This window comes from Neovison vison, chromosome 2 (assembly GCF_020171115.1).
Source record: "Neovison vison isolate M4711 chromosome 2, ASM_NN_V1, whole genome shotgun sequence".
In the NCBI taxonomy this organism is placed as follows: domain Eukaryota; kingdom Metazoa; phylum Chordata; class Mammalia; order Carnivora; family Mustelidae; genus Neogale; species Neogale vison.
The window spans coordinates 2,760,288-2,901,758 of NC_058092.1; the positions used below are offsets into that span (position 1 = coordinate 2,760,288).

A 141,471-nucleotide genomic window follows, 5' to 3' on the forward strand; every position below is an offset into this window, starting at 1 on the left:
GGACTCAGACTCGGCCAACAGGAGGGACTCAGACTCGGCCAACAGGAGGGACTTAGACTCAGACAACAGGAGGGGCTTAGATTAAGTCAGCAGGAGGGAAAGACTCAGCCAGCAGGAGGGACTCAGCCTTGGCCAACAGGAGGGACTCAGACTCAGCCAGCAGGAGGGACTCAGACTCAGCCAGCAGGAGGGGCCCAGACTCAGCCAGCAGGAGGGACTCAGACTCAGCCAGCAGGGGGGACTCAGACTCAGCCAACAGGAGGGTCCCAGACTCAGCCAGCAGGAGGGACTCAGACTCAGCCAGCAGGTGGGATCCAGACTCAGCCAACAGGAGAGACTCAGACTCAGCCAACAGGAGGGGCCCAGAGTCAGCCAGCAGGAAGGATTCAGACTCAGCCAACAGGAGGAGCCCACACTCAGCCAGCAGGAGGGACTCAGACTCAGCCAGCAGGTAGGATCCAGACTCAGCCAACAGGAGGGGCCCAGAGTCAGCCAGCAGGAGGGATTCAGACTCAGCCAGCAGGTGTGATCCAGACTCAGCCAGCGGTTGGGATCCAGACTCAGCCAATTATTCTTTTTATTTTTTTTTTCATTGCGGTGTAATTCGCATAACATAAAATTAACTGTTTTGAAGTGTACCCGTCAGGGGCAGTTCGTACATACACGGCCTTGTGGTGTAGCCATCAGCACTTGCTCCTTCCAGAACACTTTCCTCTTCCTACAGAGAGGCTGGTATCCGTTTGCTGTTGTTCCCCACTGAGCAGTCTGCTTTCTGTGTTTGGACCCGCGCATTCCGGACAGCCCTGTGAGTGGAGACGTGCCGCACGGACCTTCCGTGCCTGGCTTCCATCCGCATGCGGGCGGCTTTGAGCTTCAGCACACCACGGGGTATGTCCCCTTCCTCTGAGCGGCCGAGCACTGTGCTCCCCCTGCACAGACCGCACTTTGTTCCCGATGCGTCCACAGTGGACATTTGGGTTGGTCCACCTTTTGGCTGCCGTGAACGTGGGTGCGTGTGGATGCTGTGCGGTGCCTGCCTCCGTGCTGGTGCCTCCAGCACCGGCTCTGTCCACAGCCGCTCTGCGTGCGTGTGGCCTTGGGAGGCTCCCCTGCTCCCTCCCTGGCTTCCTCATCCGAAGGACGGGGGGTGCAGGTGCCACCCCGCCCAGGCCTGGGGGGACGGGACTGCAGGAAAAGCACAGCCCGGGGCCTGGCGCGCACCGGTGAGGTGTCTGTTCGGTGACAGCCAGCCCAGCCCCCCGCCCCGTCACCGAGCAGACAGGCCTCTGCTTTGCCTGTGGGCCGGGCGCCGCAGCACTGGGTGAGGAGCAGCTGTTCTGTCTTTACTCCTAACACATCCCCAGGGAGGAGGCTCGGGTGAGAAGCGGCACTTTTTATAAGCTCTACACTAAAGAGGGATTATGAGCCATTTTGGGAATGGATTAAAGCAATTGCCCCTGGGATGAATCTTATTCTCGGTGACTTCTGCTTTCCCCTCTTCCCGGACCTCAAAGCGGAGCTGTATGGTCGACTGAAAACCACCTGAGCCGACGTTTATCCCTTTAGCCAGATACTGGCCCAGACCCCGCGGGAGCGTGGGACCTCTGTGACCCAGCCACGTGCCGTGAACTTGCAGCTTCTCCGGTGGCGGCCCGGCGTGTTGAGCCTGTCGCTGTTCACTGAGTGCAGCATCTTGCTGGCACAGAAGCGCCGTGCCGTGCCGCCTGCCGCCGGCTCGGGGAGGCTGCTGCCCCTCCCCTCCGGCACCCCGTCCCCGTGGAGTCTCCCCGCCAGCCTCACCCGTCCGCGGTTTCCTGTCCCAGGAACCCACTGGGCCCCCTGTTCAGGAAGACATGTGAGACCGGGAGCAAACCCGGATGAACTGGAACACGGTTTTCCAGAATGTTCTTTTGCTCTCTCCCTTTTTGGAGGGGGGGAAAGAAAATGACCACAAACTTAGTCCGTACTGGGGATCAGAGTTTCTGGAAAGCAGCTCCAGGGACGTCCCAGCACGCGCACTATCTGAGAGCACCCTGAGCTCCAGCCTTCCGTACTTCTCGGTGGAGACGGTGGTAGTAGTAACACTTGCTGGCATTTCGAAGTGTGCATCACACTTCCCATGCATTGTTTCCGCTTGTCTTCACAGCCGTGAGGAGACTTGGGTGGTTTTGCTCACTTTATATGGTGGAAGAAACTGAGGCCCAAAGTAGACTAATGATACTAATGTAGCGACATCACGATGACAGTTCTCAGAGAAGTAGCAAAGCACCGGGACGCCTGGGTGGCTCAGTCGGTTGGGCGTCTGCTTTTGGCGTGGGTCGTGAACTCAGGGTCCTGGGTTCGAGTCCCGTGTTGGGCTTCCTGCTCAGCAGGGAGTCTGCTTCTCCCTCTGCCTGCTGCCCCCCTGCTTGTATGCTTTCTCTCTCTTTCTCTCTGACACATAAGTAAATACGATTTTAAAAAAGAAAAGTGGTACAACACTTAACCATGAGGAGGAATTTACGATGTACTGCGTAGTGTTCATGCCTCTTCCCATTTTATCCGCAAACCCGCCCAGAGCACTGGAGCCTGGGTCCCCCGTCTAACAGGCGTAGGGGCCCTGGGTTCAGGATGGTCTTCCCTCCTGAGCACACCCCGGGAGTGGAGGGACTGGCCCTCCCGTAGGTCCTGCTGCCCTTTCTGAGCACCTCTCCTGGTCAGTGCCCCGTCACATCCCTGTTCTTCAAAGGACAATGGCATTGGACATGGAAACCCCGTTAACTGTGCTTCTAATCTAAAATATATTGGCCCATTATTTTTCCTGCTTTTGTAAATCCAGAAACTGAGCAAAATTGAATCCCTGGGTAGCCAGAAAATGTAATTAATAGAACACAGACTTTCACAGGGAAGCTGGTTAGAGCCTGCTTTCATTGTAATGATCTAACCGGGGACCTGTGGTGTGGACCTCCCACCTGCACTCGTGTGCCTGCTAAGAGCGGAGACTTTCAGAAGCGAGTGCTCTCGTGAGCCCTGTTCTCCCGTCTTTGGTAAAGTCCTCAAGGCCCCCTCACCCTCTGTCCTGGGGTACCCTGGGGTTGGGTGCAGGGGGTCTGAGAGTCTCTGGGCTGCTTATGAATCAAGTGATGATGGGGGGGTGGTGGAAGGAGCTGTCGGGGGTCACATGGGCCTTCCCTTATGGCTGCCGGTGTCCCTGAGGTTCTTAGACCCCCATCACTGGGACGTAAAGGACCTCCAAGCATATCAAACAGAAATGCCACAGTCTGGCCCCCAGGAGCCTCGGAGGGCCACACTCAGCCAGATATCTTTGTCTCGGGTACATGCCAGATGGGGTGCCGGCTGCGTCCACGTGCCGTGGGCATGCAGCGGGTTTGGGGACCCTGCCCTGTGCTTCCAAATGACGGTAAACCTCTCAGCCTAGGAGTCTGGGGACAGAATGTCCAGCACAGACTCCCCAGGAGGCCCCAGAGCAGCCGTTGCTGGGGCCCAGAACCCAGAGGGGAGGGTCCTCCACCGCAAACACCAGCGCTCTGCAGTCATTTCCGGGGTTGGGGTCACACCTGTCCAGTGCTCACTGGGTCCCTGTCTCATGGGTGAGGTGGTGGGTGGTGGGCACCGTGAACCCTGCGTGGTGTGTGCGGGCTGTGGGGTGACGCCGTGTCCTGAATCCGTCCCCTGACTCACAACAGGGGCAGAAGCCCAAGTAATTAAGGTCACTAATCAGTTAATCCAAAAACAGGGAGATTATCCCGGATTATCGAGGAGGTTCACTGTGACCACACGTGCCCTTGAACCCAGAGACGAAAGAGAGCCGGAGAGCTGCAGGGGTGAGGGCAGAGGCCGGAGAGCTGCAGGGGTGAGGGCAGAGATGGCAAACACGGCGAGGATGGGGTGCGTCTTGGAGGGCGGAGGGCCTCAGTCCCGGAGCTGGAAGGACTGCAGTCGGCTTCGCTGGGGTCCCCAGGAGAGGACGCAGGATGTGAGTGCTGTGACCCCAAGCAGAGAGCCGGCCATGCTGTGCTGTGCAGCCCCATGGACCGGGAGCTCGCGAGTGGGGGCCGCTCGGAGCTGCTGAGTCCGTAGTCTCTTGTGGTGCAGCAGCAGGTAACGGGCACAAACACGTCAGTCAATGAGGTGGCCCTGCTCGTCCCGTTTTCTCCCTGTCGCCTTTCCTCCCTCTGCACGCTGTGTTCCAGATTTGGGGTGCCGTGGGGGGTCCGTGAGACCTCTCGGCACTGTGGGCTGTGCACACACAGCTGTAGCTGGAAGCTGTCCCCGGCGACGGGCGCGCCGGTGGCTCGTGGCCTTGCAGTGGACCCACTGAGGTGTGAGTTCTTGCTCTGCCCCACGCGTCGTCAGGGACTGAGTGGATGCCCCACGCGCGCTCTGGCCTCTCCTGCCCCAGTCGAGGCTTTATCAGGATGGCCGAGGGGAGGGGAGGCTCCCGAGGGGGAGCCCAGAAGTTGAGGTCTCCGTGAGAAGCGTCAAATCACGTGGCTCCCGGATAGGCCTGCCAGACACAATACAGGATGCCCGGTCATTTTAATTTGTGCCCCGTTATCATTTAATTTCTGACCAACAGCAAATACTTTTTTCGTGGCAGATATGTCCCAATTTTTGCATGGGATGTTCTTATACTGGAAAAAAAAAAAGAAGAGGAAAAATTAAGGAAAAAAAGAAAAGAAAGCCCTTGTTTCTCTGAAATGCAAATGGGATTGGGCATCCTGTACTTTTATTTGCTGAATTTGACTGCCCTGTTCCCAGAGATGGCGAACTGGCGGAGAGGCTGGGTTAGAGCACAGACCGTAGACAGGGAGCGGGCCCTGGAGACAGGATTCAGGGGAGCTGTGGGGTTATCAACCCTTCTCAAGGTCAGGGTCATCAGACTGTGGTTTGAGGGGCAAATGCCATGAGGGCCTGATTTTATAAATAAAGCTTTATTGGCACGTGGCCGTGTACACTCGTTTGCCTATTGTCTGTGACTGCTTTTGTGCTCTGAAAGACAGAATTGAACGGTGTGACCGAGACCCCAGCCAAGCCTGCAGAGCCCAAGACACGTGCTCTCTGGGCCTTTCTGGGAATATTGACTGGTCCCTGCTGTGTGGTCAGAAGTTAGCAGGAAAGCGTTTAAGTGCTGGGAATGGAAGGAAGGTCTCGAGTCAGATGCAGGGGTGCACCGTCGGACCTGGAGGGCCCCTGGCTTGGCCTCCTAGGGCGCTGGGCAGAGGCTCCTGGCCGCTGGTCCCAGGGTCCCCGCTCCTGGGGCTCCGGTTCCGGGGGAGGCCCTCAGAGCTTCCTTTCTGGACGGCACGGGGACAGGGCAGAGGCAGCGGCCTCCACCCTTCTCTGCCTCCCCACCTCCGTATTTTGGGGTCTCTGGCAGAAAGTTCTATGCAAACAAAAGCCTCATTTTATCTGTGGCCTCCTATTTCTGTCGTGTTGCGCACTTGGGCTGTTCCTTCTCGACATTCAGCATTTTCAAACACAGATTCTGTGTGGGGCATGAATCACCGTGCCGTGTGGCTCTGGAGACGCCGTCCTGGGTGCCGGCCCGAGCATCTTCCTGCGGGCGGGAGGGTGCCATTCTTTCCCCAGAGGGCCAGGCGTCAGAGCAGCAGGACGGGAGGGAGGGGACAGGACCCACACACAGCCTGCACCCTCCCCCCGGGCCACTCTCTCCCCACTGAGCCCCGCAAGGGCAAGCCTTGGCGGCATGCCTCTGTGATGTCGGAGACAGCTCTCTCCCAGGGTACCCTCACTCTGATACCAACTTCAGTGTTCAGGGGTCCCGGGACATCTCCACCTCTGACACCAGCTTCAGCATTTGGGGATTCCCAGGACCAACCTCAGGTTCAGTAATTTGCTAGAAGGACTCACAGAGCTCAGAAGAGCCCGTGCTCCCAGCTAGGGTTGATGACAGGGACGGATACAGATTAAAATCAGCGAAGGGAAGAGATGCACCAAGTGGGGTCTGGAAGGAACTGGACACAGACTTCCAACCCTCGGCCCCCATGGAGTCGGACGCCTTGCTTTCCTGGTGATGCTGTGTGGCAGGGCCCAGCGAGGGCCGGGGAAGCTCAGTGGAGTCTTCAGGGGCGAGGTTCTCACCGCAGCGTGGGAGCAGAGACCGAACTGACTGCCCACGTGGCTGACCTCAGTCTCGGGCCTTGGGAGGCCAAGCAGATGCCATGTGACCCAAAGCCTCCCCCGTCCGTCACACTGCTCGTCTGTCTGTGGCTAAGACCCCCAGAAAAATATGGACCCTCTTATCGGGCAGGACATTCACGGGCGTGGTCACACGTCCTGGTGGCCGAGGCCAAAGGCCAGGCCTCTTTGGGCAAAGTTAAATTCTTTGTCGCCCCGCGTGCCTTCCACCGGGTCCAGGATCTCGCACAATCTTGTTGACGCTGATGATCAAAGCAGCAGAACACTGCCTCAGCGGTCTTCCGGGCAGAAAAATGGGTGAGAATAGAGAAGAGTGTCTTCATTCATCAGCAAGACATCCCGCGGCATTTGGCACAGTTGCTGCTGAAGAAGCATCTGGGCTGCTTTTCCCACCGGGACCCGGACACCTGCCCGGCGAGGAGACCCACCCCGTGGCTCCCGGCTCCGTGTCCTCATGTGGGGACGGCCTGTCCCGCAGAGCCCCCACGGCGCCTGCCCGTCTGTGGCCTCTGGACACTCGGCGTGTGTGAGGAGAGGGTGCTTCTCCAGGCGCTTCTGCTGCCACAAGATCGGCGGGCCCGAGCGCCGGCTCCTCCCCTCGGTCCCGGGGCCTGTGCATTAGTCACGCTCCTTCAGTTTCCTCATCTCCCATGCACTTGCTCGGGGTTTTTTTTTTTTTTTTTCTTTCCTTTTTTTTAAGCAGTTCCAAAAAAAGATGATTTGTGTGAAGGCAGTAAAAACTGAGTTTATTTACAACAAATGCAAGCTTCGGCTCAGGATTCCAGAAGAGGCCGCTGGCTTCTGGAATGTGCCTGGTTTCATCATCATTACACGAACCTGTGCTCCCACTGGCTGCGTGAGACCCTGTCTCTTGCTGCTGTCCCTCTGGGCCCCGCATGTGCCCTCTGTGACTCTGTGAAGTCAGCTTCCAAGTAACACACACGGACGAGGGGAAGAGAGAGAGAGAAAGAGAGAGAAGGAAGGTGGCTCCTTGGGGACTCTAGTCCTCAAAGCTCCTGGACTCTGATCGGGGCCGACGGCGAGGGAGGCTGAGGACGCTGGGCCCCCACCCATCGGGCACCCAAGCTGTGGGGCAACATGACCTGGAAATGGGTTTCCACCAATGTCGGCACCAGGGACCAGGCGACAAAAAACAGTAACACGAGAATTTCAGCCTCTCGGTGACTGTGTTATCGGATTTGCTGCGAGTAGGAAGCACCAGGGCAATGGTGTTGGCTCCAGGAGCTCAACAAAACCCTACGGAAGCGGCTCTCGGCAGACGTGAGCAGGGGGTTGGGCCTTCCCCAAGCCTGGGGGGGAAGGGAGTCGGGAGAAGAGCTCTCCGGCCCGCGGAGGAGTGGCTGATGCTGGGGTCCTTACCCGGTCCTGGCTCCTTGGGCCTGAAGACGCCGGTCCTCCCGCAGAGCACGCCGGCCGCAGCGGTGGGCTGGACTGTGTCCGGGAAGGGATGAGCTTGCGGAAGCCCATCGGGGCAGGTGGAAAGACGGCTGTGGGGATCCCGAGCCACACCCACACCCCGCTGTTCCCTTGCAGAGATGAGCAGGCCAAGCCAGAGCCACCAGGAGCCACGGAGAAAACATCCTGGAAGCCAGAATGACTCTTGGGAGCGCCCGCTGCCCAGCATGTCCCTCGGCTCCTTGGTGCTCACCTCTGCAGGTCCCTGTTCCGACGTCCGCGCCCCGCCGTCTTCTCTCAGAGGGCCTCCCTGAGACCCTGACCCACCCGTCTTTGTGTGGCCTCTGAGACCTTCTAAAATGACCATGTTGGCCCTCTGGTCGCTTCCCCTGGGCCAGGTGCTCCAGGCCAGTGCCTAGCACAGACCCTGCGCGTCCCAGTGTGTGTCTAGATAGTGTTTGCTGACCCCGTGGAGGGAGAAGGGGGTGACGGATGCACTGAAGGTGTGGACATGCGGAGCTGTCTGGTCATTCAGGAGCAGAGGTGGTTTGGGGGAGCCAGGAAGATGCCAGGAGAATGGAGCTCACAGGTCAGGAAGGCTGTCCAGTGGTGCGTGGGGACCTTGGTTGCAGATGTCCGGCTGTGAGACAAGCCACCTGTGGTGAGAGTGAGTTCCCCGCCAGGCGAGGTGTGTAAGCCCGGGTTGAGTGACAGGTCGAGTGTTGCCGAGGGGACACCCTAGCAGAGCGTCAGGGTGGGCTGTGAACCCGGCACATTCCCGCTTCGGAGGGCTCCTGGACCCTGAGTCCTCTGACCTCACGCACCCGGCCCTGCTAACAGAGAGGCCGTCCCGGGTGCGCAGCCGCCCACAGAGCTCGCAGCTAAGAGTAATTGCTTTCATTTGTAGTAAGTGAGCTGTTCAGACAGAGGAGGGCCAAGCTGGGAACCGGCCCGAGCCTTCTCCCTCCTCTTCCCACTGGGGATCTCACCCTCTCTTGGCCTGCCCTGCTGTGCCAAGCAGCCGCCGAGGGGTTGAAGGACGGGAGGGAAGACGGACATCCGAGACCGCGGCGCGGACCCAGGGTGTGAGGGCGCCGCTTGGAGGAGAAGCTCTTTCCGAGTCAGTCCGCTGACGTCCCCCCCGGCTGGAAAAGTCGCTTCATGGAAACACTCCAAAGGAAAGTGCCCGAGAGCTCACAAATAGATCAAGTAAAATAAAGCGTGTATGTGTGAGTCTGTGTCCCGGTCATTAAGAGCCCGTGGTTACCCATCGCCCACGAGTGAGGAAACGGAACGCTGCCCTCCTCCGACCACCGTGCTCCGCTGGCGGCTCACGCGGCAACGCCGGTTCACGAACGTTGAGAAGAAGCATGAATGTACACGTAGATTTATATAGAAAGTAAACTTCGAGTAAAATCACGTATAGACGTCTCCTGGAGCAGAGCATGCGTGATTCCCATGGGTCACACGTTCTGTACCTGTGGCTCAGCCCGGCGGGCCGGCCGGCCGGGGCCAGGCTCAGTGGCCCTTCCTGGGGCAGACGGAGACGTCCTCCACACCCAGGAGGGACACCCGGCCAGCAGATGTCCCCGTGTCCCTCTGTCCAGCGCTCGTGGCCGCGTGGAATGACTCCCTGATGGTCTTCCCGTTGCCTGAGATTCACAGGATCCCCTCGGGTCCCGCCGAGGGGCATGTTTATCAGTGACTCACTTAGGAAGGTGTCCGTCTGTCTGTCCGGATTGTGCCCTGCGGTGCCGGGCTGTCTCTGAAGATGAGCGGCGTTTGCGTCGGTCAGTGACTGTGTACACTGCTGTGTGAGGAACAGGCGCAGACGCCGTGGCCGGAGACAGCACACATTCCTTTCCTTACCACTCCCACGGCCGGGGCCCAGGTACACAGGATGTCAGGTAGGTCTGGGGTCTCCTCTGAGGCTGGACTGGGAAGGGGTCTCTGCAGTGCGCCCGAAGCCGCTGGCCGAGCTGTCTTGTTGGCCGTCGGCTGCCGGCTCTGTGGGCTTCCCCAGGTGGTGGCTCCTGACATGGCTGCTCCCGTCCCCAAATCGGCGAGGCGGAGAGCCCGCCAGCAAGACGGGATGCTGTGATCTTATGCACGGTTATCCTGGAAGGGGCATCACCCCCTTTGCTGCCTCCTGTTGGTCTGAAGAGCATCTCAGGAGTGGCTTAAAGGTGTGGACACCAGGAGGCAGTGACCTGGGGGACAAAACCACCACTAACAGTATGGACTCAAGAGGACCACAGGCCGGGTGCACCTACCTTGGGACATCTCGTTTCATCCTCAGAACAATCCAGAGACCTGCCATTATCCCCATCCCTCAGCCGAGGAGACCAGCCCAGGCGGGTTTAGGAGCTCAGCGGAGGCCGCACAGAGGATCTGAAACCCTCAACCAGCTGTGCACGCCCTTGTCTGCATCAGCCGTCCAGACCCAAGGCGGGCTGCCCGTGAGGCCCCGGGCTCTGGGAGACGGTGCGGGGCCAGGCACCCTCCGCTCCCCCAGTCTCAGAAGAACCTCCCTGTTTCAAGCCCTCTCGCTGCTCAGCGCGCCACGTCCCGCCTCCTGCCACAGCCTTCTCGAGAGAGCTCATCAGCCCCGGACCCGCTGTGCGTTTCGTCTGGTTTCGGTCTTGTCTGTCCCTGGAAGGTCAACTCCCTGAGAGCAGCAGCTGGTGTCCTGTGTGTCCAGACTCTAGAAGAGAGACCCTCTTGTACTCAGGGGATGAGGGAATGAGCGGATGTCCCTCGTGTCTTGGACTCTGTGGTAAGGGCCTCAGATCCTAAGTGACCCCAGATGACTGCTGTCCCGGGGCTCCCGTGACAAAGTACCCCAGGCTGGGGGCTTTAAGACAAGGGGAATTGGTTCCATCCCAGTCGCGGAGGCCAGAGGTTGAAGATCGGGGGTTCGTGGGGCTGCGTCGTCCCGGAAGTCTCCGGAGAAGAATCCGTCCTTGCCTTGTCTGGTCTCCGCTGGCTGCTGGTCGTGCTCAGCCTACCTTAGCTTGTGGCTACATCTCTGCAGCGTCTGGCTCTGTCTTAGCGAGGCCTCTTCTGTCTGCGCATCTCAGTGCGTTAGCCAGGGCTGTCCGGAGAAGCAGAACCAGGAGGATGTGTCTGTACACGAGTAAATGTAGATTTATTATAAGGCACTCGGTCAGGAGGCTGCAGTCCGCAAGCTGGAGATGCAGAGAAGAGCATCAGCTCTTAAATCCAAGTCTTAAGGCGAGAGGAAACTGTTGTCCCAGCTCAGCACAGTCAGGAACAGAGTTCTGGGTTTTTCTGCTTGTTGTGCTGTCCGGCTCTTCAACTGATTGGGTGAGGCCCACCGGCATCAGGGAGGGCACTCTGCTTTGCTTGGTCTACTGATTCCAATGTTACTCTCATCCAGAAACAGCCCACAGAAACACCCAGGATGACCTCTGACCGACTGTCCGGGGCCCTGTTGGTCCAGTCCTGCTGACACATGAGAATAGTCATCACACCGACCGTTAGGTGTAAGATCCAATATAATCCAATAGGACCGCGTCCTGACTACTTCTTAAAAGACCCTATTTCCAAATAAGATCACTTTCTGAGGTTGCAGGTGGACGCTGATGTGGGGGTACACCGTCGTCTCACTACACCTTCCTACTGCGGAGGTAAAGGTTGGGGAGGAGTTGGGTTGTGGGGTCTGAGGGCCTTGCCTCCCTCTATCCCCGGACACCCCGTGTCAGTAGATGCTTACGAATGGTCGACCAGCGTGGGCTTGCACGGAGCCCCGTCCTACCGGACCCCATCTCTGCCCACCGTTTGGGTCACTGCTGCCCAATCTGCTTCCTTGCAAAGCCACCCTGAGTCTGGTGCTCGCGGCTGGAAGAGATGACTGTCCCGGGACGGGGATCACGGCTGTGTTTTCAGGCGCACTGGAGTTTTCCTGTATTCGACATCCGAAATCTGTTTCCATCCCAGTAAGAATGGGGAGGCTCCATGGTGCATGGCTGCTTCGCGGCTCCGATCCCAACTGCGGCCTCTTTCTGGAGGTGTTTTTACACAGTTTTGGCTGACGGGGGTAGAAATGGAACATTTCTCTGCAGGGTTGCAATTTAGTGTCTTATAACCTATACAATCTATGAGCTAAATAATAGGTCTTTGACATTAGAATGCGAGAGGATTTGGAAATACTGCAAAGATAAACTTCTGAGCGAGTTCTGTTGGAAACAGAGTGTTTTCCAGCACCCATTATTGGCTTAAAATCCTGAGGGAAGAGTTAAATAAATCAAAGAGACAGGTGCAAGTTTCAGATTAAACAGCTAAACTCATACAAAATCCCTTTGTCTAGACCGGACAAACACGAAGTGTTATTTCAGACGGTTTGATGAAACGCCCCACTGTTAACCCGCAGCCCGCTAAATGCCAGCAGTGTTTGCTTAAACCCTTCGGAAGCCCATGTTTTCGGCTGCGCGGACAGTGAGCAAAATCGCCACAGACTGCGGCAGAGAGGGGCATCAACTGGGCCACACTTTCAGCGTCCCGGTCTGCTCCGCGCGGCCACGGGGAGGAGGACAGACGCCCGCTCACACCCTGCCCCGGGGCGGGCCTCGGGGAGGATGCGCGGGCAGGCGGGGAGGCGGGCAGGAGCTGGGACGGCCTGTGGCCAGGGTCCAGGTGTCGGGCGCAGGCTGGGCTGGGTTCTCTCCTGAGCGTTCTTGCTCACCTCACCAGACAAGCCCATGGGGCAGAGGCGACACGCCCAGGCTAGGTGGCTTCCAGGGCCCAGGCGTCCGCGTCTTCTCTGCCTCCTGACGACGCTGTCTCGGCACCAGACAAGCAGGGCCTTTTAGTAAAGGCAATGTGCACCTCCCGTCCGGCTCCCGCGGAGAGGAGGGCCGTCATGTGCAGGGAGGTGCGTGCCGGGGTCTTGGGGACTGCCTGGGGAGCGTGCATCCGCTCTACGAGCTGGGGCAGGTCCCTCAGTTTCTCCGCCTCGGTTTCCCCATCTGCGAGGGTCCGCGGGTTCCAGGCGCTGCTCTGCGTGCTGGACGCGCGCCGGGGGCAATCCTCAGCGCCCCGTGAGGAGCCCCGCTTCACGGATGACAGAACGGGGACAGAGGAGGGTCAGTAAGTTCCGGAGGCCCTACGACAGGAGGCGTCAGGGCCAGGCCGCATCTAGGGAGTCCGGCCCGGAGTCCCCGATAACGCCGCGGTCGACGGGCACTGCGATGCCTGGAGTGGGCGATGTGCCCCATCTACCAGCTTGGCGATGCCGACGGGGCGGGCAGCGCGTGTCTGAGAATCTGCGGCAGGCAGAGGGCTGTGCGGCTTACGGACGGGCTCTCCACAGCTGGGGAACCCGCCTCACCACTGTGGGCATCCTGGCTCCTTCTCCTTGCTCAGGGACACTCAGGGACGCCTTGCCCGCCCCCCCCAGACCCCTACCCCCCTGCCCCGGCTTCCAGCCTCACCCAGGCCCACGCCCACCTGAGCCTCCACCCGGACCGCCTTTTTTTCCCCTCCGCTCTCCAGCCGGACACACATTAGCCCTTCAAGGCCCACCTGCATCTAGACTGCCCGTGGGTTCCTGGGCCTCTTCCTGGCTCACCTTCTCTGTGGTCTGTGGCATCTATAGGTCTGGCTTTGCACATTCTGGAACCCCGGACGGCCCCACCTGCGCACTTCCTGTTCCCCCAGTCCTGCGGCATCCAGAGCCACACTGAGCCCAGAGCCACACTGAGCCCTCCGTAGGGTGTGGGGCACGGCCGTGCTGTGGGTGGTGATGAGCCCCCGGGTGAGTCCGGGTCCCCAGCACGCCCTCTGCTTCTCGCCTCGGCCAGTCAGGCTGCTATGGCTCCCGTCTGCACTCTAACCTGCTGTGTGGGCTTGGGTGCCTGACTCACCCTCTCTGTGCCCCATCCCCATTATCTGTAGAACAGCATCTAGTCCTTCAGGGCTGTGGGAGGATTGGGATGGCCGAGGCCAAGAGTGTCTGGCACAGAGCCCGCCTGAAACAGTCTGTGAGGGTCGCCGGAGACTCCCACCCGGCCTGCAGAGCTCCATGTAGGCACCGGGAAGGCTTGTGGAATGTGCATTCCTGGCCCCAGTGTCTGATACAGCAGGTCTGTGCCCAGGTAGGGATGCTGGCCTGGGGACCCCCAGTGAGAACCTCTGAGCCCCTCCCTCCTGTTCCAACAGATCTGCTGTGACCTTGGTGTGTAGCGAAAGCAGGTGTGTGTTCACCGACTTAGGACAACGGGGAGACGGAGGGCATGCCCTTTCCGTGCACTTCAGGGGCTGAGGCTTCCCGTGCGGGGTGCCCCCTGCCCTGGCTCTCCCTGGCCTCAGAGCTTGGCTGACCTCCACGAGGCACCTGGTGGACGTGAGGCCACACCCCTTCTCCCCACTGCTTCCAGGCATCTGAGGTCACAGCCTGCATGCCAGCCCCAGAATGGGTACCGGGGCTGCTGCGGGGAGAAGGCAGGGCTGTTACTGCCCTCAGAAAGCCCCAGGGCTGGGACCTGGGCAGTACAGCAGGGGAAAGGTCCAGAGAACTTTACTCATTGGGGCAAGAGGAAGTGGGGCAGGGGCGGAGAGCAAGGGACAGGGGGGCAGGAGGACAGGGGGAAGGGATGAGGGCAGAGGGACAGAGGGGCAGGGGGAAGAGGGGCGAGGAGCAGGTGGGGCAGGGAGGCAGGAGGAAGAGGGACGGGGCAGGAGGAAGGGGCAGGAGTGGGGGCAGGGTGGCAGAAGGAAGGGGCTGGGGCAGGAGGAAGGGGCAGGGGTGGAGGGCAGAGGGACAGGAGGAGAGGGGTGGGGGGAAGAGGGCTAGGGAAGGGGACGGGGGAGGGGCTGAGGCGGGGCAGGAGGAAGGAAGCAGGGATGGGGGCAGGATGGTAGGAGGAAAGGAGCAGGGGTGGGGGACAGGGGGCAGGGGCAGAAGGAAGGGGGCAGGGGCTCGAGGGAGGGGGCAGGAGGCCTCCAGGCACAGTCCGCAAAAGGCCAGGAGGGGCAGGGCCCGTGGGGAGGCCAGGGCTGGGTGTGGCGGGCTCAGTGCCGTGGTCTAATTTCCTGCGGTCTGCAGAGCTGGGAGATGCAGAGAACGTTGCTACTCGTGCCTGTGCAGGGCTAGGAACGCACGTCAGCTGCTCAGAGGGCAGCTGGGAAGGAGCTGATGATTTTCCTCCACGGAAACCGTCAGCCGTTCCACTTGCTTTTGGCTCAGCACGTCTTGTAGGTTTAAGAGTTCACGGGGAAGGCAGGAAGGAATCCGCTGTGAGACGGCAAGGGACTACATGGTCACCTTTATGAGGGCTTTCCCGGCCATCAGCTTCATGAGCCGCAGGAGAGAGAGTTGAGGGAGCAAGGCTGGGGCAGCTCCAGGCCTGCCTGGTTGCAGGTGGGAGAACTGGGTGAGGGGTGGAGGGGTGTGAGCAACCTGGGAGGGGCGGGAAGGGGAGGGGAGGGTAGGGGAGGGGAGGGGAGGGGTGTGAGCAGCCTGGGAGGGGCGGGAAGGGGAAGGGAGGGGAGGGGAGGGGAGGGGTGTGAGCAGCCTGGGAGGGGAGGGGAGGGGAGCAACTTGAGCAGATTCTCGGCTCACCCTCATTCCAGGGAGCTCTTTCTCTCCTGCTTCCTAGACAGTCCAAGTCCGTTGCCTTTTCTGGGTAGAATCCTTGGGTGAGAAGGTTTTTGCAAGCGCCTCCGGCTCACTGCTGGCTTCTCAGTACAGCTGTGTGTGAACCCTCCGAGGCCGGCACACAGGTTTCACAGGTGGGCATGCTAGGCCGGGGGCAGCAGCGGGCCAAGGACAGCGAATAAATGGACAGTAGTTGCCTCGATTGAACAGAACAGAGGCAGGATGGGGTCCAGTGAGCTCAGCTCCCCCAGCCTCCAGGCTGCTGGGACGGTGGAGTCAGACCTGGTCCCTGGCAGCTGTCTCCTGCCTTCGTCAGCACAAGTCACCATGGCAGGAGGAAAAAAGACAAAACGACAAAACCAGCCTCCTGCTGCTGGGGCCTTCCCCTCCGAGCCGGGCTTTTCTGGAGGACATGCTAATCGCCTCGAACCCTGTCCGGCCGGCGGCCGGCCTGTGTCTCCGTGACAGCCAGCGTGCTGGGCACCGAGGCGCATGCTGGTGAGATTGTGTCCAGAACCAGGAACTGTGAAATGCTCCAAGCCCATAAATCATGAAAAACAAGGACATAACCTTGGTTCTTTCTGCACCATCAATACATTACCTAATTCAATCATAAAATGGAAGAGCAGTTCCATTTGTATAATTCCGTATGAAAAATCAGCAGATCTTTGCATTTTAAATGCTGCCTGCACAGCCTCTCCACGGGACGAGCGCAGCCTCCCTTTGATGGAACAAGTGTCAAGCAGAAAGGATATAAACAAGCTCTTGTGTCACTACCTTCCGCAAGGATGCTTATTTAGGGGATCTTTTAATGCCTCGCTGCGATGGTTTATTTGCAAATGGTCTGCAAGCTGCTAACAATTTGTAGATCACAATTTGTGGGAGCCTGGCGGCAGCCACCATCCCAACATAACATTGACAGATCACCAAACGCAGCCTCTCTGTCTTCAAGCCGATGCTGGCAGGAGCTCCTTCCTGGGACCAGAGATCTAGACCCCACTCCAGGCCTGCCACCCACTGCCAGGCAGGGGACAGACAGGCTCATCAGTGTCATCGTAGCATACACCGTGGGCACCTCTCCTCTCCCCCGGTGCACACCCGACTGTGTGGGCAGGTGTTGCTGGTGGCCAGTGATCAGCCATCTGGTCAACCCGAGGCCACAGGCTGAAGGTCTGTTTGCTTGGTTCCTGCAGCCTCTGCCAGGTTGGAGATGACAGGAAGTGTCAGGTGACAGACAGAGGGACCCGGGCAGCACACCTAATTTGGCAGGACCCATGCCTTTAGGGATGGCCTTCTGTTTTCCCTTGGTAAACCCAATCTGTGTCCTGCATGGCAGGGCCTTTTTCTGCTTCTCTCGGGTCCTCGTCCACAAAGCAGATGCCGGGCACAAGGCAGCTGCTGCTTGCTCCTCGCTGAGCTGGCGGCATGATCTAACCTCACCTGCACTCCATCGTTATAGCCATAGGGCTGTCTCCAGCCCTCGACCCCGAATCCAGTGGTCGCAGTGGTGTGTTTCCTGCGGCCGTGGGAACGACGCGCCATGGTCTAGGGGGCTCAGAACAACAGGAGTGTATCCTGTCCCTGTCCTGCAGGCCAGAGGTCCGAAATCAAGGTGTCCACAGGGCCATGCTTCCTCCTGAAGTTTCCTGACAAACTTGCCTCATCTCCCTCGTCTCGTCTGGATGGCTCTGTTGCATCTTGGTTGGCGGTCACATCACTACGTTCTTTGCTTCTGCCTTTCATGGCCTCCCTGTGCCTTCGCCTCGAAGGACACCTGTCCCTGGATTTAGGGCACACTCGGGTAGTCTGGGAGAGTCTCAACTTAAGGTCTTTAACTAAATCACATCTGCAAAGATCCTTTTTCCAAATAAGGTCACATCCTCAGGTTTGGGGGTTGGGATGTCGGGGTCTCTGGGGGCTGCCATTTCACCCGCTATAGCAGTGTTGTCCCTCAGAGGCCCTACTGTGTACCAGGGACTTGTGTCCCTCACCTCCCTCTTCCTGAAAACCTCTCCTGCCGTTTGTGGTTGACAGGTGAAGACGTAGCCCACAGTGGTGCGTGTGCACCGGAGGCCGTTTGGTACAGCAGGGGCGCGGGCAGCTGAGTCCCTTGAACGTCAGGGTCCGGGTTCCTACCCTTGACTGCTCTGTCTCCCTCCCCGCGGCCAGAACCTCAGGGGGTGGGGGCGGCCTGAAGTTCTGTTTCTTCCCCAAGACTGTGCGTAAGTCCCTTGATCCGTTTGTGCTCAGAATAGCCCCCTCTCCAAGATCATGCCCCGCACGGTTACCCGGCTCCAGTAAGTAGGTGAGATGCTAGACCTCAGTTCTCCATGATCCCTCACCGGTTCTGAGGGAGAAGGCAAGGCATTGCAGGCCCCCGCAGAGCCTTTCTTGTCACAAGACGCAGTAAGGAATTTCTTCCCTCCCTGCCTCTCTGCCAATCTCAACGCCAGCAAATTAATAAGAAGATTGGCTGAGATGCTAATGTGGGCAGACCACATTAGCATGTTCCCGAAAGTTCTGCCTGCCCTTCCTGGCTATGGTCAGCGCACCATCCTGGCCCCAGCCTTTAGGTCTGGGGAAAGATGAGCCCCTTGGTCTGCCTGTCCCCTTTGTCCTTCTGACAGTCACCAGCCCCTCAGGTTCCTCAGTGTGACACATTGGCATGCGTCGACCGGCGTTTAGGATTTCAGCCTCCAAGCAAAGGGTGGTCTCTGCTCTGCCCAGGGCTGAGAACAGAAGGTCGGTGCCCCTGAGCTGGACCAGCGTCCTCGCTGCACACTCCTGGCCACGGAGCTGGCCGGGACAGCGGTCTCCCAGCCATCAGCCGCGTCCCCCACGAGGGCCCGCCTGTAAGGGTCAGGACTGGGACAGTGGGTGGGGACAGAAGCCAGGAGTCCAGGTCCTCCCTGGAGACCCTGGGCAGGGCGTCTTCCTCCTGAAACACAGCTCAGTGTTTGTCTCTCTTTTCTCTCTCTTTACAGAAACTACTCAACAAAGTAGTAAGTGTTTACTTTTTAAAACCGTCATCAGAGTGAGATTATAGGATTGAGGGCTGGAAAACCTCATGAAGTCCACCATGGGCACTCGCCATATAGCAGAATCCTGGGGGAAGCTCTTTGGGGAGACCATGGATCATTTTTGCAATATCCCATAATTATCTGTTGTCTCAGCTGAAACTTGGAGTTAGGTTTCCTTTAAGCCCAGAGCAGAAAACTGTAGAAATGCCAGTGCCACAACCCAGTGATTCAGCCCTAAGACCCCATGCGCAGCGGGAGGGCCGACCGGGGCGGCGGCAGCATGGTGGACCGGCTCTGGGTGGGGGGCGGAGCCCTGGGGTTTGTGTGCCAGACCTTTTCCCCGTGGTGCTAGTTTCCTCTTTGATTGGAAATAAAAGACCTAAATAACATCTTCACTGCATTTATCGTGGTGGGGGGCATGGGTTAAATGTTGCCAAGCGAGGCAAACACACGTGGGGTGGTGGCGGTTTCTGCCCTCTGCAACTATGGCTTAAGAGAAGAGAACATTCGCGCGTGGAGTAGGCTGCTCGGCCACACTGCTACGTGCCGAACTGAATTACGTGATGAGCACGGCTGTCACTGAGAAAGGAGAGCACCCAGGGCCAGGGTAGTCGGTGCAGATGGCGAATGCACCGAGACAGCCCATGAGAGGGGAGACGCACTGGTGCCGTCCATCCATCTGCCATCCAATCCATCGGTCCATCTGTCTTTCCATCTGTCTGTATATCCATCCATCTGTCTATCCCTTTCGTCAGCCATCCATCCGTTCATCCATCTATCCGTGCATCCATCCGTACATCCACCTACACATCCATCCATCCATCCACTCGTCTGTTCAATCCTTCTGTCCATCTGTCTTTCCATCTGTCTGTATATCCATCCGTCTATCCCGTTCGTCAGCCATCTGCCCATCCATTCATCCATCCATCCATCCATCCATCCATCCACTCGTCTGTTCAATCCATCTGTCCATCTGCCTTTCCATCTGTCTGTATATCCATCCGTCTATCCTGTTCGTCAGCCATCTGTCCATCCATTCATCCATCCATTCATCCATCCACTCATCTGTTCAATCCATCTGTCCATCTGTCTTTCCATCTGTCTGCATATCCATCCGTCCATCCCTCCATCCAATCAGCAAGTTTCCATCCATCCATCCTTCCCCCTGTCCATCCATCCATCCACCCATCCGCGTATCTGTCCATCCATCTGTCCATCATGTGTCCATCCGTCTACACGTCCATCTGTCCATCCATCCATCCGCATTTGTGTGGCATCTGTGTGTGGGCATTGTGTGAAGTCCTGGGGAGGCCAATAAAACAGAGACCTAGAACTCTGAGGCTATCAGCTGAGGGAAGGACTATGGCTCTAAAGTGGTGGCTAATGAGGGGCTGCCCCTGGGAGAACATTTCTCTGAGGCCCAACCTGTTTTGAGGTGACAGAACAACATTCAGAGGAAGGGACCTTTATGTCAAGCCCAGGGATGCAGTGGCCAGGACAGGGACAGGGATGTGGGGCCAGGCTCTGTTGGATGCGGCTGGAGAGGCGGCCAGAGCGAGACCTTGTGAGGCCCCCCCAGATGGCTGTGGGTCAGGAGAGGGTGGTGTGTGGCCCGGGGTACTGGCTGAGCCACGGCAAGTGTGGCCGTGGATTCTAAGTGGCCGTGTGTGTGTGCGGGCTGGGAGGAGGCCAGCCTGGCTGAAGCACGGCTCTTCTCTTTGTGCGGTCGCTCCGGTCCCTGAGGACATGTTGGGCAGGCGCCGCAAGGACGTCCGAGCGTCCGGGCCTTGGTCGGCATGCTCCCCACCGACGGTCCTCGTCTGCCCCCTCCTCACCCCACGGCCCCCGGGATGTCTTCCGCCAGGGCCAAAGGGATCCAGTGTGGAGCAGGCCTGATAGCGGATTGGCGGATGGACCCCGAAGAGAGGAGGGACGGGGGAGGGGAGAGGGATGGGGAGGGGGGAGAGAGAGAGGGACAGAGGGGGACAGAGAGGGACAGAGGGGAAGTCCTGGTCTGAAATGCCGACGCGGGGGATTGAAATACGCTGGTCGACATGCAAACACAGACTTATTTAGTGGAAACACTCAAGGTGTAGCTTCTCGCTTAAAAACAAACAAGTGATTAACTTGAAAATGGAATTCTGGGAACAAGGGCCTGGATTTTATATTGGTGGTCTCGGCTCCCGCCGGGGGGTTCTCCCGCACACGCTGGAGGCCCATCCCTTCGGAGGCTCAGGCCGCCCGGAGAACCTCGACATCCTCTGTACCAAACAGGTTCCTGAGTCCATTACGGAGAAGTCAGAACAGCCCGGGTAGGAATTCAGCCAATTAAGGTGGCTAAGTTGTCTTCCCTGGCCAAAGGCTTGCCCCGTCAGCGCCCGGACAAGGTGTGGGTTACACCAAAGTGCGTGTTTTCTGCCGTACTGACAAGCGAGTAGGGTCTGGCCGAGCCTGCCCGGTGCCATGGGGTGCAGAGCTAAGGCTGCCCTCCGGGGAGAAGGGGACGTGATCCTGGTGGTATTTTGCACACGGCAGAGGGAGTGCCCGACGCGCGGGTCCTGAGGACTCTGGGGTGGGCTCTGGCTGGCTCCGGGACCGGCTCCCTAGATTCCCGCAGGAAGTGGCCTCGGAGGAGGGGGAGATGCGGACCCGGGCGGCCCAGACACCTGAGGCTGGGTTTCAGCTCTTCTGTGTGGGGGCTCCCAGGCAATTCCTGGGCTTCTGACATTGGCTCCTCGGCCCACAGATTGGGACGGGGCTCCAGCATCCAGACCAACGAGAATGTGGTTGTCACACTCTAGAGTGCTTGGCTCATGTATGGACGGGGAGAGCGGTGGGGAGTCGGGCTGGTGGGAAGCACCCCTACCTAGGGGTGGAAGCCCCTGGTGGTGACAGGTCTTTCTTCCCTGGCAGCTAGAGGAAGGCGTCACCACCCCACCAGGCCCAGTGCAGTGTCCAAGTCCCCGGCCGCCCGTTCCAGACAAGGTTCCAGCTTCCTCTGGGAGGCTGCACCCAGCTGGCCGGATCCAGCGGGAGGGTCTGGAATCAGCCCCCCTGGGTCTTTCCTTGCCTCCTAGCCAGGGATGCCCACTACACTACTGTCAATAGCTACCGGTCTGGGGTTCTGAGTTGGGTCTGCAGCGTTGACCTGAGGCGTCCGGATCTTTCCTACATGATGACAGGCATGAGCTCCTGTTTCAAGGACAGGAACTGGGTGGAGTGGCAGCTGGCCGTCTCCATGGCTGCATCCTCTTGTCCTTGTGGATCCAGATCCAGGCGCTGCCCCGTGAGCCCCATGGAGGCCCACGAGGGAGAGGACATCCCTGTTTCCGTCTGCACCTCTGGGCCTGGTGGGCACGGGATGCTGTCTCAGTCAGAAAGAGACGTGGTTCCTTCCTGTTTATGGGTCCCCTACAGGAGGCTGAGTCCTAGACCAGCTGTTTCATTTAGTTCTCTCGGCAAAGTATTTTACCCCATTTTACAGATGGGCACACTGACAGCCTAAACAGCTGCGCAAGACCTCTTGGTCTATAAGGAGCAATGGAACTTTCCCAAGTTCTTGGGATACTTCCAGCCGTTTCTGGTGGAAAGGCCGTCTCCACTCTGTGTGACTCCACTCCTGTTAAGAAGGGACACCCAGGCTGCAGAGTGTCTAGTGTTCTCGAAGCCCATTCCTCCCCCAGCCTTCACAGACCAGGCCGGGGGCTTGCTGACCACCTCCCTTGGTCCAGCCCTGGCAGCAGACTTGGCCCCTGGAGGCCATGGACAGGGTGCTCTGTGCTGCTGGCCAGTCAGGAGGGGCCAGTGCTGCGGGTGGACAGAGGCCTTGCCCCCTTGGTCCTCTGCTGACCATTTGCTCAGAGAGTGCCGGACACACAGCAGATCTGGGGAGCTTCCTGGACACGTGTGCCGGAGAGAAAGGTGGGGTGTTGGTTTTAAGCCCCACTTCCACTGGGAGCCCAGGAAATGCTGGGGTTAGCTGGTTCCCCACAGGTGCCCTCAGCAGACAGGAGCACGGGCTGGCCAGTTAAAGAGTTAAGCAGCTCACTCGGGGCATCAGGCGTGGGTGTGGGAGGAAGAATCCAGGCACGAGGACACGATGACCAGGTGCTCCCAGCAGGGAGAGAGCCACGGGCAAGGACTTCAAGGCCGGGTATGAAAACAGTCCAGGGCATTGGAGACCCACCACCACCTCTGAGCTGTCCTCCAGGATTGCCCAGAGCTGACTCCACCCCAGCACGTTGACTGCCCTGCCCTGCCTCCGGGTCATTGTTACCCAAAGCGCGTATTCCCCAAGTGAACCGCACGCCCCTGACTCCCGCCTTCATTCCTGCCTGCGTTCATTCCCTCCATCATCAGTGACCGCCGAGGGCCCGTTTGCTAGCCTGAGCTGCACGTAGGGTTGGAGAAGGTGAGGACGTTACCTCCTCATTCCTCAATCCCCAGCGCCCATTGTTGGCGTTGCTTAATCAATGGTTGCAGAATAATTGGATAAAAATTAAAATTGTGAAGCACAGTTAACGTTCGTATTAAAGTGTAATTAATATTAAATAACAATCAAGCTTAATAAGCTCCCACCTCAGGCTGCAATTTAGTTTTCTGTGCCCTGTGTCTCCCCACCACAGCTCTGGGGCCAAGTTCCTCTCTTATTTTATGGGGGGGAAGCTTCCAAGGGAACCTCAGAGAAGCCCCCTTGAGGTTGTGGGATGCAGTACCCACAGGCAGATATTGGTGGGGGTGGCCTCTGGGCATCAGAGGAAACCCCAGGGGAGAGCAGGTAGTCATGGAGGGCTTCTAGAAAGTGGTGCAGTAGGGTGTAGGGGCTGGAGGGCACCCAAAGAGAAGCAGGGGGCTTCCTCGAGGTGATGAGGGGTATGGGGATTGGAGGGTGCCCAAGGAAGGGCAGGGGGCTTCCTGGAGGTGGTGGTGGGGCTTTGCGGCTGGAGAGTGCCCTCCTTGAAGCACCAGAGCCCCAACTCCCGCCATCTGCAAAATGGCCCTTCCTGCCCCAGTGAGGCTGACCTTTTCATCTCTGGACACCGAGAGAGACAAAGGGAATTGTCAAGTTGTGTCCAGAATTAGTACCAGAGGGAAACGAGCCTCGGCCACTGGTGCAGGGAGACAGGGACAGTGTCTGGAGGAGATCCACCATTTGGCCTGGGAGGGGACAAGGTGAGGCCCCTCCCAGCTGGCGGGCTTGGGCTCCGTGCACGAGGAGGCACACCCTCAGCACTGTTCCTGCACTAGTGGGGTCGGGTTGCCGGACCCTGTCAGAGAGCCTTGACGATTAGGAGCCCCTCAAGGGACAGTGGCCACATGATGGTCTGGAGCTCGTTCCTCTGCCGGCAGCTCGGGGACACTCAATCATTGGTTCCCCCCGTCATTAATTCCTTCAACCAACATTTATGGGGTTCCTGCTCGGTGCCAGGAACTGCCCTGCTCACTGGGGAGACCCTGGTGAGGAAGATGAGAGCAGTTCCTGTTCTCTTGGGGCATCGACCCCAGAGAAATAATCAAACCTACGCGGGGAGCTTGTGAGCCCAGGGGGCCCTGTTCTGGGTGGGTTGTGAAGTACTGGGGACGGAGGGGGAAGGAGGCCAAGCAGGAAGGAGCCGGACGTTGTGCCCTGGAGTTCTAGCAGCGCTTTGGATGGAGAATAGAGGATGGAGAGCCAGTGGGAAGCATCGGGTGAGACGGCGGCCTGAGGGAGGCGGAGGGGGGCCGTGGGAGGAATCAAGGTGTGTCTCAGAGCATTGGCTTTCAACGGGCCGGGCGTCTCCCTGGGGAAGCGTGCCAGGGTTGGGATACATTTTTGGTTGTCACACGCCGGGGGAAGGGTGCTATTAGCATCTTGTCGGTGGAGGCAGCGGGCAGGACAGCCCCCGACCCAGAGCGGTCCTGCCCCAGCGTGCGTGTTGGGAGGCTGAGAGTCCCTGTGTGGGAGGGAGGGAGGGAGGGAGGGGCAGGACTCACCGAACGGGTGTTTCTAGGACTTTTCAGAGGTGGGGGGAGCGGTTGGGTGAGCTGGCTGGAGATTTCCGGCCGTGCCGTCTCCCGAGCACCCTGAAGGGTTCACCACCGCCAAGTGGGCAAGCGTTTGGCGGAGGCCGTGTGGGGTTGTGCTGGGGTTCGCGGGGGCAACCAGTCGGGTCCGGACTGAGGGGGCGGGCTGGCGTCTGTGAGGAACCCCAGCCCGCGCAGGATCCAGACGCGGGGCTCCGGCTGTCCTGGAGACAAGCCCAAGGCAGCCCTGACCGCCTCCCGGTGGAGCGGAGGCAGGAGCAGCCGGGCAGGGAAGGTGCATCACCTCCGTGTCCCCGTCGGTGCCGCGGGAATGGTCACTCCCGCCTGACCTGGGATGGGAATTCTCCTTGGAGCGCGGAGCTCAGGTGCATGACGCAGACTGGGACCTGCTGGTGGCAGGTGCCATGAGAGAGGGCCGTGGTTCCGGGGAGCTTGTCTGCAGGCCGTGGCTGTCCTTGCTGGGGCACAAGGTGGAGAACGTTCCGGAGAAGCATCGGAAACCTTCTCTGAGAGGACAGTCAGAACTCCTCTTGGGAGGAACCAGCTTCTGGTCAGGGTCCTCCACACAGAAGCGACCAGAGTTCGAAGCCAGGTGCTTTGGGTGGGGGGTTGGGGCCGAGGCCTTCTTGGCCCTTGGTCTGTCAGAGCCCAGCCCTGGGGACTTGGCTTTCCCAGAAAACAGAGGGTTTCTTCCCCTTTCAAGCCACAGTGGCTGCCCAGAAGCTCTGGGCCTTTCTGGAAAAGGTCTTATGCCCCCCAGACATTCCAGCAAGAGCTCCCGTGACATCTGTTCCTCCGGACAGGGTCTGGAAGGGATGACCTCGTCAGGAGGAGCTGAAGCTCTGACCCAGCTGGCCCAGCTCCACTGGGTTCTTTTGGGAAGAATTTCTGCAAACGACAGTGTTTTGTCCCCACGCCAGCGGTAGCTGTCACATCAGCTTTGTGCCAAGCTGTGTTTGCTGCTAAGTTCTGGACACCCCACGGGGGGACTCAGGCACGGCGGCGTGTGTGCCTGGTGGAGGTGGCTGGGCTGGTGGGGCTTCTCGCAAGGGTGCACGCACGTGTGTGTGTGTCTCTGGTGTGTGCGTGCGTGTGCTGGGCCACCTGTAAGTGGGAGAGCCCCTCAGGGACACCATCAGTCCCAGGTCCCCCACGGGACGCCCCCCAGAGCAGGGTCTGGCTCACGTGGGCGGGCTGCCCCACACCTGCCGTGGTCGTTCTGCAGAGGCGGTGAGCCCCCCGTCACCGTTTGTACCGGAGGCTGGGGCACCTCGGCCGGTAGTCGGAGCGGCGATGTCTGGGTCGGGATGGAGCTCCGGCCAGCTCCCTGTGACTCTGAAGCCGGCTGGGGGCTGGGCCCCGCCTCACTCTGCACCCAGGCCCGGGGGCCCGGGGTGGGCAGGCAGCCACAAAGGGGTCCCCAGGGCACCATGCACTAGGTGGTGGCCTTAGGCGGGCCCAGCTCCAGCTCTGAAATGTCCTCTTCATTGGTAACGGGGCAGAGGGGCTGCCTCTCAGGGGTGCGGGCGGGCAGACAGACGGGAGCTGGCCCGGGGGCTGTCCTAGGGCCGCTGGATCCCCCCGCCACACACACCCCGCGGGGCAGTTCCCCGGGGCAGCGTTTCTGTGGTCTCACCTGCAGCCCCTTCTGGTGTGGTCAGGTGCCCTCCCATCTGTGGGCTGGGCCCAGGCGGGGCATCCGGGTGGAGGGAGACGGTGTCTGTCCTCGTCACATCCTCTCCTGAAGGGGACGTGGGCACTTTCTGGAGCTGGAGGCGAGATGGAGCCGTGACCTACATTGTGGGATTTGCATGGTGATTCACGCTCTCGGGCACGGCCGGCTTGTTTCCAAGTTACCGCCGCCTGTTTTCCCTGTCCGCGGGCCGACGCTGGGACGTCAGGAGGCCTGCTGCCCCCTCCCCGCGACGGCCACTGCGTGAGCCCCTGGTCGCCCTGCGAGGGCCGCTGCCCTCGGCCTCACTTGTGCTCAGGTGTGAAGGCCAAGCCTGTGGCGCGCCGAGGCAGAGCGTGCGGAAGACGGAGGGCTTCGGGGCACCTCCGTGGCCTGTGGCCGTGGAAGGTGGCCCCCCTGCTGCCTGACATCTGCATGTCCCAGACTTAGAAGGGCCTTGTCTGCCCTTCCCAGCCCCCGTCGACTGCCTAACGGACGGTGGTCCCTGCTTCTGCCAGGGCTCCTGGCCACTCCCGGCTCCGAGCCTCTCTGGGTCCCTGTGACGTTGCCTCCTTCACAGCATCCCCTCAGCTCCTGCGTCCTGACGTCGTCTTCCTCGGTTTACCTCCCGATGTGCAAGGACCCAGGTGCTCCCGCCACACTGAGTCCCTTGGAGTGGCGGCCCTGGGAAGGTCTCCAGCTTCACCCCAGCATTTCCTGGGAGTTCTGGAGGCCGGAGATGGCTCTGAGGACCCCTCGGAGAGAGGGATCCCAGCCTTGGCCACCCCAGGCCCTTCGCTAAGAGCTCTGCCGACACCTGGCCATCATCCCATCCCCTCACACAAGGTGGGCTCATGACCACCTCGGGAGGTCCCTGTCCCCTGGGCTTGGGGAGCTGGTGGCGGATCTGGGCTTGCCGCCCCAGTGGCCCTGGCCCCCGGCTTCCGTGCGGGCGGCTCGCTCTTCCTCTCCCTGCCAAGCCCTCGGCACCACCATCGACAGCAGCCCTGCCCTCTCTGCCCATCTGCGAACCCCGTGGAGCCCGTGACAGGCGCTTGGTGTTCTGAGAGGCGGCGACCCTGCCACTGCCCTCCTTTATCCTTGGGTGGCTTCAACAGCACCATGAACGCACAGTGACTTTCGTCCATGCCAGATAATGATGGCAGCAGAGCCGAAAGGCAACGGGCCTCCCGCAGGTGCTGTGGAAGCCGGGGCGTTTGTTCTCAGGAGTCCACATCCCGGGGCGGGGACCGCCGGAAGAAGCCGCGCGCCCCGGCAGCTGTGTGGGGAGCTTGGATGCAGATTTCCAGGCGTAGAGGGAGGACGCGGGCCGGTTGGAGCCCGGGAGCCTGGAGGAGCGCGTGCTGCCTGCACCCCACCCGCTCCCAGGCTGACTGCTGGTCTCCTCCCCACTTCCAGTCCTGTCGAGAGACCTTTTCCCAGAGAACACACAGCTGCTATTTTTGTGTTTCTCTTTCTTGTGCAAATAGTCTGGATTTCCGTAAATGCGCGGTTGTACCCCTGCTCTTTCCATGGGATTGCCGAGAACTTGCCTGTGACCTTCAGCTTGGCCCGACAACCTGGCTGAGGGCCGAGCTCCAGAAGGAGACAGAGTCGGGGCCTGGGGATCTCTGTGTGCTGAGGGGTCACCCAGCACCAGGTGTGTGTCCACATCCCGCGTGCCTTCTTCCCCGCTGCCCTGGCCTGGGTTTCTCTTTCCAAGTGCTGGTGATGTGAGGCTGAACGGGGTCCAAGTAAGGGCTGGGCTGTGTTCTTGGCTCTCCATCCTGACCCCCCCAGGGGAGCTTCTCAAAACATTGCAGATGCTGGACTTGTCCCCTGAAGATGCCGTTCGTGGGTCCACCGTGGGGCTTGGGTCTCCACCTTTTCTAACCACCTTCTCCCCAGCTGGGGGATCCTCACGTGAGGCCCAGGCTGAAAGCCTGCGCCCAGGGGCGGTTTGCAGAGTCCACTTGGCCTTTCCAGGGTCCTTCTGAGCGTCATCGCTCTGCTGACTTTGGCGTGGGGTTCAGGCACGAGGCAGCAGGATTCTGGTCCTGCGGCTGTTACTGCCTGGCTTAGCCAAGTCTTTGCCCAAAGGGATGCAACTTGTCCCTGGGATGGGCTGCCTTGGGCTGGGGGCCCATCGAGACCCTTGTCCCCGCCCGCAGAGGAAGCATGGGAGGTGGGGCACAGGGTACCTGACACGGTGGGCTGGCAGACCTGGGGAGGCTGGCCGGCGCTGGGGCAGCTGCTGGGCACTCCTGGGCACTCCCTAGAGAGGACAAGCCTGCGATGCAGGAGGGACAGTAGCTGAGCTGAGAGGACCTGCTGGTCCCGGATGGCTTGTGCCTGCCATCCCAGCACAGAATGGAGGGTACCGGGGACCTGGCCGCAGGGGCGGGGCTGTGTGTCAGACGTGCAGAAACCCTGCTCCCGCTCCCGGGGAGAGAACATTCCGCCCACGGTGCTGCCCACCCGCTGCTTGTCAGCACTTCACTCCTCCGGAACGCTTGCGGGCACGTCGCCCGGGCAACCAGAACGCCAGCGCGTTGCTATCCTTCGGTCTCCTTCAGGCACCTGTGAAGGCTGGCGAGAGCATCCCGTGCCTCCGGGTCCCGCAGACGCCCTGCGCCGGAGCTGCCAGGGAGAGCAGGGGGCCCCCGGGCACCACGAAGGCCTCGAAGGGGGTGGGGGTGGGGCGGTGGCGGATGCTTGTGCGTGCTTCTGGGGACCCAGGCCCCAAGGACTCCCCGCGGAGTCCGGTGATGCCCTGTGGGGTGGGGAAACTGAGGCACGAAGAAGGTATGAAGCCTGCATGTTGCAGTGCCTGGCTGGGAGCCAGGCGGCCAGCCCTGAGCCCCCGTGTCTCCGCCATCCTGTGCGGCTTCTGGAGCGTGAGTGGGTGGGTCATGTCTGAGCCTCTTTCCTCTCAGGATAAAGAGGCTCGTTTCCCCTCACCAGGCCCTAGGAGGAGCGAACGGAACGCGGGCCGTAGGGCTGCTTCACCCCGGCCCCAAGGTCTCTGGGCTGCTGGGGCCCGTAAGACTTTGTGGGGCCATCCTGCTGTGGGGTGTTCTCGGCGTCCAAGTGCTCACCAAACGCCAGCAGCAGCTCTGGAGAGTGACAGCCAGAGCCGTCTCCAGACCTCACTGGATGTCCACTGGGGCTGAGCTCACTCCCGGGGGCTTCGCTCATACACATACAGGACGCTTCTGGGGCGCCTGCGGTCATCCGCTCCCGCAAGAGCATGTGAGGCAATTCCTTGGGACCTCAGGGTCCCGCTGCTGCCCGAGGTCAGCGGGGGTGCAGAGCAGCACCTGCCGCCCACCCCGGCGCCTCCCCCCAAGGAGCAGCCACCATCCGGCTAGCCCAGGCGGTGGGAGCACCATGGCTCTGGGTCATGGAGGTCTTGTCTGCTTTCCTTTGCTTCGTACGCCCTGGTTCCCCCAGGTCCGGGCTTGTTGGGACCTGAAGTCCCTGAGTCCGAGACTCAGGCTGATGCCGACTCCCTGTCACCGCAGGCAGGTCCCCTCGTGGTGGGTCTCATGCCGGCATCACGTGGGTACTGAGCGTTTGGGAGCGTACGGAGCGTTGGTGGTGGGCAGCCCAGGGCCCGTGCACACCCACCCACAGACGTTTCAGGAGAACCGGCATCGCCAGGAAACCGGTGTCCCATCCTGCCCGCCGCTTGTCACAGCAGCCTGACCGGAGCCCTGCGCTAAGGCTGGTAAACCTGCCCTGGTCCCAAGCTGCCCCTGAGAGTCCAGCTCTGGGGCGGACTGGAGCCGAGGACCGCCTTTGTTCCTTCCAGCCAGGACCTCCTGGGATCCGGGGGCAGCGGGGAAGGCCAACAGGGTGGTTAGGTGGACACATGTTTGGGGCACACACAGGTTCTTCTCACACTTGCCTTGCAATGCCCTTGCCCTGGGAGGAGCCCACGTTACAGCGAGCGCACCAGCTTCTCTGCAGGGCTCTGACCCGAGCCAGCAGGATGCACCCGCCCCCCCGGTCCACCCTGGGTGGGACCCAGGAGCCTGACCAGGAGTGGGACCCAATCCAGCAGGGGAGGGTGCTAAGAGACCCCAGAATCCCGCTGCGGGCCCCCCTGCACTGGGGGAGGAAAGTAGCCGGAAACCTCGTGCCATTCCGGAGGTTTCTATCCCACGCAAATGAAAGGTTCCTACGCGGCTCCTTCCCCGCGCATCAAATATCACGTGTGTGTCCGACATCCATGGGGCCCCTGAAGATGAAAGCCTCGTAGGCAACCCAGAGCCCCGTTCCTGAAAGAGAGGGACGCTTTTAACCATAGTAAGTCGTGGGGTAGGGCGAGCCAGGGGTGGCTCTTACAGGACATTAATACATCAGGAGGACATCCCGGGGAGGCACAGCTCCCTCGTTCTCCATTAGGAAAACTGAACGAGCGACGGCCTTCCCGAAGGAAGTGTGTGCGTGCTCCCTTCCTGAGCTGAGGCCGGGTGGGTGTCCTGGCCCGCGTGGGGAAGGCGGGTCTCTGCTCCTGCACCGCCGTGTTGGCATTTGGGGGCGACGGGGGAAAGCCGCCCAGGCATGGGAAGGGGAAGGACAGGGCAGTTTGCCGGCCCCATTCTGTGCAGACCCACAGCTCAGAGAACTTGGAGACGCAGGGGTGGGGGAACCCAGGGTCTTCTCTGTACCAGGTGCCAGAGTCTCCCCTCTCCCCTAAAGTCACATTTCTCCGACGGAAACACCATGATGAGGCCGTGCTCCTTCGCGGGTGCCCCCCCAGGCCACCCCTCGAGGTGGAGGTCCATTCACCTGGGGCCCAGGGACCCCACGGAGCCCTGGTGGGGTCCCCCCGCAGCCCTCAGCATGACCCCCATGTCTACCCCACTTCTGTTGGGGTGTTTAGTTCCATAAACTCTTTATTTCAGGATAGTTTAAAACTTCCAGAAGTTGAAAAGAAGGAAAAGCAGACAGAAATCCTGCGTTCTCTGCGCCCAGATGCCCCTCACGTAAACCTCTTCTGTCTCCGTGTGCGTTGTGTGTCTCCATAAGGGGAACTCTGCTCCTTAGCGTTCACGAAATCCCGCACTTGGTCCGCATTTCCCGAGGTTTTCTCCGATTTCCTTTTTCTCCTTCAGGATGCCGCTCGGGGCACCGCATGACATGTACGTCTCTGTAGGCTTCTCTTGGTGGTGGTGGTCGTTTTCCAGACTGCTCCTTGTTTTTGATGACCTTGGCAGTTTCGAGGAGGACCGGTCAGGGATTTTGTCGAATGTCCCTCCAGCGGGACCTGTCTGGTGGCTGTCTCACGGTTCGACGGCGTGACGGGTTTCGGGAGGAGGCGCAGTCCTTTCCCATCCTGTCGGGAGCACCTGCTGTCGTGACTCACGCCGCGGACGTGACCTTGACGCTGGCCAAGGTCCTGCGTGCCCGGTGTCTCCACAGAAAAGCACCCCTCCTTGCCATGTGCTAATTTTGGGAAGCAGGTCACTAAGCGCAGCACACGTGGTTGGGGGACACCCGCTTTTCGTAACTCTCCAAAACTCACCCGATTTGTAGCCGGAGGAGATGGGACGGGGCGCGTCCGAGGGAGTCACCCTCCCGGGCAGGTGTACGCCACTCATGCACGCCGTGGCTGGTGTGCCAGGCCAGCTGAGGACAAGCCCAGGAGCGGGCACGCTGGGGCAGGGCTGTTCCCGGGTGGGGTAGAGGGGCTCCCCACCGCCCGTAGAGAGATTCCAGGGCTGGTAGGATCTTCTCGCCCAGCCCAGTGCCTCACCGCCCTGGGGGTTCTTGCACACGGGATCTGGGCACCTGCGGGAGGCCTGGCCTGCGAGCCCCTGGGGAAAGTGGGTCCCGAAGAGGAAGACAAGTCTTCGTGTGTGATTAGCCGCAGGCCTCTCCTGGGAAGAAAATACACAGAAGGTAGCAAATCCAGTCTCAATCCACGAGTCCTGTGAATGTGTTCTTAGGAGGGAATAAAAGATTTCAATAAAAATTTAAAAGGGGGAGAAGCCAGAAAGCCATGAACCAGAAAACAAAGCGGACGGCGCTGTAGCCCCTATGTGGACGCGGCCGGGTGAAGGCAGGGGAGCAGGGACGCAGCCCTGCGCGGGCTGGAGGCGGGCAGCCGGGCGCTCCAACCTCCGACGAGGCCTGGCCCCGGCCCGGCGAGGACCGTGTGCGAGGCTGAGGGAACTCGTGCGTGTTCCCTGCCTGGTGCTGGCAGCTCAGATGCGGCCCCAGCTCGGGCCCCCTCTCCTTCGTCCCCGCTGCCGGGCCCTGCCCCCAGAGCAGGACGCCGTGCCACGTCCCGCCCCGGGCTGGTCTTGCCGCCCTTGAAGGCATCAGCTTCTTGAGCTACGATGTCGCCCTGCCAAGTCACCCCCGCCCCAGTGGTCTCAGTGTGTTCCCAAGGTCGTGCAGCCGTCAACACTCTCAATGCCCGAACGTCCCTGACCCCCAAGAGAAATCCTACACCCATCAGCAGTCTCCGCCCCCCCAGCCCCCGGCAACCGGGTCTCTCCTCTCCGTCTCTGCGGGTCCCCGGGTTCTGGGCATCTCGGCGACACGTGGCTTCTACGTCACCGATTGTGTCCAAGCTCTGTTCACCCGGCTGCGTGTGTCGCTGCTGCTGTCTTTTTGAAGGCCAGAGGACGTTCCCTTGTGGGGACAGAGCGTGTCGTCCTCATCCGGTCACCTGATGGACTCTGGTGGCTTCGGCGCTCGGCTCCCACGAGGAGGGCTGCCGGGAACATTCGTGCTCACGTTTTTGTGTGGACTTGGGTTTCCACCCGGGCGGACATCGGGGTCAGCGGGAACTAAGTCTTCGAGGAGCTGCTGAGCCGTTCTGCGTGGTGACGACACCCTCTTACACTCCCACTGGCCGTGGGCGAGAGCACCCGTCTCCCCACGTCCGTGCCGACGCCTGGACTCGGCTTTGTGCCTGTCGTCGTCCTCGTGGGTGTGAGGTGGGGGGTCATGGCCGTGGATGCCCTCGGGGGACTTGGCGTCGGCCCTGCACTGTGGCCTTCTGGTGTGTCCTGTGGCAACGCTGACAGCTAGCGCTGGGGCCGACGGCCGCTGGGCCTCCCTCCTGACCCTCGGAGGAGCCTCCAACCCTGTGGGGCTGACGGCGCCATGGTGCCTTCCTGGGGCCAGAGGGCTGTGGGCGGAACTGAGGCCTCCACCCCCGTGCTGGACGGGCTCAGAGGGAAGAGCGTTCCTGGGGCTGGGCCAGCCGGGAGGATGGAGCGAGAGGGCCCACAGTGCCCTGCATGTGGTCCTTGCACGTACGGCCGGGTCCCCGGACACCGGGACCCAGCGTCATCCCAAGTGCTGAGCGTGTACCCCCGGAGCCCGACAGTCCAGGCTTGGGAACTTCGACCCTGGAGAGGGACCCCCGGTCCCCGCGGGCCACAGGATCGGCCCCCCGACCTCCCTACGGGAGGGGCTCTCTCTGCCCCCGACCCTGGCCTGGCGCGTCGCGGCTGCTGACTTGTCCCCTGCGCTCCTCGTAGTCCTTCTCTGGACTGTCCGCCACTTTAAGAGGGAAGAAACCGGACTCGAAGGGAAGCAAGGCAAGCTCTCCCGCTCTTGCGATCGGTTGGTTTTTCTGCAGAAGAGCGGGTGGCGTGGAAATGAGGGGGTTTCTATGGTAACGAATTACAGCCCAGGATTGGTGAAAAATGACAGAAATATCCTGTGTGTGAAGTTCTGCTGAACAGGCCGGCAGCACAGGCTGAGGTGCCGTGGTTTTAATTTCCTGGGGCAATTTTCTCCCCGGTGCCGACGGCATGTGGGCTCGTCTGGGTCTGCTTTCCATTCTGGGGGCCTGATGGGGCCAATGGGGGCCTGGCTGTGTCTGCTGAGCTCTGCTGGAGCCTGGCCTTGCCTCATGGGACCTGAGGGGCCTGGTGTTGCCTGGTGGGGTCCACTAAGCCTGGTGGGACTTGGTATTTCCTGGTGGGACATGGTGTTGCCTGGTACGATATTGTGGGACCTCGTTCCTGGTGGGGCCTGGTGCGACCTAGAGGAACCTGGTGGGGCCTGAGGTTGCCTGGTGACCTGTGGGGCCTCATGGAGCCTGGTGTTGCCTGGTGTTTCCTGGTGTTGCCTGGTGTTTCCAGGTGGGGCCTGGTGGGGCCTGGTGGGGCCTGGTGGGGCCTGGTGGAGCCTGGTAGGACCTGGTGTTTCCTGGTGTTTCCCGGTGGGGCCTGGTGAGACCTGGTGGGATCTGCTGGGGCCTGAGGTTCCCCAGTGACCTTGCAGGGACTGCTGGGGCCTGGTGGGGCCTGACATTGCCTAGTAGGACCTGGTGGGGCCTGGTGGGGCCTTCTGGGGTAAGGCACTGCTCTGGCACTGGACTCCCATCCCAGTACGCAGAGTGGTGAGAGAACCTGGGGGTCTAAACCGTCCATCCTCCCTGAGGCACCTGTGGCCGTAGGAGCTGTGCTCACCGTGTGCACGGGATGTTTCACACTGACCTAAATCTCTGCGTGCGGTGACGGAGGCCCTGGTCCCTGCATGGAGCTTGGCGGGCTGTGCAGAGAAATCGCGCACCGGCAGGAGCTCGGTGCAGAAGCATTAGCATAATGAGCGATTCCTAATTTCTGCAGCAAAGCACTTTCATTCTGATGAGAGAACTGGGCCCTTTTTATTTGGGGATTAGTCCTTTTTGGTAATTAGCGCTCATTAATACAAGTTTCTTCCTTTGCACATCCCGAGGACAGGCAGGGAGCGGCACGTGCCTAAGTACCCCCCGGGGAAGATGTGACCCCGGGTACACGGGCACAGTGAAGAACAAGGGGGGGCTCACACACAGACACACGCACACACGCACAGACCCCGCACTTAGCTGCAGGCACACATGCGTGTGCATCTACAACGGATGGGCACACAGATGACCCCCCACGGACTCATGCTCTCGCACACACACACAAACACACAGTGACATGCAGACCCCACACTTAGCTGCAGGCACACACACATGTGCACCTACGACAGATGGGTACACAACCCCCCCACGGGCTCACACTCTTGCACACTCAATGACACACTTATACATGCTCACTGAATGGACCCCATGCTGGGCCACACCCACACAGGCACACACACACATATGAAAAATGGGCCCACAGCCACCCCCAGTGGAGCCATGCTTTTGCACACTCAACGACACACTTACACTCACTGACATGAACCCTATACTGGGCCACACCCACACAGGCACACATGCACGTATATGACAGATGGGCACACGGACCACCTTACAGCAGACTCTCAGTCTTGCACACCCACTGACACACGTGTGCACCAACATCAGACCTCACGCTCAGCCACACCTGCATATGCACACACACGTATATGTGATGGGCACACAGCACCCCCCACACATACACTCTTGCACACCCACTGACACACATGCACCGACATGCAGACGCACACAGGCACACACGTGTATGTGAGAGACACACAGACACCCCATGTGACTCGTGCTCTTACACACTTGCTGACACACTCACACCCACTCTGCATTTGGCCTTTCACAGGCGCTGGTGCACCACCACACGTCGGCAGTCGCCCACGCTGGCCCGCGGCCCCGAGCACACTCCCGTGCACACGTGCACACATGACTCACTCACACACCACACGCCGCTCACTCACTGATTCTTCCCTTTTAAAGTCACGCGAAGCCTCATAAAGAAAACTGCCTTGTGCTCTGCGGGGCTGGTCTGGAGCCGCTTTCCAGGCTGGCAGCTCCGCGCACCCAACACCCCCGCCGCCCCCGCCCACCGCCGTCGCTGCGTCCTGGATCCGTGTCCGTGTTCAGACGTGGCGCCGGTGGCGAGGGCGAACGGTGTCTGCACCCGGTGCTCTGTTACCTAAGCTGGTGGGAGAAGGAGTGTGGCCCGGGTCCCCTGAGCCTCCCCGTGGCTGCCCGTGCACTGTCAGGGCCCACGCGACGCCCCGCACACCCACCGGCCTGTCCTCCCCGGGTCGTGCGGGCTCTGCCCTTCCCCCAGCCGCGCCTGAGCCGAGGAGGTGGACTGTGGGGCTTCAAAGGGCACCTGCGCTGCAGGCACACAGGGGAGCCGGAGCGCCAACAGAGCAGTCTGCGCGCCGGGAGACTTCCCGCTCACCCACAGCAGATCCCATTTTCCTGAACAAATCCCAGAGGCCCCAAGTCAGAAGTGCTCCCGCGTGCAGCGCCCAAGGCCACAGCCTGCTCTGAGACTCACACGTGTGCCTGGGCAGGGGGAGGGTTTGCCGACCACAGCCTGGGCAGGGCCCGGGAGATGCCCGACCTCCGTGCCCCCGTGAAGTCGGGCGGAACCCCCGTCCCTCCGGGCCTCAGCAAGGGGAGGTTGCGAGTGCCGAGACGTGGGTCCGTAACTTCTGTGACATGGAGCCCTGGACCCGAGGGGCCGCCTGAGCCCCCGCCTCGCCCTCCTGTTACCGCACATCCTCGATGTGTCTCCGTCTCACTCTGGGTCGAAGCCGAGTGGGGGACAGAAGGGGTTTGAGATCATCTTGTCGGCTGAGTTGGGGGTTTTGAGACCCAGTTTCCCTCCCGTGTCCTGTCAAGCAGTCGTGTGCGGCGCAGGGGCACGGGAACGGGGCTGCTGTGGTGCTGATGAACGGGAGCCCCCCCCCCCACTCCCCCCGGCCGCAGGGCTGTGAAGTCAGCTCCTGCAGGGCTCCGGCTGCCCCTCTGAGCTGAGGGTCGGCGCGCCTTACCAGAAGGGCGCTTCGGCGTCCCGGCGGGGATGGGGGGACTGCCGGCACAGCCCCCAGGGCCCCCCTGACCCTGCTTTCTCTTTTCCACGCAGTTCCATGTCCATCCGCTGGCCGGGCTGCTCCCTAGGAAGCCACGCTTGGATACTTATAGCCATGTTCCAGCTCGCCATGGATCTGCCCTCGTGTGAGTCCCTGGGCCCGGGCCCCGACTTCCGGCTCCTGCCCCGGCCGCCGCAGCGGCCCCCGCGGCTGTGGAGTTTGAAGAGCGGACAGGCGGCGCGCCTCTCCGTGCCCGTGTGGAGCCCGCGCCCGGCCCGCGTGGAGCGCAGCCACGGGCAGGTGCCGAGCCCGCGCGCCAAACGGGCACACAGACCCAGGGACCAGGTGGCCGCCCTGGCGCCCAGAGGGGGGCTCGCCAAGCCCCCAGCTGCTGCCAAATCCAGCCCTTCCCTGGGCTCCTCCTCCTCGTCCCCGTCCCCCGCGGCGGGTAGCGGGGCCACCACGGACCCGCAGGCCCTCCTGCGGAGGGAGAAGAGGCACCTGCAGGGGGCCGGCTTCAGCGGTTTTGATTTCCGGGGCAGCAGGCCTACCACAGAGACGGAGTTCATCGCCTGGGGGCCCACGGGGGAGGAGGAGGCCCCAGAATCCAACACATTCCCAGGGCTTTATGGCCCCACCACGGCCTCCATCTCACAGACACGGAAGACAACGGTGGCCACCGCCACCCCCACCGCCACAGCCACCACGGCCACCTCTACTACGCTGCAGACTAAGGGGGTCACGGAGCCCCTGGGCCCCAGGAATAGGATCCCGATTGGGGTTAGCACAACGGAGCCTTCCACCAGTCCCAGCAAAGACGACGGCGAAGACGGCAAGCCCCCGCGGATTCTGGGGGAGACCTCAGGTACACCCACCTCTTTTCTGTTTGGGGTTCGGTCTGGGGGAGGACACTCTGGGGTGGGGCTCGTGAAGGTGCCACACTGTGCCTGGTGACGGTGCTTGGCGGGACTCCCCATTTCTCAGCGGCTACGGCCATGGCAAAGAGCAGACAGTTGGCCCCCCAAGGCGGCCTTGGGGGCTGAGGCGGCACACGTGTCCGTGGGCTTTGGGTCCTGGAAAATATAGGTTGTGCTCTAGCCAGACCCTTCTGGCTGGAAGAAGGGAGATGGGACAGGGTGTCTCCTCAGCGGTGGCCTAGAAGGGGATGCTGTGCCCACCTTGCCTGTGTCACAGGCATCTGGACCCCACCAGGCACAGGACCACCTCTTCCCAAATGGTACTGCGGGCCAGCCTGGGAGGGAGATGCAGACACGCCTGCTGGTAGAATTAAGGCCCAGGTGGAGTCTCCAAATACTTTCCAGGCCGTGGCCCGTGGAAGGGTAACTGCCACGTTGGCCCAGAATTAGGGATCGCGTCAAGCAGCAGAAGAGATCGAGGGCGGGTAGAAGGGAGAACTTGCTGTGCTGCCGGCCGAGGCTCTGCAAACTGAGTAGGGCTGGGGAGTGTCTCGCCCGGAGACGGCGTCGCAGGTGTTTGGAGGATGGGGGTCAGAACGAAAGGCTCTCGTCCCTCTGCCCGTTGCTCTGGGTGCTTCCAGACAGTTCCCTTGAAGCACCCACTGCAAAGTAGCTTTATATTTTTTTTCTCTTCCGCCTCCTCGCCCAGTGGCTTCTAAAGGAGTGGCCCTGGAAAATCTCCCAGGCCACAGCTCGTCGCTTCAGGGCCAGCCACAGGCACGTCCCCAGCATCACAGCTGGCTGAGGGCGCACGCAGAGTCTGGGAGCCCTGTGCTCCAGCCGCCTCTGGCTCCCTGTGCCTCTGTGAACAGGCCACGACCCCAGGCCCCTCAGGACCAGGATGTTCACAGATCAGATCTGGGCATGCACATCTTAGAAGGGCCACGGTATCAGCCAGATCTTAAAACAGGATGCGTAGTCCAGGGTGTCCACACGAAGCAGTGCAGGGGCCCCGTGGCCTCCTCTGCGCCATTTATCTGCTTCTCTGCATCCTAAGGCCTTGGGTTCCGCAGGCCCCGAGGGGCCCCTTTCAGGACCCTGGACAGACGAGAATTGCTCCCCTGGGTCTCTCGGCAGCACAGGTCTTCCTGAAGGCTACGTCCGCCCGAGGCTGCGTCTGGCTGTGGTTGGGAGCTGGACAGGTTTTCAGAGAGTGGGCGGCTTTTGTTCCATGACCTACTTCCTTCCTTCACCTGGACGAGAGAACTACAGTTTGTATATTCTGAGCAGTTCTTCCCTAGAGAGCAGCGTATCTGTGAAAGCAAACCCAGCTCCATCCCAAAGCCAGGGGCCGGGGCCAGGCCCAGGGACAGAGGCTATGAGCTCGGAGCACGGCAGGAGAAGGTCTGCAGGCAGTCACGGGCGTCTCCCAGGCAGCCTTTGTGCAGGACCAGGGCACACACAGCCTGCAGCCCACCATGTCTGTGCCGGATGCCGGAAAGCAGTCTACGGAAGCATTTGTCTTTACCTCAATGAACTCACAAGCCATCATCATAATAGAATTTAGTGCTGCATTCGTTTACTGTCATCCCCTCTACACACGTCACTTACTGTATAGGCACGGACGAGAAAACAAGTTCCCATTTATTCCAAATTACATTTGTTATTACTAAAGTTAAATGTTCGGGACAGCATTAGAAGGCTCAGCAAATTAATTCACAGTACATTGGAGGTTGCTAATCCAACTCGACAGATGCTTATCTTGGAAAAGATTTATGGTTCTTCATAATATAATCTGGTGCTAGATTAATTTGTTTAGCCAAACAAATTTAAAGGGGGGGGGAGACGTGTGTTTACTTTCAGTGCAGAGAGATGTTAATTCTGGGAAGCGATGCCGGATGCGGAGAAGGGACGCCAGCGGCCCTCAGCATCCAGGCCAAGGCAAGGCAAGACAGGAAGTACTGAGATGACTCCTCTAACTGGGTCCGTCACAGCCCAGCTGATCCCACAAAAGTGACCCAAGTCACCGAGAGCCCTGATGGGAGCCCCGTAAATTCCCCTTGTCCCGGCTGTCCCCACACATAGACCTGGGCTCCCGACTCCTAGTGGTGCACAATGACTCCTCACCCTTCTCAGATAGGATTAAAGCTGCAAGCGTGCTCTTGGGGACCCCAGAGCGGTGGTCCAGGAGGCTGGGCGCGCCATACACACTTATAAGCCGCAGACTGCCCGCAAATCTGGGCTCTTCTGCAAGTAGCTGTGTGACCCTGGGAAGTTCTCTTCTCTCTTGGCTTCATTTTCTTCACCAGGAAAGTTAGAACTTAGAGACCACCCCATAAATGAAGTGACTGGGAAGTCTTGCCTAGTTTTAGTATGGTGGTTAAGAGCATCTGCCTTCAAATCCCTGACTTCATCTTGTATTAGCTTTGTGAACTCAGGCAACTTTCTTATCTTCTCTGTGCCTCAGTGGGAATTACATAATTAACCACCTTATAATGTTGCAAAGAGTAAGTGACATAGTATGGGCCAGGGGGTCAATGCCTGGTGCATAACTGCTGTTCATTACATGATTACTGCAGTTAATACAGTGATGATGATGGTAGTAATAATGATGATGGTGATGGTGGTGATGGTGTTGATGGTGATGGTGTTGATGGTGGTGTTGTTGATGATGGTGCTGGTACTGGTGATGATGGTGATGATGATGGTGGTGATGATGATGATGGTGATGGTGGTGGGTAATGATGCTGATACTGATGGTGATGTGATGATAGTGGTGATGATAGTGATGGAGATGATGATGATAGTGATGGTGGTGATGATGATTGTGATGACGGTGATGATGTTGATGGTGATGATGGTGATGGTGATGATGATGATGGTGATGATGATGATGGTGGTGGTGATGGTGATGATGGTGATCATGGTGATCATGTTGATGGTGATGATGATGGTGGTGATGGTGATGGTGGTGATGGTGATGGTGCTGGTGATGATGGTGATGGTGATGGTGGTGATGATGGTGATGATGATGGTGGTGATGGTGGTGATGTTGATGGTGATGATGATGGTGATGGTGATGATGTTGATGGTGATGATGGTGATGATGGTGATGATGATGATGGTGATGATGGTGATGGTGATGATGGTGATGATGGTGGTGATGGTGGTGATGGTGGTGATGGTGATGATGGTGGTGATGGTGGTGATGGTGGTGATGTTGATGGTGATGATGGTGATGATGATGGTGATGGTGATGATGATGATGGTGATGATGGTGATGATGGTGATGATGGTGATGATGGTGATGATGGTGATGATGGTGATGATGGTGATGATGGTGATGATGTTGATGGTGATGATGGTGATGGTGATGGTGGTGATGGTGATGATGATGATGGTGGTGATGGTGATGATGGTGATGATGGTGATGATGGTGATGGTGATGATGGTGGTGATGGTGATGATGATGATGATGGTGATGATGGTGATGATGGTGATGATGTTGATGGTGATGATGGTGATGATGATGGTGGTGATGGTGGTGATGGTGCTGGTGATGATGGTGGTGATGATGATGATGATGATGATGGTGATGATGGTGGGTAATGATACTGATACTTATGGTGATGTGATGATAGTGGTGATAATGTGTTGATGGTGATGATAATGGTGGTGGTGATGATGGTGATGACGATGATAGTGATGATAAGAATGATTGTTGTCCTTGTGATGATTTGCTACCACTAGCAGCTGCTACATTTCCTGTTCCATCGTGGGGTCATTTGATGAGGTCCTTTGATGAGATCATCTGATGACGTCCCACATCCTCATCCCTGACCTTGGTGCTCTTTGCGGAGGTATAGGTGGCACTAGCTAGGAACTACTTGGGATGGAAAATCACCTGGCTCAGGTTCACTGAGGCGTTGAGCTCCAGCCTCACATGGTGCTGGCAGAGGGTGAGTGTCAGATGGGACAGGAGTTCACTCGAGGTCGAGAGAAGAGGACTCCCCACAGTGAAGCACCATCTTCCTGGGACAGCTCTCTTGCTGGTCATGTTCTGAGTGTGGAATCACAAAGTCTCCTGGGAGAAAAACACAAAGTCATTTCCTGGGCTTTAATCTTAAAACTCGTAAAGGGAGCTGTGGGGAATTCAAGGCAGCTGATTTTGGTGATTGTGTTTGCCCACTGCGGATCTCCTAGGCTATGGGTGCATGGCATACAGCTAGTGCTCAGTAAAGATTTCTGGGACCCGATGTTCTTAGACTTTCCCTCTTGCCCCTGGACCCTGAGATTCTCCAGCCTGCTCAGGTACCTCTGATGCTTTCCTCAACTGTCCATGTTCCTAGCTTTCGAAGGTTCGCCGCCGAGGAGGGGCTTTGAAGCCCTGTAGGGTCTCTGTTAATGGTCATTCACGGTGGGTTCCCATTTGGATCAATCATGTATTCGTGACACCCATCAGCTCGAGGAGGGCTCCGAGGTCATCCCCATCCTGCCTGGTAATTTTTACATTGGGATGCACTCAGGCGTTTCCAAGGATGATTTCCAAGTTGCTTTGTCTTTGTCACCAGGGGGCCTTCACTGTCCTTTAGGTGTGTCCCACTGCAAGCAGGAGGGACAGGCTGGTGTCCTCTTCTCTCACACCGATGGTCAGCTGAACTGAGCAGCACAGCATCCTTGGGAGCACGTCTCATGTGGGGAAATATTTTCAAAATGCTGGGATAGAGGTGGAAGGGAGTTAGGAGCAGCTGTGACAGCTTCTCTCCTCTTAAGGCTTGATGGCGGTTTAAATGCTGAGCCCCTTTTAATTAACTTTCTGGGTGTTTGCTACCAGGGAAGTGAATCCATCCCTAATTTAAAGATATTTGAAGCAAATGACTCATGAACTTCAAAAGTTTTGAATGACTTAATTGGGATAAGAGCATTCATGAACAAATGAGCTTTTGGAGCTCGCTAAACAACCTGCCCTCTGTGGCCGGCAGGGCTGAGCTTTAGGGTCTTAGCTGGGACTTTGGAGAGGATGCGCCTGGATTCCCCTGGTGACCGGTTGTGGCATGGGTGGGAGGGCGCGTGTCTGTCCACAGCCCTGTGCACCACCCAACCTCCCAGGGCGCCCCTCTGCTTTTGCCGAGCAAAGCTACATTCACACCAAGTAGATAACTGAGCTCTGACACGTTTGAGCCAGCCTCGAAGCCTTTTGGAGACGACCCTACCACCGGCTCACCTTTGCTTCCCTTCCACGTGTTCCTTGCCCCAGTTTTTTGCATCTAGCGCTTCTTACACTTCTTATTTCCACCAGAACCACCTCCTCCCCCTGAGAGCAAGTCAGGGGTCAGGAAGCTTCCTTAGTTCTTGCAGATCGCGATGCCTGTCCTGGTGCCCTTTCTCTGTTTCCCTTTTGCCCAGCGCTCAGGAGCTGCAGGAAGGGGCCTGAACTGAGGAGACATGCGTCTCCTCTAAGGCGCCGGGCAGAGTTGCTGGCCATGCAGGTGTCGGGGGGAGGGGGCTGCAGGCGATCCCCGCCCCCCCGCCCTTGCAGAAGGTACCTTCCTGATATCCGGCACTTCACCAAATGTCGGATGGATAACGGACCCGTCTGATATACGGTGAATTGAATTTATGGTTTTCATCCACTCACAGGGGAATGATTCTAAGCGTAGAGATTAAATATTAGACAGAACATTATTTTTAGAATTATTGGACGATGTGAAGAGGACTGGTTTCGGAATTTCTAGCATCTGATCTGTCGTGCCCTGGCTGTCTTGCCAAGGAGTTTAAAATCTATTTGGGAAAGTCAGACAGGTAAGGACACGCGCCGTCACGAGAGAGAAGTGACAGTTAAGGACAGGAGCGGAAATGTCAGAAAACTCCAGCTTGGGTGGCTGCACAGGGATTCTAAAAACCCCGTAAAAGGAGGAGGGGCCGGTCCCGGGGGAACGGGCCCTGCCAGGCTTTCTGAAGAGTGAAGGAGGCTGGTCCTGACTGACGGGGAGGGTGTGTACGGACAGAGCACCGGGGAGGGCAGAGCACACTAAGCACTCTGGGCACCAGAAGCCCAGAGGCCTGCCTGGTGGAGGGCATCGGAGTAGGTGGCCAGGGATGCAGTCTCCTCACGTCTAGAAAGACAGGAGGAAAATCCCTTTAGGCCCCGAAGGTCCATAAGAAGGTTCAAGGCTCAGTGTTCCTTCTGCACACAGCTAGGAAAATGGCCTGCCCTGCCCTTTCGTCATCAGTGAAGGAGAAGGCTGGCAGGCTCTGGCCCTCCCCTCCCTCCTGGCACCGCTCCAGGCAGGAGGGCAGCGGCTCCCCTGCACAGCGAGCTCAGGGCTCAGCGGCACAGGCAGCCGTGGCCAGGATTTCTGAGCTGCCAGGTGTGGGGGAGACGTCACCTTCCCAACTACCCCACCCAGGAGCAGCCCTGCGTGGCGGGTGTCCGATGTGCAAAGGCCCCACGGGCGTGCACCTGCTGGGAGAGGCCTTGCCCTCAGCCCTGGGGCGGGTGGGTTCCAGCCCCTGGGTGGCCGCCCGGTTCCCAGGCGCAGCCAGGATCACAGGCAGACACGCGACAGTTGTGCCGTACGATCCGACGGGAAGACAAGGCTTCCGGTCTTGGCTTCCCATGTGGTTCGGTGAATCTCCGCCTTGGATTGGAGTCTGTTGCTTGGAGGGGATGGTTAGCAGCACCCGAGGAGGACGTTTCTCTTCCAGAACCTTCTGTCAGCAGCGGGGATGCCCTGTCTGTCTCCGGAGCAGAGGTGGAGGTGTCTGCCGAGCTGACCGAGGATGGGACATGGGGCGGTGAAGCCGGTGCTGCAGCGTGGGGGGCGGGGAGCCCCTGCCCTGACCCAGGCGTGACCCGGGTCCTGGCTGTCCCCCGTCCCCGGCTGGTGGTGTGCCCATGCTGTGCCCTATGACCTCAGGGAGTGCCGGCTTCCTTGACAGCAGACTAGGAAACCATTTCCACCTCGCAGGGTGGTTTGGAGGCATGGCTGAGCTCACCCGCGCAGGAAGCTGGGCACACAGGGCGTGTCAGGGGCCCCGGGCACATGCATGCCCCCTCGCTCTGCCTCGGGGAGAGAAGGGCACTTGTGCTGGGAAAGTGGGACCCCTGTGTCCTTCAGCCTCCCCTGATGGGGCCGGGGTGAGCACATGCAGGTGCCTGGATTTCTCTGCCCCGGAAGGATGCAGCAGTCAGACCCATCCAGGAGACCCTCCGCAGAAGCCCCGTAACCCTCCAGGTCAGCAGCCCCACGGGTGCCCTGCGCGGGCACCATGTCCAGGGGCCCGGCCCGGGGGAGGGCTGTCCTCTGGAGTGCTGGTCAGCGTGTCCTCCGCCAGGGGCCGGCCAGCTTCTCTGCAGACTGCCCCTTCGAGTGACCTGTGGTCAGACTCGAGCTTCACTCCTCGTGTTCTCAAAACTGCCCTTGGAAGGTGGTGGGGCTGACACTCAGGGAGGCTCAGCCTCTTGGGAGTCGAGGAGGTGGGCCAGGGCCCTTTCTGTGACTCTGAGGGTCCGCCACCCCCAACACCCCTGTCGCCTGAAGCTTCCGGGGATTCTGAGTGGGACCTAAATCCAAGAGGAAGTTCTTGGCCCAGGTGTGAGGTCCAGTGAAGAAGGAACCTTTTAGAAGCTCCACGGAGTCCTGTCCATCAGCAGAGCTCACGGCAGGTGGGTGGAAACGTTGGATGCCCCACCCCGTGCGGTTTCCCATGCTGAACAGAAAGATGTGGATGTGTCCTGGGGCCAGAGGAAGAGCCACACCTGGGTCCCCATCCCTGTTCCCACCCCTGCCAGGAGACGTTGTCTATGGGGTGGGGCAGGAAGAAAGGCTAACAAGCTCGGGCCAGCTTCCCGCCATCCCCTTCTACTGACGTGAGTGCCTCGTTTTGGAGAAACTATAACCGTCCTCCAGACGCATCTAATGCCCTGGGTGCAACGGAGAGGAAACGGACATGAACGTGTGATCAACGCTGCGCCTGCGCACAGCTTCACCGGAAGGCGTGGCGAGGTGGTCAGAGGCTCAGCCCCCGCCCCGTACCGCTTCATCAGGAACCCCAGGGCAACACGCGCTACGACAGGGGTGCCGTCTGAGCGTGGGGGGGCAGCTGGCTTTTGGAAAATGGTGAACAACTCCTGGCAACATTTGGGACCAAAATAATCCAGCCTCCTTGCGATCTACACGGTGGTGGTGTTCTTGGAAACTTTGGTGCTTATTAAAACCATGCAAAAAATACTCTGGGTCTGTACGTGCAACAGAAGGAGGCTCGCTGGGCTCAAAGCATTTATAGCAGGAGCGAGCAGAAGGATGCCGGGAGTCACGCAGAACGGAGGGCCGGCCGTGGGTGAGCACGTCTGTCCTGTACACTGTGGGGCAGGGAGCGTCCTGTCCCTACGCAAATAACGTCAGTCATGGTGACAACCAAGAACGTCCCCCACGCTCCTGGATGCCCCTGCCCCCCGAGAAGCCCCGTTCTCGCCCCGGACATTCCAGAGGCAAGAGGCAGCCTCCCACCCCGGAGACAGGTGGCCTTGCCCCCGGCCGCATGCTGCCCAGAAAGGACCAGCTTCTATCTGCCCCCGGGCGTCCCGGCTGGGGGCTGGAAACACCAGGCGTTTGACCCCTCCCAGTCTGCGGGGCCGGGGAGGGTCTTTCCTGCCTCTTCCAGCTGGGCGTGATGGCAGGTGTCCCTCGGCTCCTGGCCGCACCCCAGCCTCTGCCTCTGTGCTCACACGGCCTATCCCCTCCGTGTCGGGGTCTCCCCGCTTCTTAGAAGCACACTGGCCATTGCCTCGGGCCCAGGCTGAGAACCCGGGATGGCCTCATCTTGAGATCCTTCATGTCATCGCGTCTGCAAAGTGCCTGCTTCTAAATAGGGTCACACTCGCAAGGCCTGGGGTTTAGGACCAAGTCATGGCTATTCCTTGGAGCTGCCGTTTGGTCTGGGAGGGGTGGGGGGCCGGCATCACCCCCATTGCCTGGGAGTCGGCAGCCCCTACAGATTTTTTCCGAAAGCTGGGAGCACTGTGGACCCTTCACCTGCCTGTCCTGCTGGAGGAGAAGGTGGGCCTGGAGAGGGCATGGCCCAGCCCTCACCCACCCACCCTTCGCGAGGCCTGGGAGCCACTGGGGCTTGGAGAAAACACCACCTGCATTTATCAAAAAGGCTTTGTATCTGTTGAGCCTCAGAGACAGGTCCGAGCTGAAAATGTCTGGCCTCCGGGTCGCCCCCGGGCCCTGAAGATCCATCCTTCACTCATGTGCGTGTCCTGAGCACCTACAGTGTGCAGGCCGTGCGCTTACATCAGAAGACGACCGTGGTCCCTGTCCCCTCCAGGGGCAGCAGACGGACAGAGACACAGCCAGAACACGAGCAAGGCCACCCCAGGTATGGGGCACGGTGCCTGCGGCCTGGGGCGGGGAGCTGGTCTCGAGCTGAGATCGGTGGGTACGAGGAAGGGTCGGCAGGAGGAAGCGAGCGGCAGCCAGCAGCCAAGGGGGTGGGAGTGGGACAAGCAACAGAAGGGCTGTGAAGTGGCGGGCCACGGGGCTGGGGGCAGGGGAGGTCCGGGGTTGGGCTGGGCCTGGAGGCCGTCGTGGGGGCTCTGGGTTTGAGTCTGAGGTTGGTGGGGTGAGCAGAGACTGGGCTGACCTGGTGAACCCCCCGGGAGCCCTGCAGGTCTGAAAGGACAGAGCTGGGGGGGAGACCAGGTCGGGGGCGGGGGCATGAGGGTGCCTGGAACTGGCTGAGAACTCGGTGGGTGGCAGGAGGGAAAGAGAACAATCTGGAAGGCCTCCTAAGTGTCTGGTCTGAGCAGCCCGTGCCTTCGACGTGGTGGCGCCTGTCCTGAGCGGGGGTTGGCGTGGATGGGAGAGGGCAGCCGGCAGCCCCGTGGGCCCGGCTTCGCTGCAGTGGCCGCACCAGCTGTCCAAGGGGACACCCGTGGGCCCCCTCGGACCTGCATGTTTGCAGCTGGGGGAAGGTCTGGCCTGCGGTGGAGACCCCAGAGCCGTTGGGGTCTGGGTGGTGTCAGAGGTCCTGTGGCTAATTGAGATCACCTGGAGAGAGTGTAGAAGGTGTGCGAGGGGGACAGGGATGGAGGACAGAGCCCCAGAGTGTCCTGAAGCACAAGGAAGCATGCCCAGGGAGGAGGGGTGCGGGAGGGCGGGACCTGGGAAGCCTCCGTGGAAAAGCACCTCACAGGGGAGGCGGGAGAGAGGAAGGGGAACCGAGGAAGAGGGAGCCGACAGGAGGGAGGGAGAGAGAAGTGGGACAGGGAGGGCCTGGTCCTGGTCAGGGCTCCAGGAGACAAGAGGGACGAGTAGGGAGGTGACCATCACCTTTGTCCCCACGGAGGTGCAGGCTTGGAGGCGTGGCGAGAAGGCCCGCTGGGTGTGGGGGGGGACCGGAGGCGAGACAGTGGATTCTGTGGAGGACCCTTTGCTGCTGCCCTCGAGGGAGCGGGAGGCGGGCTTGCCCGTCAGCGTGAAGGGTCCCGGGCAGGATGAACGCGGTGCTGGCCGGACGCAAGCGAGGGCCTCGTGCGGAACGCCAGCGGCCCCGGCTGGCTGCTGGACGGCCCACGCCTGCCCGCACGGCTGAGCTCCACGCAGGACGGGCTGGGCTTGTGGAGGGAGCAGGAGGCGGTGAGGAGGAGGCGACCCTTCTGGGAATCCCGCTTTCCTGGCACCAGACTAACCCCTTTCCACTCGGGAGCTCCTTGTGAGCTGGAGGGGATCGTGCCCCTGAGGGACAGCGCGGACAGGCCCTGCCCTGCAGGTGGGGACAGGCGATAGCAGAAGCGGGTGAGGGCGTGTGAGCAGGGCCTGACCAGTGGGAAGGGGAGGAGGAGGGCCCGGGCATGTGGGACATGCACAGAGGCCTCCTGGCACGGGGGAGCTGGATGTGGACGGGTAGAAGGAGGTGGTGAGGCTGGAGCCAGTGTGGGGGCCACGGAGGTCCCGGCCAGGGGCAGGAGCTGTGTGTGTGTGTCCCCAAGGGCACATAGGAGCTGTGGGAAGGCCCGCCCCGAATGTGCAAGCCCGCCCTGTCCCCGCTGGCTCTGGTGATGCTCCAGGCCTCACCGAAGGCCCCTCATCTGGGGAGAGGAGCTGGCATCCTCACCGGGTCGTGTCACGGGCCCGTGGTTTGGAAGAACACCTCCCCGACGCCGGCCTGCGCCCAGGCCCCTCCCCCGGGAGCCGGACCTCACCGGATGCACCGAGCATCGCCGGGCGTCTCAGCCATTCGTCCGCCCCTTCCCAGGGGCAGCGGAGGCCTCTCCTCCTTCAGAGCCCCCACGAGGCCATGGGGACGACACCCACCACCGTCTCTCACCCGAACCAAGGCCGGCCTTGCCCCTGGCAGACACCAAGACCCAGACTTGGAAATGCGGCTCGGGCTTAACTGGGAGGGCGTGTTCCGTCTGCCTCCGTGGGGACACGTGTGGCCGGTTAGGGTCTACGGGCCCCAGATCCAGACCCAGGCAGCTGGCGCTGCCCCCAGAGCTCGGGTCAGCGGTCAGCTGTCAGCAGGCCTGGGCAGGGCCTCCCGGCTGGCGGACGGCTGAGACGCCAGGGGAGCAGGGCCAGGAGCCACGCAGTGTCGGGGTACAGGCCACCTCAGGCACCTCAGCAGGCACTCCGCTCTGCCCTGCCGTTGTTCCAGACTTCCACGGAGCAGGGGACGGTGTGGGGCGCAGAGCCACGACGGGGACAAGGGCAGGGAGACAGAAGGTCTCGCATTTGGCATAAAGTCCTGAAGATTCATGCCCCACCGTCGTCGGGGCCACACCTCCGCTCTCGCGTCTTCCGACTATACTCTGTCTTCTCGGGGCCGTTCGTCACTGTCCAGGGCACTTAAGCTCCCAGTCCCTGCCCCAAGGTGGAGAGGCACCGTGCTGGCTCCTGCGTTGAGAAACGGGCAGTGGGAGGGCCGACGGGAGGGGGCCTTTCTGTCTCTCCGGAGCGTCCGGAAGGCCTCTCCTTGGCCAGGTTCATGCTCTCCCCTCAGCCGGAGTGGCCACCGCCCCCTCCTCCTTCTGATACCCACACCTCCAGGGACCCCTGGATTCTTCCTCCCCATGTCCTGGCGTTTACCGTGACTCTGGTCATTTTATCACCGCTTGCCTGGACATCTGTCCTGCCCCCCTCCCCCAGGACCAAGAGCGGTGCATACCGGCTGCGTGCTCAGCACTTTCCCTGGGTGACCACCCAGCCCGGGAGCTCCTTGGGGGTGCAGAAGCAACCCTTCTGCGCCCAGGGCCCACATCCCCAGCGCCCCCCGCTCCTGGTGCAGGGCCCGGCCCACAGCTGGTTCGCGCTGCTTCTCTGAACAAAATGCAACTTCCAGGCAAATGTGTTCATTGGGGCGAGACACGCCAGGTCCTCGACGTTGGTGAGAGGGAGAGAGGAGAGGAGAGACAGGGCAATAACGCCCTCGGCCTTTGAAAGTCGCCCGAGCTTAGGCCGTGAGAAGGCGCCGCTGTCCTGTGCAGAGCCCCACGCTCTGGTGTCGCAGTACGTGCCCATCGGGGCTCACCCGCCCACGTCCGCCGCCACACACGCATTCCGGCGCCTCCAGACTGAGCAGGACAGCGTGTCTCAGAGAAGAGAATGATGTTCCTGCCGGCCATCCCCGCACGCCGGCGGCCGCTCCTTCCGGCCCAGGCTAATGGGTCTCCTGCAGCTGGGTGCGGGCTGCGGTGGGGCGTCCCACCCAGGGGCGAGTTCCTCTTCGGCAGGGCTCTAGGGACCAGACGGGCCGGGGCAGCTCCCCACTAGCAGCAGCGCGGAGGGATGTCTTTTCTGTGGTACAGCCGTGCGTGTCGAGAGAGAAGGCTCTGGTGACCCTTTACGTTCTCTGGAGGATGCAAGTCCCGCTGGCTTGGGGCCGCGCCCATATGACCCTGTGTATCCTGGCTTCCTCCTTAAAGAGGGCATTTGGGTCCTGCAGGGGACACAGTTCAGTCCACGGTCCTGGATGGAGAGAAAACACACTGCCGTGTGCGTGGGGGTGAAGAGAAGTGGGGGCAGGCCGTGGAGCCCCGTGGCGGATGCTGAGGAGGACTTGCTGTGTGCGTGTGGGGTGCACGGCCCCGGGGCTGCGTCGGGAGCTCACAGCATGCAGTGCTGGCGCGCGTCCTGCCCATCCCCATTCAGGGTTCCACCTCCCCGTTTGGTGGGGAAGCACCTCCCCAGAAGCCAGGAGGGGCTGGCGGTCTGCTTCCTGGAGCTCAGTGGGGCTGGTCCGTGGGGTGGGTGCTGGCTGGCGTGGCAGGTTGGGAGCCACGGGGGTTTCTGGTGGACCGTCTGGGTGGGGGAAGCGGTCAGATTCCATGTTTCCGAAGGCGCGTTTCAAAGGCTCGGTCAGCGCCGCTTCCCTTCGGTGATGGCGAGGGAAGATGGATGAGACGCACAGCGGCCTCCCCGGCACGTTCATCTCCGCGTCCCCTGGGGCCGGGGTCGGGGAGACTCCCAGAGAAGGGCCCCCGGCGCCCCTGCCCCCAGAGCCGTCTACACAGCATGGCCTGGGACAGCGGGCCACACCACGCTGAGCCCCTGCTCGGACCTGGCGTCCCTGCAGCTCTGGGGACACTGGCCGCTCTGAGGACGTACCGGTGTGACATGACAGTGCTCTGTCCCTCTGGGCCCCGAGCCGTCCTGCCTGGGGGACCAGCTGGCCCAGGGGTACTCAGGTGTTCTCAGGGCTCCCGCCTGCGTCACCCCCGTGGTCCTCCCTCCCCTGGCTGAGCAAACTCATGGCTCTCTCAGTCATTGTCTCTGGCACAGCACACAGCAGGGACTCTCTGGCCGCTCCCTGCCCTGGCCTGTCTGCCCCCGACTCCCACCCACCTTTTGGCAGGTGTTTCTGTGGGATCTCTGTGCCTGGAGCATGGACAGGGCCTGTGACTTGCTTCCAACCAGTAGAATAGGGCAAAGCAGACAGGTGACATTGTCCTCTGGTCACCTTCCATCCTACGGAATCCACAGACTCACGAGGGACGCTCTCACGCTGACCAGGACAGAGCAGCTGCCGTGTGCTGGGACAGCCTTGGAGAGGCCCACAGGCCAGGGGACTGCAGGCAGCCTCCAGGAGCTGAGGACGGTCCCCAGCAGTGGCCCACAAGAAGCCATCGCTCTCAGTCCCATGGCTGCGAAGACACAGAATCTGGAATGAGCTTGTGAGCAGGCCCCTCCCTAGTTGGGCTTGCAGATGAGAACACAGCCCAGCCATGGGAGATGCCAGGAGCCTCAGATGGCAGAGATCTCAGGCACCCAGGGTCTCTGAGACCCCAAGCACAGGACCCAGCGAGGCCACAGTGGGACTACTGGTCCCCAGAAACTGACTACATCAAGAGGTTGGCACCTCGGAGCTTGTGGTCATTGGCCGCTCAGGGTAGATGACCATCACCTCCTGGAGGCCAGTTTGTGTCAATAAGCAGGCTTGAACGAGTGTGTGGTTGGTCACGGGTGATGGGTCCAGGTGGGCCGTCAGACCCTCGCCATCCTTCATTGGCCAGCGTGGAGAGAAGCTCCAACCTGTGGAAGCTTCTGTTTTGGGCACGGATAGTGAATCCTGGGAACCTGGAACCTACTCCTCCTCTGACCCAGCCCCCCGGGGGCTCTGTTGTCAGTCCCCCTAGAACCAACCTCGCTGGACATGTCACCAAACGTGTGGGCTCCCAGGCTGGCCCTCCAGCCCTGGCCGCAGACCCCCTGCCGGTCTTCCCGTAGCTCCAACGTGTGCAGAGCCCTCCATACTCTTCCTCAGATCGTGGGCTAGCACGGGGCTCACGGCTGTGCCGTGTCCTGGGAAGGATCATTGAAACGAATCACACACCCACACCAGAGATGGGTCGTTGATAACAGGCTCAGCTGCTCGGCTTCCCACCCTACAGAGCACCCGCCGAGAACGAGTAAGCCGCAGCCCAGCTCCCCACCTGGATAGGGACAGGCCCTCTCTTGCCTTGTGGCAAGAGGGCAGGTCAGAGCGGGAACGACCCTCGACGGGGTGTGTGTCCCCACGGGTGTCGCTCCACTCACCCGGGCGCCGTGCCTGTCCAGCCTCGGGGTCCTGCCCGGGCCCTCAGGGAAGCACACGGGGCACGCTCAGGACCCTCCCGGACAGCGGTGTCTTTTGGCTTCTGGGCTCTGTGTCCCCCTCGGGATGACCTGCTCGCCCCGTGCTCGCCCCGTGCTCTTGCCTGTGTGCTGAGTCCCAGTGTGGTACCCCGGAGTGTCACAGGAGCTCAATAAGAGCTCCGTGCGGTGGAGGGGTGGGGTGGCCCTTTGTGCAGGGACCTCGGAGTCTCTGGGGGCTGAACAAGCAATACTTACTGTCCCCGTTCTGGGGCCTGAAGGTCCAAGAGGAGCTCCTTCTGAGGCCATGGGGCAGAATCCACTCCAGGTGTCTCCTCCCCTTGCCTCAGGGCTCCCGGGTTTGTGGACGGCTGTCGCCTCCCTGTGTCCCCACGTGGAGCTCCCTGTGCATGTGCTTGTGTCCAGGTTTCCCCTTCCCATGGTCACAGTCGATCGGGGCCTCCCTGATGACCTCATTTGAACTTAACGACCCCCGTAAAGACCCACTTCCCAAGTCAAGCCCCATTCTGAGGTCTGGGGGGCTCGGAATTCAACACCGCTCTGAAGGGGGGCACGGCTCAACTCTTAACAGGTGTCCTCGGACTTATGGCCCGGCCAGATAACCCGAGACAGCGACATCTGGAGACTGTCCATCACATCTGCAGAGGCCGAGTTTCCAAATACAGACTCTCCACAGGGTCTGTGAGGCATGACGTTAGCATATTCGAGGGGGACAGAGTTCAACCCTGGGAGCACCCCCCCTTCCTTCTGCACCCTACTGCCAACAAAACACAGCTCTTCTGGCTCTTCTCTGAGCAAAGACATTGTGTCACCAGGCGGTGCCCTCCCATGGGCCCCGAAAGAGCAAAGCCTGAGCCTGGGCACGGAGGGGTTCTTCTCCCTCAAGAGGAGTTTCTGGAATGTTCCCTGACCACACATGGATCATTTAAGGTCTTATCTGGGGTGGAGTTGGGGGACAGGGGAGGCAAGCCGCTGCTGTGTCTATGGCAAAGGTTTCTTGTAAAGTTTGATGTTATTGTTCACTTTGGCTTCAGGGAGAAAAATGACTCACGAGACCCTGAAAGGCAATGCAGACAGCAGCTCGGCAGGGCTGTTCCAGAAGCCGGCAGCACACCGAGCCGGATGCCGGGAGAGGAGGAGGCGCAGGTGGGCGGCGGGGAAGTGCTTACCTCCCTCTTGATCTTGTCTCATTTTTACAAGAAAAGCAAAAGCATAAGCTTCTGCTTCTCCTGCTGGATTGGCCGACCGTGTGGATCGATTTCTGGGAGGCCTGCCGTCTTTTCGCTCACTCAGACCTCGGGAACATTGTGACCCCTCTGCGCTCCGCTGCCAGGGGTGGCACCACAGAACCCAAGGCCTGCCTTCCAGGCCAGAGTCCAGGGGAGACACATCTCCCCCGGGGGAAAGCACCGGCTCTTTCTATCCTTTGGCACTGAGCCTGCGGCTGCTGGGCTGAGACAGCCAATTCCCCAGGGAGACAAGCATTTCTTGCACACCTGTCAGGTGCAGCCAGGAGTGGGGCACCCAGAGCTGCACAAGGAGGGAAAAAAACCTCTCGAACAACTCTTGACACTCATCTTAATGCTCTCCTGTATTCAGTGCTTGAGCAGCTGGATCAAACCTTGCCTGCATCCCTAATTCCCCTCTAAGCAGAAACCATGTCACTTCTCCCCTGGGAATCTTCTCTTGGTCTCGCCCAGATTCAACTCCCAAAATTAAAAGGCGATTGACATTGCGAAAGCTTTTACCCTGAGAACATTTTATTGCTTGCTTGTATTTTTTTTTTAAGTAACTGAAGAGCTGCCATGCTTTGACTCCTTTCAGACACTGCTGTCTCTGAGCCCTGCTACAGGCCCCCCCTTTGCATGAGGAGATCAAAGCATCCCTTTGTTCATGTTAAATAGTTACAATTTTATTTGTTAATTATACCCCCATAAAAATGGTGGGAGTGCGCAGAGCAAAGCAAAGCAAAGTGTAGGATGGGGTCGTCTGGCAGGGGCTGTGGGGTGGGGGCAGGTCAGCCTGCAGGGAAGGCGTCCATCTGGTCAGCTGTGAACAAGTCAGACTTGTGGGGACAGCTTGAGAAGGAAGAAGAAGAAGGTGACTTACGGAGGCCCCAGTGGAGAGGCCCCATTCTGACTTGGGTGCTGTTTGCCCAGAGCCGGGAGGGCGAGAAGCTCTGGGACAAAGGCGGGGACCCTCACACGGTGGCCACTTTGCCTGATGGTTTCTAGACAGAAGCCAAAGCCACACCAGGCTCCTGGGAGGATGCCCTCGTCTCCCTTCGTCCCTGGTTCTGTCTGTCGGGGGAGGCTAGGGACCCGTCACCAGCAGTGCTCCGTCCCCCAATACCCTCCCTAGAGACCAGGGTGCCTCCCCTCCGATGGTGACAGAGGGGGTGGGGCCCAGAGCCAACTTTGGAATGACAACAGGGTGTCCCTTTGGACGGAGAGGCTCCAGCAGGAAGGGGGTGAACGTAAGCGTGCCTCCCCCGCCCCGGGCCTGCGAGCACATTTCCACAGGCCTCTGAGGGTCCAGAGACAAGTCCTCTGCTGCACCCCCCCAGCCATCTCCTGCTCAGAGAGCCTCTAACACATGGGGAGGGCAGGTAACTGCCTTCCCCGGAGAGCCTGAGGAGGCTTGTGGGTAGTGGTAAGACCCCAGGGTCTGAGCGGACTGAGAAAACCACGCAGGTCTGGGAGCAGCACACAGATGCTGGGGACAAGGGTATGCACCCCTGCCCTACGGTTCTGCCCCTTCCGGGCCTCGTCAGCCCCCCAAGAGACCTGGGCGAGCTTCTGTCACATCTGTAATGTGGGGTGACCCTTGGCACGCAGATCATGGAACTAGGATCCGACCCGGATTCCTCCCTGTGGATCACCCCCCCACTCCAGATTCCTACAGATGGGCTGAACTGGGGTTCTGGACTCCTCTGTGCCCAGCGGGCCACTGCAGAGCGTGTTAGCGTGGGGGACAGCTGAAAAGATTTTAAGACACCTACTTTCACCTAGGGAATCTTTGTGGGATTTCCCAGCCCCTGGCCATGGGGCGCCCCCTCCCCAATCTTTTCTCTTCATTCCTGTTAAGGCCGGGAGACAGCAGGGCCCCCCAGACTTGGCTCAGAGTTTCAGTGGATTTACTGTTTATAGGAACAGTACGCTCTCCGCACGCTGCCCTGAAGCTCGGATCACACAAGGGAAATATGGGTCTGCACTTGCCCCAGGCACCCCCTTCCCTGAGAATCATCATCTCCAAACCCCGGGTCTGGAAGCAGTTTCCACAGGAAGGAGAAGCTGCCAGGAGAGTCCCGTAGGCTTGCTCGTCTGCTCCGTCCTTCATTCATCCAACCAAGGAAAATCGACCCGTGCCCAGCCCTGTGCTGGCGGCTACGGCCTCCTGGCCCCTCGTTGTCGCCGAGACACATCCAGCGGGAGCCAGATGCAGCCGGACAGCGGCCTTCGCTGCTCCGAGCCCCTCTGATGCCGATCCGGAAGAGCAGAGCAGGGAGAACGGGCCCTGCTCCCTAGCATGGGACATCTCGGTGGGCGCGCCTCAGGGGGAAGGTCCAGGGCGCCCTGAGCCCCCCTGCCCCGCCCAGGACGAGCCCCGTCCCCCTCGGGTGGCAGGGGCAGGAGGAGGCCACTGTGACTTGGGCTCTTTCCCAGAGACCAGAGAAAATTCTGGCATTCTGATCTGCCCACACGCTGGCGTGTGTCAGAGCCAGAAATAGAACACGGAAGATTCTTGCTCTGATTTCTGTGCTCATAATTCTAGGGCAAGATGCCCTTACGAAATGTGGATCAAAGATCTGGTGGGGGAGAGCGCGGGAGCGGTTCACGCGAGGTCTGCACGGTGGGAGCAGGGCCGTGCCGCGCTCCTGTTAGCCGTGTCCGTAGGCGGTCACGTCCCGTGCCTCGACTTGGATCAGCCCCGGAAAGACGGGAGTGGTTTGCAGACGTCCCCTTGGGTCACGGCAGCTCCGATCCAAATGCAGCCCATGGAGCTCCTGAACCCCAAGACCTGTTCTGGGTGGAGGGAAAAGGTGGCTGCTCAGAGGCTACATTCTTAGAAGAAAGGAGCATTGTCCCCCGAGCCCAGGAGAACAGAGGGCGGTCGGGTTTGTGATTCCTGCCTGCCTGTGGGCGGTTACCTCGGCCGGCGGCGTACTCCCCAGGAGCCTGGTTCATGCACGCATGCAACGCTTCTGGGAGACTGGAACAATGTCCTGTTCAGCACTGGCAGAAACAGAAGCACAGAGAGGTTAAGTGATTTGCCAAGGTCACACAGCCGGTCAAGGGTAGGACTCCAATTTCAGCCTGGCTTCGAGGGTGTCACTGTAATGTGCTTCACTGCCTGGGCCTTATCTTATTGAGTCCTGGCCACAGCTCCTTGGGGTGTCTAGTATATATATATATTTTTTTTCAATTATTTTACACATGAGGAAGTAGAGAACAGGAGAGATTAAGGTGCCTGAGCACCTGTGTTGGGGCAGAAGTGGCCCCCCAGGCTGAGTATTCCCAGCACCCCGAGGGAGCGCACCCTGAAGCCTGGAGCGCGCCCCCGGGGAGTCCTGGGCCCCCACTTTCACCCACACCTGTCTGGTCTCCCTCACTCCCACTCACAGCTTCCACGGCTCCCCAGGGTCGCCCGCCCTGGGAGATCGGGGACCCTGCTTAAAGCTTCTGATGCGAAGGGGGCAGAAATAATGTGAGAAGCAGGAAAACCACCTGCACCCTGACATCACGGCACCCCCAAGTCAGCTTTGGGAAACACCATCTCTTCCCAGCAGCCTGGGGACGCAGCGGGACATCCGACATTAGCTCGCATGGGTGACCTTGCCACATGCCATCTCAGACCACGTCCAACTTGGGGGAGTGAGCCCCGGGGGAGATGCTGGGTGCTGTGTGAGCCGACGTCATGGGTGTTGTCAGAAAGGAAAGAAGGCAGCGCGAAGAGAGCCGCTGATGGCGGCCGGGCGACTTTGTGCCCTCTTTCTGTACACAGTTCCCGAGGCCCGGGGCTGTCCTCTGTTTGCAAGGCTGTGAGAGCCTTCACACGTGGCCTCCCGGGGTCCTCCTTGTCCTCTGCTCTGCAGTCAGCCCTGCTCCTTCCCGCAGGCTGGCCTCCCCCTGCCCTGCTCCAGACCGCCCCCCCACCACAAACAGCCCCCCACCATGCAAATCATCCTGAAGCACCTGCGGCCGGAAGGAGTCCCTTCCTTCCCTTGAGCTCCTGACGCACCGCAGGTTCCGAGTCAGCTGTGTGCCCGGGGTGCAGGCGGGGGGCCTCGCTACCCTTGGGGTATGCACAGCTCCAGTGCGCCCCCGCCACGGGTCCCTCCCTGGTGTCCGAGGGCGGGCTCTTATGGTGGAATGAGGCCTGGAGGTTCATCCTGGGCTGGTTGGTGGGTTTGCTCCGGTCAAGCCATCCTGAGAAGGACAGGATAAGCCTGTCAGACTCCAGGTGGCATGCACTGGGCAATTAGGGATTATTGCCCGTTTTTGCACAGTTGGAAGGAAACAGGGTTATTCTAAGTTGTTTCTTGAGCGGAGCTTATCCCCCTCCTCCCAGTAGTTCCTGCCGGAGTGGTAGAGGGAGCACCTCTGAGACTCAGGGGCTCTCATCGGAGCCCAGGCCTGGCGGGGTGGGGGGGGCGGGGCTCGAAGGCAGAGCCCCAGGGCCAGCCGTGGGAGCTCTGCTGCTCCTTGCCACTGCAGGGCACCCTGGCCGACCCTGCCTCTCCTCCGGTCAGCTTCTCATGTCTTGTTACAGGAATGGAGCCATATTGATCCCCTGGCAGGGGTGGGGTAGGAGGGGTGCACACCCTTCTGTCATGAGATGCACAAGGATATGGCCTTGGATGTGCTGCGGGGGGGAGTCAGGCTAGGGTGCAGGGTCCTGGCCTTCTGGGGCCCGTGTCCATGGGCTTGGGCGTAACCAGGGAAACACCAGCTGTCTGGTTGTGCCCAAGGGCCCAGGGGAGCTGAGCTGGGGACTAGGAGTCAGGCCCCATTTGGGTTCTGGCGGGAACCCACAGCGCAGCGTCCCAGAGCTGGCTGGACTCCGGCCGCCTGCGGGGTCCTCACCCGGGGAGACAAGAGCCTTTCCCCAGTGCCAAGGACAGAGTCCGCTCAGTCCCGAAGCTTTGCTTCTTTCCTCACCCAATCCCTGTGATGTGGGTACGTGCTGTTGGTCAGCAATCCGGAGGAAGAGCCCAGCGGGCAGCCTGGGCCCAGCCTGAGGGCCGGGACTGAGGAGGCCTCTGTAGTGTGTCTGAGTGTGCACGGGGGCCGTGTGCACGGGGGCCGTGTGCACGGGGGCCGTGTGCACGGGGCAGCAGGGAAGAGGAAGGTGTGAGGGGGGTGGTAAGGACCAGCACAGGGGGTGGTTCTGAGGCATCTAGAGACCAGGAGAAGCCTCCAGAAGGTCTGAGCTGGGGAGAGACCGGGTCTGATTGCTGCTCTCAGGGGTTTTGCTGTATTTCAAAGCAGCTGGGCCCAGGGCAGCCTGCTGGGACCCAGGCGGAGGGCAGAGGGGAAGATGGGCAGGACCCGCACGCAGCCCTGTGACTCCGGAGGGTCTACTGTGATAGAGGCCCCGGGGAAGGACAGGGAGGGCGCTGAGGTCCCGCCGAGCCGTGGGCTCGTGAAGTGGGGCACACCCCAGTGTTTAGATGCGTCCGGGTACAGAGCTGAGACGCGGAGACGGCACAGCTGTCTGTTCCCCTCCCTCACAGGGGACCAGACTCCCCTCTTCACCAGCATCCTGGTACCACCCAGATCTGAATGACTGAGGGCACTGGCGAGGCAGGCCGTGCTGGGCCGCGGGGTCCGCCAGCTCAGGAGCCGGTCCACGCAGCCCCCGCGGCAGGGGACAGCCTAGAGCCCGGTTCCGGGAGTGCATTTGCAATGGGGTCCCCACGCTTCGGTGTCTCCCCTGCGAGAATGTGAACCCGGGGTCTCACTGCTGCCTTCTCGAGCTTTCTGGGGAAATAAGTCAAAAAGTTAATTTGATTTTGAACAGATTCTTAAATCAGCTCCCAGGAGGCAGAGACCGATTTGCATTCGGTCTTTTCTGACTTAGTCATCTTGGCTGGTATTTCACACGGTTCTTGGTATTTTTCATGTTCTCTCGCTGCACAGACATGACCCTTACCGCGTTTTCTTTTATTTAAAGACGCCATCTGAGAGACGGGAGGAGGCAACAGATTCTGAGTTGCTTTGTGTTGGTTGTTCTTGGGGTTTGTTTTGTTTTGTTTTTTCATTTTTCTATTTTCCTTTGTGCGTGAAAGTGGCTTATGCATCAGCCCTTGACCCTGACCCTGACCTGCGTATTTAGTCAGATGCACGTTTCCTTCTGCTCCACAGCCAGAGTCCGGCCTGTCTTCCTGGGTGTCTGGCTTCCCAGTGGCTCCTGAGGGTAGGGGTCCCCCGTTGCACAACCCCCACGCCAGGCCCCCCAGCCCCGACCCTTGAGAGGGCTTCCAGGCCAGCCCCCAGCCCTGCGGGCATCCCTGTGCAGCTCCCAGATCCTCGTCTCCGGAGGGGAAAAAACTCTGACAGGTCTTTTGCCCAAAAGAACGGGACGCAGGGACTCAAACAGATACGTGTCCACCCATCTACACATCATTCTTCACAGCCCCCGAAACGTGGAAGCAGCCCACGTGCTGGGCGAAGGATGAATGCATAAACCAAATGCGGCAGAGCCACATGATAGAATATCACTCACTCTTTAAATCCAAACCAACCAAACAAAACACAAAGAAAGGAAGGCGATTCCGCCTCACCCTGCAGCGCGCAGAACCGTGAGGACAGGGCGCTGGGCAGGGTGAACTGGCCGCAGAAGGACAGATACCGCCGGAGTCCGCCCCGCTGGGGTCTCTTGAGGAGGCAGTCCGTGCAGACGGGGAGGAGAAGGGCACAGGGCACCTAGGGGCCGGGGAAGGGGTGGGCGGTGCGTGTTTAACGGGGTCAGAGCCTTGGACGTGCAGGATGAGGAGAGATCTGAGGGGGAGAACAATACCCCCAAACGGTCCAGGACGGACTCCACGTGATGCGTGTGTTTTATCACAGTTTTCTCAAATTAAGGGGGAAAAAAGCTCTGGCAGAGCTCCGTGCAGTGTAAGGCCCGGAGGCGTCTCGCTTCCGGCCCGTCGGTCGTCCGCAGGAGGAAGCATCTGAGCAGAGACTCTCCAGCGGTCCCCACGGCCGAGGAGCATCACCTGCAGGCCGAAGGCCATCCCACTGTCCCGGGGGGACATCAGAGCAGGGCAGTGGCTGGCAGAGCTGGAAGGACGGATGGCCACTCCCAGAGGGTCAGTAAACACACAGTGAGGGCCAGCAAACACCTCATGGTGGCGGGCTGCCTTTGGAAGTCATATTGCTTTCCTGGGGCTGCTGCACCAAAACCCTCCAGGCTGGGGGCTTGAAACACGGAAGTGTCTCCCCGTGCTGGAGATCGGGAATCCAGGACCAAGGCATTAGCGGGGCCGGGTTCCCTCTGGGGTGCTAGGAGACAATCCTGCTCTGCCTCTTCCGGTGTCAGGGGCTCCAGGCACCCCTTGGCTGGCGGCTACATCCTTCCAACCTCGGTTCTGTCTTCACACGACGTTACCCCCGGTGTGAGCCTTTGTGTCCTGTCCTCTCACGAGGATGCCAGTCACTGGAGCTGGGGCCCGCCCTAACTCAGTCTCGCCTTAGAAGACCCTACTCCAAACAAGGTCACATTCTGAGGTTCCAAGTAGATGAGGTTTTTTTTGCGGGGGGCGCGGGGGGAGCTAGGGCACTGTTCAACCCACTGCACGGTGTTGGTGCACACTCATGGTTTTTCAGATACGTGTTCATAGAGATGTTTCCTGGTTTTCCAACGGAGGGGCCTGGGAACAGACACCCCAGGAACAAGGAGGGTGACGAACACTCGGGCCTTGGTTTCCAGCATTCCCTGTAAAAGACCAGAACTCTTTGGAGAAGTGGCCAACTCCAGGGCTTTGGCAGGAAGGTAACAAGTCAGGCCTGTAGCATCTTGTCCGGAAAGGAAGGAAATACTCGAAGAACCCTGGGGACATGGCCCAGAGACCAGATGCCAACATCAGGGGCCCCGCTAAAGGAATCGGAGATGGTTTCAGGCACAAAGTAAGAATGGATGGTGTGACCCAAGGAGTAGAGTAGGGATCCCTGAGTGAGTAAACATGTGACAAGGAGAAGGTCCTCTGGACAGCAGGGAGCCCACTAATGGCACCAGTGTGGAAGGATTGGTGTACCCCCACCACAATCACAGCAACTAAGTCAAGCAAGAAACACCAACGGTCAGTAAAACCAGTGGGTGAGAGCTGGGCCAGGAGTGGGCCTTTACATCTCAAGCTGTCTCCTGGAAGATACTTCTTTCCACAAAGAGGGGATATCACTTTGCAGGAAGATACGACTGAGACCCACTAGTCCCAGTGACCCCACCCAGGAGGCAACAGGTTACCCAGCTGGTAGGAGCTCCTGCTCCAGCTGGTAGGAGCCCCCAAGAACACAGCCTGGCTTCATGGATTCCCTTCCCTCACCCTCCACCCATGAGGAAGCGTGGACAAATGTACAAATGACTGGTACTTCTGTAGTGCTGAGGCTGCAGAAGTCTAGGAAAGGCAGGCAAACAGGATGTGTGGTCTGGGATCGGGTAATGCTGAGACCGTTAGCAAACCTGGGGCAGGGGTCTCTATCCATCCTCTCTCCTTTTGTCTAAGTTTGAAATTATTTCAAAATACAAAGTAAAGTAAAATAAATCACAACATCTAAAAGCCCATCCCCTTTTCAACTCCTCCCTAAGGCCAGCTTTGGACGCGGGACATGGGACAGAAATTGTAAAAGCAAAGATCCGAATATCCAGCTTTGCCAAGATGGAGCCATGTATGGTGGGATCTGGGGCCGAGGTAGGATTGGGGAAAGTAGGTAGTTAAAGGGCAAGAGGGTACATATCAAACTGTGGGAAATTCAGAACAGAAAGCTCAGCTCAGGTACAGAAGCACTAAAAGCAAACTGTGGAAGCCACAGCTGTCATCTGTGCCTACCTTCCCTGAATATCCACTCACCCAGTTTTTTTGTGTATCTATCCATACTTCAATCCATCTGTCAGTTTATCCACCAATCCATCCATCCATCCGTGCATCCATCCACCAACCACCCATCCAGTCATCTATCTATCCATCCATCCATCCATCCACTCATGTATCTATCCATCCACCCACCCACCCCTTCACCCATCCATCCATCCATCCATCCATCTAGTCATCCATCTGTCCATCCATCCATCCAGTCATCCATCTGTCCATCCATCCATCCATCCATCCATCCACTCATCCACTCATCTGTCCATCCATCTATCCACCCACCCCTCCACCCATCCATCCATCCATCCATCCATCCATCCAGTCATCTATGTATCCATCCTTCCACTCATTCACTTATCCATCCAGCCAGCCAGCCAGCCAGCCATCCCTCCATCTATCCATCCAGTCATCCGTCCATCCATCCATCCATCCACCCATCCATCCATTCATTCACTCATTCACTCATCCATCCATCCATTCACCCATCCATCCACCCATCCATCCATCCAACCATCCACCTACCCATTCACCCCTCTTTGGTCTACCCAACTATCCAGCCATCCCTCCACCCATCCATCCACTCATCCATCCATCCATCCATCCATCCATCCTCCATCCACTGATCTATCTATCCATCCATCCATCCACTCATGTATCTATCCATCCACTCACCCACCCCTCCGCCCATCCATCCATCCATCCATCCAGCCAGCCAGCCATCCCTCCATCTATCCATCTATCCATCCATCCATCCTTTCATTCACTCATCCATCCAGCCATCCAGCTATCCAGCTATCCATCTATTCACTCATCTATCGATCCATCCACCCATCCATCCACTCATCCATCCATCCAACCATCCACCTATCCATTCACCCCTCTTTGGTCTACCCAACTATCCAGCCATCCCCCCACCCATCCATCCACTCACCCATCCATCCATCCATCCATCCATCCATCCACTCATCCATCCATCCATCCATCCATCCACTGATCTATCTATCCATTCATCCATCCACTCATGTATCCATCCATCCACCCACCCACCCCTCCGCCCATCCACCCATCCACCCGTCCACCCATCCACTCGTCCATTATTCCATCCACTCATCCATCCATCCATCCACTCATCTATCTATCCATCCATTGATTTATTCAGCTACAGGCCATCAAACTGATAAGAGGCTTTGCCAAGAGTTCACAGCCAGATAGGCCTGAATGGTTTCCTCATTTCTTTCTCTCCCTGCCCCCCAGTGAATTTGTCTTTTACATTTTGACCTGAGCCCTTAAATGCTCAGTGCAGCTGGGACCGATTTGCAAAGTGAAGGTCAGGTTGGCTCAACCTCATCTATAGGAGGTCTCGCCAAGAACAATTCCTGACTTACCTACTCAAAATTGATTGGGGAATAATTGGCCTCCTGACTTCAATAAGGCTCATGTGCTGATTCAGGTTTGATGATATAATTACAGGAGAAGCTGGGGCTGCGGCATGCCCTGGACAATCACAGCGTGAGGCTGGGACTGGGGTTGGGCGCGGGGAGGGAATGGGTCTGTGCGGACAGGTAGGGGGCTGTTGAGAGGGGTTATAGGCAGGGCGTAGGGGAGAGGACACACAGAGTCGCATGGTCATTGCCACCATGACTTCAAGGGACATCTGAGTCCGGATGGGTCCCAGGCGTGCCTGAGAGATTTGTCAAGGGCAGCGAGGCCAGGCCAGAGCATGGAGCGCACAGTGCAGCCCCTTGTGTGTGGGTTTAGCCCAGAAGGAGCCTTGGCTCCAAGTGCTGGGTGTGGTCGTCCCCCTGTTTTCAGCCTCACACGTAATCCTTACATTGGTATCGTGCTTCACGATCTTTAAAGGACTCACATTTTTTCCCCCTCTAGCAGATGAGTAGGCTGAGAATTTAAGTGATTTGTCCAAGGTCAATGAATCAATCAACAGAGCTATTATTGAGCTCTGTCGGAGAGCATGGTGCTGAGTGCCATGGGAGAGGCCCCGTGGAGGGAGACTCAAGCCTGGCTGAGCTCGGCCGGAGGCTGGATCTGAATGCAGACACAGGCACGTGTGTGTACACACACGCATGCACGCTGGCACGCTCGGCTGTATGCATGCAACATACACAGGCACGTGTGTGCACACACATACACACGTGTGTGCATTTAGATGCACATGCCTCCCTGCTTATCCATCCACATGCAGCACACACACCGTGCGCACACACAGATTCCAGCTGCCAGCCAAGTGCAGTGCTTTGCCTCAGGAGTGGTGATGGTACCATGAAGAGTTACCGAAAGCAGAAGTAAGATCCGTGGGTTATGGGAGCTTTGGGAGAGAGGCCGACCTACACGGCCCCAGAATTCTGCCCTCGGTAGCTCTTAAGGGACCTAGGGGTGCAGACCCTTCCTGCACCTCCTCCATCCCGGGTCAACACCACCACCACGCCCAGGAGAGGGCCCCTTAGACAGAGCGTCCTAGGAAGGGAAGAAGCAAGGTGGTCCTGGTGGGACTTGCAGCTGCGTTTCCCCCTTCGCAGCTGGAATTGAAATAATCACACGCGATCAAGCTAAACAGCAATGGTCATTAGAGACATGCTCAAGCGCTGGCGTCTGTTGGAGAGTCCGGGATGACAATGTCCTAAGTTAGTTGCCCCAGGGCCTCCAGCTCCACCGGCACCGGGAAGCGGCGGGCGTGGGCTCTGGGGCTGAAGCAGACTCGGGCATGACTGCAGGCTCCCCGCTGTCCGAGAGGAGCAGGTGGCTGGACTTTGCTGTCTTCTTCACCCCATTACGAGGCTTTGGCCGCTCCCTGTGCCTCTGGGAGGAGTGCCTCCCCCACGTCCTGGCTTCGATGGCAACATGCACAGGTCTAGGTGCCTTGGTGAGACAGTAAGAAAGCTCAGCACGACGCTGGGCAGAGAGCCTGAGGGAGCGCCCCTCGGGGATCCCCCGCCTCCTTCGGCCGGACCCACGCGCCACCCTCCCTGGCCAGTCAGCTTCCCGTGTTGATCCAGCTCCGTGGTGAGTGACGCTCACTTCGGAGCTTCCAGAGCTCCCCGTGGAGGGTGGGACGGAAGGCCGTCTCAGAGAGCTGGGAGGCGTGCGCTCTGCTTGGCTTGCCGTTCAGGGTAAGCAGATCACTTGGGGATCTGAGGTGCAGCCCAGCCAGCGGAGGCCACTGGGTACTGGGATTCACATTCTCTGGGAGAGTGTCCTCCTCCCAAGTCCCCTGCTGCTGGGGTGAGTGGCCTGCCTCGGGGTCTGGCTGGGGACTTGAGCCCGCGTGGAGAGGGGGGGCTTTGGAATCAGGCTGAGCCGTGTCTATCATGGGCTCTGCCCCTTATGGGACTACAGGGGACCTGGACGGGTCCTCCCTATACAGTGAAGACAACAGAGTCTACGTATGAGCTTCCCGGAGCCACCAGGAAGCTTCCTGCCTCCTCCCGTGCCTGGGGGCTCCCGGGACGCGGCTCCAACCTCTGTCCCCGTGTCTCTGTGTCTCCTAGTCCCCCCTCCAGTCTCCACCCCCACAGGACTAAGAACCCACCGTAAGTCCCCCAGGGATGGAGTCCTTAGTTCATGATACCTACAAAATCTGTGCTTCCAAGTAAGGTCACATTCAGAGTCCAGGGAGTGAGGACTCGGGTGTGTCTGGGCTGCTCTCCAGGCCTGCTAGTGGAGTGTGTCTCCCTGAGATTATTGCCACACGGTGAGCAATACCGTGGGTCCCGGTCCCCCCCCCCCCACGGCACCTGCACTGCCCAACACCCGGGGGTGGGCCGTCACCCTCTGCACAAGGACTCACCTGGCCAGCGCTGACCCCGCCAGGCCTGCTCCGAAGCTCATTGGACACCATGATGGCAAAGACGTCTATGGTTTGGGGTGAAAACAATCGTGTTCACTACACACTGTTTCCATTGCTTTCCGGAACTTCGGAGTTTCTGTGCTTCGGTGGGCGCCGGCTGGGGCGGCGGTCCGGCCGGAGGAATAGCAGGCTCTATGCTGTCTGTTTGCTTGGTTCTGCCCAGTCTGGCCAAGCTGCCACCCACACGTTGGGATTTGAGCTGGGGAGGCAGCTGGTGACCTTTAGCGCCTCAGAGGAGACGCGCTGCACGGTGGTCACCGCATACCATGGCAGGAAGGGGCTGGGTCCCCGCGGTCCCTGCGCTGCTGGTACAGATGGTGCGAATTGTCTACGGAGAGCTCTCGCTCCGCAGGGCGGGCAGGGCGAGGCTGTGCTGGTCCAGCCCGGCCTCTGCCGCAGACAAGCCCTCCCACAAGGACTCGGCCCCCTGACCCCACGGAACCCAGTCTTCACTGCTGTGTCAGCCTCTGGGGCTGTTGTGACCAAGCCCTGCGTGCTGGGGGCTGAAAGCAACGTTGGCCTGTCACAGTCTGGAGGCCGGAAGTCTGGGATCCAGGTGTGGACGGGCCGGGCTCCCTACAGCATCTGGGGGATGATCCCGCCCACCTCTTCCACTCCCGGGGTCCTGGGAGTCACGCTGTCCTCCTGTCTCGTGCGGCCTCCTGCCCTCTGTGTGCATCTCGGGTGTCTGCTCCTGTTCTTATAGGACCCCCAACACGCTGGACTGGAGGCCTCCCTGCCCCCGTGCGACCTCATCTCACCTAATCACCCCTGCGGTGACCCTGTGTACAAAGGAGGTCACGTTCTGGGGCTCCGGGGTGGGGACTCCAGCCCGTCTCTTAGGGCCCCACAACGGGTGACAGTCTGCTCCCCTCACATGTCCCGAACCCCCCAGCCACCACCACCCCCCTCCCGTGCCCTTGAGCCTCAGAGCTTGCTGGTAGCTCCGTCCCAGTAACTTGGTATCCCCAGCGTGGGAATGAAGGCCCGGGGGAGCTTGAGCTCCCGACTGGACACCCCCAGGCCCCACACCTGTGCCTCCCTCGGGCCCAGGGCCCAGCGACAACCACAAGTTGCGCTGTGCTCCAGCTGAGGGGCGGCTCTGGAGAAGTCTCCTGGTCCTGCAGCCGCGGTCTTCCATCGGGAAGCAGAGATGGCATCCGACCCCCCACCCGCGGGGCCTCTGCAAAGAGCGGAGGGAGGCAGGGACACCGTAGTCCCAGGGCGTGGGGCCCTGCGGGGACCACAGGTGCTTCTGTGCATTTGAATCTGCCCTTCCCAGAGCAGGTTCTCAGAGGACGGAGGACGGGTGACCTGGAGGGAGGGCGGTGTGGGAGGTGCGAGCCCTAAGAGGCAGTCCAGGTACGACAGGATTTGGCAGGTCCCCTTCACCACCAGGGGCGTGCACACAGGGGGCACGGCGGCCAATTGTGGGAGGAGTGCAGCGGCCCGTGTGTAAGGAAAGGGAGTGTGTGCACACGCCTGCAGCAGAGGGAGTCAGGTGTGTAAGAAGGGTGTGTTTGTATGTGCGTGTACTTGTGTTTGCCCGTGTGTGCGCACACGCCTGCAGCAGAGGGAGGCAGGAGGTATGGACGCACATCACGCTGTCCAGGCTGGACTGCTTCCCTGCCCTTGAGAATCTGTGCTAAAGAAGGACACAGGAAGTGGCCGAAGGGACCTGACAGGTGCCCTTGCCTCCCTCAAAAATGGTTTCCGAGAAAGTCTGGCAGGAACGGCGTACCTGTCATCCCCCGCGGCCGGGACACGTGGGTCCCCTAAGGATGGGGCTGAAGGGGGGCCTGTGCCGTGGGGGTGGGGGGCCCAGAAAATCTCAGAAATCGCCTGTGAAACCCCCTCGCCCTCCCTCCCTGCAGCGGGACCCCTGCTGTCGCCTCGGGAAGAGGGCTTCGCGGCCCCTGTTTGGTCTGACCGGACTAGAGAGGAAGGGATCCAGACCTCCGAGAGAGGGACAGACAGAGACAAAGGGACAGCCAGACAGGGAGGAAGGCGGGGAGAAGCGATGTGCATGCTCCTCTCCAACAGCGCCGTCCGTGGTCCCACGGAGGAGACATAACCTGTGGGGCAGCCAGGAGGCAGGGATGAGACCCCCAGCATCCTGACCTGGGTTTGGAGGGTGAGGAAGGCAGCAAACAGCTTTTGCAGATTCCCATTCTAGAACCCAAGTCTCTAATGGTCCGCCGATCTCCTTGCCCAGGGTCCCCGCGCTGGCGCTGGCCTCCATTGCCCCCAGGGGACCTCCCATGCCCGTGCCCCAGAGGCTTCTCCTGCACACCACCCGTTTTTTCCTGGTCACAACCGTTTCTTCACCGTCCTCCAGGGATGACGTGGTTACGGACCTGGCCGAGCACTGTGTGGCCTGGGAGGGACGTTGGATCTGGGTCCACAGCCCGGGGCACGGGGGGCGACTGGGAGTGAGCACTGGGGCTGCCGCGGCTCCAGAAAGTGGGCTGTGTGAGGAGCCTGGGGGCAGCGAGCTCTGCCTCGGTGCTGGGAACTGTGGGAGCTGAAGGAAAGGGCCCCGCCCCGAGCCACGTGTGCCACGGACCTCACGTGTGCCACGGTCCTCACAGCTCTGCATGTTCTGCCTGGGGTCTGCTCCCCAGTTTCCCGCAGGATCCAGCCTGTCACCCGAAGACAGGTGGGTGAGCAGACCGGATGGTGACACTTTAGCCGAGAGGACAGGATGCAGTGGAGATGAACGCAAGGGAAGAAGCATCCCTGGCCTCTGCAAAGCGTGTATCCCTTTCTAGAATGATAAGAGTGGGTCACTGGGCACGGACACACAGCCAGCCCTGGCCAGGAGCCGGGCGCACAGGTGACTGGAGACACAGGGCCTGAGGGGTTTGAAGGGGGGCCTGGCGACTGGACTGGGCCTCACCGCCCCCCCCATCCTAGTGCCACCAGACCCCCTCCCATGCCATGTGCCTGCCATCTCCCTGCGTGGTGCTGGCAGTGCCCACAGTGAGACAGGGCAGGTGAGCCAGGAAGGCCACTGAGCAGACTCCAGGGCTCAGTGCATGGAGGAATCTGTCACAGACACATGAGGAGGGTAAATCCAAGGGTGTCTTGAAGGGAGGGGTTGAACAGGCAGGAAGAGGAGAAGGGAGTAGGGAAGAGGAGGAGGAACACTGGGATGGGGGGCAAGGAAGGAGCAGGCTTGCTTTGTGCTTGGAGGCGCAGTTACCCCAGGGGAAGCCGGTGGGAGGTCCCAGCAGGAGAAGATGCTGTTGGGTTAGAGATGGTAACCCTGGCTCTGAGGGTAAGTGGGATGGCCTGGGGGGAGCACAGGACAATCACCGTGAGCCCATATTTCCCATCCTACAAAGCTGGGAAGGCTGTGGTCCATGTAGCGCATAGTAGGTGCTAAGCTAAGAGGATTATTATGTTGCAGAGTGTAAATCAGACACATAAGCAGAGCCTAATAGAGCTTCTGCATGGAGTCCTCTGGGGGCGGGCTCTAGCCTCTCGCGGTCCCTTGCTTCTCAGCGACACCACTTGCATCAGGACCCAAGGTTCTCTTGCTTTTTTGAATCATTCAGCCAATAAGAAGTGATCTTGACTTCCCACGCCTTCCCACACACCACACCCCATTACAGTGTCACCTGAAAGATTTATTCTTACAAGGAGTTTGCCTCTCAAAGACCTCTATAAAACCAGGACCAAAATGGCAAATTCAAGGCATGAGACAACAGCGGGAGCACTGGGAGGAGAGAGACTTCAGTGGGGCCCACAAAGACCTCATCAGGCCCCTGTGGCTCCTTGGCCATGTGGCCCTTGTTCTGGCCACCAGACAGGTCCTCCTCAGGGGTCCCTCCTGCTTGTCCCTTCTCTCCTCTGAAGATTCTAGCTGGAGCCTATCACAAACCTCCTTCTTTGGTAGAATCATGCATCGTTGCTGCTGGAAAGACCCCCCACACTGATCCATCCAAAGGTTTTCACGGTTCTTTTTAGGGAAATCTTGTACCCCCAGTATGGAGAAGAAGTTGAAGTAGGGCAGCACAGTTAAGGTGGGAGACGGGACCCCAGACTGCCCTCGAGTCTCCCACGGCTCCTGAAAGCACAGTGTCTAGGTTCAGGAGGATGATTGGAGGACCACTAATGCAGACTGAATTACCCATTATGTGGGTGGGGACACCAGGACCCAGAGAGGGAACCGCAGCTTCCCGGGGCCCATCCCACGGGAATTAGCAGGAATCGATTCTGTTTTCCTCAAAATTACCTAGACCTATGTAAATTGTCCATAGACACGATTTATGTGTAAGATGTTAGTATCTGTGTAAACCTCCATTGTAAAGAGACAATCTAGTCTCTTTACTCTATTAACCACCTTGAATTTTAAAGCTCGCACCTGATCATACCAATGCCTGGTGATTCTTTTGTCATCTCTTTCCTCCTGGATTTTGTTCTTTGTTGCTCTCCCCTGGTGTGCCTGGAAAACTTCGGTTCAGTGCTGGACATTGTGGATGAAAAGCTATAGACAGACTCTGATGAGGACACCTGAGTGGCTCAGTCAGTTAAGCATCTGCCTTTGGCTTGGGTCATGATTCCAGGGTCCTGGGATTGAGTCCCGTATCAGGCTCCCTGCTCAGCAGAGAGTCTGCTTCTCCCTTTCCCTCTCTTCTTGCCCCCTGCTTACACTCTGTCTCTCTCTCTCTCTCAAATGAATAAATAAAATCTTTTTTTTTAAAAGAGGTAGCACAAATCGAAAGGATGGTGTTTCATAACACATGAGAATTGTTTGAAATTTAAATGTCAGTGGCCCCAGGCAGGGTCTTCCCGGGGCGTGACTGCACCCATTTCTTTTTCTGGGTCTGTGGCAGGTTCAGAGGTGCAGCGGCAGAGGTGAGTGGTTGCGGTGTAGACCCTATGGGCTTCCAAGCCTAAACTTCTGACCCCTGGCCCTTCACAGGGAACGTCTGCCAACTCCTGCCCCAGAGGCTGCTCCTCAGCCAACAAGGTTGGGAGCATGAGAACTGGAAACTGGGTTTCCATCGTTCTGGAAGCCCCGTCCTCCCGGAAGTCTTCAGCCCCCGTTTCTGTCTGCAGCCTGCACACGCCTCCTTGACTCCAAACGACTGTCCTCTCGGGGGTGGGAGAACAGCGCCTGTTCTGTTCTCCAAACTCACAGGGAGCTCCTGGCTTCTGGTCCCCCAGGCTGAGCCTGGATGTTTTGTTGGTTCTTGCTTGTCTCTCTTTGATGGGGCCTGAGTCTTGGGCCCTGAAAGGCTGACTTGCCAACATGGCTTCGGATGTCGTGAGGACCACACGCCAAAGCCCAAGGCTGATGTTACCCCGCCGGCCTCCATCATCCACACCACCAACCCCCCCTGCGCCTCCTTCCCCTCAGGCACTCCTCCCTCCTCTCCTGACCTGGTCCTGGAGCCACCACTGCCCAGACCTGCCATGTCTTGCCCTTCTCAGCTGACCCTCCAGGTGGCCCTGCCTTGGAGCTGGGGGTGAGGACAGCTGTGATTCTCATCAAAGGCCCCTCCCAGTGGGATAAGGGGGATCAGACAACTGTCCGAGGACAATGGGAGGGCCACACAGGGCCTCTGGGTCGGAGAGGGAATATTGGGCCTGTTAAATGCGTCTATTTGCCTGTTTATTGTTTTTAATAGAATGGCAGTTACCGGCATAAAAACAGTGGTTGCTGTTGGGATCAAGGATATTCCCCACCATGAAGCTTTTAAAAAGGGCTCAGAGCACCCCTGTGGGAAGCTGGTAGGCACTCCCACGTTTCCCTTTCTCTGCCACGCTCCCCACCCCATCAGAATTGCCTTGCAGTTTCCCCAAAGTTGAGGGCTTTGCAGGGATTTTAGTGGAACACAGGGATCGGCATTTGTCTCCTGCTGGCTCCGTCCAACCGTCAGTTAATTTTGAGGGCAGAGTTGACCGCCGGCTGAGCCCCGGGCTGTTTGCAGGCTGCACAGTGCTCTGAAGAGACCAGGATGGACCCTCCCCCCTGCCCCTCAGACTTGGTCAGACCGGAGGTTGGACTGGGAGCTTGCCCGGTCTCTGGAAGGTGGCCGTTGATGGGTTTCCACAGCTCCATCGGTGAGCGATGCGTGAGCAATGCAGTGGTGAGCTCCAGCTTTGGGGGTGCAGGGAGCAGCGGCCAGCACGCGGCTTCAGTCCAGAAACCAGCAGGGGGGAGGGACTTCGTGGGGGCTGGAGGAACGGCCAGCTCTACACGTTGGGGGCACCCAGCTCGGAGCCCAGGACCAGTGCTCCGGGATGCTCTGGGGGACCTCGTCATCGACATGCGTCATGGACAGCCCTTCTCTGACCTCTGACCGCCGAGGCAGGGCTTGTCCAAGTCACGGCCAGGCAACAAGGAGCAGCTGCCCCAGATCCGGGTCTCCTAAGTGGAGTTTCTTCTCTCCACCCCATAACTGTCTGCTGAGGGCCGCGGGGGCAGCAGGTGGGTGATGCCCTGGGGGAACCGAGGACAGCAGGCCCTCAGGATGGGGGACAGGGGTCGTTCCTCCCCTGAGCCTGCATGCCACCAAGCTCTGTGGAGAGCGAGCTCTGCCGGGGTTTAGACGCGCACGTGCCACAGGGGGAGAGTGCCTGCGTCGGACTGTCCGGGCGGTGCTGGGTCGCACCAGCTCCATGAAACTGACTTCTCGGCCGGACAGTTCTCAAGCTCGTGCATCAGGAGTCTCGAGCAGGGAGCTAAGCTTCCAAGGACAGCACAGAACTCCTGCTTTGGACACTGCGAAGGGGTCCTAGGCAAGGCCACGGCCTGCATCCATCAAAGCTCCTGTAGGCAGGTGCATTCACTCACCCCAGCCGCCTCGACAAGAAAACCCGGTCTGCCCATATCCCTTCCCCTTCCTTCCACGTGTCAGAACTGCGTTCCCACAGGAGACCCCGAGACCGTGGCTCAAGTGTGAGAAGCCGCTCGGGACTCGGCAGCACAGGAAGTGGGCTGTGGCACCTGCTGACATCTGACACTCTGAGCTTTCGGACCTCAAGCCACCAGGCCGTCCTGCCATGAGGCCCCCCTGCCAGACTCCTGTGGCCTTCGTCCACGGAGCTCCTTCTCTTTGCCTGGAGGACCGTCCCCTCCCCTCTTCACGGAGAGTGTCAGTTAGCTGCAGGCCCAGCAATGGCAGCACGTAACAAACAGCCCCAGACCACAGGGTGAGCGCCTGCGGAAGGACACCTCGGAGTGGCCGTCTGTCTGTCAGCTCAGCTGGGCTGGCCGCCGTTCCATCATTGAGGCTGTCCGCGCTGCTCCCGGGTTTGGCCTGGGTCTAGTCTCCTGTGACCCCAAAAGTCCAAAGGAGCCAGTGGCCCGACGTGCTCAGGGCCAACTTCTGCCCGCACACCACCGATGTAGCAATAGTCTCTGTCCTCGGCGCACCCGCGGGGCACTGGGTCCTGACTGGGAGCGCGCCAGCCTCACTGGCACATCCTCCTCGGGACGGGAACATCCGGGTCACGTGGTGAGGACCCTCGGAGAGGGAGGCGGCCGGGCTGGAGGGGTGCTGCACCGTTCGCTTGCGGCGAGGCCCATTCACCATCGTGCGGGCTAAACACGGACTCCTCACTGGTGGTGGGCGCCGGCGCTGCTGGTGAGTAGCCCAGCCGCTGACTCGTGGGACCCAGAGCCCTGGCCACCACGCTCATGCCCACGGACCATGCTGCTGCCAGAGCAGAAGCCCCTCTGCCGGCCGGAAGTGCTGGCTGAGGGGCACCACGGGGTGTCCCTCCCCGGCCCCTGACGTCTCCTTAGCACGGAGCGAGGCTGGCTTCGTGCACACTCGTTCCTCGCCTGCCGTCCTTTGTTGAAGCCTCCCAGTGCTCTGGGGAGTTAAGTGAAAGAAGTGGGTCATTTCCATATCGGCTACTGAGCTCCAAGCTGAGCAACCGCCGCGTCTGTTCTTGAATGAGATGAACAATAAAGTCAGTGTGTGCCGCGTGTGCACGTGTGTGTGTGTGCAAATGTGTGTGCTTGTGTGACCTGTGTGCACACATGTGTGTGCATGTATGTGCTTTGTCTGACCTCTGTGTGCATCTGTGTGTGCCCACGTGTGCGTGCATGCAAATGTGTGTGCTTGTGTGACCATGTGTGCATGTGTGTGCATCTGTGACCATGTGTGCATGTGCACGTGTGCCCCTGTGTGCACGCATGTGTGCAAGTGTGTGCATGTGTGCATTCGTGCGTGTGCCCATGTGTGCGTGGTTGTGTGGTTGCGCCTGTGTGTGTGGGTGTGTGGTGGCTTGTGTGCCTGTGTGTGCACGTGTGCCTCTCTGTGCGTGCTTGTGCATGGGAGGGAGGGAGCAGCAAACAAAGCAAGAGAGAGGTAGAGGCAGAGGCGAGGAGGGCGCCCCAGGGCTCACGCTTTTTCACAGCTCCTGAAGTCAAGCATCTCCTCCTCTCTGAGGGGTTGGGTTTCCAGCCAGGACCCGCCTTTCTGCTCAGAAATGACGCTGCCTGTGAATGAGCAGGTCTGAGCCGGCTTCTGGGGTGTTCCAGGCCCAAGGCGGGAGGCATGTTTCCTGGGCCTCCATTCGACCACCTGGTTGCTGCTGCCTGTGAATGTGAGTCCAAGGGACCAGATGGACGGGGTCTGGCCTCTGTGAGTAACCCGCTCTCCTAGCCGTAGATTCGGCTCAGAAATGCCGATCCCACATGCACCCTCTTCCACGAGGGTTGACTGTGTGTGGTCCCGCGGAGGGAGAGGCCCTGAGACAAGGCGGGGGCGGCAGGGCCACGGAGGGCCAGTCCTCTCTGTCCCCAGCCACCCCAGCCCCCTCTCTGCCAGGCAGGCACAGCAGCGACCACTGGAATTCTCGGGGACCTCTGGGGCAGGGGCCCCCAACTCATTCCTAAAGGGACAGAGAGCAGATATTTTAGGTGTCCGGGCCCCACGACTGAGCCCTTCCCTGGTAGCCCCCAAGCAGCCTCAGACGTTCCACGTGCCCATAAAGCTTCAGTTACAGTCGGGGGTGCGCTGCCTTTGGCCTTCAGGCCGCAGTCTCGGGAGCTCCCGGGCCTTCCTACTCAGCGTGGTGTCAGCGACCCCAGGGACGGAGAGACACACACCTCAATCCCCATGGCATCCGTCCGAGAAGGCTTGTGTGTGTGCAGGAGGGGAAGCAGGTCTCCCGAGGCCCGTCCTCACGGCCGCACGGAGAAGTCGCCCGCCAGCGCAGAGGCCTACTGTGCGCAGGTCCTGCTGCTAACGATGTTCCCTCGGCCTCCAAATAAATTCTCCTGGGATCTTATTTGCAGAGAAGTCAAGTGAGACAAGGCAAGTGTGCAAGTCCCCTGGGGCCGTCGGGGGCCAAGTCCCACAGCCCTGGGCTGGAAACAACAGGAGCTGATCCTTGCCAGCTTCTGGAGGACTGAAGCCAGACGTGAGACGCCCGCAGGGCTGCACCGTCTCCGAAGGTTCTAGGAGAGGGTCCCGTGGCTGCTGGCGGCCCGGGCTCAGGGCCACGCGCCTCCAGCCCCTGCGTCACTGCCACATGGATTTCTTCCACGTTTCTCTGGGCCCGCCGCAGGGTTTTATCAGGACACTGCCATTGCCCTGACCACCCACTCTATATCCGGGGCCGTTTCAGTTCAAGGTGCTTAGGTAATTAATTAAACCGCTGAAGACCCTATTCCCAAATCAGGTCCTATTCTGAGGTGGGGCAGGTGGACGTAATTCGGGGTCGGGGGAAGACCAGGTCACTTGCCCGGGGTCTGGGCTCCCAGGAGCCGGTGCCAGCTGTCTCGGGGCTGGCCGAAGTCAGCTGGGTGGGGGACGGTGGCTTTGCAGAGTTGAAGGAGGGCGGTGGGCCTCCGTGACTCTGACCGACCTCAGCATGTCAGTGAGGAGCGCGAGGTCCCGAGGGCTGGCCTCACAGCGCACCGGGGGTCGGTGGGCTCAGCAACAGAGTCACCGCCTTCCACACTTGTGGAGGCCGGAAGAGGAGAGCAAGGCCGGGCCACGCGCCCCCCGAAGGCTCCCGGGAAGGATGTTCCAGCCCCTCTCCCGGCATCTGGTGGTCCCTGGGCTCTGACAGCGCAACTCTGCTCTTGTCCCTGTGGGCCTGTGTGTCTCCAAATCTGCGCCTTTTATGAGGACTCGGTCCTGCGGGGTTGGGGCCGCCGACCCAGTATGAGCTCACCTTAACTAGTCACGTCTGCAGCAACCCCGTTTCCGGAAATTCCAAGTCAGTGGGTTAGGACTTGCGCGTGGGAGTTTTGGGGAGACGCAGCTCGACCCATAAAACGGCGACAACACCACTGGAGTGGGTGGAGCTTCCCAAACTCTGCACGGGCCCCGGTGCATTTGCTCGGGGTCTGGACCTGGCCGCTGGGCAATCTTTTTGGCCCCCAGCTCCCACTGTCTCCCCACCAGGCTCTATTACGCAGGGGAGTCTCCAAAGGCAGAGAAGGTTGTCGTCGTCGGAGGAATTTGCTCCTCGATGTGGCTGACCTGTGGGTAGGACAGCTTTAGTGAGCGGGATGCTGGCGGAGCGAGCCCAACTTCAGGTCCCTTTCGGAGCCCCTTTCGGAGTGAGGTGTGCGTGCTGACCCCCACATTCTCTCCAGATCGTGGCAGCACGGCCACTGGCCGTCCCCCCAGGGTGGAAGGACCACTGCTCTCCAGTGGGCCGGGCACGACACCAGCTCAAGGCATGGCCCCAGGGCAAGACTGCTTGCGTTTGAGTCACGGCTTTCCTGGGTCTTCACTGCTTTTCTTAGCAGGAAGGGGTTATCCTTGCTCAAAGAAATGACCTTGAGCGCAGGTCCTGGGAAATCAGTGTCTTGCCTGATGAGAGGGTCTTGAACTGATAATGGGACTCATGGTGGGGGCCCTGTGCCCCAGGGCATCCGCTCCACCTCTGGTCGGGCACGAGCACCCTTGGTCTCTCCTGGACCCTCCCCCTGCAGCTCGTCCCGGTGCAGATTTCAACCCTGTTTCTACGCTGTAGTAAACCACAACTGAGTGCAACAGCTCAATTCCGAGTGAATCTTTGAACCTGAAGGTCGTCTCGGGGACCTCCTAGCTTACGCCGTGCAGCTTTGAAAAAGTCCCCTAACCTCCCTGCGGAAATGGGGAGCGTCTCTGCTTGAGGTTGCGGGGAGCATTACAGATGAATTGGCCAAAGAGAATGGGGGACACCTGCTACCCCTCCGGTGTGCCTGACTCCCTCATGGGGGCCGACTCAGTCCTGGGCCCTCTGCCGGCCGCACCTCGCCACCAAGGAGGAGGTGGCTGGAGGGGGAACGGGGCGTGATGGGCAGGGGCTGCGTTCCAGCTCTGGGGCCACGGGGCTGTGGTCCGGATATTTCTGACCCACCGCCCCCATGCTACACAGGGATGGCATCGCGGCACGTCGCTTTGGACGGTTTGCGATGGGGACCGTCTCCTCGCGTCATTCACGCGTTCCTTTTGTTAGCGAATGACGTTTGGGGCCAGGTCACTCCTTCTTATGGGGTTGTCCTGTGCACAGGAAGACGGAGCCGGCGTCTTCGGCTTCTATCCCCTCGATGCCAGGAGGACCTCTTCCTCCCTGTGGGACCACCAGAGGTGTCTCAGATAGGGCCATGGGTCGCCGGCTGAGGACACTCTGACGTGAGTCCTTGGGGGGATGCCTCGAGGACTCACCTTCGCCTTCCCCATGTTACCCTGAGGTGCTTGCACGGCTCCTTCCAGGCTGGGGCTCTCTTCTCTGTTCAGGGGAGCCCTGCCCTAAGCCAGAGAGCGTCCCGGCGGGAGGCATCTTGCTCTCACGGGGTCCTGGTCCATCCCCCACGGCATGGAACACACCCGGCAGGGTCCCTCAGGAAACGACACGCTCCTTCGTCTCCCCCGCCCCAGAAGCTAGCCTGTTTCTCTGAGAACACCCTGGTTGGGGAAGACACGTTTTCCCTCAGCAGCTCCCTGTCCCAGGAGGTGGCCCAGTGACTCAGAACAAGCCCCGGCCTCAGAGGGCGTCCTTCTCCGGAGAGCGGGGCCGGACCGCCCAGCGTCATGCAGCGCACGCGGCGAGCTTCCCGCCTTCCCCGGGCCATTCGGCAGAGACGTGCCACGGGCCCGCATTCTGCAGCCTCTGTGGGGAAGGAATATTGTTTTCACCATGTGATTGGTTCTTTGGGACCCACTGTGCCCTCTCACCCCTCAAGCCCCTGAAGACAGACGTCCTTGGACCCCCCCCGGTCACCAACCTTGGTTCCCAGGGCGCAGGCACATGAGCTCCCTGCACCGCGCGGTGAGCTGCTGCGGTTCCTCTGCCTCAGCACGTCCCAGCGCGCCAGCCCGGTGTGCCAGGCACATGCCCCGGGCGCTAGGAGAGAAGGCTCTCGGCGGGTTGGTTTTGCCATGGACAGTGGCCCGCGTTCAATTCGGCTTCTTTTCATGAGAAAGTCATCCAGCCCCGGAGATGGATTACCAGCTCCCATCAATCTCCAGGACCTGATCTTATTACCAACCCCCACAAATATAACCATAAAAGCCCTATTGATTGATGCGGAGTTTGCTAATCCATCTGTCCCCATCCATTATTCCAGGTATAATTTTTCATTATCTGGATGGCAGCTGATTCCTCGCACATTAGTATACAGTGGCAATTACCAGGAGCCGAGAGAGCCCCTAAATTAGCAGGAGCGGCAACACCTGTCAGGAAGAGGAAGTAAGAACCCCCCCCCCCACGGTGTGCGGTGCACTCTGGGACCATGACTGAACCACAGAGAATTTGAAGACGGATTTGGTACTGACCTTGTCAATGGAGAGGAGAAGTTTGTGTTTTCTGCCCTTTCCTGGGTGTACCTTCCCTCCAGTGACATCATTGTTCACCGGTCACAGCCTGCCTGACAGCTGGCAGAGACACTGTTCAAGCATTGCCTTGCCCGGGGTCAGTAGGGTTTGTGGGACAGATGTTCCCAGCTGCACTGTGTCGTGTCCACAGGGGCCCCGACCTGAGGGAACACTGTTGAAGGTGTGAGTGTTCAGAGAAGTGAGTGAGGAGGCAGAGAACTGGGGGAGGATAACCTCCTAGGAACCCTGCTATTCGCACGGGGCAGGGAGAGCCAGTGGCTGGACACACCAGTTCTCAGATCTGCACGTTCTTGTGTTTTTGCAAAATGCAGCTCCTTTTCAACCCTTATGGAGAAAATGGAAAGACATGTGGCTGAAATACTTCTGAGGGTCCTTAGAGGGACTAAACTGATAAAATTCTCCCTGGAGTTTGGTTTCCAAAAATCAAGAATCCTGTCTCATTGGATTCTCGAGGAAACTGTCACACGAAGTGACCTTTTCTGAAGCCAGGCTCACGTGGACAAAGCCAGCAGGACGGAGCTGCCCGTTGCTGACTGTGACTGTCCGGCTTGCCACGGCAGAGGCAGTGGCTGTCCTTGAAATCCCCTTGGCAGTGGCCGGTGACATTCTCAGCACTCAGGCAACCTTTAATGATGGAGAGGGAAGGTTCTAGTCTTCAGAGCCAAAGGCCTTCAGTTTGAATCCCAGCTTTAATCAATCTTTCAAAATAGATACATATTCTATTTAATGTATAAGGCAAACACTCAGCTATTCACCTAAATTAGTGGCCAGCACACTGCAGCCTGGGAGTCAAATCTGGCTGTGTCTGTTTTTATAAATAAAGTTTTATTGGCACATAGCCACGCCCATTTTCCCCCATATTATGGCTGTTCTTGCCCCATAATGGCCGGATTGGGACATGGAAACAGAGACCACACTGCTCACAAAGCCTCAAATATTTACTCTCTGGCCCTTGTGGCAAGGTTCGCCCACCCAGCATCACACAAAGACTTGAGGGATATTCGCAGATGAAGAAAGGACTCTTGGCACTCGGGGAGGACTGAATAGCGGGCAGGTGATCGGAAGAGGACACCGCTGCTCACATGCTGTTCTGTCCTCTGCTTAGTAGCCGACCTCCCCGAGACAGGAAGCCAGGGTCATCCTTATGGGTTTTCTGTCTTCCAACCTGCTTCTTACAAGTGTCGTTCTTGCCACATGTCAAAAGGCCTGATCCTTGTCCCACCATCGTGAGCATGGGGTCTGTGAGATCTTCTTGTATCTGTGGAGCTCCCATGCGTGAGCCCAGGGGCCCGTCAGAACTCGGGGGCCAGACGCTGCAGCAGAAGGCTGTTTGCCCTGCAAGTCAAATACGGGAGGGGTCCTGGGGTGTCCGCTAACCCATCTGTGGAGGCAGCCACAGACGGGTTAGCTGGGCGTCCGATGCTGGGTTTTCTCGGAGGCTCAGAGCAAAGAATTGCCTTTGGTCCTGGCTCTGCTGGACGACAGTGGGAAAGTCGCTTTACTCCTCAGCCCAGGCTCCTCGTCGGTCAGGCAGGTGCGAAAGTGCAGGATGATGATGATGGTTTCGACGGATCACAGGGAAGCTTGGCAAGGTGCCCGGCACAAAGAAGTCCTTCTGGAACGCATAGCCCGTGACCTTGCCTGGTTATTAACCTGGTTCATGTTTCCTCCACAATTCAACGTGGTGACTTCTATAGATGAGGATTCACACCAAAGGCAGGAGAAGGGCCTCCAGGATAAGGCAAACCTTAGGACTATATTGTTATGTTTCTCGCTGTTCCGCTGGTTTTTCTTTTCTCCTTTTCAGGTATAAATGTGATGGGCCACAGAGCAACAGTCGGAAGGGGATGTATAGAGGGTGTGTGGGTCTGGGCAGGTATGCAGGTGACGGGGCCCCTTTCTTGGGCCAGAACCAGCAGTAGACGCTGTCGTTTAATAAAAGGGGGGAGGCTAGATCACTTCTCAGGCTTTGGCTGAGATCAAGTGAAGAAACGGGCCCTAGGGAAGCTGACCTGCCGAGCTCGTCGAAGCTGAGAGCGTCTGCATGCAGTAGGTGCTCCGTAATGGCTCTGAGTCGGGGCGTGAAGGAACACCTGAAGGGCTTTCCGTCACATCCGTGTCTTCTCCTGTCTTCCTGGCGGTGCTTATCCTGTGGGCTCAGGATGGGAATCCCTCACGGCCAACAGAAATAGCCCCGAAGACGGGCACACAGGAAGAGAAAGCTTGTTTTCTGGCCATGCCAACTTTAAATCATGTATTAGCAATTTCCCCACGAGGATCGTACTCAGTGGAGAGGTAACATCTGTTTGCGAGACTGTGTCCTTGGGAGACCGCCAGGAAAATCGCACATTCCGAAATCCTCCCCGGCGGGCCGCGGGCACCCGTCTCGTTCTCGCCCAGGGACCCGCTGGGCTCCTCGGGGGGTGACAGGTGCGTCTCTGCCGGGGGCTCCGGGAGTGGCGAGAGGCGAGTGCTTACAGCCTCCAGGTGCGAGGACACGGGGAAATTAGCCCTTCGGTGAGACGGGGCGCTGCCCGCTGCAGGGCTCTCCGCAGCCCTCCCCCACCCCCGGGACCTTTATGGCCCAGCTCCTCAGGTAGGAAGCATTCTTCCTGGTCGGAGGGGGCTTTTACGGACCCGCGGCGTCTGCCGGGCATGTCCCCAGTGTCCGTGCTCCAGAAAGGATGTGACGGGTGCGTTGTCAGGAGGAATGTAGCCTCAGTGGAAGACCGGAGCTGGGAGCCTCACCTCCCACCCCTGCCTCTGTGCTTAGTGGAAGGTGGTGCAGGGGTGAGGACAGAGGGACAGTGTAGGAGAGAATCCCGGGCCTCTGCTATCCCCGTGTGGGGTTCCCAGACAGTTCTCAGGCGGGACTCGGGCCGCCCTGCTTCTGTCCATGAGTTGCCCCCGCCAGGGCACCCCTGAACCCTCCTTCCCCATGCACACACGCAGCAGACACAGGCCAGCGAGGCTAGACTGCAAATCCCTTTCCAGGCTTTTGAGAAGCATCAGCTGCGAGGCCTGGATCGTGGATTCCTGGAACCTCAACAGGCCGTGAGCCGCTTGGAGAGGACTCTGGAAAGAGGAAGGTTCCTCCAGGGAGCCCCTGCCGGGAGGTCAACGCTTGTCCACTCTCTCCTCCCTCCCCAACAAATCCTGGGCTGCGTTGGCCCCTCTTGGGTCAGGCCAAACCTGCTCCCACTTAAAGGCCTAGTGCTCGGAACGGAGAACTCACCCAGGTGCTTGGCGGGTGCAGGACAGGACACAGCTGCCCGTGGGCCGGGGGATAGCTGGGGAACTAGGAGATGCCAGGGCCGGGACCTCCCTTCCTGGACTCCAGGGGACCCAGCTCCTGCCGGCCCCTGCCGTGGGGAAGGAGAGACCGGAGTGTGCAGGAGCCGGCCCCGCCCTTCCTGAGTTCCTTCCTGTGTCTCGTGCCCAGGTCTCATGGCTGCCCCCCTTCCTCTTTTCCAGGTCTGGCTGTCCATCAGATTATCACCATCACTGTCTCCCTCATCATGGTCATAGCTGCTCTGATTACAACTCTTGTCTTAAAAAACTGGTAAGGCTCCTCGGCCCCTCTGGCCTGGACACGGGGACTGTGGGGGTCCCCCGGGAAGTGTGCACAGAGCGTTTCCTACTTCTCAGACCCGGTCCCGCCTCGCATCCCAAGGCGTTGTTTCCCTCATCTGGGCCAGAGAATGGGGGGCAGCTCGTGGCCTTGCTGCAGCCCGCTCGCCTTCAGCCCCAGGGCAGCTGGACTGGCCGCAGGCGCCACCCTGCCCGACTCGGGCCTTGGGCGGGGTGTGCCCCTGACCGCGGCTTTCCCTGCAGGAGGCGAGCGAGCCCCGCCTGCGACACAGTTCTCGGGCAGCCCGTGTTCTGGTCTCCGAAGCCTGTGTCAGCCTCAGGCGCGCCTGCCGACGCCGCCCTGCCAACACGCCAGCGGCCTGGGCGGGCCCGCGCCCACCCCTCGCTGCCCTGGCTGTGCAGGGGCCGTGTTCAGCCCGACTCCTTCCTTCCTCCTGCGGCCGCTGTGTGTCTGTCGAACTAGGTTATTGCTCTTCTCCGAGTAGCTGGTCTTTGCCTGTTTCCTCCTGGAAACTGGCCTACTTTGAGGTTGGCCTTGCTAGGTGAGCGCACCTGCTACACCCCGGGGAAAATCGGGCAGTGCCGGGTGACCCTGCCGCACACACGCCTCTGAGGCCCCATCTGCCCGCAGCCACCCCTCCAGCAAATGTGTCCGCTTTTAGCATCAAAGGTCGGACTCCTTGTAGAGTCGTACACCCCGACCATCCCGCGGTCGTCGGCAGGAGGTGGTCGGAAGTCATGTGGGGCTGATGGGTGGCAGCTGCTCCCCAGTGTCCCGATGACAGCGATGCGAGAGAAAGCCAGTCTCCTGGGTTAGCAGAGCTGCAACTGGCACAGCTCCAAAGCAGACGTCACAGCAAATGCGTGAGGCCTCCTGGAGGCCAGCAAACCCGAGTCCCAGGGCATTTTCTGGGGCAGGTGATGAGGACAACTCTAAACTCGCCACGAGGCATCTTGGGCAGGGCCTGGCTGGCAGGAGAAGGGACTCTGGGGCCCAGGATCCCATGGATGTGTGGCTGGACAGATGCCATCGACCGTCTTGACAGCCCCCAGAGGGAATGGGGGACACTGTCCCCTCTTGGTTTCCCACATTTGGGTTTGCAGCAGAGCCTCAGAGAGTTCTTCTGGGGACGACCACCCAGGCAGCGATGCGGATGTCCCGTGACACTGGCGGGGGGGCCCCTGGCTTCTGCATTGCTCCTCCCACCCTTATTCGTGGGGTGCGGCTTCTGCACCAGGAAGCAGGGCTCCTCTCCTTGGGAAATGAGACAGGGCACGTCCGTCACTTGCAGGAAGAGGAGCTCATGGACCCTCACCTGTCACGGCCGCATCCTTCTGCATTGGCTCTGAGCACAGCAGGGAGGGGGAAGGGGAACTGGTGCCCCAAGCTGGGGGTCCCCAAATTTCCTCCTAGCTGCTCTCCTCCGCTGGGCTGGGACTTCCACTTATCCCTCCTGTGACTTGCTGGAAGTGACTGGGAGAGGTCACTGAAGGCCCGCTCCCCCAGATCCCTTGGCTGACAAGGCCGGGATTCCCATGTTCATCCTTGGCGGTACCAAGAGGGCTGTGTGGTCCAGAGGAACGGGGTAGCCTCCGTGGGGCACGCAGACCAGATCTCCCCACGGACCTGATGGCCGTGAAGGGTGGACGATCCATGTTCATTTCCAGCTTGGGAGCCTGGGCAAGGGCAGGGCTGAGGACGCAGGGTCCCCTGTGTAATAATTCTCCCCGGTGACGGTTACGTAGCCCCTTCCAGAATGAGCCACCAGAGCAGCCCCACCCGTACCCATCCCTTCATGGGGAAACCGAGTCAGCCACCACTGCCCGGCTGACATCCTTCGGGCAGTTGAGGCCTCAGCTCTGGGATAACACAGCTCAGACACTTTCTTCATCATCCGCCCTGCGATAATGGCCACATTAAAATTCAAATTTTACTAACAAAAAAAAAAAAAAAAGCAAAAACAGGGAGAGAGAGCGAGCTGATTGTTTCATTGTGGTTGGTCTTGGTGAAGAGGCTGGGAATTACCATCTAATAGGAAATGACGAATAATTAATGCCTGGAGACGAAGGTGCCCCCGTCTAAGTGCTGGGTTTCGGCCCCTGCCCGCCGCACCCCCAGCCCGACTCCTGTCTTCCAGCTGCGCCCAAAGCGGGAACACGCGTCGGAACAGCCACCAGCGGAAGGTCAACCAGCAGGAGGAGAGCTGCCAGAACTTGACGGACTTCACCCCCGCCCGGGTGCCCAGCAGCCTGGACATCTTCACGGCCTATAATGAGACGCTGCAGTGCTCCCACGAGTGTGTCAGGGCGTCCGTGCCCATGTACACCGACGAGACGCTACACCCGACAGCCGAGTACAAATCCACGTTTAACGGGAACCGGTAAGCTCGGGCCTGGGCCAGACCCTGACGTCCCAGCATTGCCACCGGGCGCTCCTGGGGTGGGGGCACCCTTCCTGGGTCCTTAGGGGCCCGAGCGAGTGCACACGGCTGGCCTGGCGGAAGGAGGGGGCGGGGTGGGCGGAAGGAAGTGTGTCACCAGCCAGAGACAGAACCCGCGGCGGCCGCCTCCGGGACGCACCCTCGGAGAGCTGACGGAGGCCCTCCCCGCCCCGGACGCCGCCTGTTGGAGACCGAGCAGGCGTCCTGTCCGGCCGGTCGCCCTGGGCCTCCGATACCAACGCGCTCCCCGTCAGTCTCTCCGAACGCCCATCAGGAAGATGTCAGCGGCGCATCTCGCAAACTATCAAATACCAGCCGGAGTCCTGGTTATTAAATGCTCCTTTTTACTAATCACGGGTAATCCTTCAAAGAAGACATGGCCCTGAAACCATCCCTGGGAACATTTAAGAAACCCTCGAGTCAGCTTCTGAAGGTTTATCTGGAATTAGATGAAAATATCAATAAGCTATTTTTTTTTAAGGCAGCATACACACATGCACCATTTTGTAAATTTAAAAGAGAAATTCTCCAACCCCCCAAACATCTTAGGAAGAAGCGAATAGGAAACCAGGAGGACCCCAGGGACCCCTGTCAGTGCCAGCAGTAGCCGTGAGGGGTGAATGCCCAAGGGGCCCGGAAGCGTTCCTCCCAGAACCAGGGTCGAGGGAGACTCAGGCTGACATTCAGCTGTGGTGCCCATGGTTAACGGGCCTTATCCTGGCCGTGAGAACAGGGGGGCCTTCCTTAACCGCACTCCCTCCCCCCCCGCATCTCCACGTTGGACTCCGCAATATTCCCTGGGATGCTCCCTTCCCAGCTCGGGAGGGTGGACAGCAGGGACACAGGACTGTCCTTCCGGCCCATGCTGCCTTGACACTGTCACGTCTGGGGAGCTCCTGGTGGCATCCCAACCTTCCAGAAGGCCCGGGGCACAGAGAATTGGTGAAAGGGTTTCAAACCATTTCACGGAGGGCGCATGTGTCGGTTTGGATGTGAACCCCGGCCAACCAGTGCTTCAGTTTGGGGGAAGGGGGTGGGATGCTGAGCGGCCACATGGCCATTCCCCCCTGGTGCCCCCCTGGCCCTGCCCCATCCACGGGCAAGGTGGGCACCGCCAGCGCCCTTAGCCCTGGCTCGGAAGCATTGGGTGGAACGGGCTCTTGCTTTTTGGCCTAAGGCAATGCTCTGTTGGCTCTCCCTGGCCTTTGGACGTGGTAGCTTAGGTCTCAAAAGTGACAAACACCAGGAGATCCATTTCTGGAGTCAGGCCCCGCCCACTCCATGGTGGGCACGCAGCAAAGCAGGCGGGATCCCTGCCCTGGGAGGGGGAGACCCCAAGGTTTGCGCTTGTCCCGCCAATTAAAACACTAAGATCTGGAATACCAGCTTCCTTCCGCACACGGTCCCTCAGGCTCCGTGTCCTCCAAGGCCTTCCGGGGTGCACGTGGGTGTTCGCGGGCCGCAGGAGAGGGTCTCCTGCCTGCCGAAGGCCAGTGGGTCCGGGCCGAGCATTACCTTTCTGGGTTCTTCCCGGCTCAAGAGGCCAGGGTTGGGCGGCAGCACCAGCCGGCCCGCGGGTCAGCAGCTCCGCACGCGCACGCCAGCCCGTCTTTCTGCTTGCCACAGACCCTCCTCCTCTGATCGGCACCTTATTCCTGTGGCCTTTGTGTCTGAGAAATGGTTTGAAATCTCCTGCTGACTGGCCGAAGTCTTGTTTACCTCCTGGGGGCAGGGCAGACGCCACGTGTCTGTATTATGGTACGTACCTCTCCTTATGGACATCGATGGATGTTTTTTCCCTCTTTGCCTCCCCTTCCCCACCCCTCCCCCTCCCCCGCCCCCACTCTGGGACAACTGGGACAAGTGGGAGCCCTTCTGGACATGGCAGGTGGAATTCCAATGGTGTTGCCACCCCGAGGGCAAGCCTGGAGGGCTGGGCTTGTGGTCTCTCTGCTGTCCTTGTTAGAAATAACCCCCACGGAGTGAGGACAGACACACCAGGAACGGCAGCATCGTCCCAGCCCCAGGGAAGGCCCCAGCCCGTGCGGCCGGCTGCCAGGGAAACCTGGGGAGACCCGGGAAGGGGCTATGCGGGCGGGCATCACCCCCGCATCGGACGTCTCTACATCGGGGTAGGGGACGCGAAGTAGCATTAAAGTACAATTTTGGAATATAAAAATAAGAGATAGGAAGGGAAATGATAAAGGAAGAGTTGAGACATCTACTAATTTGAAGCCAGGGACCGGCACCAAAACAGGATGAATTTTCCACGCTCTGCTGGATAGGAACATTTGGTTTGCTTTAAGTGATATTAACTTTAATGCTAACGTTAAATTGCTTTCTTCTGCACCGAGTCTCCAGAACACTCGGGCTGCTGGGGGAGAAAGCGTCTGCCCCCAGGACTGCACACGGTCTGCACGCAGTCGGTACAGGCAACCCGGGCTCTGGGCTCTTTGCGTTTGTTTTCTTTTTTGATGTTGGGTTTTCTAAGGATCCTCGTTTTTGTCTCATCCGCGGACGCTCTGTGACATCACATCCCTTCCCTGAGTAGGGAGCCCAGTTTCTAGGCTGCGTTATCGGTGTTTGAAAATACGGCTTCTTCCTTCTGCCCGCCTTCTCACGCAGGAGTCGTCGTCAGGGTGGGTGGGAGGTGTTTCCTGCCGGGGCCGTGTGCTCCTCGGGGGCTGGGCTCGCCACTCAGAGCCAGGGCTGGAGGAGCCCAAGGCTTTCGGAAACAGGAGCGAACGGGTCAGTCCTCACCCAGCGCTAATGAAGCAGGTGTCGGCTCCAAATCAAATCTCCAGCCCTCGCTTCCAGTCCTGAAGCCAAAATGACCTGCTTAGCGTGACATTCCGCCGTCGGGCCAAGAAATGTGATTAGAGGAGAACGGAAAGCACCCCTCCCTCCCCGGACAAGAGGCCTTCGTTGAAACCCTGCAGGCAAGTTAGGTGAGACCTGATGTGTCCCTGACAATGCAGGGGCCAGAGGCGCAGGCAGGGCCCAGAGCCTTTGTCTGCCTCAGTGGGACTCACCTCACTAAGGCAGGGCAGAGTTCCCTGGGCAGTTCTAGCCCGGCTAGCAAGGAGGAGCTTCTTACTAGCTGCCGAGTTCCCGCCGGCCCAGAGAACCCTCTGCAGGGGGGCCCAGGACCGCCAGCATCCCTGTTAGGACTTTAAAAATGTGTAACCACACAAGACACTGATCTGGCCCTGCATATCGTGGCCTCCGCTCCCTTTCAAGAGCTCAGGCTCATGGCCTGGAGGCGGGCACGCCCTTCGCTCCAGGGTGCAGGGGCTGGGGTGGGGGGGCAGTTTCCCTAACGTAGACTTTCCCTAATGGGCACTTAGGAAGACCTCTTTACATCTGGGGACTCCTACCGTCCTCCCAGGAACGCTGCTTTACAGAGGGGAAACTGAGGCACGAAGCCATTAAGTGACTTGCCTGAGGTCAGGTTGCTCAGGTCAGTCCAAGGTGGCCTGGCTCTGCCCGTTGTCAGAGAGCCACCACCCCGCCCCCGCGCTCCGCCTCTGTGCCCTGTGCCATCCCCAGCCTGGTCCCGGGTAGGACGAGAGTCGGTGGGAGCCGGAGGTAAGTTTTCCCCGGTCCACTGGCATCCTGGGACGTTCAGCTCAAGCCTGCAGAGCAGGAGACCAGCTCCCACGCGCCCCACGGCCCGAGCCACCAACCCCTTCAGCCACACTCTAGAACTAGGAGCCACAGCCCGGCCTAAAACAAAAGAAAAGAAAATAGTAAGAAAGGGCTTTTATGGAGCCCTCTGCTGCAGAAAGGTTTCCTGTTCCAGCAACACAGGGCATTGGAGGACCCCACACTCTGTCGGTGGGCTCTCCCCGTCCGCCACTTGGACCACGTTCCTCTCAGGGTGTCTGCGCCCCACCTGCCAGGTTGTGGTCTCAGGACCGCCTCCGTTGGCAGGAGGGGACACAGCTGCCTCCGAAGAGCTTGGCCCCCTCCCTGGGGCTGCCGGGTGGGCCGTCTGGGAGCTGAGGAGATCCAACAGGAGTTGGAGAGGAGATCCCCTGAGTCCCGCAGGGGCAGCCGCCACACCTGGGAGCACTGGTCTCCCAGTGGAGGGCTCCGCACAGTCTCGTTAGCCTTGGATAAATGCTTGCAGGTCCCTTCACCGCGGGCCGGACAGACCGTTCATCACGCCCTGCGAGGGAAGCCTTCGGATTCTAAGTATCCCTGATTCTTGCAATTAAGGCCTGGACAGCAGCATCGAGCGGGGAAAGGCCAGGAAGATGGCTCAGGTTTACTAGGTACTTATTGTCCCTTAAATAAATACCAATTAATACGAAAACATTTAATTAAGGTTGAAGAGCCAGCGGAAGTGTTTGTCTCGTGGATGGCTGCTGAGTCTCTCCAAATGCATGTTTAACGATGACAGAGGACACTGTTGCCACGTCATCCTGTCTGCTCACGCTGACCCCAAGCACATGGGGGACCCGGAGTGGCCACATCCGTTGCCCTGTGGGCAGGGAGCTGGCGGTGCCTGCGTTCCTGGGCACCGGCTCCCGAACCTGAGCAGACGTCCATCCGGTCTCCCTGATCCGACCTCTGTCGTCGATTCTGGCAAATTCCTGCCGCAGACCACCTCCACAGGGGCACCCCGTCGCGCTGACCTTCCTGCACACCCAGGACAGGGGCTGAGGACACGCGTCTGCCATTGGCTCTCGGGCTAATTTCCTGTCATTTTTCATGCAACAGGTAAGCTCCTGAACACCTCATTAGTGTTCAGATCTTTGCATTGGCCGAGGCCACTTTATTCCCAAGAGCCCGAAAAGTAATAAAAGTTCTCGCATCTGAAGCCAGTAAGAAATAAATCATGTGTTATTATTATTTTCAAAAACACACTGAAGACATAACTAATAAAAACCGAGAAAAACACCTAAGCCTTCCTGCTTTGTTCTAAAAAAAAAAAACACATTAACGGAAGACCCAAGCTTTCGCAACTCAGAGGAACGCCGTGTTCAAAGCGACGTGAGGAGCGTGTCCCCGGCCCGTCTGTATCAGCTGAGCACCAGCTGCAAAGGAAACCTGGTGGCAAAATAGCCCCTTCAGGACGCAGGACATTGACTGCAGCCCCTGGCTTCGGGGAGCTCTTGCCACAGCCTATTGTCTGTTTTGCAAAAGCAGACGCTGATCTTAGAGCCTGGGACGCGTGTGGTCTGCAGCCGGCGGGGCCCAGGCGAGCCCAGGATCTCCTTCCAGGCAGCAGAGGGCACTAGTTTCTCCAGAGTCGGAACGCATCCCAGGTCCCTGTCTCTCAGACCACTTGGCAACACACAGCTCCCCTTTCTGGCGGGGACCAGGTGTGGATGCCTGCGCCATGTTTCTCCAGCCAGGTCTGGCAGGGAGCACTCGCTCCTTTGCTTCTCTGGTCCCTCTCAGGGTTAGCGCCCCACCGAGAGGTTCATACACCGAGCCTTGGGAATAGAAAGACGCAGGCACTCCCATGAGCTGGGTGCAAGTAGCAGGAACGTTGGGCAGACATGGAAAGTGGCCGCGGGTAGCCCTGTGCCCCTGCTCCTGGCTGAAGGGGTGATGCCGCCCTGGCCACAGCCCCTTGCAGAGAAGCGCTCCGCCTCTGCCAGAGTCAGCATGGCTCTCCAGGGCACAGCGTGGGAGCCGTCTCCCTGCCCCTCTCCCTCTGCCTCTTTCATCCTGGGTACAGGATGGAACTTTGGGTACGGGCAGATGCCCGTAGGTCTGGAAGAGGCTCCATCCCCGGGCAGCACAAGGGCCCCTCCGCCAGTCCTCGGATGTGGCCGTCCTAACACACCTGCGGGCAACACCTGGAGGTCGTCAGTCTCAGGGGCCGAGGACAAGGCGACCTCCACACGGACGCCTCTTCCCCGAGCGGCGTCCAGTACCAATGGCCCACTCCGGGCAAGGCACAGAGTTGGAGCCTGGGCGGACCTAGCAGGCACCCATGACCCCTGTGAGGACACGTGGGCGTGCACACACTCAGGGGAGAGCCCACCTGGCTCATCCTGTGCCTGCGGAGTCCCACAGCAGCACGCTCCAACAGACCAGGATGAACGGAGATCGCATTTAGCAAAGCAGGGGGTGTCTGGGAAGGCCTCCCCAGGGAGGCGACCGTCTGCAGACCCCCGAAGGACATGGAGCCTGGAGGCGGAGGGATGCCAGGCGAGGAGGCAGGACCTTGTCCCGGGTCAGAGGCGCTGAAGACGTCCGCTGGGACAGTAACCACATAAACCTCGAACGGAAAACCACTCACGAGATGGCGGCACGAGAGAGGGAGCGAGGCCGCTCCTGCCGCCCCCGTCGGTGCGGTTACCGTCAGAATACAGGAGGGGACAGCAGCCTGGTGACCGTCCTTGCAGGAAACCTCCCTTCATGAGGGGACAGCCGTCTGACCGGTGCTCCAACCCAGGACCCTCTGCTGGCGAGGAGGGGGCGCTGTTCCCCCCAGACAGGGTCCCGGCCCGCCTGACCTGGGCTGGCAGTCACCAGGCACAGGATTTTGTGTCCCCGTATATTTTTTAACTTTTAGAATGGCAGTAGCATGTAACGGACATGAGGTGGACCGTTCTCCCCGTTCTGAGCGGTGCGGTCCGCTGGCATCAGGCCCCTTCGCGACGTCGGGCATCCCTCGCCCGTCTCCAGGACTCCCTCATCGTCCCAAACCGGAACTCAGCCCCCATGACCCGCGCCCCGTGCCTCTCCCCCGCCCCGTGACGCCCCTTCTCCTCCCAGGCTCCCTGCGCTTGGCTGCTCGCGTGGGTGGACTCAGGGGGCACTTGTGTCCACGTTTTTTAGCTTTCCAAAAATTAGAGTGAGGACAGACATCCAGGAGGGACAGTTCTCTCCGTTTCAATGGCTTCGTTTGTTACCACTCCCCCCCCCACCCCCATCCCATCCTGGAAAGTGGCGGTGAGCAGGGGCAGGGCTCCGTTGGCGTGAAGCTGCCGAGGGCGGTCCGGCACCTGGGTTCTTTACACGGGGGGACACCGCGCCCACAGCAGAACACACGGTCCCGTGGGAGATGCGCGGACGCTCCACGTCGCGGTGGGCTAAGTGTGTCCTGTGCGGTACAGGGGACGGAGAGGAGGCAGCGGGGGCCCCGCCTTGTTGTCCAGGCCAGGGGGGTTCCCAGAGAGGAGACGAGCCCCCTTGCCCCCGACCCGGTGGAGGAGACCGTCCTGGTGTGGATGGTGCAGGAGTGTGTGTTTCCGAGGGGCTCCGCCGGTGACTGGGACAGGGCCAGTCTGGCCGCGGTGCCCAGAGCCGCAGTGGACACCCCAGAGCTCCAGCCCGTGGCTTCTGACTTTCATGTCAGAATTGGTGTCACCTGCCTGGTTGTCCCACCGGCGTGGGGGAGGGGCAGTGTCCTCCCCGTGTGTACCGTTGGGAGGGTCCTCGCGTCCTGCAGTTGTGGGTGGCAGGGGCTCCAAGTGACAGCAGAGAAGACCGCGCCCCGTTCTTCCAGCAAGAGAGCCTCCGGGCTGAGCCACGGCGTGTTGCCACACCCCTAGCCGTGCCCAGAAAGGCCGCAGCTCTCTGACTGTCGGGGAGATGCTGACCTCGGGGGTCCGTCCCCCAGGCAGGAAGACTCTGGGGTTCCTATCATCCGACCTCCGCTGGGCTAGGGAAGGGCCGCCCTCCGCAGTCAGCCGACTTGGCTTGCGAGCGCGAGGAGCGCGCCCCTTTCCCTCTTCAGCAAGATCACCCCTTGGGGAGCCCCCGGGTCTGTTTTTCTGATGCGATCCATTCATCTCTCCGAGTCCCGGCCTCAGGGAGCCTCCAGCTGACCAGGGGGTTGACGGGGACCCCATGGCTTCCCGCCATCCAGGAGTGGGGTGGGCGTCCCCTCCGCTCCTGGCGGGTCAGAGCTGGAAAGGGAGTCAGCAGTGGTGCCGGATGCCTCAGTCCGCTGCAGGCTTGGGGGGCAGGACCCCCTCCGCAGAGTGAGTGCAGGGGTGGTCCCAGCCCCAGCCCCACTCCTGATGCAGCAGCAACAGCTCCTCCATCTGTGACTGTGATTAGCAGAAGGTCAGGGACTCCCAGCAGGCGCTCCAGCCCCCAGGGCCCAGGGCAGGAGACCCCGCCCTCTGCGAGCCAGCAAGCAGCCTGGGGCTCACTGGGTCGTGGAGGCTTAGAGGGGCCGCAGACACTCATCCTGCCCTCCGCTCTCTGCTAGTTAATCTTTTCTTGTTTTCTTTCCACACAGGATTCCGTTGGTGAACCTGTAAAAAAAAATTTAAAAAAATAAAAAAAAAAATTAAACACACACACACACACACCCTAATCTAGACTCTCTACGGGGAGGGTCCCCATGCCTACCGCTTCAGTTTGCCGGTGGGGAGCTCAAAGAGCAGGACGCTATAGGCCAAATATATTTTTATAAAAATGCTCACGCCTATGGGGGAACTGCCTTCTGCCAGAGTTGTCTTTGGAGGAGAGAGAGAAGAAAAGCAAGAAAGCAGCTGCAGACGGAGAAGAAAGGCCGACAGGAAGCTCCTGGAGCCTGGGATTTGGACTGATTCTGAACCTTTGCCAATAATACCATTATGTGCCATGTAGTGACCCGAAGGACTTGGTGACCGCAGTGAGCCAAGTGAACCACGCGTAGAAACCTGACCGAAACAGGGGGCGGGAATCTTCCAATAGAGTTGCTATTTCTGGTTAATACACATATATAAATATTAAATACACCAGACACACACACACACACACACACACACTTTTTTTGTACTGTAGCAATTTTTGAAGACCTTCAATGTTCCTTTTTAAAAAAAAAATGTTATCGGTTCCAGAACCTGGTTTATTTACCATGCTTAGTCTGAACAGAATAAACTGCTGTTTTCTACTTTGGCAACATATCCCACACACAGGCACACGCACACGCGGGCCCACACGCGTGCGCACCCGCACACACGCATAGAGACGCCGACACCGGAAACGCGGTTCCACGAGTGAGCATGCCCCCTCCGGTGACCCGGCCTCCCGTTGCCGCCCGTCCCCGGGGACAGCCGGGACCCCGCAGACCGACCCCTCCCGACACCCTACATTGGCTGATATCCGGTGAGTGGCTCTAGATGTAGACTTTCTTGTCTCAGGCCAGAGTCAAGAATGCCATGGTTGTACAGACCTGCATGCAGGGAGAGAGAGAGAGGGACGCATGAACGTGACCTTGTTTTTTTTCTCATTGAGGTGTTTGAAGGAGCTACTCACAGCCACGCACACGTGTGCGTACGTGGTCGGCTGCCTACAGACGGGCTGAGCGTCAGCCCGGGCGGGGGGCGGATTCTTAACCATCCTTGTGTTACACAAGCGTAGACCGAATTAAAGAAAATTTTCCAGTTCCACAAATTAAAGGAATCTATCCTTAGAATGTGTGTGCGTATGTCAGAGCAGAATTCAGACATCGACGAGGGCCCCCGTTGGTTGGAAAACGAGAAAGAAGTCCGTGTGCCAAGGATCCAGGCTACTCCCACGGGGGCTGTGCCCTGGAGCGCACCCCACATTTGTTTCATGCATGTTGGGGGACAGGTCGCTGCTCTTTCTAGAGCCCAAGCACGGCCTGCAATCTTGGTGAGGACTGGAGCAAAGACGCTGTCTCTCGCTAGTGCTGGCTGGCCAACATCTGTGTTTTTGCCATCAAGAATCCTACAGCGGGGTTTCCCAGTGGAAAGAGGGGCTCGAGGCTGAAGCCTCGGGGAGGGGATCACGAGCCCATGTGATTCGTGAGAAACACTGCCATGTTTGGGGAGCACAGCTCCCTCACCCAGTGGTGCCCCAGTGCCCCATTGTGCCCTGTGAGTGACGGGAGGCTCCGTTGGAAGCTGTTTTCTCCTCACGGGGATCCCAAATTCGATGCCTGTGGCCTGCCCTCTATGAATGGCCCACGAGTGACATTGACTTCACCAGGAGGTTGTGTGAACCCATCTCGTGAAATGCCCCATAGACCAGGTCAGAACGCTGCAGGTCAGGTGGGCAGCTAACCTCGTGCCCCCGAACTGGCCAGGCTGGGGACCTCTTTCTTCCATCAGGCTCAGCCTCCCTGGGCAACACCTTGAAATATGCTTCCACGCCTCTTGGAATGTGGGAGACCAGGCGAGTCCAGGGGAGGAAAGAACCGTAGTGCTAGGTCTGTGTTGTTGGGACTCGCCCGCCACGTGGGGAAGCCCAATTTGGGGCTGGGTTTGGTTTTGTCACTTTCCCCCAAAGCTCCGGCACACGCCTGCCGCTGGCGTCTCCGGCTGCCGGGGCTCACCTGCATGGCGCTGGAAGGCACACCTCTCTCCATCGGTCACCCTGTTCATCCATCTCATTACCTGCGGGTTTTTGGAGGTGGCGCAGGGGCCTTCCTGACTCTGTGGGCGCAGCTCAGTGTGAGTGCAAGGCAAGGGCTGTCGGCGCCCGCCGGGGCAACAGAAGCTGCGCTCTGCTCTTCAACACCCTGAGTTCCAGGGAGCCCCGCTGAGGAGGAGGTGGCGGCAGGGGGCCTGTTTGTCCACCGGCAGCAGGAACCTGAGATTCCTGATAATGCCACAGTTTGGTGTCCACACTCCTGTCCGACGGCTGCTCAGCCCCTTCCTGGGCCTTGGGCTGCACTCCTGACACCTGAACTCCTTCCAGAGCACCACGGGACGCCCAGCTTTCCAAGGATGCTTAGAGTCACCAAGTCCCCCAGACACACACAGCCCCCTGGGCCGGCTCTCCGGGCCACACACACAGCCGACAGGGGCCCACACGTTTCCCACTGGGGAGTCTGCTAGCAGTTCACATCTGTCTGAACAAATCCACCTCGGGGAAGGCTAGCGTTCCAGGGTGCTCGAGGGAGTGTGTGCATGTAGGGATTTGGGTTTTTCCATGGTCCCCGAGAAATGTGGAAACACCAGCTCTGCACAGGGGCTGGTCAAGGAAAGCGTGCAGGCTTAGGAATTCAGCTCTGCCCGCGAGAACGTCCATAACGTGAGATCGTACAGGCGTTCCCGGAGTCAGGCCCTGTGCACGACGCTGTGTGTCCAGGGAGCGGTGTGGCCAGGCCGTCCCTCTGCAGCCCAAGGCCGAGCTCCGCGTTGGCCTCCGCTCTCCTCGGCCTCCCGCGGCTGCAGTTCCCTCTGTCAGGCCCTCACGTTTGCTGTAGATTGTCTGTCCTTCCAGAAAAGCACTCGGAGGAAGAGCGCTGTAGTTTGGTGAGTCCCCCAGCTTTCGTCCACCTCCATCTCATCCCTGCGGTGGCGGAAATCCATGGCCGTGACCCTGCTGCACGCAGACCTCTGTCCTTCGTTTACCATTAAAGCTTTCGGAGCAGCTGGGCAGGGCGCTGGGCACTCTGCCGTCCGGGCCGGTCTGTTTCTAGACTTAATTACTTCTAGTCTTCGTGAATTTGTCACTTTATGTGGTTGAAACAATGGGTGTAATTACTTTTGTTAACCAGCTCTGAGTGCCAAGGGAAAGGGGCCCCAGGCTTGGCCGGGAAAGCTTCCAGGTCATTCCCCGTCGGGCTCGGATTCCAGCAGCGTCCAGGGCAAAAGCCGGGCCATGTGCCCACTGTATCCTCCTGCTTGGTTACAGCCTGCCCACACACGGTATGGAGTGGAGGGACCCCTTGGGCATGAGAGAGGGCTGTTAGTCTCCACAACCGGGGTCTTTCTTGTGCAGGAAGGAGACGACACCTAGAACACCTTGGTTCCCCCACATCTTTCTGGTCCTTCTCCAACCGCAGTTTGGGTGGACATCTCAGGCTGATGTGACTAGATGTTCATCTCAGTCCTTCACGGGGCGTTTGAAACTTAGGAACCTGGACTTACAGCAAATCCCACCAACTCTGGATGTCACCCCCAATGTCTGAATGTCACCCCTCCGAATGTCACCCCAGGAACTCGGTAGTTCGTCCGGTGACCTTGACAACTTCCAGCAGTCTTCCTTCTCAGATACATCGCTCCGTCTCAGCCACATTTCCGCATCAGGCAGAGTCTTCTGCACAGGCTTTAATCTTCAGGAATTTTGTGTGAGGATGCCCATTCCCATTTGTCATATGAAGAAATGCACATATCAGAGAATTGATCCTTTTGCCTTGTAAGGTCTCCTTTTGACTCTTGCTGCCCACGGAGTTGATCCATCTTTCCTTCCTCTCCCTCTCCTTCTTCTTTTCCTTCTCCTCCTCCTCTTCTTTCTTCTTTCTTCTTCTCCCAGATGGCCCAGTATCATCAGCAGCTCAGGAAGCTAGGCTGATCCAGCCTCTTAGGAGATAAGATGAGGAGCCAGGGCTGAGGTTCTGGGCTGGGACCTGCAGCCCTATTGGGTCAGGCTGAGTCTTCCAATGACTTTCATCTCAGTGCATGGGCATCCGTACAGACCTTTCTTTGCCCATATTGTGACCATCATCTTGTCTCATCAGGGAGGTCCCAGCACGAGGGAGTGTCAGCACTCCCCTGAGCTGTCTTCCCTCCACCCCATCTCTACCAAGTCACCCCACACACCACAGTGGGGAAGGCACTGGGGCCATTCTTGTTTCACTGCGTGGTTCCCGAAGACACTACTCACAGATGCCGTTGGAAGTGATTCTTTGTGACTTGCCAAAACTGGCCATTCATCTGCTCGTGCAAAGACTTGAACTCCTGTCATGTTGGCCACATGGTCCTGCCCTCCTGGGTTTTACTTTCTATTCTGGGAGGAGGCAGATAGTTAACATAGAAGCAAAGAATAATGATTTCCAGAGAGAGGGATACATGACAGCAAGAGAATGGGGCACAGTGATAGCAGGAAGAGAAGAGGGGCTGTCCGCATCTCCCGGGAACTGTCACTTGCTCAGTGAGGGCTGGTCTGGGTGGAAGAGAATACGGACGACTTGCTCCTACCTCCTGGGTGAAAATGCAGTGCAGTGTCAAGGAGGAGATGCCTCGGTCATTACAAACCATCTACCTTGTTACCGAAACCGTCATCATTCTAGCAGGGGGTGACCCTGCTGGGGAAGCAGGAAGGCCAGGTGATGAATTTCGCTGTCCTCCAAGGCCTGCCTCTCTCCATGGACCCCTTCCCAAGCACGCAGATACATTGTCAAGTCGACCAATTCTCAAGGAAGGCAAAGGAGTCCAAGGACAGAGACGCAGCCCGCAGGGCAGAGTCATCCCTCCTGGTGAGAGAAGAGTAGGCAGCTGCCTTTTCCAAAGCTCACCCTCAATAGTGATCACACTTAGCCACGCACTTAAACAACATCTGCTTTTAAGGAAGCAGATACTCCAAAACACGCCATGATTCATGTAATTTTGGAATGGTTATTTTGGTGTCGTTTGTCAATTCGCTATGCCGTCCTGTTTTTTGATCGTTTGTTTGTTTTCCAATGTAAATAGCACAGCCCACATAAATGAGCAAAACTCTCGCCATCTGAGAGTTCTTGATTATTCTTCCTGACTTATTTTTCATGGATGTGCGTCCGGCTATGAAGACTGACCTGTTCTTTGCTGCCTGCTCCGAGCCCAGATTTGTGTGTCCGTTGCATTCAGCTTAAGGCACGGGGTTTTGGCGAGGTCTTCAATAGCTGTTTGACATTTTGAAATGTGCTGCCAGCCCTTCCTTCCACAACGTGTGGTGCGTGGCTGTGCGTAGTTTTGCCCTCCTGGGGTTAGAGTTTGCATTCGAGTAAGGAGTGGGTGCATGGAGGTGTAGGCAGAGAACCACCATTGTTTCGGTCACCCCGGCCAGCGAGCAAACAGAGGTCAGCTTTCCGACCTCAAGTGATTCTAGAAGATCTCAGCAAGTACACGGTGGCCAATTTCTGGAACTCAGATCGCTCATACTCCGAGCAGGCAATCCCTGATTAGGAATTGAATTCTGTACAACCTCCCCTTCCGCCAAAGGACCATTTAGTAGTGCTTGCTCTGCATCGGAGAAGCCGTCCCACCAGAACAGACAGTCGGGCTCTCATGTGCCTGCGTACACTCCCCTCCGCCCCATCTCACTTTGGCTGGAAGGGGTTCGACGCGTAGACTGCAGCCGATGAGAAAGCTCGGCGAGCCGTGGCAGCGTGAGGTGTTACGACGACCCAGGACAAAGAGGACAGGTGCTTGTCATGGGCTCTTTAAGGCGGCAGTGCATGGACAACGGGGCATGGAGGCGAGGGGGCTTCTCTCCGTGGATTTTCAGACCCGTGCCAGGGACAGGTCTACACTCCACCCTTCTAAGTGCACAGCCCATGTCCATGTCCAAAGAGAATAGTCAGCTTGCTTATGTGATGTGTCTGTGTTGGAGCTGGAATGCTAAAACATATCTCCCCAGGAGCCCCATTGCATTTCCCCTCAATGGAGTGCTTGTTAAGTGCTCCAAGAGTTAGGGTGCCCAGAATCAAAGGAATAGTTTTGAATGAATCCATAGATCTAAGTCATGTACGGAATGACGTCAGCTTAAGAGATGTAGTTTAAACTGGCCAGCCTTGCCCATCTGGGACACATAGGTTTATGTGGACTTGGGTGGGGGTAGTTCAAACAGCTAGTGAGTCATGGGGCAAGGGTCAGTGGGTGTATAAATAGTCATGTTATCTCTTCTGTGTTGGGTAGAATTAGAACACACTTGTGCCATGAATAGTATAAATCAAATAGGTTAAGATAATAAGCCTAGAGTGTTGCTAAGACATCTTATGGGGCTGAGTTCACTCTTGCCAGTACCTTGAATCTCACAGCAAAACATCTGCTGAGTAGTGTGTGGTGGGAATGATGCAGAGGATCTGATCGTAGGAAATTCTGGATGAAAGTTAACTAGGTTTGTCCTAGGTGATCTCGCTCCTAAAATAGGACCCCTTGGAGACTCGGGTTTTCACTCGTAATTCAACATCTAAGTACCTGCAAGGCCAAATAACAGATCCCTGCAAGCTTCGTTCTTAGGTGGACATTAACTCAGCCAGTCACAGTGGTTAGTTTTCATCAGATTTCTGAAATTCTGCAATAAATGCTTTAGTGTTGAAGCTGATAGCTTTCGGGCTGGCAGCTGTCAGTCTGTGCATCAGTCTGTGCATCATTCTAGTCTTGCTGGATCTGGCAAGTCATTGCTTCCAGAGAATAGGGGAGAACTTCAGCCATGGGAGAAGCAAGAACACTACGCAGTCCTAGCATTGACTTTTTGGCACCATCACGTACCATGGAGACTTGTGGCTACAAACATCTAGAAAGGGGGAACCCCTTGAGGGACCCTCATATAATTATTTCAAATCATTATTCAGGGAACCGTCAAGGCAGACATATATCGCCCTCTTGGGCCACTGTCCCATTTCTAAGACAACCATCTGTCTGCCACTCTGCAATCATCACAAGCCAAAAGGGCCAATCTCAAAGCCATTATAACATCCAACCTCCATTTCCAAACTCTGGGGGACCGTCAGGAGTAGGAGAGAGGGGCTTTGCTGAAGTCATAGGCTGCTGAAATCCATGGAAGGGTGTGATGGCATGTGAAGTAGCTACTGCCACTGGAAGGGACCCTCACCCTCTGCCTCCGAAGTCTATTTTGGTCTGGAAACTCCACTCAGCTTTTTCTCTCCTACACATACTGATTTCTAATGTGTTATGTGAGTGCCCACAACTTAAGGTCTACAAGGCAACACGAGTGTTTCTCTTGATGAGCTTACAGCAGGAAAACACGAACTTACATGGAATTCCTGGAGAGGACGGGTCTAAGGTGCTCTTAGGTACTACTCCACTTCTGCAGACAAGCACAACTGTTCTCCCAGTGAAAGGCATTAAAGACAGGCATGGGCAGCTGGTTTTGAAAAGTCAGCAGGCATAGCAGATCCCACATCTGGTCACATACTCCTTGATCTGAACTGTCCTGACTTACAGACACATTAAAATATAGACCTTTTGTTTGCTTTTCATTTGCATTTGGTGTGACATAATGACATAAGGGTGTCATTTCCTCATAAGGGTGAAAGAGCCTTAGCAAAGTTGGTCCTCAGTCAACTGACTGTAGAATTGATCCTTAAAGACGAATTCCCAGCCCAAGATGACATGGAGTGGCTTGAGGTTCAGGGCGTGTTTCAGAGACCCCCATGTTTGTACCGCTTGGCGGGAAGACAGAACAACATCCATGACATCTGTTCCTCCCTGAAACACTCACCAGTCGTGGTGAAAGGGACATGTAGGAACTTGTGAAGTTTTAGACTGAAAAGGAGATTTGGGGGAAACACGTGACCAGCTTTGAGCTGAAGGTAGTTGTTTTCTTAGAGACTAGAGTTTTGTTTTGTTTTCCATTACTTCTGGCAGCCCCACTTGGATCATTTCCTTCTCTTGCCTTCCCTGCAAAAGCAAGATGGCGGGTGCTGGAATCCAGACTCGGTTTCCCTTCTATTAAAATGACTCACGTGAAAAGCAGAACGTAACAACAAAGCCTTCCCTAAGCTTAACAACCTTAGCTTGTTGTTTAAGTTGTTTACGTTTGCTTCACTTGTGACTGAGGTGTGAATCAGCGAGAGGTGAAGTCTCTCTGCCCATGCTATCGATCAGGACTCTTCTCAGACATGAGTTGGGCCCAGAGAGTGTTAACCTGGACATCGGAGGAAGCATGGACGATATTCTTAAATTATTTTTACGTTTTTTCCCCAGAAGGAGTAAATGGTTACTGCAAAACATTTAGAAACTACCAATAACCAAACAGAAGGGAAATATCTGAAACCCTTCGATTGTCATTTCACTTATGGAAATTGTTCAACGCTGAACCCTTGGGGGTCGGTTGCAGAGTTGACAAATCTGGCTCCTTTGTATGTTTTATACAAAAAGACAAAGAACAAAACAAAACAAAAATCCAATTAGCTTTTGAATGCCTTTTTTCTGGTTTACCCTGTCACTGACTAAACTCACCGCCGATCATGAGCGCGCCACCAGGAGAGGGAAAGGCAGTCAGCCATTTGGATGTTTTGCTCTCACGTCATCAAGCCGCTGGGCGTACCTGGGCATTGGGGGGGAATAAACAGAACAACCAGAGAAACATCCAGATTGTTGGCTGGATTTTTCACATGGGGCATCTTTGTGACACATGGCTGGGAAACAGAGGGATCCATTTCCATTTTCCACATTCCTAGTGCATCTGAATAACGCTTGAATTTGCCAGGTCTAGTTACATAAATTTAAAGACGAGCCCATCTCTCTCCTCCTCCTCCCCAGCTCACCCGTGGAACTGGACAGTCCACAGACCATGAACCCGAACCGCAGGACGAGAAATTAAATGCTGAAGGCCACAGTGGCCTATTTTCACAGGTTTTAAGTTACATGTTGTAGAACTTTATTTTTCCCCCTTTCCTCATGTATAGTAAAGCTGGTTTTTATTTTGATTTTCCTAAATTATTTTCTGATACAATAAACTGTTAACTGTTTATTTATACTTTTCCATGGAGCACTTGTTATTTTTGAACAGCAAAACGAAAGCCTCCCTGTTCGAGTGTTATACATATATCTATACCACAGCTGTCCTTATAAACGTATTTCTATGCCACCTTCTTGAAAGTTAAACTATTGTAGTTTACTGTTGTGTTTTTCTTTCAATGCATACCATAATCATGTTAATAAACAGAAATGACATGATATATTTGAGTGGGGGTGGGGGGCTGGGTGTGATTTCCATACAGGTGAACTTTTATTCCAGATTTTTTTAAGTTGTTTCTGTATCTCAAAGCGATGTATTTGGAAAACATTGTACATGCAACACCTATATCAACTTTCCTGTGTATATTTAGTACTCTGATGTTGCTATTAAAAAAAAAACATAATATGGAAAAAATATGAGAAAAGAATTGCCATGAGTTGAGGCCATGACCTCAAAAAGGGCTTTTTTAAAAAAAAATTATTTGTTCATTTATTTATTTATTTTTAACCAATATTATCTGAGATCAACTCTAAGAACATGGGCATGTGTGTTTCTATGCCATCATTCCCAGATTCTCTAATCTTCCTGGATCTGCATTATTTTCAAGACAAAGCTTTCCTACTTCAGCGAGTGAGAAAACATTTCCGGGTCTCCATGTGGGTCCTGAGGTTGGGTATGACTGAGTCTGGACCAACTGAGACCCCCCCACAGGGTTGTGCTTGAGACCGCAAGCATCCCGCTGGACTTTTATGAACATTCGGAGTCCAGCTCACGTCTGCAGAGGAAACCAACTCCTGGGGAAAAGACGGGCCCAAAGCTTATAATTGTGTGCCTGTGCCCAGGCAAGAAATTCCAAAGGCATCCATTATTGGAAACAAGGGATGCATAGAATGCACAGAATTCACAGAGGGCAAAAGACAGGTTCAGATGAGACCATTTATATGTGAGGAAGGGTCCTGCAGCCAGAGCAGAGGTCCTTAACCACAGGCAGTGGGGGCCCGCAGGGACACCCCTAGATTAGCCAGCACTGAGGCTTGGTCTAAGAAAGCAAGAACAGAAACAGCTTCTTCTCCCTGAAGCCCCAGTGCATTCTGCATCTGCTCAGCACCTTTCGGTATGTCTGATGTATTTTCGCATATTCACCACATTTCACCACCAAAGTCACATGCATCATCGATTGTCCCATTTAATGGGTGGGACAGACCAAGACACCACGAGGGTATGTAGCTTGTGAACCGCCTCTAGCCCAGGATGGGTGGGGCCGTGCTGGACCCAGGATCTCACCGAGGCCACCCGCATTCAGCCACGGCTACACCCACCCCACCCAGCCCCACAGAAACGTGTCTAAGGCACGATGAACTTGTTGCTAAATTTTCTGAGTGACTCCATGACCAAGGCCAAGGCCCAACCCAGAAAGACAAGAAGGCTGAAGCTGGAAGTCAGTCCAAGGGAACAGTCCACACAAAAGAGCTGGTGTGCACATCGGGACCCAGGCCAAATGTCTGCGAAGTGGAGAAAGAAGGCCTCAGCCGTCTTCTCTTAGAAGGAAAACATGTAAAGATGCAGATAGGGCAAAAATGAAAGCATTCCTTACAACTGGGACTGAACATTCTTTCCCCCTAATTAGCTCAGGAAAGCAGGTGGCACTCTGTTTCCTGGCCCCATCCCAGAATCCCAGAATCGATAGACAATTCGCATGTTCCCTTCACCAGCACACAGGACCCATGGTGACACACAAGCTTCCTTTCCGTCTTAGCTTGGAGTGGTGCCTTTGTCTTACACTCTGGGAGCTTCCATTTGCTTCTGAGCCTGGGAGCTGGCAGATGGCTGAAGTGACCACGGGCTCCCCAGGGAAAACCTCTCCTGAATCAGTGAGGGGCTTAATGCCCTGAGACACATTGATGAATGGGATACATAACTGTCTTTAACAAACAGAAAAAACAATACCACTTTGGTCATTTAATTGATTTAAACAAATCAACAGCCTGGATATCATTAAAATAAACTCAATTTGCTCACCAGTGAGAGGGGGAAATTGGGATTCTAGTATCCATTTCCCAGTGCATAGGGCTCTTGCTTTTGAACTGAAGCCAAGAAAATTAATGTGGGGACCCAAAGTGGCTGAATGAATTGGGTAGAGTTGACTGTGATGTGTTTCCAAACACACAAACTCAGTAGCAGCCTCTTGGTGCTGGACAATGGCTGGGGAGGGTTCCCTCCAGGCTCAGGGAAGATGGGCTGAGCATCCCAAGGAAGTGATGAGCTACACAGGGTCTAGTTAGCAAGTGTCCCCACCAACTCTGGACCAAGAAGGCAGGAACATTGGTTTGAGGGAAGCTGGGGATCCCCATGTCAGTTCCCTCAAAAGAAAACCAATTCAGGAGTCTAACAATCAAAGGTACGTGTTGGGTCTGCTACAAAACCAGACAGAGGAATGACCCAGGCTGAGAAAGACTGCATGCTTCTAGATCCCACAGCCTACAGGGGCTCTCTAGTTCATGCCTTAGCTTCAGAAGCAAGAGCATGGGGTCTAAGAAAGCATGATAGGCTCCTTTAGGACAGTGTTCTCATTCAGGATCCCCCCACAGCACCCTAGGAAACATCTAACATTGGTTGTCACAGCAGCTGGAGAGGGGTGTGCTGGCATGTAGAGCCCAAGGATGCTGCTACACCTCCACCATGCACAGGACAGTCTTCCTGCCCCCAGGAAAGAATGATCTGGCCCCAAATGGGAATGGTGCCCATACTGAGAAACCCTGTTAAGGGGGATTATAGTTTGCCTTCTTGCTGCAGAGGATAATTTCAGATAGACTGGATGTTGGCCATTCAGGACATCTGGTCTACTGTGGTTGGCTCCCAGGACTGGTCCACGCTGAATCTCCCCTAAAACAGCAACTTGGTCAGGAGGCAGTTGAGGCATCCCCAGAAGAGAAGCATATGCTCCCTTTCCCTTGTTTTTGTTTTTGTTTTGTTTTGTTTTTTGTTGTTGTTGTTTGGTTTGGTTTTGGGTTTGGGGTTTTACCCTGGACTATTGATTCGCTATGGCTGCTGGAACAAAGTGCCGTACACTGGATGTCCTAGAAGAACAGGACATTGTAGTCTCAGAGTTCTGGGTGCAGAAGACCAGAAGCAAGCGAGGAGAAAGACTGCTCCCTCAGAAGGACCTGGGGAAACATCTGACCCGGGGCACTCTCCTGGCTTCTGGTCTTTCCTTGGTTCGTGGCAGCAGAACTCCAATCTCCCTGTGGCATTCTTCCTGCGTGTGCATGTGTGTGCGCCTGTGTCTGTGTCCACATGTCCTATTTTCATTAAGACACCCGTCATTTTGGTTTAGGGCCCCACCCCACTCCAATATGAACTCATATTAACTCGCTACAGCTACAGTACCCCTATTTCCAAATAAGGTCTAATTGTAATCTACTTGAGGCCAGGACTTGAGCATGTGAATCTGATGGAGACATAATTTAGCTCAGAGCACCGGGGAGTCAGAGGGAGATGCCACCATTAATCTGAAATCTGTGCTCCCTTCCCTTGTTCTGTATCTGCCCTAAGAAAGAGTAGGGGGGTGGCTGGTGAGCCCAGAAGGAGGTTCAAGCTCCTTCCCCTCCCCCTGTGAGGCTAGGGGCTGGTCCAGGGATGATTGGAGCAGTGGTGGCCCCACCTTTTTGTTCTGTGACAGCTGGGTTTCTAGTTGGGGGCCCAGCTGGGCTTCAGAAGGAGACACGGTTTTCTTTTCAAAGTAACTGTCCCCAGAATAGTGTTTTTGTTTTTGCTTTTGTTTTTTCACGTTGCCAGATAAAGGTGAAGCAGCTGCCACGGTTATATGCAGTCATAAGGCTTAGAAAAAGGGCAGCTCTGAATCCATCACCTTGCATAGGGAGCAGCTGCCAACGAGGAGATGTGCCTGGTTCCTCCTTGTGTCTGCATCTGTGGTTCCTTATTTCTTTTCTCTTCATCCCCGATGCTCTGAGCCCCTTTCTGCTCCCACACGCTCCATCCTGCAGCACCACGGTGCACCCCATTAGGATCTGCTGCACTGATCAGAAGGAGGCAAATATTTTTGTCAATTTTGTCTGTGATCCAGTGCTCTTCCCCACATGTTCACCTTCGGCAAGAGAGTCTGGATAGGGGAAGGACCGTCTCCTCCCCATTCTGTCCAGACCCTGTGCTTTGTGTTACCTCTTCTCCACGTCTCTCTGTTTCCTCACTCTCGGGCTTTGAATGTGGCAGAAATGATGTAGTCAAATCTCTGGCCTTTTAAGCTACAGGGTTCCAGGCTTGCAGGGTTTGGGGAGTGAGATTGGAGATGCCAGAGCCAGAGGCAGGGGTGGGATGGTGCGGAGGAAACTGTGTCCTAGCTGTCGCACAGAGTGGGTCTCTAAGAGCTGCTGTTCTTGCCTGTCTGCCCCATCCCCCATCCAGGAGGCCCCCGGAGCTCTCCTTGGTGCTGGAGATGCTAGGGTCGGTTCACTTGTTCTCTTGGGTTTGACAACGCATCTTGACAAGAGCTAGCTGTGTAGACATCTGCTGATTGCTGTCCACACGATCCACCAGAGTGTGGTCACTGAGAACTCTTCTATACAAATAAGAGCTTTTGAAAAACTACAAGATAATAGGTTTTTGATAATGACACTGAATAAGCTGTGTACATGGCTAGATCTTCCTATGAACACAAACCACCTCTAACTCATCTCATTAATACCACCAAGCTTGGAGGACTTGTCATCACCAAAAGCAGCTGAGTCAGGATGGCACCCAAGCATTTTGAGAATGCTTCATCCCTGTCTTATGGAAGTCTTTGTTCTGTGTTGAGGTGGTTCAGTCTGTGACCTGAGGTATCGTGTGTCCTCCCCAGTCAGCAAGGGGCCCCCATTACATGTACTATATCGCTTTGGGTCATGGAGGAAAAAAAATGAAGTGCTATTATGAGCTAAGCTTTATTCTTCCCATGAGAGAAGAAATCAGACCTCAATTGCTCCTCCCCCCAAGAATGAGTTAGACACCTGATTCCCTAAACCAGACCTCCACCAAGCTCCCAGACCAGGCACTATGCATGAGTAATGGCTGGGGTGTGAGTGTCCCTCAGCCCAGGTCCTTATATATGATAACATTATGCAGAAAAGTAATGAGAACCATTGAAAGGGGCTGCTCACTCTGGGATTGAATTACCGCTTAAATCAAACTGACAGTGGGCAGGGGGCTTGTGGAATGAAATTAAGGAGGAGGTTGTATTTCAGTTGGGAAGCCCTGGGTGCTTTCCAGGAGACCGGGGCTCCTCTCAATGAAAAACAGCTCTGAGCTCCCGTTCCATTCTCGGTGATTTATCTGAGCCAGAGAGGCTTGTCTGAATGGCTCTGAATGCTATTTTCAAAGAGCAAATGAACATCTCATTCTGGAATCAATGACACAGGAAACAGACTTGGAAGGATATGGCACTGGGGAAGAGCATGGGGAGCAGTGGGGAGTTCTGCGTCTTCCAAGGAAGCCCCAACACAAGTCGATCTGGAGGAGCATGTAGAGGGGAGCTCCATGGTCACAGTGGATGGGAAGTATGACACCAGGGCCTTTCCTTGGGATGACAACAGGCATAGACTTGTCTCCTGTGATCTGGGGAGAGAGGTGGTTCATATGGCTAGGAACCAAGGGGAAAAGGTAAACCAGCCAGGGGAATATGAGAGAGACATGCCAAGTCAGACCCAACCTTTCCCAGTTGGGTTCCACTGGCCCCCAGACCACCTCCATGTTGAACATATCTTCTCTTCCAGCCTGTAGTCCAGCCTTCCAGTCCAACCCGGTAGTAGATGATTCAATTACAAATCAGAATTGTCTACTTGTTCTTCTGAAAAGGGCATCAAAGTCGATATGTCAGTCTTGCTGACGAAGGACTCTTTGAAATCAAGCCTCTGCCAGCCCCGCAAGGGTGTAGCTCCCAAAGTGAACAGCACCTTGCAATGGTCGGCACTCACCTTTTGGGTCCTGTTATCAGGTAGAAGCAAGAAGGCACATGTATCCCAGTGGGGGAATGGGCTGGGAGCAAGGAGAGAAAGAAGGAACTGCTTTGAGGCCAGAGGGCCTGTAGCCCTCCAAAGACCTGAATCTCCTCCTACTCCTTCATGGTGCCACCACAAGAGGGACAGAGACTTCCCTAACCACAGATTCAGCACCAAGCATACCACAACAACTAGCATTGCCCTATTTACCCCTCACAACCACACTAGGAAGGAGGCATTAGTGCCATCCCAGTCTTACAGATGAGGGAACTGAGACAGAGAGGTGAGTAGCTTGTCCATGATCATGCGTGCTGACCTGGTCTACACTAGCACCCATCGACGTACCATTCTGCTAAGCCGCTTGCCAAGGAGGCCACTCCAGGATGGCACTTGTTGATCCCACGAAGTCCTCTGGAGGAGAAGTCTTCAACCAGCATTCCTGGAGGACTTGTAGGTTTTGGGAAGAAGACTCACTGACAGATGCTGAAGGGAAACTGAGTCAGATAGAATCAAAATGTGAAGTCCAAGGCAGCATGTGCTTCACACACGTGAAACTTACAGATGAGTGGTGCTGGGACACCCGAGGGTCCAACAGGAGTGAGGATGCCACACCCCAGCGGTTTGCTTCTCTAGGTCACCTGACCTAGGTTTGCTAGTAGAACACAGGAACTAACACCCTATGGGAGAAGGAAGGAAAGAAGGGTCTGGGGGGTAAATCCTTCTCCTTTCTTCCCCCAGTGTGTCTCTGGACACACCTATGATGGACACAGTAGCTGATAAAGCAACCCCACTGTGTGTTTTGGGGAAGCTGTGGCCAGCATGGTGTGGCCAGCATGGTAACTCGCCACCATCTTGCACTCATTTCCCGCCCACATCCCCTCCCTTCCCTCACCCCAACTGTCGCACTTCTAGAATCCACCCCCTCCAATAAGGCATCAGCACAGAAGTCCCCCTCAGGCTGGTTTCTAGGGAATCCAAATGAAGATAAAGCTAAGTCTTGGAGGGAAAGTATGGCTCCCATGTGTAGAGGGTGAGGGGCAAGACTTCCCAGCGTGGTGGCAACATGAGGCAACCTGAAGGAGGCACTTTTGTAGCAAAAGTTTGTCCAGGGTATGAATTCGGTGAGGTTATGCAGATAGGCCTGGGCCTTGAAGGATGGATGCAGATATTCACACTTCATTCTGTAGAACCAGGGGGACACATTCACTTGTCACACACTTGATCACCTGCACACGAAGTTCACATTCAGACCAGATAGCTTTGCTTTGGGAAGGTGTCCCAGGTGAGCCATCGGTACCCTACTGGGGCAGCATCATTTCTTCAGGTGATGAGGAGCCACTGGGGCTTGGAGCAAAGGGCTCACCAGGACAAAGCAGAGTTTGGGGAGCAGGATGCTGTGGGCTGGAGAGAAATGAGACCCGAGAAAGCAGTCAGCCAAGGGAAAGGGCCACCCAAGGCAAAACCATGGCCCAGGGGGAGTGTCCAGGGGAGGAACAGAACATGGAGCTGTCTCCATGGCCATCTGAGGTACTTACCAGGAAGCTAGCTGTCTGTGCTGGAGATGTCCACGCACAAGGCTGCGTCAGGTACAAATCCCAAAGGTGGGGGGGCTGGGTGGGGGTGGAAGGTCTTTTGGCATGATCTTGGAGTAAACAGACAGTAAGGCAGACAGTAAGGCAGACCCAGAAAGCCCCATTGTCCCAGACTGCCTACCTCTCACCCACCACCTCCTGGGACTCCTGTCTGCCTGGCAGGGGTTGGCCACAGAGAAGGAAGGAACATGCGCTAGTGAGTAAAGAAGGGTCTTGGGGTATGTTCGGGTGAACAGAGGTGAGGGGGCTGGAGCAGACTGCAGGGCTGCCCAGTGCTGAGGAGGGCAAGGGTATCCCCAAGCCCCATCGCTGGGGAGACCCGTTCTTTTCACAGGCTATCTGTCTTCCTCAGAAATGACTCTGCAACCACCTCTGTCTATCCCTCCTGCATCATTCTGATCAAGCTGTACCTCCCTTCACCCATCCATCACTGGCCTTCCCTTTCTCTCTCCTCTTCTGCCCATCACAAAGCTGGCTTTAAATATTTCCTGACAAAAATCTCCAGTGGCTCCAAATACCTTTACAGAGCCTCCAAACCCATTCATTTCCCGTCTTTGTGTTAGTCTTGGGAAACAGCTGGGGTTTTGTTTCATCTTCTCACCCAGGGAATGAACACCCTTGAATTCACTCTTTGCCTAGAAAAGAACAGTCCTTTGGAAACTGACAACCAGGAGAAGTTGTATTTTATTCAGTAAAAAGTAAAGTCTAATTATTTTAGGGGTATTTCCTACCTTCCCCTTGATGGTGGCTTCTTCCTCCTCAGGTGCAACCAGATTCTCTGGATCTACTTCAATTAGGGTTAGACCTGTAGTTTTCTCTCAAAGCCATTCTTCTGTCATCAGTGCAGTCTGAGAGCTGACTGGGGGAATGCATCACCAAAAAAGGATTTCTTCTCTCCCCTTTTATTAAGGTTTAGGCTTCGTCTTGTGGTGGGTGTAAGAATGTCAAATGTCACCAAAAACATACACATTGAACTGCCAGGCATTGGGAGGCCTGGTGCTGGGTGCCTGGGAGAGAGAGCCTCCCTCTGCACTCTTTCCTGGCTGTGTTCCAGAAACACAGTCATGCTCCCTGCCTGCAGCTGGGGATTCTGGGCTGAACACAGCAGGAGCCAGAAGGAGAATCTGCCCAAGCAAGACCTTACAACATCAACTTCTGAAAATATGGTGGGACAATGGCCAAATCCATGTCCTATCTCTTATTGCTGTGGCCCTTCTGTTGGCATCTCATCAATCCCATTTACTCTTCAGATAAATCCCATTTACTCTTGTTTCTGACACTGGGGTAAGATAACACCATGCAGGAGAATCAGGTGAAGGGGTCCCCGAAGCCTGGATGCTTCCTGCCAGTGGGAAGCTGCCCTGACCCGCAAAAGGCACCAGATTGGACAGGCTCCTTTCTACCATCCTAGTCTTTTCATCCCCCTTCCCCACCCACCCTATGAGCAGGGAATAGTGTCTATCACGGACACGGTAGTACTCAAGGATGGTAGCGGCAGCAGGTGGCCCATGCTGCGCCTATACCTCATGCACACCAGCTCTGAGCTGAAGGAGAAGTGCACAATAGGTCAGTCATGTGGTTGCCTATTGCTCTATAACAAGCCACCCCAAACCTAGTGACTTACAATAAAAAAGTTTCCTTTTATTTTTATCTCTAACTCATTTTGGTTAGCAGGATGGTTGTCCCTCAAAGCCTCTTACCTGGCTGTAGTAAAATGGTGGCTGGACCCTGAAGCCTCCAAGATCCTCATTCATGTGTCTGGAGCTGAGCTGGGGAGCCAGAATAGCTGGGGTTCCTCAGGCGTCTGTCTCTCTTTATCTCTGTGTGGTTCCTCCATGATCATTAGTTTCCTCATCTCTAAAATGGTACCGATAATATGGACCATCTTATGGGATTGTTGTGAAATTCAAACAATCAGGTAAACACCTGAGAAATATCAGCTGATAGAGTGATTATCATTGTTATTAGTAGGAAAATTTGGGGGCTACAGGAAGTCTTCAGATGCTTGATAGCTATTATTAGAATATAAGATAACCCTTGCCCACGGATTCAGAGGAAAGACTGAGACCAATGGGTACAAGCTGTATAGAAGAAAATTCTGGAGCAGTTTGGAAAAATAAAATAGTCTGGAAATGGAACAAGCTGCTATGACAAAGATTAAATTCCCAATCACAAGTGCGTTCAACATAGCCTATCTGGTTATTTACTAGGAAGTGGTAAAGGGACACATGTACTGAATGGAAGATTAACTAATTTATTTCCAGATCTTTTTTAGCTCTGACTTTCTATGGGTTTCTTTCTTTCTTTCTTTTTTTAGACTTTATTTATTTATTTGACAGACAGAGTTCGCAAGTAGGCAGAGAAGTAGGCAGAGAGAGGAGGATGCAGGCTCCCTGCTGAGCAGAAAGCCCGATATGGGGCTCGATCCCAGGACCCTGGGATCATGACCTGAGCCGAGGGCAGAGGCTTTAACCCACTGAGCCACTCAGGCGCCCCCCTTTCTATGGGTTTCTAAGCCTCTTTTGGATCCATTGATAGGATCAAGGACCTACAATGTAAACATCACTCTTGTTTAATTATCTGGCCATTTGTTTATTCACCAAATATGTACCGAGCACCTTGCCAGTACCAGATCTCATGCCAAGCACTGATGAAAGGATGGTGATTGTAGCCATACCAGGAATACATGGGGCACATGAGTGTCATCCTAGGATCTAAAGGAGGATGTAGACAATTACGAAACTGAGAAATAGGATGAACGCTCCACAGGGAAAGAAACCCAGGGAGAGGACATCCAACATCATCTGTGGAAGAGGAGAGAAGGGAAGGCTTTCTGAAGGAGTATCTGATTTGAGAACTGAAGGATGAGTAGAAGTTTAGAAGCAAAAAACAGTTGGTGGGGGGGTGAAGAAGAGTGGTCCAAGAAGAGGGAACGGGAAGAGGGAAGATGAGAGAACATGGTGGAGGGGACTAGTATGGCCCTGCAAGTACCCAAGACACAGGATATGGAGGGGACTGGAGATGTTTGAAGAGCCTTGTTGACCGTTATGGGGTTCTCTCTGCCTCTGACATACATATCACCCAACCTTCTCACACAGTTGCATTTAGAAACCTATTATTAGAAAGATAAGGGTCGATCCCAGTAAAGATGAAGTAGAAACAGAGGGAAAAGAGTGGATTTAAGAAATCTTTCGAGAAGAATTGGCATGGCTTGAAACTGGAATTGATTTTAAAGAGATGGACAATTAAGTTAATGTTTAAAGATGACCAAGATTTTGAGCTTAGCAGACAAAAGGAAACTGGAAGGAAAAGCAGATGGGCAAGGAAAGATAAGGAATTCACTTGGAACACGTGACTCAGAGATAATGGCAGGGCAGGAGATGTCTTCTAGGTAATTAGAGATGAGAAGCCAGACATTTAGTAAAAGGCTGGGCTGGATTTACTGACTCAAGAGTGAGCAGGAAGATATATCTCTGCTTTCACCAATCTAGAGTAAATGGTATCAGACCCATAGTCCTATAAGGAGAAACTAGAAAACTGGATGAAATGTACGAAACACTGGAGAACTGGCAGTATGGGACCATAATCTGTAAAAAAAAGCTATAAGTAAAGGGACTGTTATCTCCCCAGAGCTATTTCCCATACTGTGGCATAGGGAAAGGAGCCAAGCAGACAGCAGGCTCACTGAGGTGAGGACAGAGAAGCTGGAATTGGTAGGAGCTCAGACTTGGAAAGAAGAGAGTCGTGTTGAAACAAAAAGCTCAAGAAATCTGCCTAAAGGTTCTCGGGAGTGTACTGCTAAATACCAAGCAGCATAGGGTGGCATTCTGTAAGATTTCTAAGAACTACCAAGACCCTGCAAAGCAAGTATTTTCTGAAACCCACATAGGAGTCCTGGAATCCTGAACTCTGATCAGCCAGAGTGGAGTGGCTTACCATCTGCGACACTCCAGAGACACGCCAAAGTTAGGTCTCATTAGTAAGTCTGAACTGCCATAGATTGAAGGCTACTGCAGACTTGTCCTTTAAGAAGTTAAAGACAAGTCCCAAAAGGATCACATTTATCCACAAGTGACCTAACTGCACCCAGAACTAAACTCAGTGTTTTCTCAACAGTAACAAAATGCAGACGTTCAACAGTGTAATAGTCAAGGTGTCTAGCATCCGGTAAAAAATCACTATGTGTATGCAAAAGCAAGGTAATGTAACCAATTAAATGATTAAACATATAATAGAAACAGATCCAGAAGTCAGAGATGATGGCATTATCAACCAGTGTTTCAAACAGTCATTGTAAATATGCTCAAGGGCATGACAAGGAAATATGAAAATAATGAGACAGAAAGAAGATATAAAAAGGTAGCAAATGGAACTTTTAGAAGCTGAAAAAAAACCTGACATAAAATAAGTCCCTGGATCAGCTTAGCAGCAGATTAAATGCTTAAGAAGAAAGAATCAGTTAATTTGAAGATACAGAAGAAGAAATTATCGAATTAAAACCCAGAAAAAAGAAAGGCTGAAAAGAACTGTAAAAGCAGCAGCAACCTGGAGGGCAAAAATCCAAGACATGCAATGTGTGTATGATTGGGGTCCTGGAAGGGGATGAAAAAGGGTCAGGAAAATATCTGAAGCAGTAAAGGCTGAAATATGTGCTAATGTGATAAAACTACGCCCATGGGTCTAAGCAGCCTCACAGATCCTGACAGAATAAACATAAGGAAAACCACATGAAGGCACATTGTCACCCAGTTCCTGAAAACCAGTGGCAGAGAAAATCTCAAAAACATTCAGAGTAAGGGAAGATACACTCCATACCGGGGAACAAAGTGAAAACCCACCAGAGATGTCTCGTCAAAAACAATGCAAGACAGAAGACACCAAGGGAAATAATCACTTTTAGAGATGACCAAAGCTGAGAGTGTGTGGAGCCAGTGGGTTCCTACTAGAAAGGTTCAATGTCCAAGGTTTTCAGGCTGAAAGGAAATGATAATACAGAGATTCAGATCTACACCAGTAATGGTAAATATGGGTAAACTTAAAATAAACTCTTTTCATCTTGTCTTTTAGAAAGACACTTCAGGGGTGCCTGGGTGGCTCAGTGGTTAAGCCTCTGCCTTCGGCTCAGGTCGTGATCTCAGGGTCCTGGGATCGAACCCCACATCAGGCTCTCTGTTCAGCGGGGAGCCTGCTTCTCCCCCCTCTCTGACTGCCTCTCTGCCTACTTGTGATTTCTGTCTGTCAAATGAATAAAAAAAAATCTTTAAAAAAATGGAAAGATACTTCACTGTTTCAATTGGAAAAAAATAAAAGTAAAACAAAACCCTGTAGTGTTCTGTGGGGTTTAAACAAATAGAGAAGAAAAACTTCCTATAGGCTAACATCTTCATTAATGTATGTGCAAAAATCTTTAATTTCAAAAAATCACATCCAGGCACATGTAAAGACAATACCAACGGGTGTTCATCCCAGGAAAGTGAGGATTTAATATTCAAAAACTCAATAGATATTTCATTATATTGACAGAAGAAAAAGAACGTATGATGCTGTCAGTGGATTAGAGAAAATCCTTTGACAAAACTCACCACTCATGTTAAAAACTCTTAGCAAGGTAGAAATAGAAGGAAACATTATCGGCTGATAAAGGGGCTTCCCAGAAAACCCCGATCAATCAAAGTGTTAATGTGAAAACCTAAACGTGTACAGGAATGTAATGACCACATCTATCCTCACCGTTTCCAGTCAGTTTTTCACTGGACATCCTGGCCACTACGACAAGACACAGGGAGAAAAATAAAAGGCATACAAATTGGACAAGAAGCAGTTCAACGTCTTTATTTGCAGTCAACATGGTCATGTATAAAGAATATCCTAAGGGGGGCACCTGGGTCACTCAGTGGGTTAAAGACTCTGCCTTTGGCTCAGGTCATGATCTCAGGGTCCTGGGATCGAGGCCCGCGTCGGGCTCTCTGCTCAGCAGGGAGCCTGCTTCCTCCTCTCTCTCTGCCTGCCTCTCTGCCTACTTGTGATCTCTGTCTGTCAAATATATAAATAAAATCTTAAAAAAAAAAAAGAATATCCTAAGAAATCTAGAAAAGTGTTGCTAGAACAAATAAACAATCTTCCCAAGTTCTCCGAAAACAGAATCGGTAACCCAAAATCCATTTGGCCCTATATCACAACAACAAAGGGGAAAGAAAGTTCTAAAAGTTGCATCACAAAAACAAAATATTTAAGGATATATCTGTATTCACCATAGTTATATATACTTAGCATAGTAAATATATACACACATAAACATATATATATATATATATATGATGTAAATATTGAGGAATATATGTATGTTTGCACATATATTTGCAAGAACTGTCCAGGGGATAACTACCAGACATTGATGAAAGGAATAAAAAACCTATGTACATGGAGAGGAATGGCTTGTCCAAAGACTGGAAGACTCCATGTTAACATGTTAATTCTTCCCCAAGCCATCTACAGATTGAATGTAATTCCAATCAAAATTCAAGCAGACTTTTTTTTTTTAATTGACAATTGATTCTAAACTTTACCTGGAAATTTTTTAAAACCTAGAAGAGGCAAAGTGATTAAAATAAAAAAGAAAAAAGTATCTTAGTCTGTTGGCGCTACTGTAACAAAATACCATAAATTGCGTGTTTTAAACAACAGAAACGTGTTTCTCACAGTTGTGGGGACTGGGAAGTTCAAGGTCACAGGGTGTGGGGTAGGAGCAGGGATTGGGGAGTTGGGGGAGGATTAGAGAGAGCTCCCTGGTGAAGGGCAGTGACCTTAACAGTCCCCAGGGCCCCACCTTATGACCTCATCTAAACCTAATTATCTCCCAAAGGCCACACCTCCGGATACCATCATCACATTAGAGGTTAGAGTTCCAACATGCAGATCTGGGGGACAGACACAAACATGGATCCGTGACAAATAGCAAAGTGGGAGCCTTACCACTTCTTGATTTCAGTACTTACTATAAAACCACAATAATCAAGACAGTGTGGTACAGCCATATGGACAGACATATAAATCAATGGAATGGAGTAGAGATTCAAGAAATAGGATCACACTTATATGGTCAATTAACTTTCAATAAAGGTGTCAAGATAATTTAGTGGAGAAACGCTAGTCTTTCTGAAAACAGGGCTGGAGCAACTGAGCATCCTTATAAAAAAATTTTAACTTTGATTCTCATTTTATAACATATTCAAAAATTAATATGAAATGGACCACAGAATTAAGAGTCACAGCTAAAAGTATCAACTTCTGGAGTGAAATATAGAATAAACATTCACGATCTGGAGGTCAGCAAAGGTTTCACAGGACACAGCCTTTCACAGAGGCAAAGCAGAAAAGAAACAGCTCTACATGGACTTAATTCAATATTTAAAACTTCTGCTTTTCAGAAAAAGAAACAAAAAACAACACTAAAGAAAATAAAGTTAAGTCACAGACTAGGAGAAAATATGAACAATATATATTGGAAAGAACCCAATCAAAGGAGACAACCGGATTTTTTAAAATAGGCAAGATGGCGGCATCTGGGTGGCTCAGTTGTTAAGCATCTGCCTTCTGCTCAGGTCATGATCCCAGAGTCCTGGGATGGAGCCCCACATCCGACTCCCTGCTCAGAGGAAAGTCTGCTTCTCCCTCTCCCACTCCCCCTGCTTGTGTTCCTTCTCTTTCTGTGTCTCTCTCTGTCAAATAAATAAAATCTTAAAAACAAATAGGCAAGATGCATGAACAGATAGACAAGGGTCTGGTGAGTACATGAAAAGCTCTCGGCCTCTTTGTCATCAGAAAATGCAAATTAAAATTGGTGAAAAGAGGTGTAAGTATATACCTCCGGGATGGCTAAAGTCATCCCGAATGTGACCAAGTGTACCGCGCGTGTGGGCACCTGGGCGGCTCAGGCGTTGCTGGCGGGACCCAGACACTTAGGAAAATAGTTCAGCATCTTCTCAGGAAGGTCAGCCTACACTTTGCATAGATGCCAGCACTGAACTCTCCACTAGAGACCCCCGGGCGAGGAAGGCATGGCCACACAGACGCCTCGTCACGCACGTCCATAGCCGCTGTCTTCCTGGTAGTCCCTGGCAGAAGAGACCAAGATGTGCATCCGCAGGTGACAGGGCTGGGACACTGTGGTATCTCCACACTAAGGAATGTTCCAGTGTTGCAAAGGATGCAAGTGCTGATAGACAATGATGCGGACGAGCAAAATAAGGGAGACAAGGTAAGAAGCACATACCAGGATGGTTCCATGCCGGTGAAATTGTAGAACAGGAATCCAGAAGCACAGAGCCCACTAGAGTTCGCCGGGTGGGAGGCGCTGGGAGGGGGAAGTTTGACTGCAAGGAGGCCCGAGGCAGCTTTTTGCAGTTTTGGAATGTTCTCGCTCTGTTTTTTGGGTAGTGGTTACACGGGCCTACACATTGGTCAACACTCACCAGAGTCTACACTTGAAACAGGTGCTTTTATTGTTTGCAAATTAACTTTAATAATGTTGGTTTTCCAAAGCTGGAGGTATATTCTAGGGCCGAGTAGCCGGTGTCAGAGACTACGGAACCAGCATACGCAGCCCCGGGCGTCTGCAGGCAGATTAGCATTCTGGTGTTGCTGGGCAAAAGGACTTGCCAAAGCTGCTGCGGCCATCGGGCTGAAGCCGGCCTCGGTGAGACCAGCAGAAACGGGCTTCAGGCCGTGGCTAAGAGATCGTTTCCTGTATGGTGCGCTGGTGAGGGGTTTTATGGAGGGATTGACATATGGAGGCTCGGGCTTCATGCTCACGTCCGGCACTCGTGCGGACAGTAAATTGTAAGAGGCCACACGTGCAGAAGACCAGGGTCTGAAGTCAAATATGAGAAGGCAGGTTAACTGAGAAGTAGATGCTTTGGAAATCCATTTGCGGGGCGTGAGGGAGAGGCAATACTTTATGTAGTTTTGCAGGCGAGGTACACACACCAGGCAAGGTGGGCGCAAGGCAAGATTTATTAAAGGTGTCTCCGGCGAAGTTTCAGGGCTCAGGAGATGGGGAGCCAGGAAAGTCACGCGGTGAGGAGGTGGGCACCCTCGGGGGAGGTTCCTCAACTCCAGAAAGGGAGTGGGGGACGTCGCAGTGGGAGGGAGTGGGCGGGGGTCTTTTATTGGGCCAAGGCAGGGCATGGGCTTACATCCATATTTGGTGATCAGAGGGTATGGGGTGGGGGCTCCTGATACTCCTGTTTCCTGCATAGCTATCCGGTTACCTATGGAGCCGGTGACCTGGGCATACACCCTTTTGGCGGGAGAGTCTAGGGTTAAGGAAGGGGGTGGGGAGGGCACTGGAAGATGGTGGCCCCCGCAATCATTTCTATTGTTCCTCCTGCATTCCTGGAAACCCCGACCCAACTCTTTAAAAAATCTACAAGTAAAAAAATTTTTAAAAAGGTAGATAGCCCCTTTTAAAAAAGGGCAAACATCTCGAACAGACACTTTACAAAGAAGGATCTGTAAATGGCCAATAAACACAAGAGAAAATGCACAATATCATTAATCATCAGAGAAATGTGAAAGGAGTACCAGAGTAGACCCCTTTGCACTTACGTTGTTTGGCAAAAATTCGATATTATCTGCTGTTTGCTGAGGCTGTGGAACAGAAACACACATTAATTGTTCCAGCTACTTTCCGACGTGGTGAGCATTATCTACTGAAATTGAATGCGCACATTCTCCATGACCTACTGATTTCACACTCACAGGCATACAGCTGGTGCATAAACGCACCTGGTCGTGTGTACCAGGCTGTCCATGGCAACCCTGATTACAAGAGCCCCCAGCTGTAAACAAGCCAGACTTCCGTCGGCGGTAGAATAGATCCATGAAGGGTGGTATATTCGTACAATGAAATACTTAAGCAGCAATAAAGATGAACAAAAGTACATCGACACGCATGAGTGAATCTCACAAATGTGATGTTGAGTGAGAGAGGCCAGACACGGAATGCACACAGCATGCTTCAGTTTAGATCCTGTTCCCAGCAGATGGGAAGCTAAGGTATGGCGTTTAGGGACGCACATTTGGCTGGCAACACTGTAGCAACAGCATCAGCAAAAGCAGGAAGTAGTCATCCTGAAAGTCAAGATAGGGGATGCCCTGTGGAAGGGAGCCTGGAGATCTTCCTGGGCCAACATTCCATGTCTTGATTTGGGTGATGATTACATGGATATATGCTTTACCACTATTCATTAATCGGAGCCGTGGTGTTTTATGCATCATTCTTTATGCATATTACATTTCACAACTTAAAAATTTTAAAAGGTCAGCAGTCACTGAGAACCTCAGATGCACAGGACCGCCATGCACTGCTGCACAGGTTGTGAACTGCACAACACCAGTGGGAACCACTCACAGAAACACGAGTATCGCCAAAAGTGAGTTAAGAGAGGAGAACCCAGGGCCTGGTCTGAGCCCTCAGTAGACGCTTCAGTGGGGGAAGAATGAGAAGCCTGGAGGAGACACCAAGTCCCTCAAGAAGCCAGGCTCAGAGAACCACCCCTCCTCCAGTGCTCCCTTCTAGACTGCTTCCTCCTGTTTCCTTGTAAGAATCCACCCCAGAGGCACCTGAATGAGAGCTGCTGGGGTCACAGCCCCATGCCCTCCCAGGGAGGAAGCAAAGGATTTGCTTTGAGAGTGAGGGGGCCTTAAAAGTGACCAAAGGTGTGACCGCAGCCTCTCCTGCAAATGGGGACTGGCCTTCACTCTGCCAGTCACGGTCCTCATTTGATGGGGGAGAAAACCCAAGGCCCAGAGATGAGATGTCACATCCTTAGGGTCCAGGGTTTAACATCAAGTGGTGCCCTCAGGGGCCTTCCCATTTCTTGTTCTAATTCTGCGGATTAACTTGGGTTAAGGATTCCCTATGGGGAGCAATGCTACTCTGTTAACATATTAGCATGATAATAGGAATTCAGTGTCCGAGGGAAGAAACTCCAGCTCCTGGGAACAGGGCAAAGCCTCACAGTGCCTCAGGGCTTCTGGACTCTGCAAATTTGAGAAAAGACCAGGCCCTTGCCCCACAGAAGGTGTTATAAGCCCAGAATCGTGCCATTTACTTTAAGGGAGCTCACAGACGCTCTCCACTCCCACCGACCCCTCCGAGGGCCCCCCCATACCTGCGAGGGCTAGTGTCAGTCCTTGTGTTCGTTTGGTGGTATGGGAGGGAGAAGGCACCCTGCCATTTGGAGAGGGGCTTGGGGAGAGACAGACAAAGGAAGGAGAAATTATCTTCTGTAATTTATTAATAATGATACCAAGGAAGAGCTCACGGTTACCGAGCACTCACGGTGGGTCAGGAGCACCAAGGTTGGGGAGGAGCAGTTCACTTACAAGTAGGGGTTCACTTTGAAATCTCCTGGGGCTCTCCATACACGTCCTGGGTTATTGGACCCCAGACCAGAGACTGCGGCGTGGGATGTGGAGTCCTTGGGTCAGGAAGGGGCCACAGTGCTTCTGGTCCATGTGGGCTAGAGCCCAGCCGGCTTATTATGAAAGCCAAGCAAAAAACACGAAAACACCACCACCAACAAAACCCACCCATCACTAGCCTTTCTCCAAATCTAATGATTGTAATTAAGGCAGAGAGGAATGTCTGGGATATTTTCAGCGCAGTCCACGTATCATTTTGAGACATGATGAGCAGGACGGGAAAACGGCTCGCGGCTCCCAGACGGTGTAGCAATTCTTTCCATAACCAACTTCGGGCACTCGGCTTCCCAGCATGCTTTCACTTTACTGAGACCGGAGAGCGGCTTCCAGCACCGTGCAGAACCGGGTTCCATGTAAGGTCCCCGGATGAACCCTCAGGCCCCTGCAGGGGAGCCGTCACCTCACACCCGCTGCTGGGGCCACAGATGGAGACCTGGAAGCACCTGGACAGGCCGCCCAGTCCCCCCATGCACCTGGCTTATACCCACTGCTCCCCCAGCTCCCCCTGCCCCCGACACCAACAGGGTTTGTGCAAATGCACAAGGACGCCCCCACCCCACCCCCCACCCATCTCAGCCCTGAATGCAGATGGTACCCCCCGAAGGCTGTTAACTGCCTCCCCAGCTCCACCAGTGCCTGGCCTCCTGCCGCCTGCCCGGAGGGGTGCTCATGCGTTCACCCATGGACCCGGGAAAGCCAGGTCGAGGTTCTGCCTCCACCTTGCAGCCCAGAGTCCTGGGTGTCCCCTCTTCTCTCTGCTCCTGTCTTGTGTTCAAACATCTTCCGCTCTCTGGGGACTCCCGGAGGGGTCATTGCCAGGCGGAGCAGGTAATGTCGGCCTGACCCCTACTGGGCAGAAACGTCAATGCAGCGATGTACCGGTGGGTTGGGATGGTTTCCTGTTTGTTCCTGAATGTAAGGGCGGTTCTGGAGGTTTGATTGCTGGGGCTGGCACAGGCGTGGACCCCCTGAGCCCAGAGGGTGCTGTGGGGTGTGTGAGCGTGTGGGGTGTGCGCACATACAAGGCGGGCGTGAGGCCGTGTGCAGCAGCAGGAACGTGGGCGTGTAGGAGTGCGTGAGCGCCCTTGTGCGGGGCGTGCGGCGGTGACTTCCGTGGGTGATGATGTGTCCCTGAGCCTGTGGCTGGGGCCACCGAGCGTCTGCCTGTCACTAACGGAGCGGACTGTGGATTTGAGGGAGTGGCCTCTGGGGGGGGCGTCGGTGTGCACCTGGGGCATGTGAGGGTGTAAGCGTCTATGGGATGCGTGGGGTGGACGTCGTAGCTGAGGTTTGGGGTGTGTGAGACAATCTCTGCTTTCCCACCGGGAGGTGCCTCCTCCTCAGTCTGAGCTCTCTCCTCGGCGCCTCCAGCGAAGGGACCTGTGACTTTATTGAAGGGACGAGCACATGGTTTCTTGGGCAGTTTCATGCTCTCACCTGAAGAGGGAACCCTGTATCTCGGTGTCTCACCTACAGACACACACATGGGTGTGCACACAGTCACACACGCCCTGCACAGCCTCAGGCACACAGGAAACAAGACGGTGAGAAGCCGTCCACTCCCCCACCCTCCTGGACGTCCGCATGCCCTGGGCACCTGCACCACGCCTGGGTGGTGCCATCCCGTGTGACGGCGAGCAATCCGCCTGCCTCGTCGCAGTCCTGGGTTTCAGGCTCAAGGAGCCCAAGTGAGGGTCTGCCCCAAACCGATGGTCCCGGGAAACAGAGCTGGTGGGGATGTTGACCATAACTTAGGATGCTCACGGAGCAGCTCACGAGCTTCCCACCCTCGATGGGCCCGAGCACGAGCAGTCTACAGTGACGTGGTGAGAGCACTTGCCCTCCGTGGGACTTAGCGGGAGACCTGGTCCCTGGTTACGCATGGGTGACTCTGGCTGCCCGTTACTTCTCTTAACCCCCTCAGCTTCCTCAGGAAAGGACTGTAGCCAGGTGGGCGACTGCCCACACTGTCTTCTCCTTCTGCCCTTGCGCACAATGAGGCCATCTGACTCCATTCAGGCCAGTGGGTGGGAGTGGAAGGGAGACATGCTTCTTGGGACGTTTCCCTGAAATGGATCAGCTGTGCCCTCCCCAGTCCTTCTCTTTCCCAGCTAGCCCTGGGGCTGGCAAGAATTGTTGCTTCCCCCTGACCCACAAGAAGAGGCAGACATGCCCCGCTGGCCATGGAGCGCTTACCTCTGAACTAGAACTTGAAAGCACATTTCGACCACCATCAGTCTGGTCCCCCAGGTAGAACACCACAGACTATCCTCTAATAAACACAGAAACGGGAGCTGCCACACTCACCCAGGAGACACCGACTGACTTAGGGAGGCCCAGGGTCTCGCAGGCTGGGAGTGGCAGCCCGTCCGAGCGTCCTGCAGGGCCGGCTCAGGACGCTGGCAGCATCAGTGATGGTCAGGCACCTGCCGGAGAAGTGGTTGCAAAGAGTCAGAAAATCAGAAGTCGTGGGCATCTTGCTGTTGATCTGGGTGAAGTCCAGCAAGAGGGGAACGCAGACAGTACCAGTGGCCCTGCGGGCAGGGGTGCGGGGAAGGACCACAGCTCGGCTTGGGGAAGGCATTCTGCCAGAACCCACGAACCAGGTGCTCGAGTCTCCAGATCCCATGACCTTGCTGGCTTGAGAAAGCTGATGCTTTTGAACCACTGACAATTGGGTGTATGCGTGGGAGCCTCTGTCTTCCGCAAGACTCCCCCATTAATGCTTCCTGGCCAACTGGCAGAGCTAGTCCAGCGGCCATTGGGGGGTGGAGGGCGGGACCTCCCCACCCATGTCTGCTGCTTCTGATGGTCTCAAAGAAGCCATCACTGAGAAGATGAGCCAGACACAGAGGCCCCCAGACAAGTAAGGATTGCAGGCTTGACCCTCACGCAGGAAGGAGGGCCTGCCCTGTGGCTACTCAGACCTGGGACACACTGCGAGCCAGGAAGGTTATAAAACTGATTGCCAAATAGAAGGCAATCTTGGCTTGCAGAAGCCATGACCGTTTGAATCTTAAACAAAGCCCTGTCTCCCTGAAACTTCAGCCTTTCAGGAAGCATACTACCACCTTTCCCTCAGAGGCACAGGGGAGCCCAGAGGGGAGGCAAGGCTGTGGGCAGTGGACGATGAACTCCTGGAAAGCAAAAACAGAGTCTGACAGGTGATGGTGCTTTCTACTCTGGGTACAGGGAACCTTCAGAGTCCTCACCCGCAGACGAAAATCCAAGTTTGAGGGTCCAAGTGACATATATACTTTTAAGACCATCTTATAATTAAAATACAGATATATACACACACACACACACACACACATACATACATATACATATATCTACATATACACACACAAACAGATTATTGAATGATTATTTAAAATGAGAAAAACATCATAATGCCTTTGAAATATTAAATGGCTGACAAATACTTTTTTTTTTTGGTCTACATTTTTGGCTTCATTGAGAATACTACTTTTCCTCATTTTTGAATCTTGGGTGTAATCCATAAACTGGAAAAAATTGTAAAAATTAGTCAGAAACCAATGGGTCCCCTCCACTGCCCTGCTGCCTTGCGCTGAGCAGCGTCCCTGTGCTCCAATGGCCCCACGCTGTAGAGGATGAATCACTGACGAATTTGTAGAGTTTTGTCACAGAGACATTTACTACCTTGAGATGCTTCACGAGGCTGGGTGGCAACGCGTGTTCCTTCAGCGAAACGTCTGAGCCTTGGCTAAGACAGCAGACGCTGGATACACCCAGACTCAACCCGGTATCTCAGCATGTTTAGAACCCGCCACGGCACACACAGGTAGTGCTGACGGCCATAGCGCTACAGGCTTGGACCTTACAGGTGCCGTTCTAATTCACGACTCTTGGTGAGCGGGCACGCAGGAGGAGTTCTGGAAGCTGTTCCCACACCAGAGGTCAGAAGCCCCACATCGGAAACACGCCCCACCACCGCCAGGACCTCCCCAACTCAAATGCCCCTCAGCCACACTCCTGTAGTCGCTGCCATGTCCCTAGACAGAAGGGGATGGGGGAGTTGCTCATGGTTGCACTTACAATGTCTTCTGTGGGTCCTATAAACACACACCACAGTGCAATCCTCAAGAAACCCGTGGATTATTGAAGTAAGGAAACCCGGTGGAGCTAGAGGGTATGGAAGAACAGTTGCAGGGGTTTGTCCCAGCAATGGCAGTGCTCAGAGGCGGAGTAAGAGTTGGAAAAGGAAGGTGACCTTGTCTCAGATGAGGCTGAACCCCACCTCCCCACTGCCTCCCTGAGACCCCACTATGCCAATCCCCTCTCCGTGTGTTCCTCTCCTGGTGAGCAAAGCAAGGCAGCTAGAACATCAGATCCAAGCACCCCCTCTAGTTGCTGCAAGGATCAGAACTCTGAGCACTGCAGGGAGCTCTTTGTAAACCATGCCAGATCCTAGCGAGCTCAGTTTTATTAATGCTGATGTGCATGGGGGAAAGGTGGTCATCAGCCTCTGTAGAGCCTTCTCCATCACCAGAAGCTCCTCCTCCATCATCAACCAGCAAGGCAACCTCAAAGCCAAGAGGCTACTTGCCTGGGTGTTGCCACTTGCAAAGCCCCTCTTCATCTTTTCCATTGTTCATTGACTTAGAAATATGTCAGAGGCACCTGCTCCAAGCCAGATGCTAGCATTGCAGAGCTGGAGAGGCTGGCAAAGTTCTTGCTTTTGAGGGGTTTGTGTTTAAGTCTTGGAAGGAAGCCCAGAGACGGAGGAGATCAGATTGGACCAGCCTCTCTTCATTGTTGGACAGCCACCGGCTGGAATCCATTCTGCCAGGAGCCAAAGTCAAGGACCAGCCACAACCAAGGTGGTCTCTACACAGTTCCAGCCTGAGGTTCAAACCAGGCTTCTTGCTGTGGTTGTTGTTGACGTGGTGGTGGTGGTGACAGTGATGGTTACAGTTGTTGACTTTGACTGTTGCATCTGTTGTATGGGTGGTGGCTGTTACTGGTAACGTTGGGCTATGTTGGTGGTGTTGGTCGTTGTGCTGTTGTTGTAATAGTGGCAGGAGCAGTGGTGGTGGTGGTTGGTGATGGTGGTGGTGGTGGTGGCGGTGGCTGATGATGGTTGTTATGCTGATGGTGCTTGATGGTGGGCGGTGGTTGATGGTGATGGTGGAGTGGTTGATGATGGTGACGGTGGCTGATGATGGTGATGGTTGTTGGTGGCGGTGATGGTTGTTGATGGTGTTATTGGTAGTGGGTGATGATGGTGATGGTGGTGGTTGATGGTCGTGGGGGGGATAGTGGTGGTCATCAATGCTTGGACTGTATCTATTTCCAATAGCATCAACTATGGCCTCCTTTCCCAGAGAGCCAGCTTTACTTGTTTTAATTATTGATAGAAGAGTTAATTAAAACATGGAATTTCTGCAAACCCCAGGACACCCGTCTTCAATTGTTCTCTTTTAGCCATTTATTATGACCCTGTACTCACCGGCAGTAGTCCAACCTTCAATCTTTGTGACAATGTTCTGAACCCAGCCAATCTAAATAATTCTACCAGCAAAAATTCCACAAGATGCTATCAAACGTTTTATGACTCTAAATATATAGCACCAACTGTGTCTAATCATCTTTTTTTTTTTTTTTAAATTCTACTGAGAGGAAACAAGCAATAAAGAATGTGGGCCATAATTTGTTCTTGTGAGTCCCTTATGTTTGTTCAGGATTCCTGACTCTTCCATTTCTTCTCCTAATTTTTTGCTCTTATTTCATTTACTTGAAAATATCCTAGGTGACATCTGAGAGCACTTCTGTCAACTCTGCACGCAGGTAGGACTCTTCCACACGTGCCTTACTTACCAGTTAGCTGTGGCTGTGGAATAATTGACATCTTGGCCTTGAGAAAAGAGAGGGACAGTGCAGCAAAGGGAGTCTGCTCCGACCCAGCAGTCAGCTGCTTGACCCTGGACTGGGAGTCATTGCTGAGTCTCAATTTCCTCATCTATAACTTTGGGGTTCATAATGCCAACTTGCAGGCTCAAGGTGCCATGCAATCAGGACACTGAGCTCCCAAAGCTAAGCGCTGCTCAGATGAGCAGGAGTCGTTTGATAGTAAGGCACAGTGCCCCCTGTGACAGGAGCTTTGAATGGCCATTTCTCTAACTGCACCTGCCAGTCTCTCCCTTATGCCGCTGCTCAGCACATCCATCCTCAGGCACTGCCAGCCGGGATGGGACACCCTTTGGGTACATGGGGATTTCCTCCGTTCCTCATTGTGGGGTTCTCATCTCTCCCTGTGGTCTTCCCTGCATAGGAATATAACAAGAAATCAGTTTTTGCCTAGAAGCCCATTTTCTGGTAGAGAAATAGTTTCATAATATGTAGGGCTGAGGGCAAAAAGAAAATATGGGGCTCTTTGTTAATGAATTATTATGAATTTCAAAATAGCAAGAGATTAAACCAAACATGGGCCCTTCTAAGCACAGATCTTTGTGCAGCTGGACAGGTTGCACACCCATGAGGCCATGCCTGGGGGATAGGGATGCCTCTCACCCATTCTGCCCACAACACGTTGGGTCCTCTACATGCTTTATTTTATTTTACTCTCTTGAGAACCCAAAAGGGTAGTATTTTTGTTCCTCATTCGTAGATAACAGAAAGGGGGGCTTGAAAAGTGGAGAGATTTCCCAAGCATACATATATCCAAAGTTACACTTTACTGATGATGCTTGATTCTCCATGGTACTTGCATGGCTTTCTTGGGCTGCAAAGGCCATGAGGAGCCTGGACCAGATTCTCTCTTCCAGCCTCAGAAGGAAGCAACCTGCTGACACCTTGCTCTTGGGCCTCTAGCCTGCAGAGTGGGAGAAGGTAGCTCTCCGGGGCTTATAGCCCTGATCGGTGGTGCTTTATCATGGCCTCCCTAGTGACTCATTCAGGAGGTGCAGTAGGTATTTGTGCTATAGTCAGCTCTTCAGCACACATGGTAGAACCATGGCTCCCTCCACCATTCCAGTTATGGTGGCCATGGGATGTGATTTGGTCAGTGTAGTGCTGGGTGGGCAAAATGTGCTAACTTTGACAGACACGTGTATTCAACACACCCTCTTTCTTCTGTGCAGTGATGGCAGGAGCTGTACTGTCACAGAGCCTCACCAGCCTCCACCCCCAAGGAGTGACAGTCACCACCAATCCCCATCCACCTGCAAGGACCTTGAGGGAACGAGGAATGACTTTGGTTATGTGGAAGTTCTGAGTCTTGGGGCTGCTTGTTACAGCAGCGTATCCTCGTCTTTCCTGGCAGATACAGGAGGCTGGAAAAAGAAGAGCAGGAAGGCAGAAAGGAGGAAGTATGTTTACTGGATGATCATTAGTTTCCCCTCCAAGAAAAGCTGAGCTTGGGGGATTCCATGTGCCCGTTAATTTCAGTCACTGACCCCAGTGGTTTACACGGAGTGAGCACATATATACAGCATATGCACACTGTATACGTGCATACAACGTGTGGGCAGGCATTCCTGTGCATGTGTACACATGTGCGTGTTACTATTCAAAGGATTGCCCTTGGAAAGCAGATCATCAGCTGCACCCAGGGGACAGAGTATGCATTAATCCAACCAAGTCCAAAACCACTGAGTCGGAGACCCTGAGTGTCTGAAATAAGGTATCTTCCTCCTGCTCCAGTGCCAGAGTGGCTCACCTGGGGCGGAGGTGAGCTCTTAGTAAGGAGCTAATGTTATGAAAGAGCTGATGTCAAGGTAATTTGTTGTAATAAGCCTTTCCACCTGCAATCTCCCTCAGCAGAGGTTTGAAATATGGCAGAAACTCATTTAAGGCAGAAGAATGATAACAGACTCTGAGCTCAAGAAAACCAGCTACTTTTGAGCAAAATCAGTCTTCATCAGAACCAACCCATTAAAAAAAAAAAAAGAAAGAAAAGCAGAGTGCTTGGTTCTATGCAGGGCATTTGCATATTTTTCAAGTTCTTAACAGAGAAAAATCTCAAAGTGTCAGGATAGGAACCTCAAGACAGCTCCCATTCCCTTCAAAATGAACGAGAGGTGTCATTTTTAATGAAGGGAGAGAAAGGACCCCTTTGATCCTCTCTCCAGCTTCCTCCGCCTCCCACAAATTGGGAGCCTCTCTTTGCAAGCTGTAGCAGAGAAAGGAGCATAGAAATTACCCAGGTTGGTTTGAGTGGGCTTATTAGTCTTTTTAAACTCAACAGCTGATTGTCTCCTGAACTCGGGCTTATGTGGGTTGCCAGCAAGTTGGACACTGATTCCATGGGGTGACATCTCCTGACCTCAGCAGGGTTTCTGTGGGGGCACTGGGCTCCACCAAGCCAGTTCTGTACCAGCTTACCCTTTTAAATCAGCAGCAAGACCACAGGGCACGTTGTGTTCCTCCACAGGCATGGAATAGAAGGATAGCAGGTAGGTCCTGGGCGCGTCCTAGGCAGAGACTTATTGTGAATCTTATAGAAGGCGCAAAACATTGCGGCAGGGAAGGGAAGGACCTCACATCCATTGTGCAGGACAGGGCTGAGCTGCCCTTGACTGGCTAGAGCCAGTACAGGGCCACCATGGCGCTCCCCACCCCTATGATCATTCTGGAAAGCAGGTCATTCTGCCTTTGAGTTTGCCGGTTCATGACTGCCCATGAAAGTAGCCTCCAGAAAGATTCTCCTTTAAGAAGAAATAGTTAATTTTAAGCCTCCATTCTCTCCAGAAGCTCTCCTACACCATCAGGGTGGAACTTTGTGGCAGGCTAAATTTGAAAATGGCCTTCAGGAGTCCCAGTTTCTGGTTGGTATACACTGTGTAACTCCCTCCCTTGTGTAGGTGGGCCTGACCTAATCAGGTGAGCCCTTTGAAAGAGAGTCTAGTGATCAGAGAAAGAAAGTCAGAGAGACCCAAGGCCACAGGGATGCTCTTCTATTGGCCTTAACAGAGGACACTGCCATGGTATTAGCCACATGGGCAGCTCCTGGCTATAGGCCAGCAAGAAAGCAAAGACCTTAGTCCCAGAACAGCAAGAAATTGAATTCTGTCAGTACTTCATGAGCTTGAAAAGGACCTGAGCTCTAGAAAGTGTCTCCATTTGGCCGATGTCTTGATCCCAGTTGTGCGAACTGGTGAGGAGAGAACCCAGCTGGGCTGGGCCCAGAGTCCTGACCTCTGGAAACCTCAAGATCACAAGTAGATGGTGTTATAAGCTCCCAGGTGAGTGGTCACTTGTTACACACCTTAGATAAGATAACCAACAGAGACTTTTAACGGGAAGTGGGCCTGAACTCTGACGGCCAAACACAGATGCATGACTGGCAGAGAGGGGGAGGGTCTGGACCCTCTTTCTTCCCTCCCTCCCTCCCCCTGCAGAGCCACAGACCCACTCCCCCATACCAACCTAGTGTGTCCCAGTTTAAGGAGGGGTTTCATGCAGTACACCTCTGTGTGAGCTCATGCTTTATTAGATTCGTCTGGCACTGGCTTGTCTCCCAGAAAGCTGTGAGCTCTTGGAGGGCAGGAGCCGTGTCTTTCATGTCTAGCCTGGCTCCTAGCCCAGCACTGAACAGCTTGGTGGCTGTTGTAGGACCTGATGAGTGCAATTGTTCAGCAACATTTTTGTGGCACTATGGGGACAAGCACTCAGGCAGTCACTGCAGCAGCTCCCCATTCTGCAGCAGATCTGGTTTGAGGAGAGACTGTATTACCCTCAGCTCCAGGCTCAGAAGCGGGCACTGACTAGTCTATGTCAGGCTGGCTGGCCCTGCACACCTTGCTACAGACATGAGCCCAGAAGCGAATTAGTGCATGGAGTTGTCCTGGCCCAGGCATTGGTTAACTGGGTGGTGAGGCATTCTGCTGCCTGAGGGTTGGAGGAAAAGAGGTGTCCACTTACACTGTACAGGGTCAGACGTGCACATAGACTTCCTATGGTGATTTACCTGTCTTGAGGGAAGCCAGTCTGACAGAGAAATAGAGAGTCAAGATTATCCTAAGGAAGTGGAGCTGGTCCTTGATCAAGCCATGCCTGGAAACCACCCATTTTGGGATTGTCCTCTTTGTTATACAATCTGGTTTGGACTTTAATTACATCTTCAAATCCCTTTACTGTTGTCATACAATATAACCTGATCCTTCATGGGAATGATACCTCATCATAGTCATAAATTTTGCCCACATTCGAGAGGAGGGGATATACAGGCTGTGTATACCATGGTGTGGAAACTGTGGGAACCATACTCACACTCATTTGAAAAAATCCAATGGGAGATGGTCCCTGATGAGCCTGGCCTAATCAGGTGATTCCTTGAATAGGATGAGAAGCACAGGTGCTCCCCTGCTATTCTGGAAAGAAGCAAGGTACCATGCAATGGAGGGGACCACGGGGCAGGGCACAGTGGACAGCCTTTAGAACCTTTACAAGAAACAGAATGGCACCAACCAATGAGCTTGGAAAAGAACTCTAGTGCCAGATGAGAGCTGGCCTCGGCAGGCACCTTTGTGTCAGCCTGGTGATACCCTGAGCAGACAGCTAGGCTGACTCCACCCACACTCCCAAAGCACAGAAACTATGAGATAACAGATTTGTGGTTTTCCAAGGCATTAATTTTGTGGTAATGATACAGAGCAGTCAAAAACTGAAACACAATATAACTAACTCTCTCTGCATCTGGGTTTCTATCTATGCATCCACTTATCTTTCTATCTCTTTATAACCCAGGTCCTCCCAGGGTAGTCCCTCTTTTGAATGACTCAGACCAGCTGCTGAGGGACCTTAATGGCACCTGCAGAGTCCCCTCACCTTGACCATCTAATGCATCCTAATCACAAGACCAGTTTTCCATCACATTCACACGTGTGTGGAGAGACTTCCCCATGCCAGACACCTTGCAAATATACAAGCTCCCAGGTGTTGTCAACAGCTCCACAAACTAGACTCTGTTGTCCGTGCTTTACAAACAAGATGGCAGACGCTCAGGCTCAAGTGACTTGCCCCGGCAAGCTGGTACCAGGTTCAGCAACTCCAACCCACGTTCTCATAGGAGAGGAGCCAACAACATGGATGTGAGATAGCAAATGTAGGTTTGAATCCTGGATTTTCCCTGACTGGTTGGTTGTAGGATTTTGGCTGAGTGATGGAGTTTCCACCTGTGCTTCTGTTTCCTCCGCAGTAAGGAGAAAAGCGTGCTGTCAGATGAAATGCATCGTTTTGGGTGAAGTGCCTTGAACTCTGCCTGGCTTATGGAGGGAGCATGCAGGATGGGTTAAACTGATTATTCCTTTATTGTTACATTGTTGATGCTGCCTGGTTAAGAGTGTAGCAACTTCAATGGCAGGAGGAGAGAGGGCCACACCCTCACAAACTGATGAACCAGGCTGGCTGGCCAGGACCCCAGTTCCCTACTCCTTTACACTTCTTATTCCTCAAAACTCTTTCAAATCCATAAACTTCGTCATAGGCCTCAACAGCCCAGCATTCAGTAAGTACAAACCACTGAAGTTACGTCTAATTAGCTAGTCTCAATTGACATTAAGATAAAAAACTTTTCAAATTATTTTTCTCTGTGAAATTAGGACTTACTGGAGGGCAACCATCTCTATTTAAATCAATGAATTACAATAAATGTGATTTTCTTGGACTCTGAAAGAAGAGGGAAGTTTTTAATGAGCTAATCAACTCATCCATGTTGATAGTTGGAGGAAAATTCTAAAACACATTAATCAGCTGTGGATGAAACAGTTTGGGGGTGTATCATGTTTTCAGCAGCACACATAAGCAATAATGATTTAATAACAAGTGACACTAGATATCTCGTCCCCTGTGGGTAAGACTCACTCCCATATCATCTCACTTTCTTTCATTTATATTTGAAAAGGCATGTGCCCACTCTCTGCAAAGAACACACCTACCTCTCACTCACACCACCCTTTTTCTTGTTCCAGGCTTCTGCTGATCTGAAGTTTCAAAATGGATGAAAGGAAATTTCCTCTGAAATCTGACTGTGTGCCCATGATGGGAGTAGTGCATTCCAACGAGGGAAAGTGTGGGTGGCAGCCCCCTTCCTGCACATTTCCAGAGTTAGGGTGGTCCAAAGCTGATGTCGGAGGCAAAGGCATAGCCCAAGTCCTAGGGTTGTTGGTGGGCCAGCACACCTGCTTGTTGTCACGGAGCTAGCCCCATCTAAGATGCTGAATGCCTTGCTCAGCCTCTCTGTGTTTTCATCTTCTATCTTGAGGAAGAAAGAGGCCAGCTTCATCTTTAGATTTCACACGCTATTTAAGTTGTGAAAAATGAGAGAATATTGAATCAGTTAAGGCTCTTTCTATTGAAAGTGACAAAACTTGATAGAAACTGTCTTAAGCAAAAATGGGGGTTTATTGGCTCATGCAACTGAAAATCTTGGGATGTATTCAGCTCTAGACAGAATTATAACCAAGACACAAACAAAACTCTCAGAACTTTTGTCACTTAGCCCCGCTTTCCATCCGCCGGTTCTAACCGGGGAGTGCCAGCTCTCCCTTCCTGGTGGCATGGATGAGCCAGCTCCAGCCTCTCCCAGAGGATGAGCTCATTCCTCCAAGAATGAGTCTTTTCTGTAGGTGGACTCTGGAATCTTGCCATTCACTAACTCGCTGGAACGAAAGGGATATGCTCTAGAGTGTGCTAGTCAAGAATGCAATGTCTAAGGGACTTCCTGGATTCTCGTCTCAGTTCTGGGCGCTTGAGCTAGTTACTGAACCTCTCTGGGCTTCATCTATAAAAATGGTGGTGCTTACTGCACAGAGTAGGTATGAGGCTTAGGGTTGCTGACTGAGGGCTCAGGGCAGTGTATGGCCTGTGGTAAGTGTCCGGTGAATGTCAGCCACCGTTGTCTGTCATAAAGCTGGGAGAGGAGTTGTCTGGACTGACTGCGGAGGTTGGATCCTCTGTGCTTTGTGGGTACTCTGGATCACAGAGGGGCACGAGCCCAGTTTGCCGTAGCTTTCTCAACTTCTGCGGCTTATTCTGCGCCCTGCTCTCTCTGCTGACATGGTTGATAAAGTAGCAAGCACTTGTCCACGTGTAGGACTATCCAGAGTGTGCTCAAAAGGTCCAACTTACCTGTGTATCACACAGTTACAAACACAGTCTTTTGCTCAAAACTTGCCAAGCTCTAGGGCATCTAGGACTTGGCTTCCTCAGAGACTGATCCCACTGATGGGGAAGGACCTCCACCTGCTGGCTCGGAAATATGAAGTAAGGACGTGAAACCATTTCCCCCAACTAGAAGCCACAACTCCCTGCTCTGACTGAAGCGGCCTCCTTAGTCTGTCCTGACCTGAGCATGGGGGAACCCAGGGTGCGTGACCTCTGTAAAACACCACGGGAAGTCAGGATGGAGGCCGGGAGTGGAGCCGGGGTGGGGCACAGGCTCTGGTCTTTGTAACCTGTGGCCCTTGGAGGCACGTTGCATAACATCTCCGAGCTTCAGTTCTGTCATCTCTGGTGTGGTCAGATAATCCTTATTTCACGGGGGTGACATGGGACCGAGCAGGGCGATGTGTGAGAGGGCCGTGGTGCTCAGCAAGCCTGGGACATTTTAAACATGTAAGATTTTAGCACATCTCTGAGCTTCCGTTAGGAGTAATTTTGACCTGTCCATCCACTCATTTATTAAAAAGCACTGTTGGAGCCGTCCTGGAGGTACCTGTTCTATTCAGCTCCTCCCTGCCACTATGGTCAACTCACGGACAGCTTCTGTTTCAAACTCTATTTTCAAACTCACTTTAAATTATATCCCCTTTGAGGGCTTTCATATGAGGAAAGAAGGGTTAATGAAATCCTCTAAATTAGACCAGATTGCAGAAGAGGCCACACGAATAATCTCTTTCCAGGTTCACCCAGTGCTGCTGTGATGTCCCAGTCCCAAGTGATCTAGGCAGCCACCAGCTCAACAAAGGAGTCGTGGTCGCCACACCGTCTAGACAAATGAGCTGACTGCTCTTCTGCAAAAGCTCCCTTGTGGTTCTCAGCCCCAGATCTGATCTCCCGTCTGCAGGACCGTCCCCCTCCCACGATTGTGCTCTGCTCAGCATGGACTTCTCCCTCCCTTGCTGCGGTTCAGCATCGTCGTAAATATCTGTGGGGTCTGGGACAGGCTGGCTAAACTCCCGAGCCTCTCGTTCCCCCAGCTACAAGAGAGGCGGTCAAACCGCCTCCTGCGGCTGTGAGTACCACTGAAGCCAGCTCTCAAGCCATCCTTGTCTGACTGTCACGTGCTGGGCACCTGGGGCCTGCACCAAGGTTGCCTTCGTCCTCCTCCTCCTCCTCCTCTCCCCGGCCTGGGAGATGGAGTTGAGGATCGCGCAGGTAATGTAAGTGGAAGATCTTTGCAAACAAGAGAGTCCTACGGTGTTCACCCCATCATCGAGACTACTCGAGGGCTTCTCGACGATCAGTGAGCGGCATACTCTCTCCTCCCACTACAGTCAAACTTGCAGAAAAGCAGGTCAGTGGCCATCATGTTTCCCCAAGTTAGCTTTCCCTGAGAGGGTGCTATTCTCTGATCTTTATTTTTCCATCAAAACGATGATGATGATGATGATGATGATGATGATGATGATGATGTCCTGCCCCAGAGCGTCACTCCAGAGCTCTGAAAATGGGCTCAGCCTGCGCTGCACTCTGCCTGATAAAGCAGGGTCTGGGTGCCCATTCGTCTCCTAAAGAGAGGGCTGGGGTGAACCCGCGGGGGCAGTTACCACGACAGCGCAACCTCGCAGGTCACTCAACCCGCCTCGTAAAAGGTCTCGTGGCCCAGCAGGTTTATTTCTTTCTTTCTTTCTCTTTTTTATTTTTTTTAAAAGATTTTATTTATTTATTTGACAGACAGAGATCACAAGTAGGCAGAGAGGCAGGCAGAGAGAGAGAGAGAGAGAGAGAGAGAGAGGAGGAAGCAGGCTCCCTCCTGAGCAGAAAGCCCAATGCGGGGCTCGATCCCAGGACCCTGAGATCATGACCTGAGCCAAAGGCAGAGGCTTAACCCACTGAGCCACCAAGGAACCCCCGCGTGTTTCTGAGGAGCGTAGTGGGCAGGAGTGAGGAAACCCCAGCCCGCATCAGGCCAGACGCATGACGAGGCACAGAAGAAGCTGATTATGACTGGCAATGTGGGGCGGCTTTGGGGTAAACGCTGTAGTTGTTCATCAGGCAGCCATTATCATCCCTGATGATCCCCATTCACCGCCTGAGTATCCGGAGACGCTCACCTGGGCTCCCGCTATTACATATTCCGCAACACAATGCAGCGGGAGATGATAATTCACAATAACGACCGCGCATCTTTATTCCTTTCTGCCTGTATACATCACCGAGAAACACGGGGCCCTAACAAGGCTTTTCAGATGTAAAATAATGTAGAAGAAAACTGTGTTCATTGTGGGGTTTTGGAGATTGATGGCAATTAGGAAGCCCTATGCCCCTGATTAATGCATGTTTATAAACACAGGCAAAGTGCCTGCCTCCTGCAGCACACGCAGGGAACGGGGACTCGGCTCTGATGAAACGACTTGACATGGAGTCTTGTTCTTCCGAATCAAAGCGAGTCAGTCGTCCAAGAAAAGGCTCCACTGTCGGGCTCAGGAAGGTCTGTTGGAGCGGCTGCCAGTTCCGCAATAGGAAACTGGGACAGACACAGGTCCTGGCTGGGGGTGCTGCTGGGCTCACGCTGGTCACCCGCTGACTCGGAGACATCCAAGTGTTCCACCTTCAGCAGGAAAAAAGGGACTTTTAGGGCTCGACAGTGGAGAGTAATGAGGATCTGCAGGGAGCCCCTCCCGATTCCTGGGCTTGCAAAGGCTCACTGAGGACATTTGCTTCCTTAGGGGGTGATGCATCGGTCAGCGGCCTACTGGGGGCAGGGAGCCAGTAGGAGGCCCGCATCTGCGTATCTGCCCTTATCGACACCTGCTCCTCTCAGTGTCTGTCCACATCCGTATCTACATGTTCATCTCCTTGTCTGTCCAGATCTCTCCGTGGCAATACGTCTGTGGATGTGCACACAGCTATAGATCAAGGATAGGCGATCTCTATCAATCCGGAGATACAGACATATAGCTAGAGATTTGAAGATAAAGATGCAGAAAGATGGATATGGCTGTAGAAATACAAATATTTGGATATACATATATTAAAGAGTCCCCCCCACCTCAAGGAATTGTTTTCCTGCATGGTCTGGCTGACTAAGCAGGTCTGGAATCCACAGAGTGGGCCATCAGCAGAGACAGCAGGAGACTCTCAGCCAGGAGCTGATGAGGCCACCCGAAGGCAGAGTTTCCTCCCCAGGGAGAGCTCACCTTGGCTCCAACGGCCCTTCAACTGATTGGGCCAGGCCCACCCAGATGGGGGGGGTGTCCCTTTTCCTGAGAGTCAACCCTTTGTAGGTATCACCCACATCTGCCGAATTTCTCCACAGCAGCGTTTGGGTTCGCATTGGGTGGAATCACTGGGGACAATAGCTCAGCCAGGCTGACTCTGCAAACTGGCTGGTACAGGAGCAAAAGCAAGGTCTCTCATTGTGTTGGAGAAGGTGGTAGTTGTGTTGGGAAGTTAAGTATGCGGGAGGGATTTCTATCATCTCTGAGAGCATGGGAAGTGACACAGGAGTCTCCCAAAATCGAGAGCAGCCTGCCACACGCTTGCACCCATGCAATGTCTCTGCCCTCTGCCCTGCACGGCTGTGTCATTCAGAACAGCCCTGCTCGGGGAGGGAGAACCAAGTCTTGCCCCCACTTCCCTGATGAGGAAGCACAGAAAAGTGCATCTCGGGGTCACACAGCTAGGTCACAGCAGAGCCAGGATCCGAGCCCTCAAATCCTGACCCCCCTGGCCAGTCGCTCTTTTAGGAGACATCTGCGCACTCCTTCTATCTGAAGCAATCCTGCATCGGTCCTGGGAGGCAGGTCAGAGTAAGCACCAGTGACACCAATGACCCCGTGAAAGGTTTGCTTCAGTTTCCCTGGATGAAAACGGAGGTGTCACCCCTGATATGCAAGGTTGACCATGAAGGCTTGAAAGGCTTGACGTGTGTGTCTCTCTTCCTATAGAGCGGAAGCACGGTGCACCGGGAGGGGTTCCTTCTCTTTAGTTTCTCTTGTCCACAATTCTACAGCTCCTACACCTGCGTTCAGCCTTTTGTGATGAGTCGCCCCCTGTAGAGGCAAGAATCCATGGAGCACGAGGTGCCATTAAAAGCATGGCATTTCGGGCGCCTGGGTGGCTCAGTTGGTTGGGCAACTGCCTTTGGCTCGGGTCATGATCCTGGAGTCCCGGGATCAAGTCCCGCATGGGGCTCCCTGCTTGGCCGGGAGTCTGCTTCTCCCTCTGACCCTCCCCCTTCTCATACTCTCTCTCTCTCAAATAAATAAATAAAATCTTAAGAAAAACAAAAAACATGGCATTTCTAAAATGCATTACTGCCAGCTCTTTTTTGAACCAAGCCTGAAGAGAAGTCCACCACTGTTCACTTTCTCCCTGTTCTCTCTTTCCCTCTCTGTCCCCCAGACACGGGGTGCTCTGGGCAACCCCCAGAGACAGACTAAAAGTCTCTGCTCTCCTTCTCCTGACTTGTACCTCATTCCCGGGAATCTCCTCTGCCTGAGCTCAGCCACAGGGCATCTTATGGGGGACAATGAGACCTCATGTTCAGAGACTGACTATCCCTAAGAGCCTGCTCTGGGGGTCCTGTCCCCTCCATGCCTCTGGAAGCCCACCACGTGTGGGTGTCCATCTCCTGGTCAGGGAGCATTGCATGCCCAAGGTTCGGACCATTTCTTTGTTCCCCTAACTACAGATCCGGTGCCTTCCCTTCCAGGAGAGCGCAGCTCTGATGTCCTTCCCCTGCACACCAGCTCGTGCCAGCTTCCCCCATGTCCCTTTCATGGGACCACTCTCCTGGGCATAGAGGAGCCTAGATCTTCGGAAAGGAAGCCCCACCTCTCCTTGGCAAGAAGATCGAAAGAGATGCTCCTTCCTCCTCCCTGCTTCCTCCTCCTTCTCCCCTTCTCCTCTTCCTGCCTTCTTACTCCTTTTCCATTTTTCTTGCTTAGTCCCAAACTGTAACTACAAATCACCTATCACTTTTTTTTTTTTTTTTTTTTTTTTTTTGCTGGGCAGCTCACCCCACTGTTTGCATGCTCCACCGGCCATGGAGAGCAGCTCTAGCTCCCGCGCTGGAACATACCCCTGCCCCCACAGCTGCTCCCACCCATGGCGTTGGGGCAGAACCCAGGAGTGAGGAGGAAGGCCGTCCTACGCTCGCTGGGGAAGTCTGTCCCTGGGAGAACTTCAGCCTGGCACTGTGTATGCAAATACCTGCCTCCCTTGAAATCCGCTTGACAGTGATGCTGAGCAGGAAATATGGAACATGGTAAAACGGGTTTTTAACTTTTATGTAGGGACTGTGCTGCTAATTAATTATGCACGAGTACTCAGAGAGGCGCCTGGTAGACATATCCGCAGGTAATGGCCTTTTGACAAATTCCCTTCAACTTTTAATTTTTTTAAAGGGAATCTTTTTTTCCGGAGAGAGAATAAGAAAAGGAGAGGCCAGTTCATTCAGAGCTGGCCACGGTGGACACCCATCAGAGGAGCTCTTGCTGCTCCTGCTCTCGCCTCCTCATTAGTGTGATGAGGACCCGGCTGCGGGAGGGCCAGCTGCCCTGCCGTGCGTCCTGGGGCGAAGCCCGCGGGGACCGTCTCTACAGAACGGGGAGCACAGCGGTTGCTCCCTCGGTATGAACAGGAGCGGCTCCCACGGCCTCTGCCACCCAAGGGCCCCCAGGGGCTCACCAGCCTTTGGCTAGAGGGTGCCTCCCAATTCCAGTCCCTGGAAGGAGCTCAGAGACTGGGGACGTTGCGTCTGGGTCCGGCCCGAGGTGACTGAAGACACAAGGAAGCCCCGTGTACCTCTCAGGGCAAGGCCACCGCAGCTCATCACTGCTGGAGGAGGGGTCCCGTGAAGGGGGGGCTGGAATTTGGGAGAAGGATGGAGAACCAGGCAGAGATAATGGTGTCGGTGGATGGAGGCAGGTCTGCCATCGGGTTCCCAGGCCAAACCCTCAGCATAGTGGGCACCTGGGGACAATAGCGCAGGTATCCGGGGTGACACCAGGAAGGGAATCGGCTGGGGACCAGGAGGCAGGTGCCAGGACTCACCTGGCCTCATTCCATCTGTATGTGACTCCCTGGAGTGAGTCCCATGTCCCACGTCACCAAGGTGGAAGGGACCAGCCCAGCACACAGGGCCACACTGGGCACGCTCGGCTGCGTTCGTTGGGACACAACAAGGATACACTAATGTTTGGGAAGGGGAGGATCCCTTTGGGAACCAGTCTCCAAGACTGAGGCACAGGATGGCTCTCAAGTTCCATGCCCCTCCGGCGGCATCGTGAAGCTCTCTATTATGGACGTACCAATGGAGCCGGTGGGTTAGGCTGTGGTCTGAGTAGTGCACCAACTGCCCCCCTCCCGATTCCTCTGGGATCTCAGGATGTGGCCTCATTTGGAAATACGATCATTGCAGAGGTCTTTAGTTAAAATGAGATTGTG

General features: G+C 56.2%; 1 protein-coding gene across 1 annotated transcript; it reads left to right on the plus strand.

The window, feature by feature from the left end:
* The first annotated feature begins 32,888 nt into the window (after positions 1-32,888).
* On the plus strand, positions 32,889-103,237 carry AJAP1 (adherens junctions associated protein 1). Its single transcript, XM_044236561.1, has 7 exons — positions 32,889-33,040; positions 34,027-34,116; positions 36,730-37,541; positions 82,927-83,014; positions 85,182-85,424; positions 87,111-87,242; positions 93,697-103,237. Exons 1-6 carry the CDS (start codon positions 32,889-32,891, stop codon positions 87,181-87,183), a joined length of 1,458 nt encoding a protein of 485 aa, XP_044092496.1. The 3' UTR covers positions 87,184-87,242; positions 93,697-103,237.
* The last annotated feature ends 38,234 nt before the right edge of the window (positions 103,238-141,471 follow it).

Coding starts and splice junctions, on each gene's coding strand:
- AJAP1 (XM_044236561.1), top strand. CDS start 32,889: ATGCCCTCGGGGGACTTGGCGTCGGCCCTGCACTGTGGCCTTCTGGTG. Junction 34,117..36,729: donor GTGTTTCCCGGTGGGGCCTG/GTGAGACCTGGT, acceptor TTTTCCACGCAG/TTCCATGTCCATCCGCTGGC. Junction 37,542..82,926: donor GATTCTGGGGGAGACCTCAG/GTACACCCACCT, acceptor CCTCTTTTCCAG/GTCTGGCTGTCCATCAGATT.